At 50.9% G+C, this 144,179-nt stretch overlaps 2 long non-coding RNA genes across 2 annotated transcripts; both read right to left on the bottom strand.

The window, feature by feature from the left end:
* Positions 1-29,847: 29,847 nt before the first annotated feature.
* Positions 29,848-41,773, bottom strand: LOC139356611 (uncharacterized). Its single transcript, XR_011608705.1, has 3 exons — positions 41,181-41,773; positions 38,487-41,134; positions 29,848-37,354 (listed from the first exon to the last, which is right to left on the bottom strand). It is a non-coding gene; the product is annotated as an uncharacterized lncRNA (long non-coding RNA).
* Positions 41,774-50,584: 8,811 nt separating this feature from the next.
* Positions 50,585-121,115, bottom strand: LOC139356610 (uncharacterized). Its single transcript, XR_011608704.1, has 4 exons — positions 120,363-121,115; positions 120,217-120,279; positions 59,275-59,399; positions 50,585-56,858 (listed from the first exon to the last, which is right to left on the bottom strand). It is a non-coding gene; the product is annotated as an uncharacterized lncRNA (long non-coding RNA).
* Positions 121,116-144,179: the final 23,064 nt, after the last annotated feature.

The raw sequence follows: 144,179 nt of genomic DNA, 5'->3' as shown, positions 1-144,179 counted from the left end.
CTGGAAAGAGGGTGGGGGAAGAGGAATTCCCCAGCAGGGACTCCCAGGGATGGAGGTGATGGGCAGTCTCGGCCGTGGGGCGCCCCTCTGCCATGCGAACCCCCACACCGCCCTGGGTTGGTGGACAGGGCTGCGGGGCCCTTTTGTTCTCACCCAGTCTCTCTGTACTATGCAAACCTCCCTCTCCTGGAGCTAAGGGGCTCTGCTGGGCAGCCCAGAAGCCTCTAGGCCTTTCCAGAGATTTACTGGGAAAAACTTTCCCTTGCTATTGCTCAGAAACATTAAACTCCCAGCCGCTCGCTAATTACTGTGCCCTTGAGCAAAAATGTTAATCTAAAAAACATAAAATTATAATGACTTTCTTGACATAATTGGAACAAACAAGATGAGCAGGCAGGCAGCAAGCAGCAGGGGCGCTGGCATCAGCACCCCACCACCTTGCTGGCCTGGGGGCAGGGAACACACCTGGGTGGGAGGGGCAGGGCCCCCCCGCCACCGCAGGCAAGACTCATGGCCTTGCCAGGGGGCTGAGCGGTTCAGTTGGGTCTGCTCTGGCTTTGACTGAAGACTCATCCTAGATCTTGGCATGGGGACAGCCAGCCTGGGTGGGAATCCTGCCTCTTATTGTGGGTCCCCAGGACAGTGATTTCCCTCTCTGTTCGCCCATTCCCTCATCCATGAAATGGGGCTAACAGCGTGTCCAGCACCTAGAGTTCTCCACGTCATCTGCTTGTAAATGCTGAGCTTAACACACAGCAAGCACTCAGCAAACAATTACTGCTGTGAGTGAAGCGAATCTCCTCCAGGCCCATCTGAGGTGAGAGGAGAGGCTGGGGAGAGGGAGGACACCCTTCCAGCACACCCTGGTCCTTCCTCCCCCTCCTCTCTTTGCACAGGCCTGTCCCATGCCCAGCTTTAGCCGTTAGGCCCTTATTTGAGAGGAAGCTCCCACACTCCTGCCTGGCTGGCTGGCTGAGCAACCAGTGAGTTGGATTCCAGAGATCCCGGAGCCTGCGAGGAGGAAGAGGAGGAGGAGGACACAGAGGCTGGGGATCACATGATAAAAGACGCCCAAGAGACTTCATGAACGAACAGCCCACCCCTTCTTGTCTCAGTTGATAAGATGGTGGGTGAGTGGGGCCAGCTCAGGGCTCATGCATTCATCCCCAGAACCCCTGCCCATACCCCGAGAGCTCACACACCCACACCCAGACCTGTGTGCTTATGCACACACCCATACCTGTGCACACACCCCCAGAGCTCATACTCACCCACCCAGACCTGTACATACCCCCAGAGCCCAAGCACACACCCCAGATCTCACACACACAGCCCAGAGCCCACACACACACTCCAGAGTCCACAAACACACCCCAGAGCCCACACACACACACAGAGCCCAAGCACACACCCCAGATCTCACACACACACACCCCGGAGCCCATGCACACACCCCAGAACCTCTTGTGGCTGCCCTTTGCCTGGAGCTCTCTGATTGGATAGTTATAACTGTTAGTATGCTTGGGCTGCAAGTAACAGAAAACTTAACTCAAAAATGGCTTTAACCAGGGGTCAACAAACTGCTGCTTATGGTCTGGCTCCTTTTTTTTGTTAATGAGGGTTTATAGGAACACAGTTTCTATAGAACCCATCCTTTCTATTGCTGATGGCTGCTTTCACACTACAACGGCAAGTTAAGTCATTGCAATAGAGACCATGTGATCTGGAAAGCCTAAAATATTTAATGTCTGCCCTTTACAGAAAATTTTCATCAACCTCTGGCTTAGCAATAAGGAAGACATATTACTTCATATGATGAATGCTCAGAATGAAGGTGGCATATTAGTTATCTCTGACTACACAACAAATCACCCCCAAACTTGGAGGATTAAAGCAACAAGAATCATTCCCTACCTCACGGTTTCTGGGGGTAAGATCTCGGGAGTGGTTTCACAGGGTGGTTTGAGCTCTGGATCTCTTGGAGGGTGCAGTCAGAGGGGCTGGTGGCTGGCAGTGTCAATCTAGCTGCCGTCTTCATTTATAGTCTGACACCTGGGCTGGGCAGACTCAAACAGCTGGTCCTCCCCGGACGTCGCTCTCCTGCTTGTGTGTTCATTTCAGCATGGTGGCTTCAGGAAAGCCAGACGTCTTTACTGCAGTTCATGGGGGTCCCTTGAGCGTGTCCCAAGATAGATCCAAGGCGAGGCCATATCCCTTTTTTTTTTTTGAGACGGAGTGTCACTCACTCTGTCACCCAGGCTGGAGAGCAGTGGTGCCACCTCAGCTCACTGCAACCTGCGCCTCCCAGGCTCAAGCAATTATCTTGCTTCAGCCTCTCGGGTAGCTGGGATAACAGGTGCATGCCACCACACACCTGGCTAATTTTTGTATTTTTAGTAGAGACAAAGTTTCACTCTGTTGGCCAGGCTGGTCTCAAACTCCTGACTTCAAGTGATCTGCTTGCCTCAGTCTCCCAAAGTGCTGGGATTACAGGCGTGAGCCACCGTGCCTGGCCATATCACTTTTAATGACCAAGCCTCAGAACTCGTGCAGACACTTCCACCACACCCAGTGGTTGAGGTTATCACAAAAGTCCATCCAGGTTCAAGAGGAGGAGACCAAGACCCACCTGTTGAGTTCTTCAACCTCACCAAGAATCCAGGACCCTTTCACCTTTCTGCTCTGCTGACTTTGCTCTGTGCCCCGTGGTTACAAAATGGCTGTTGCAGATTCGACATTTTAGGCAGACACAGCAATGTCCAGTGGAAGAAGAGAGAACTGCCATGATCTCTCATTTGTCTCCAGTATTTTTACTGAAATACAAAATACAGCCTGGGTGCGGTGGCTCACACCTGTAATCCCAGCACTTTGGGAGGCCAAGGCAGACGGATCACTGGAGTTCAGGAGTTCAAGACCAGCCTGGCCAACATGGTGAAACCCCATCTCTACTAAAAATACAAAAATTAGCCGGATGTGGCGGCACACGCCTGTAGTCATAGCTACTCGGCAGGCTGAGGCAGGAGAATCACTTGAACCAGGGAGGCAGAGGTTGCAATGAGATGAGATCGAGCCACTGCACTACAGCCTGGGTGACAGAGTGAGACTCCATCTCAAAAAAAAAAAAAAAAGTGCATAGATCATAAGTGCACAGAGCAATGCATTTCCAAAGGTAAGCACGTCTGTGTAACCAACTCCCAGATGAACATGACCAGAAAAGAAGCACCCAGAAACCCCTCTGCTCCCCCTCAGCCACTACCTTTGCCACGATGGCCGAATCTTGGCTGTCTGTGCTTTCGATAGAAATGGAACCCTACACACGTGTGCTTGTGTGCCTAGCTTTTCTTGCTGATGTGCCTACCTGCTTTTCTTGCCCTCACTACATTATGAACTTCCTCATACAAACACTACGCAGTTGAGTACAGCTGCAGGTAGCTCTTTTTCATTGCCACATAACGTTTCACTGTGAGACAGCTGATTTATTTATCCATTCTCCTGTTGATAGACATCTGGGTTATTTGGCAATTATGATGAAGGCTGCAGTTAATGTCCTCCTCGTGTGTGTCTTGTTTTAGATGTATAGACGCACTGGCTGTATCACAAGGAATGAAATTGCAGGGTCAAAGAGTAGACAAAGTTCAGATGTAGTAGGAACTTCCTGTTTCCAAAGTGGCTGACAATGTCCCTGGCTCCAAGCTTGGAAACCCAGCCCCCCATACTGGGACACTCACACTGTGCACAGTCTCCTGCCCCAGGGTCAGAACCACTCCCACCTGTTGCTTTCTGCCTTCTGTGGCCCTGAGATGGTACTTCCAAGATGAGCTGTCAATACCAAACCTTGTCACCTCCCAAGACAACAGGGCTGTCAATGACATCATCTCAACAACAGAATTTCTAACTTGCAGGTTTTAAAAGGGGGTTAGCTTTTAGGACCATAAAAATGTGCTTATTGCAAAATATTGGCAAAACTTACAAGTTTAAAGAAGGAAATAAAAATAAAGATCTGTCCCCTCATTCTGGTCTAACAACCTCCACATGTAACCACCCGTGGTGTTCACCTTGCCCGCTGCCTAGACAGAGCCAATTCATCAAGACAGGGGAATTGCAATAGAGAAAGAGTAATCCATGCAGAGCTGGCTGTGCAGGAGACTGGAGTTTTACCATTACTCAAATCAGTCTCCCCGAGCATTCAGTGAGCAGAGCTTTTAAGGATAACTTGGTGGGTGGGGAGAAGCCAGTAAGCCAGGAGTGCTGGTTGGTCAGAGATGAAATCACAGTGAGCCAGGAGTGCTGATTGGTCAGGGATGAAATCGTGGGGAGTTGAAGCTGTCTTCTTGAGCTGAGTCAGTCCCTGGGTGGGGGCCACAAGATCAGACCAGCCAATTTATCAATCTGGGTGGTGCCAGCTGAGCCATCAAGTGCAGGATCTGCAGAATATCTCAAGCACTGATCTTAGGAGCAATTTATGGAGGGTCAGAATCTTGTAGTCTTCAGCTGCGTGACTCCTAAACCATAATTTTTAATCCTGTGGCTAATGTTAGTCCTATAAAGGCAATCTAGTTCCCAGGCAAGGAGGAGGTCTGTTTTGGGAAAGGGCTGTTACCGTCTTTGTTTAAACTCTAAACTAAGTTTCTCCCAAAGTTAGCTCAGCCTAAGCCCAAGAACGAACAAGGACAGCTTGGAGGTTAGAAGCAAGATGGAGTTGGTTCAGTTAGATCTCTTTCACTGTCTCAGTCATAATTCCACAAAGGCGGTTTCACACTGACATTTTAGTGCATTTCCTTCCCATCTTTTTTCTCCTCACATATAGACACACGATTGCAGCTAACTTTTATAACATATTATGTTCCAGGCACTACTTTTTTTTTTTTTTTTTTTTTTTTTTTTTGAGACGGAGTCTGGCTCTGTCGCCCAGGCTGGAGTGCAGTGGCTAGATCTCGGCTCACTGCAAGCTCTGCCTCCCAGGTTCACGCCATTCTCCTGCCTCAGCCTCCCAAGTAGCTGGGACTACAGGCGCCCGCCACCTCGCCTGGCTAGTTTTTTTTTTTTATTTTTTGAGTAGAGATGGGGTTTCGCCATGTTAGCCAGGATGGTCTCGATCTCCTGACCTCGTGATCCGCCCGTCTCGGCCTCCCAAAGTGCTGGGATTATAGGCTTGAGCCACCGCGCCCGGCCTAGGCACTACTTTTTTTAACCCATTTAATTTATATCAACTTATTTATTTTTTCATAACACTCCATTCAAATGACTACTACTATTATTATTATTATGAATTTTTTTTGAGACAGGGTCTTGCTGTTACCCAGGCTGGAGTGCAGTGGTGTGATCTCGGCTCACTGCAACCTCCGCCTCCTAGGTTCAAGCAAATCTTGTGCCTCAGCCTCTTTAGTAGCTGGGATTACGTGTGCCCACCGCCATGCCTGGCTAATTTTTTATTTTTACTAGAGACGAAGTTTCACTTTGTTGGCCAGATTGGTCTCGAACTCCTGACCTCAAGTGATATGCCCACCTCGGCCTCCCAAAGTGCTGTGATTAGAGATGTGAGCCACCGTGCCTGGCCCAAATGACTACTATTGTTATTCTCACTTTACAGATGAGGAAAAAGAGGCTCAGAGAGGTGGTGACTTGCCTAAGGTCACACAGCTCTAGAGCAACGATTTTGCTTTTAACAACTGCACGGTACGTCTCTCCAGTCTTGTTCTTACTCACCTGGAATCAGGAAGATGGAGAACAGCATTGATCATGGGTTTAGGAGTCACAGCTTTAGAGCCTTGGAGGTGCCCAACTTCCCAGATCCCCAGGCTCAGGCTCCAAGGGTGCCTCCTGCTCTCTGTTCACGTGTCTGACTCTGGGGGGCCTAGCCCCAGGACACTGATCATGGGGAACCACCTGACCTCCTCGCCACCCCCACCCCTGTCCCAGTGCCCCAGCAGAAAGGAGCCAGGTTGGGCATTTACCTGTCCACAGCCAGGTGCCTTCCAGCTCAGCCGCTGAAGATAAAAATCTATTAGCTGCCAAGAGGATTGCTGGGAAAAGCCAAGCCATGATTCATAGGGTAATAAATAGAAAGACAGTCCCGGCCCCGGGGCTGCGTCTTCCTTGCATGCTGACCCTGCATCTGTGGCACTTCCCAGCCACCCCAGGGGCACGCTGGCACCTGAGGTAGGCTGTGGTAGGCTCACTCTTGTGCTCTAAGAGCTGGCCTCCCGGAAACCACGGGGGAGTCTCTGGTGCGTCTACAGGAGACCTGCCCCGCCCAGCGCCCACGTTCCTTCACTCCCAGGTCAGCATCCCGGGGCCTCCGTGTCCTTGTCTGGACAGTGGGTGTAAAGAAGCCACATTTCATCACAACAAAGCCACCACTGATGTCAGCTGCACCATGTTTTGTCCTGTTATGGTCTGAATGTTTGTGTCCCCAACATATGTTGAAATCCCAACTCCTAAGTTGATGGGTTAAGGAGACGGCGCCTTTGTGGGGGTGATTCAGTCATGAGGATGAGCCTTCATGAGTGGGATTAGTGCCCTTATAACAGAGGACCTCATGAGCCCCCCGTCCCTTCCACCGCGTGAGGACACATGGGAAGACGGCCATCCATAAGCCAGAAAACGAACCCTTCCCGGACACTCAATCTGCTTTGATCTCAGACTTCCCAGCCTCCAAAACTGCGACAAATAAGTTTCTACTGTTCATAAGCCACCCAGTCTATGGTATTTTGTTGTAGTGACCTCCAGGACGTCCCTAGGAGTTGGTGCTGCCAACTGGTGTTAAAAAGAATTAAGACAAAAGTGAAGGATGGGGAAGAGCCAGCCAAGCAGACATCTGGGGGAAAGGCGTGCCAGGCCGGGGGACAGCAAGGGCAAAGCCCTGCGGCCGAAACAAGTCAGTGTGTCCGAAGCACAGAGGGAAAGCTGTTGGGAACGGAGCAGAAGGGATAGAAGAGAGGTCACTGAGAAGATGGAGGGGTGGGTGGGGCCTAGAAAGTCATGGTAATTCATGCAGATTTCTTCTAGAAGCAACGAGAGCCTCTGGAAATTGAAGGCAAGGCTGCGCATTGTCTCATAGATGATGGCCAGTGTCACTTGGGCTGTCCTCTGGGGATCTGACTGCAGGAGGCAAGGATGGCACCAACTCCTAGGGGCGTCCTGGAGGTCGCTGTCACCACAGTGGGCCTGTGGTGAGTGCTCAGCTCACGATGGTGGATATTGCTGTGATATCATTGTTGCCAGCAGGCCCTTTCCACATGCCAGCGGAGGCTCATCCCAAATCTCATCCCCCAAAGCTCAGAATCTGGGAAGAGTAAGACACTTTAATTCCTCCAAGTAAGGGGGCCCAGGTCTGAGACCCAAAGAAGACTCTGGGACCTCAGGGGAGGAGCGGGTCAGCTGGGACCACCCCCCTCTAACACTCCTTCCCATACCTTGAAATGCACCTCAGGCCCAGAAGGACTAGCTGAGTTGACATCCCCAGTTCACCCCAGGCCTTTCGACGCCTAGAAAAGCTACCCATCTGTCTGCCAAAATCTCTGCATCTCCTCAGCCAGGCAACTCCCAACCCATTTACCAACTGGAAAGGATCCTTGGCCCCAGCTACTGTATCCTGCTCGGAACTCTCAGTGAATCTTGGCTGCAACTGCCCCCTACTTGACGTCTGCGAGTGAATATTCCATGTGGCCCCCATTGAGTTTCCCCAGGTCAGAGACTGCTGAAACTTGCAGGAAACTCTGAGATGGCCAAGCTCAGGGTTGGCGAATGCATAGCACTTTCCCTGCCTACACCCAGGCAGACATCAGAAATCAATCCCAGCTCTCTCTCCCACTGAGCTTGAGCATTGCCTGAGAATCCTCAGCCTAGACTTTCATGCAATCTAGGAATTGGCGCAGGATTAAAGCTCCTGGCTGTGCCCAGTCTGGCACAAAGCCCTCATTTCATAAGTGGGGAAACTGACGCCCAGTAACAGGAAGGGACTAAGATTCAGGCTCCTTGACTTCCAGCCAACAGTCTGCTTCCTCAAGGGCAAAGGGACATCTATCATTTATGTTCCCCCTGCAGGATGTGGTGAAGAGGTAGTGTACAAAAGATACTTGTTCAATGAATAACAAGAATGAAACAAACCAAAAACAAGGAAAGAAAGAAGAGCGTTTTAGCTGCAATAGGTAAAAACTGGTTTGGGTGTGAGAAAGAAATCCATGATATCGTGTTGCTAGACGTTTAGAAAAGTTGCTAAGGGAAATTTTTAGAGTGTCTTTCCTTGCAGAACTTTAAAAATAGTCCTGAAAAAAAAAAGTAATCCTGATTAAGTGCCCGTCTGCCTGGGAGCCTCCTGCGGAATGCTGGGTGTGTTATTCACTCATAGTTGACAAGTGTTTGTTGAACATCAACTATATGCTGAGCATAAATCAGTCATTGAATTAAAAAGCAAAAATAACAGCTAGAATCTGTATCTCTCTGAGTTAGAGATCTTTGGCTGCAAGCAACAGAAACCAAGTCCAAAACTCAAGCACAAAGAGGGTTTGGGGAAGGAAAGAGGATGACTCACAAAAATGACAGAACAGCTCAACTCGGCTCGCCTGGGCACTCACTGCCTGTGGCATGAATCATCTCCCTGCTATTTCTTCATATTCTCCCAGATTCAAAAACTGGGTAAGAGAAGCTGCTGGCCTCACTTGGGTCAACTCTTGATCAGGAGAAGGTGCGTTTCCTTGATTGGCAGCTCTTTGTTTTAGCCCAGGTTACCTGGAGCACAGAGGCTGAGGCAGGGCTTCCTGGCTAATGCTATTCTGATGGGGTGCAAGCTTAGGATGGCAAGAGTGAGAGCAAAGGGACAAACGAGGCGACGAGCTACTGAGATGGCCATGGTATCACATCAAGCACAGCTGGGCAGTGGGTCACATGAGACTGTGCTAGCTTCCACCCACCTCCTACGTCTCATGGGTCAGAGCTCTGGGAAAGCCAGAGCCAACATTCCACAGCCCAGAGCTTCATCTGCTCCAGAAGGGCGAGGGAAACAGTGCCTCCATGGGCTGGGTCAAACCAAGCCTGGGAACTAAATGACTGCATGGCTCCTTCTTGGTGGGTGTATTAGTTATCCACTGCCACGTAACAAAATATCCTGAAACCAACCATAAACGTGCATGATCTCACACGGTTTCTGTGGGTCAGAAACTGTGGGTCAGGGATTGGAGAGCAGTCTAGCTGGGCGGCTCTGCTTCAGGGTCTCTCATGAGGGTACGATCAGGGTATCAGCTGGGGCTGCAATCGTCTCAACGCCTCATTGAGGCAGAGAGACCCATTTCCAAGATGGCGCACACACGTGGCTGCTGGCAGGTGTACTCATCAGCTCGGACCGTCGTCACAAAACACCACAGGCTGTGTGGCTTCAGCAACAGACCTTTATTTTCTCACAGTTCTGGGGGCTGAAAACTCCAAGATCAAGGGTTAGCAGGTTTGGTTTTTCCTTCTGGGGCCATGAATGTGTTCTGGAGCTAGCTCGTGACGATCTGGAAGTCCCCAAGTACATGGTGGAGGCACTTAATGTCACTGAGTTGTAGACTTTCAGGTGGTTAAGATGGAGAATTTTATATCATGTATATTTTCACACGCACACATGCACACACACACGCACATAGACACACATGCACACACGCTCACACACACATGCACACACACACGCACACACATGCACACACACATGCATGCGTGCGCACACACACACTGGGGATCATGTCCCAGCTCTGTCGCTAAATGATTTTGTCTTTGAAAAGGTCACTTTCGGGCCGGGCGCGGTGGCTCAAGCCTGTAATCCCAGCACTTTGGGAGGCCGAGACGGGCGGATCACGAGGTCAGGAGATCGAGACCATCCTGGCTAACACAATGAAACCCCGTCTCCACTAAAAATACAAAAAAATTAGCCGGGCGTGGTGGTGGCGCCTGTAGTCCCAGCTACTCGGGAGGCTGAGGCAGGAGAATGGCGGGAACCCGGGAGGCGGAGCTTGCAGTGAGCCGAGATCGCGCCACTGCACTCCAGCCCGGGCGACAGAGCGAGACTCCGCCTAAAAAAAAAAAAAAAAAAAAAAAGAAAAGGTCACTTTCTCTCCCTGGCCTTGGTTTCTCTCCTCCCACTCTCCAGTCTCCTGATGAGCCTCCCATTGGCCAAACCCAACCAGGAGCCAGAGAACAAGGGGACCAGGGTCAGTCCCTGGGTGTCACAGATCTGGCGGACAAGATTGGAGAGTGGCTTGGACAAGCAAGCTTACAGGGGAACCACCATATTACCCTAGAAATAACAGGCCAAGAAGAGAAGCGACCTCTTCTGGTGTTTGATTTGCATGCCTCTGGCTAAGTGGCTGTTTCCTTAGCCCCTAGCTCCCTCCTTGCCCAGAGAGAGGCTTCCTGCAAAGTGCTGAGCCAGCCCCACCCTGCCAGATGCCAACAGGAATTTCTTAAGTGTGTGTGCCATGCCAGCTCCATTCTCAGCACCACACCCACTGCCAGCCTCTACAGTCCTTGTCTTGGCTTCCGGCTGTGCAGGGGAGGGTCCCAGCACTGCCTGTTCCCCCTAGGGAGGCTCCAGCCCATCGCAGTTAAACCTCATCTTACCAACTTTTGGGTCTTAAGGCTCTTCACTCAGGATCCAGCACAAGTCAGTCAGTAATTCATTCAACAAACCTTCACATTGCAAAGTGCCCAAGATGTAGGGGTGTTGGGCAGAAGGGAGGTTCCAGCCTTTGAGGAGCTCCCAGTTCTGCAAGGAGGACAGAGAAGCAAACACCCCATCCCAGGCAGAGCAACAATATTTAAAAATAAATAATTAGCATTGGTTGCACATGGTGGCTCACAATTATAATCTCAGCACTTTGGGAGGCCAAGGCAGGACAGTGTGAGGCCAGAAGTTTGAGACCAGCCTGGGCAACATAGCAAAACCCTGTCTCTACTAAAACAAACGAACGAACAAACAGACAAGCTCAGCTGGGCATGGTGGTGCATGCCTGTGGTCCCAGCTACTCGGGAGGCTGAGGCAGGAGGATCACTTGAGCCCAGGAGGTCAAGGCTGCAATGAGCCGAGATCGTGCCACTGCACTTCAGCCTGGGCGATAGAGCAAGACCCTATCTCTAACAATAAAAATAAAAAATAATAGTTCAAGCTGAGGCTCCCTGAGTGCCTGCTGCACACCAGGCTGCTTACCTGTGCCAACCCCCTTCATTCTGGGGATCGTACAGTTGTCACGCCCACTGCTCTGGTCTGGGTGTTCGGGGTGCAGCAAAAATGCACGTGTTGGAGCCTAGCACCCAACATGATATTAATATTAATAGTATCAAGAGGGGTCTTTGGGGGAATGGTTAAATCTTCAGTGCCCTGCCCTCACTAATGGGATCGGGGCTCTTATAAAAGAGGTTGAAGGGGTGGGCATGGTGGCTTACACCTATAATCCCAGCACTTTGGGAGGCCAAGGCAGGTGGATCACCTGAGGTCAGGATTTTGAGACCAGTCTGGCCAACATGGCGAAACCCCATCTCTACTAAAAACATAAAAATTAGCCAGACATGGTGGCAGGCACCTATAAGCCCAGCTACTTGGGAGGCTAAGGCAGGAGAAATGTTTGAATCTGGTGAGGCAGAGTTGCAGTGAGCCAAGATCATGCCACTGTACTCCAGCCTGGGCAAAAGAGTGAAATTCTATCTCAAAAAAAAAAAAAGGTTGAAAAGAGAGCCCTAGTCCCCTTGCCCTTCTGCTTTCCACCATGTGAGGACACAGAAAGTGCCATCTATGAAGCAAAGAGTGGTCTTCACCAGACACAGAACCTGCTGGCACCCGGAACTTGGCCTCGCCAGCCTCCAGAACTATGAGGAATACATTTCTATTATTTCTAAATTACCCAGTCTAAGATACTTTGTGATCAAAGCCAGAATGGACCAAGACACCCACTTTACAGATGAAGAGACTGAGGCACAGAGAGGATAAGTAACCTGCTCAAGGCCATATTGCCAAGCAATGGCAGTGCCAGGGTTCCAACCCAGGACCTGGGTTTCCGACCTGTGCTCACCAGCACGATCTGCTGCTGCCACGGTGATTCCAGCGAGGTGGGGAACCACAAGAGGAGGAGACCCATGCCCGACGGATGGGCAAAAATTAGAGGCCAGCACCATCAAGAGCTGGCGGCACTGCAGAGAACCAGGGGTTCTTACTGAACCTGCTCTGCCATTTTGGACATCAGTGCAATATTACGTACTGAAGATCGTCCTATCCCATGAGCCAGCAATCCCACTCCTTGCCATATATTCCCCAGAGAAATGAAATCATATGCCCACACCAAGATGAATGCTCATGGCCGCTTTATCCGTAGCAGCCAGGAACTGGAAAAAGAATAAAAAGCCCAACAATCCACGGATGTCCATCCGCAGGTGAAAAGATGAGCAAATCGCAGGACAGCCGTAAGACGGAGCCTCAGCAACTAAAGGAAATACAAGACTGATACACACACGAATGTGGATCTCATGTGAACAAAAAGCCAGACATGGTGCAGTGGCTCATGCCTGTAAGCCCAGCACTTTGGGAGGCTGAGGTAGGAGGATCGCTTAAGCGCAGGAGTTTGAGACCAGCCTGGACAACACAGCAAGATCCCATCTCTACAAAAAATACAAAAGTTAGCCAGGCATCATGGCACATGCCCGTGGTCCCAGCTATTTGGGAGGCCGAGGCAGGAGGATGGCTTGAGCCCAGGAGTTCGAGACTGCAGTAAGCTGTGATTGTGCCACTGCACTCCAGCCTGGGCAACAGAGTGAGACCCTGTATCTAAAACAAAATAAAATAACAAAAACAAGAATGCACTATATGATTCCTTTTATTTATTTTTTTTTTTTGAGACAGAGTCTCACTTTGTTGCCCAGCCTGCAGTGCAGTGCCGTGATCTCAGCTTACTGCAACCTCCGCCATGCCACCTCCTTCAAATGATTCTCCTTCCTCAGCCTCCTGAGTAGCTGGGATTACAGGCATGTGTCACCACATCCAGCTAATTTTTGTATTTTTAGTAGAGGCGGAGTTTCTACTAAAAATAGTAGTAGAATGTTGGTCAGGCTGGTCTCGAACTCCTGACCTCAGGTGATCCACCTGCATCAGCCTCCCAAAGTGCTGGGATTACAGGTGTGAGCCATTGTGCCCGGCCTGATTCCTTTTTTTATTCCTAGAAGAGGCAAAACTAATCTGTAGTGTTAAGGGTGCACACCTGGGTGGAAAACCTCTAGGGAGAGACAGGGAAGGGGCTACCACAAGGGGCAGGGGCATGGTTGGCCCCTGGGGAGGAGGGGGAGGGTAGTGGGAAGGGGCACACAGTGGGGGTACAGGGAGAGTCTCAAGGGGGCCATGTTCTGCTTCTTGCCCTGGGCGCTGGGAACGGGGGTTAGCTACCCGAGCGTGCTTTCCACTGACACCGGTGCACTTTGCTCTCTGTGGTCTATTTTAGAAGCAGAAACCCAGGGACTTTGGCCCTTGGCATTCATTAGGCAATTGGCTTTTTTTGGGAGGGGGGAGAGGGTCTCACTCTGTCACCCAGGATGGAGTGCAGTGGCACAGTCTCAGCTCACTGCAACCTCCCTCTCCTGGGTTCAAGAATTCTCCTGCCTCAGCCTTTCAAGTAGCAGGGATTACAGGCACCTGTCACCACACCTGGCTAATTTTTGTATTTTTGGTAGAGATGGGGTTTCACCATGTTGGCCAGGCTAGTCTCAAACTCCTGGCCTCAAGCAAGCCACCTGCCTCAGCCTCCCAAAGTGCTGGAATTACAGGTGTGAGCCACTGCGTCCAGCTATGGAACTTTTTAATTTAGTCCTTACTATGTGCAGGTGCTGAGGCTAAGGTATTAGGGACACAGGGAGAGCAAAAAATATGTGACCTCCATCCTCAAGGGGCTCATGGACAAGCAGGAGAGATGGACATTAAACAGATAAACACACGTGATTGCAGCTTCATGACAGCTGCTCCAAGTCAATGAGGGAGCTTTGGGACGGGCTGCACATCCTCCTTACAGGGAGCTCTGTTTGAATGGGTCAAAGAGAAATAGTGGCCAACACTTCTCTCTCCTCCCCACGATTGTATATTCTATATACTTTCCTTAATTCTATTCTTATCAGCAGCTCTGTGAGGAAGATATTGTCCCTATTCCCATTTTACAGATGGAACTGAAGCAGAGAAAGCTCACGTTGCTTGTCCAAAGTTACCCAGTTCAAGTGGCAGAGCTGGGATTTGAACCCAGGTGGTCCAGCTCCAAAAGCCCTAAGCCTGACTCTCATCTGCCCCAGAGGGAGTGGCCTGGGGAGGCTGAAATGAGTAGGATGCACGAGGCCAGTGTCATGGACTGGACGTGACCCCCAAGACGTCTAGTTGAGATCCCAGCCCCCACGTGAGTGTTACTAGGATGGAGGTTTTGGTGAGGTGATTGGATAAAAGTCATGAGGGCGGAGCCCCCAGGATGGGCTTAATGTCCTTATAAGATCCAGCACCTCCACTCTCTTTAGGGGCACGCACTGGTGAAAGGTAGGGGGAGCACACAGGGAAAGATGCCATCTGCAAGCCAGGATGCGAGACCTCACCAGAATCCGGCGCTTTTGGTACCCTGATCTCACACTTCCAGCCTCCAGAACGGTGAGAAATAAACAACTGTTGTTTGAGCCTCCCAGCTGATGGTATTTTACCACAGCAGCCCAAGCTAAGACAGCCGGGAAAGCAGGGACTAGCAGGGAATAGCATTGCCCTGGAGGGACCAGCATGTGCTAAGGCCCAAGCTGCAAGCAGCCAGGGTGGGGGAGGGGCTAAAGACTGAGCACAGTGCGGGAGGCGGGGGGTGGGGGGCAGACAGGGGTCCCCACTCAGCCCCAGGGGGCCAAATGCGGATCTTTGAAGCTGCCCTGCCCTTGATCCCAGCCCCGCTGCAAGTCAGGTGCCATGAAAGTTCCCTGGCCGCTGCCCGCATGAAATGGAGTCATATGTAGTTGATTCTCACCTGCATGGAATTCTTTCCCCTTCTCCTTTAAGTCCTAAGGAACAGGCTTCAAACACGATGTCGTGAAAAACCTAATTGCAATTGTACTGGCCTACGAGGCCCCAAAACCTCCTGCTTCACGGAACATCTGTGGGTGCACACAGAGCCCTTCCTGCAACGTGCCTTGGGCGCTTCCCTAGTCTCCAGGGCCCCCGAGGGGCCCCGCCTCCCAGAATTGGGGTGTCTACCTCGCCCACCCCAGCCTCCTGCCTGTGGAGGGAGCAGCAGCTTCACGTTCACACCCCAAACTCCACAACCCCTAATTAGACACAGGCACCTCGCGAGCGGAGATGGTGGGTGAGGTTCCTGTTTAGTGAAAGTGTCATTTCATTTCTCTCCCTGCTTTTGAAACTCGCTGCTGGTAACACAGATCGGAAAAAAGAGAACGCCCACAGAAACCTGAGCGCGGGGGCAGGGTGGGTGCGAAGCAGCGAGTACACACACACACACACACACACACACACACACACACACGCCGCGTGCTCACGTGGCTGGGCTCCCCACGCAGACACACACCGCTCCCCTGCCTGGGCAGAGTGCCGGGGCTCAGGAACCAGACATCCCGGATTCAAATCCTGGCTCATGCAAGTGGACTCAGCCACTCTCAGCCTGCAGTTCCCCAACTGTAAAGTAAGGAAGACTATTTAGAATGCCCCCACCCCAACTCTTCTACCTGGCTCTGTGTCCCCTGGGGCTGACCCACATAGGCTGGTCAACAGACTCCGACCTGCCCGCCTCTGGCTGAGGCTGACCAATGGGAGGTACCTGCAGCAGATGGAGGGCAGACAGGAGGAAGTAGGGGCACTCATCCCCCAGCTCTTGCCCTCCAGGGCTGAGTTTTAGGAGTGTCTGTGTCCCTCTCCTGACATCACAGCTCCTTTGGGCAGCCTCTTTTTATTTTTCTTTTTGAGGCAGGGTGTCACTCTGTAGCCCAGGCTGGAGAGCAGTGGTGCCATCGTAGCTCACTGCAGCTTCAACCTCCCAGGTTCAAGCAGCCGTCTCACCTCAGCCTCCCCAGTAGCTGGGACCACAGGTGCACACCGCCACACTTGGCTATTTTTTTTATTTTTTTAAATTTTTTTTTGTAGAAACAGTATCTCAATATGTTGCCCAGGCTTGTCTCAAACTCCTGGGCTCAAGTGATCCTCCACTTTGGCCTCCCAAAGTGCTGGGATTACAGGTGTGAGCCACTGCGCCTGGCCTAGCCTGTTCTTGCAACTGCCTGTTGCTGCTGTAACAAATGGCTGCAGACACAGTGACTTCAGGGCACACATTTATCATTTCCCAGCTCTGGAGGGCAGAAGTCCTACATGTGTCTCACTGGGTTAAAATCAAGGCATCAGCAGGTATGCTCCCTCTGGAGGCTCTAGGGAAGAACCCATTCCTTGCCTTTTCCGGCTTGTGGGGGACACCTGCCCTCCTTGGATTATGGTCCCTTCCTCTGACTTCAAGGCTGGCAGTGCAGCATCTTCAAATCTCTCTGACTCTGACCTCCTCCTTCCACTATTGAGGACCCCAGTGATGAAATTGAGCCTACCCAGGTAACCCAGGATAATCTCATCTCCGGGCCAGCTGATTCGTACTCTCAATTCCAGCCACCTCCCTAGTTCTCCTCGCAGTGTAACCTGGCATAGTCGCAGGTTCCAAAAATCAGGATGTGGACATCTTTGCAGACCATTATCCTGCTTCCCACCTGACCCTCACTGGTTCTAGGCTCTATCCACTCTCCTGCTCCTTCAGGATTAGGAATACTAAGGGGGTCCCATGGTGCCACCCTCTGGGTGCCACACACCCCCCTACTGTTTCCATAAATCCTGCCCACCCCCCCATAATCATCCCTTCATTTCATCACCTCAATGGCCCCCATTTGAGCTGTCACCTGCAGGGACCTAATTAGTGCAGATAGTGAGATACTTGCCTTTTCCAGCTGAGGAATAAAGGACACATCACACATACCTGCCAGCCCCTCACGCTGGTGCCTGGCACATGGTAAATGCTCAGCCACCTTTACAATCATAGTGTTTTCTTTCTCTCACTAGATGCAGGCCCCCTTGTAAGTGGGAACTATGTACTGTTCTATCATTTTTACTAGCCTTTGGCCTAGCTGCTGACAAAGAATTTCTAATCAATTATTCATTCAACAAACATTTACTGAGCCCCAGCTAGACTCTGGAAGACAGAAATGAGATGATCTGACGCCAACAGCAAACCTGCCCTCAGGAAGCTTCAAATCTAGTGAGGGAGACGACATTTATATCAGTCATCATACAAACACACAATTACAAGATCACATCTCCTCCCAGATTCTCATGGAGGGCCTCCTCGGGACCAGCCATGGCACTGGGCTTATCAGGAGTACAGAAGTGAGGGAGGTATAATCCCTGCCCTCAAGATGTTGATAATCCCATAAGGAAACAATTTGTGACTGGCGAAACAATCCCATAAGGAAACAATAAGTGCTATGCAACAAGGACAATAGTAGCCAGCACTGTGCAGTGTCCACGGGTTCGCTCAGGCAAGCCTCATTTAAGCCTAGGCAGTGGAGAGTGAACTCAGCAGGCTGGGTGTCCAAACCCCGCACATTCCAAAGAAAAGAATGGACCTTGATCAGCTCTGGACATAACCTCTACACCCTTGGAATATCATGCCTGATATGAGAGTATTTGTATCTGAGCCAGGGCCACACCACATGGTTGATGCTAACGACCTGATTATATTGAATGCCTGTTTTCATTTGCCTGGGGCCCTAAGCCACACAGAATATTTGACCACTGCAGGGGCTGGAGAGTGAGTAACTGAGGTCAGCTATGTGGATGCTCCATGCCTATGTACCTGACCCCCAATAAAAACCCTGGACACTGAGGCTCAGGCAAGCTTCTCTGGTTGGCAATATGTTGTGTGTGTCGTCACACAGTTTCTGGAAGAGATAAGTGCTGTTCACACAACTCTACTGGGAGAAGATAGCTGGGAGCTTGTGCCTGGCTTCTCCTAGCCACTGCCTTGCACACCTTTTCCCTCTGCTAATTCCTGCCTGTGTCCTTTTGCTGTAATAAACCATAGCTACAAGTATGATAGCTTTCTGAGTTCTGTGAGTCCTTCCAGCAAGTCCCTGAACCTGAGGGTGGCCTGGGGGACCCCTGAAACAACCCTATATGGCCCCTATATATAGTTTTTGAGACAAGGTCTCACTCTGTCACCCAGGCTGGAGTGCTGCAATACAATCATGACTCACTGAAACCTTAGCCTCCTGGGCTTAGGTGATTCTCCCACCTCAGCCTCCCAAGTAGCTGGGACAACAGGTGCATGCCCCACAGCTGGCTAATTTTTGTATTATTTTTGTAGAAACAGGGTTTCACCATGTTGCCCAAGCTGGTCTCAAACTCCTGGGCTAAAGCAATCCACCCACCTTGGCCTCCCAAAGTGCTAGGATTACAGGCATGAGCCACCATGCCTGGTCCACTATGAGACCCCTATTTTATAATCAGGGAAATCAGGGCTGGGAGCAGTGGCTTACGCTTATAATCCCAGCACTTTGGGAGGCTGAGGTGGGTGGATCATGAGGTCAGGAGTTCGAGATTAGCCTGGCCAGCACAGTTAAACCCTATCTTTACTAAAAATACAAAAATCAGCTGGGCATGGTGGCAGGCACCTGTAGTCCCAGCTACTTGGGAGGCTGAGGCAGGAGAATCACTTGAACCCAGGAGGTGGAGGTTGCAGTGAGCTGAGACTGTGCCACTATACTCCAGCCTGAGTGACAGAGTGAGACTCCAGCTCAAAAACAAACAAAAACAAAAACAAACAAACAAAAACAATCTGGGAAATCAAAGCCAAATGGTTTAAATTATGGCCCCATGGTCACATAGGAAGCAGCAGAGATGGGGTTTGAATTCAGGCAGCCAGGCTTGCAATCTGGCCTTGCCGTACCACTGGGTGCTAACAGACTGTGGTCAGAAAGAAGGAGGGTCCAGGCTGCCTGAGGCATTGGGAGTCACTTGGTAGGTGTGGGAGGATTAATTTGAAGAGGACCCTAAAAATCAATAGTTACACTTTTTTTTCCTAATCATAGGTAAAATAGGTATTCTTTATTGGAAAAAAAAAAAAAAAAAAAAACAAGCAATAAAGAAGTTGTGTTTGGCACAAAATGGACCCCTCTCTTAATTTGAATTCCAAAGACACCAACAGCCTGGAGTGTGTCCTTCAGTACCTTTCTCTACATGCAAACATGTACCTGAGGTAAAGCACCATATTACTTCCTATTACTGATGTAACAAGTGATCATAAACGTAGCAGCTGAAACAACACCAATTTATTCTCTTACTGTCTGGAGGTCAGAAGTCCGAGATCGCTTTCGTTGAACTACGCAAGACATCAGCAGGACTGGTTCCTTCTGGAGGGGAAGCGTTTCTTTGTGTTTTCTGGCTTTGGAGGTGCCTGCATTCCTGCTCTCGTGAGCCCGTCCTCACATCCCTACAAACTCTTGCTTGCAGAGGTCACAGCTTCTGCTTTGTCTTCTGTAGTCAAATCTCCCTCTTATAAGGACACTTGTGACTATGTTTAGGGCCCAGGATCATCTCCCCCTCCCAAGATCTGTAACTGAATCCTGTCTGTGAAGTTTCTTGTGCCATGTAAGGTTTCGGGGATCAGGACATGGATGTCTTTGGGGACAGGATTCTGCCCACCCCATACTCTGTCTGCAACCCCCCCCCCTTGCCTTTCCCACCCACCCCCTTCGTCAGCTTCTCTGTGCCAGCGTGAGCGGACCTGCCTCGTCCTTTCCACTGGATGAGCCCTTACACAGCAGCTGCCTGTTAAAGGCAGGGTCAGCTGTGTTGACAGGGAAACGGGTCAGAGTTCTGACTCCCTCCCCTGGGAGCTGAGAGGAAGGAGCTTGCTGGTCCCTGCAGGCCAGGAGACACTGAGAAAGAGCTCTGGAAAGGAGTGAGCCATCCTATGGCCAAAACCTCCCCTAGAGGCACTTCCAAGTTTCCCAGGTTCCCCAAGTCAGAGATGGCTGGTGCAATGTGTGAATTGACACCAAAGCTGGGACCTGGGGACAAAGGCGGCCTAAACGTGGAGGCCAGAATGCACTGCGAAAAAGCATCCTTATTTTGAGGTGATAGCCATGTACAGACCAGTGGGTATCCAAAGGGACCTGCTTAAAACTTAATAGCTTCCTTAGCCTTTACACTCACATTTCCATACTTGTCCTCATGCTGCATGCACAGGTTATGCTTTGCTCCTCCAGGGTCCCCCTGCCCATGCACCAGGCCTGTTTAGTTTATATTCTTGTTACTTAGTTTGTTCTCTCTTGACCTTCCAGGCCCCTGTCTAACAGATGGGTTATTTTATACATCAAAATGGAGGTTCAGAGAGGCAAATTGAAAGAGGTTCAGAGAGGTTAGGCAACTTGCTCAAGGGCACACAGCCAGGAAGTTGCAGATCTGGTTTCAGATACACTGCCTCAGTTCCCTATCAGAGAGCTCTCTGGTGAGGACCAGAGATTAAACTAGATCCTAGGGAAGTCCAGATGTGAACTAGTGACCTCTGTCATTCTTCTGCTATCAGCAGAGGGTCCTGGGCTCAGGGTTGAACCCCCATTTGGCTACCTCCAGATTGATCTCCAGCTGGGAGGCAGAGTGTCCCACCCATCCAAGGTCACCAGGGTCATGCCTGTCTAGACAAGATGTGAAATGTCCCCTTCCTCTTAGCCCCACGTTTGCCTGTGGCCTGAGCTGCCTCCCACGTCTGCTGGGGAAGTCACATCCTTAGAGCCCTGGGGTGGGCACATGAGGTCATCCTGGCAGGCTCGAGCCAGCCCGTGCCTCCCCCACCCGCCCCTGCAGCTGCCTGGCCCACCCCACAGAGGGATCCATTCTGACCCTGTTGGGTTTTGGGGAGAAAAGGCTAAAACCAGCTCCTAGGATGGGAGACTTGGGAGCTTTAGTCAAACCATCCCTTTTCCTCTCCCATCCCAGACCTGGGGGAGAGACTAGGGGTGCCATGAGGGCAGAGTGACCAACTCCATCCAGGTTTGCCTGGGACTATCCCAGTCTTAGCACCATGAGTCCTGTGTCCCAGGAACACCCTAGTCTGGGGCTCACGGAGGCAGCTGTGGACCCACCCATACGGGGTTGTGGAGTTTCTCTTCTATTCCTGCTGCGAAAAGGCCTGTCCACCAGCCTTACACCCTTGCAACCCACTGGTGTTTCTGCGAAGGGTGGAGTGGGGAAAAGCGTATGTGTCTGCTCGTCTGTGTAGCCTTGTGCCAACACTGACACCCCAACCTCAGTTTTGTCTTCTGGAGAATGGGGATAAGGATGCTACCCTCCTGGCAGAGCTGCTGAGAGGCTTAAAGGAGGGAGAGATTGTAAGTGGCCAGCAAGGGAGAGCTTTTATAAGGAACGGCACACAGGGGAGACGTCGGGCAAAGCAGAGTGAGTGCTGGGGACATTCTGCAAGCAGAGGTGGCCACGGGCAGGGGCGGGTGCTGGTTGTGTGCCCAGAGTGTGCCAGGCCCACATGGGCTGTGCTCTCGGTTCACCCTCAGAACTACCTAGGAGGGGACCCGTGTAGTTCATGAATGTCATTATTCCCATTTTATGGATAAAGAAACCGAGGCTCTGGGGGCAGCCAGCAAGGGGCAAACCCCTGCCCCCACCTCGCAGCAGCTGTCTTTGCAGACAGGAGCCTGCAGCGCAGGGGAGAGAAGGGACCCGTTTTTCCTGTCTGTTGCCCTGTCCTCACCCAGAGACCCAGAGGCGCCTGCGGGGCCCCAGAGCCAGGATGCCCTCCCCGACTCTGCCACCCACACCAGTGACTCCATCTTGGAGGTGGGAGCTTGTTTCCTCCTCTATAAAATGGGAATGAGGCCACTGAAGCAGTCGAAGGGAAGTTTCAATGACCACCCGTGGCCAGCGCCGAGCCACCCAGGCTGGGCAGTGGCCAGGGTTGGAATCCTGATGATCCTGGGGACCTAAGGACACCTGCAGGGGACTGCAGATCCCCCACCAACTCCCAGCTGGGTGGGGCGTCTCTCTGTGCTCCCCAAATTATGGGCCACATTGTTCTGAGCTGTAACTCCCTGCTTACTCCTTGCTACACGCCTGTCTCCCTCCCTGCTGGGTTGCTGCAGGCAGGTGCTTATCCAGGAGTTGGAGTCCAGGCCTTCACCTCCTGGAGCCCTGTTCCCACCCTGGAGCAGTGGGGACAGAGCAGGTGCCCCCTCTCACACCATGTCCTGGATGACTCCCTAGACCAGGGATTCTCAAAGTGAGGTCCAAGACTCCTGGAGGGATCCACGGAGTCCCCCTTTTCCTTCCCTACGTCTCTGTGAGTTTTCTTCATGTCCTTCAACCAAAACGCCAAGTCACACCAGACCGGATGCAGAAGCAGATTTGGGAATCCAGCTCTCTTCTAAGAGACTGGACATGAAAGAGGTTTGTAAAAATGTGAAACATACAATGCCACTCTTCTCACGATTTCTTTATGTTTGGGAAAAAATGTTATCTTTCTTAAAATATATTACTTATATTAACATATTAAGGAGTATATAATTGTTCTTTTAAAATAAATGCATGTTTTGAAATTTTATCAGTGTTAATCTCTAATGCAGTAAATACTGATAAATAGAACCCACATAAACAAAAGCCCTTTGGAGTCCTCAATAATTTTTTTTCTTTTTTTTTTTTTTGAGACGGAGTCTCGCTCTGTCACCCGGGCCGGAGTGCAGTGGCCGGATCTCAGCTCACTGCAAGCTCCGCCTCCCGGGTTTATGCCATTCTCCTGCCTCAGCCTCCCGGTCCTCAATAATTTTTAAGGGTGTCGTAGGGTCTAGGGGCCAAAAAGTCTGGGAACTGCTCCCTTAAACATCAATCTTACTTTGATCCTTAAATTAAAACAGCTAACAGCAGCTGGGCACAGTGGCTCACGCCTGGAATTCCAGTACTTTGGGAGGCCAAGGCGGGCGGATCACCTGAGATCAGGAGTTGGAGACCAGCCTGGCCAACATGGTGAAACCCCGTCTCTACTAAAAATACAGAAATTAGTTGGGCGTGGTGATACACACCTGTAATCCCAGCTACCTGGGAGGCTGAGGCAGGAGAATCGCTTGAACCCAGGAGGCGGAGGTTGCAGTGAGCCGAGATCGTGCCTCTGCACTCCAGCCTGGGTGACACAGTGAGAATTCGTCTCCAAAAAAAAAAAAAAATTAGCGACGAGTTACTTTGCACTTTCTATGCACCTGGCGTTTGTCTGAACCTTGTGCATAGATAGTTGTACATAGACATGCACATAGATATTAATTTAACAGCACAAGAACCCTCTGAGGTGGGTTTTAATTACCCCATTTTATATATGGGGAACTCAGGCTCCAAGACGGGACACCCCTTGCCCACCAGGGGCCACTGCCTCTGGGGAAGCCCCCCACTGGGACCCTCAAAGTCTGGTTCCAGGGTGGCTGAGAATCTAGGACAAACCACCTGGAATCCTCCAAGTTGGCCTGCACCGTGGAAAATCCCCTGAGGCTCACTGGTCCAGACTACCTTGGGGAACCCCAAACCCTGGCATGTCTAGTCACTTGCTCTGAAGGAAGCCTGGCTACCGCTCACTCACCCACCTCCAGCCACACTGGACCTCCGGCTTTTCCGTGCTGCTCTTTGGACACCCAAACTGTGCCAGCCTCGGGGTTTGTGCACCTGCTGTTCCCTCCCGCCGGAATGCCTTTCATTCACGTGGGGCCCGTCATCATCCCTGGCCTCATGTAAAACAGCAGCACCCTCTCCCACCCTTCTTCCCTTCCACCCTTTCGCTGCTCTATATTTCCTGTGTGACACTCAGCACCATGGGACATTGTGTCATGGATGCACTTGTTCAGGGGCTTAGCGTCTGTCTCCCTGTGGGAATCTAAACCTGGTAAAAGCCCAGGCACAGCAACAGGTCCCAACATGGTGGCCTCAGTGAGTGGATGGGCAGGAGACGGGGACAGGAGAGTCATGTCTGGCTACAGGGACGCCCACCCACCTCCTCCAGCCTGGCTGACCGGCACCGTGTTGGCCTGCTGCCTAGACTTGCCAGATCTTTCGATTTTTCAAAAGAAGCTGAACATCCAGATTTTTATGTAAAATCTCCTCGTTTTTTTTTTTTTTCACTAGCAACTTATTCAAATTAACAAAAAGAAAAAAAAAAACAGCTTGGTGAGCCAAACCTTATGTAGATAAACTAAGTTTGGCTAATCAGACTTGCCTTGCCTTCTAAGGGGAGGTGACATTTGAACAAGACTGGAAAGCCTTCAGAGCTAGGCACAGGCCAAGCAGGGGAGGAGGAGAACAGGGTTGTGCCAGGCCAGCTGGGGCTGGGTTGTGGGGAGCATTTGAGAGGTCCGCACTCCGAAGACAGGCCTGTCACCCTTCCCCTTGGCTTCGGAAGTCTCCCCACCTCCCCACCGACCCCAGGCCCAGCTGGCTGCAAGCCATACACTTGAAGCATATGCGTGGAGTGTTTTTGAGAAACGGAACACACAATACATCGCAAATAAGGCTGCTCCTCCGTCTGGCTGGGACACGTCTCCACGCTCCGCCAGATGGTCCCCGGCCGCCTCCCCAGCTGAGGCCGGGGCTTTGTGAGGTTGCATTCTGCGTAGAGGCTCCTCTCCATCCTGCAATAGGATGCTGGGAAGCTCTTTCCCCGGGGTGGCCGGGAGGATTTTTCTTGGCCCACAGACAGGAAGGCTGATTCAGCCGGGAACCTTCTTCTGCATTCAGAACCCTCACAGCTCCATCCTACTCCATCCTCCTCCATCCCCCGCCCACCACGCTCCATCCCCTGCCAGCCCCCATGACCCTGAGCCCCAATGCGCTGGCGTTTATTGCTAATTGTTTTCAGACAGATGGTGTGGCTCAGAGTCTAATTCCCCAGGCTAGGGGGCGGGGACGCTAGAGGAGAAGGCCGTGACCTTGACCGCTTGCATTCTTGAAGAAAATGTTTAGCCCGGCCTGGGAGGCGGGGCGGGGAGCAGTGACGATGGCAAGGGCTTGCAGAGGGGAAGTTTCAGGGCTTTGAGAAGGGAACAGGGGAGTAGGAGGAGGCTTTGAAATGTGGGAACCAACCCTGGAGCCCCAAGGGCTGATAAAGCTGGCTGGAGAATGGCCCCCCCTTCAGGAAGCCCTCTGGGATTGAAGCCTGCGAGGCAGGGAGAATTCCTCCTACAGGGTTGAATTTAGGGATGTGGAGAGTAGGGGATTTGTGGGGAGGGTGGAAGACCTCTCCACAATTTAATAAGGAGCCTCACTTTTTTTGGGGGGGGGACAGAGTCTCACTCTGTCGCCAGGCTAGAGTGCAGTGGCGTGATCTCGGCTCACTGCAATCCCCGACTCCCTGGTTCAAGCAATTCTCCTGCCTCAGTCTACTGAGTAGCTGGGATAACAGGCATGCACCACCAAGCCCAGCTAATTTTTGTACTTTTATAGAGACAGGGTTTCACCATGTTGAACAGGATGGTCTCGATCTCCTGATCTCGTGATCCGCCCGCCTTGGCCTCCCAAAGTGTTGTGATTACAGGTGTGAGTCACCGCGCCCGGCCAGGAGCCTCCCATTTTAATGTAATTTCAACATGATCTGAAGGCTTACAGAGCCACCAGCATTTCAATAGATCCCATGAGTCTGCCAAGCTGAATGAAGACCCCAAATTACAGACGAGAAAAAGAGGTGACCTCTGAGGTTAGATGACTTGCCTTAGGTCACACAGTCCACAAAGATCCTTTGAGCTCTCACTCTGTGCCTGGTGGGAACACAGCCACGGCAGAGGACAGGACTGACAAAGTCCGTGTTCACAGACTGCATAGGTTTGCACAGGTTTGTGAGAGGAGACGGACACAACTACAAAGGAATACGTTCAGAAACGGAAAGGACTAGAAAGAGAATAAACTAGGGAACGGGGTAGGCAGGGACCTCTGGAGAAGATCAGAGACGGCTTCTCCGAGGAGGCACGCTCAAACGTCGAGCCTTGAAGGCAGAGTTGGAACAAACTGTGTCTACATCTCAAAACAGAGAGAAAGCCAGTGCAACGGCCCTGGGGTATGGACGAGCTTGTGTCCAAGGAGGGGAAGCATGGCCCTGGAAGCCATGATGGGGTGTATACAGAGCTGAGATTGTAAAGCCCCTTCACCAACGTCATTGAACACCAAATGCACCCACGACTAGAGGGCGAGCATCAGCATGATACCAAAACAGCAGGTTGGTCAACATCAGGTTATTTCAACTGGCTTTCTTTGTAAGGGTTAAAGCAGAGGGGACTTCTTCATGCTGGCTCAGGTTGACTGGGCCCTCCTCGATGGGTTGCTGTGAATCTCCAGTCTATTAGAAAAGTTGCCCCCATTTCTTCTATTTCTGTTTTCTTTTTCCTTTCTTTTTTGTTTTTAGTGACAGGGTCTCTGTCACCCAGGCTGGGCTGCAGTGGCACAATCATAGCTCACTGCAGCCTCAACCTCCTAGGCTCAAGTGATCCTCCCGTCTCAGCCTCCCGAGTATCTGGGACTACAGGTGTGTAATGCCGTGCCTGGGTAATTTTTATTTATTTATTTTTTGCTTTGTCTTGTAGAGATAAGGTCTCATTATGTTGCCCAGGCTGGTCTCAAACTCCTAACCTCAAGCAATCCTCCTGCCTTGGCCTCCCAAAGTGCTGAGATTACAGACACGTAAGCCACTGCGCCCAGCCCAAACTGCCCCCATTTCCAGGCTGTTTAATTACGCAGCACCTGCAGGAATGGCTCCATTCTTGGTCCGCTGGGGCCTAGCAAAGGAGCTCAGTCCAAAACAAGGGCCTCGTATAAATTTTATTTACCAGCTATGGAGGAAAATAAAGCAAGGAGGGTGGGAGAAATCAGGGGGATTCAGGTGTGACCTTAAATAGGAAGGTCAGGGAAGGGCTCCTGAAAAAGCAGAAAACAATGGAGGAAAGACCTGAAGGCGATGAGGAAGTGAGGCAGGCTGGAATGACGGAAGGAAGGAAGGGACTGATATGAGGTCCCTGGAGCAGCCAGATTCACAGAGACAGAAATTCTTTATGAATCTGGCTATTCCAGGGGCTTCACATCAGTGGAATCTGACATATTTGTCCTTTTATAACTGACTTATTCTACTCAGTATGTCCTCAAGCTTCATCCACATTGTAGCCTGTGTCAGAATGTCCTTCCTTTTGAAGGCTGAGCAATATTCCATTCTTTCTGGAAGGAAGGGCCTTCCAGAAAGAGGGAGCAGCTGGTGCGCAAAGGCCCTGGGGAAGGTGTGTGCTTGGTATGTGTAAGGAGGCCAGAGCAGATGAGGGAGAGGAGGAGGCACTGAGGTCCGGGACACAGCACAGGGTGAGGGAGTAGGCCCCGCAGGGCATCGTGGGTTGTGGTAAGCCTGGCTTTTCCTCCAGGGACAAGGGAAATTGTTACAGGTGTTTGAGCAGAGGAGTGGCACGTCTTGACTTAGGTCTAGCAGGATCCCTTTGGCTGCCAACTGGAGAATCAGCTGTGGGAATGATGGCTGAGAGGCCATCGAGGAGACCACTGCACCCATCCAAGCCAGAGATGATGCTAGCTGGAACCAGGGGAGGCAGTGGACTGGAGAGAAGTGGTCAGAGCCATGACAGATTTTTTAAAATTGTAGTAAAATACACAGAACATAAAATATATCATCATAACTCTTTTCAAGCATACAGTTCAGTGGCATGAAGGGCCTTCCCACTGTTCTGCAGCCATCATCACCACCTGTCTACAGAACTTTTTCATCTCCCCCAATTAAAACTGTCTCCATGGCTGGGTGCGGTGGCTCACACCTGTAATCCCAGCACTTTGGGAGGCCGAGGCGGGCGGATTATGAGGTCAGGAGGGTCAGGAGATCAAGGCCATCCTGGCTAACACGGTGAAACTCCATCTCTACTAAAAATACAAAAACTTAGCCGGGTGTGGTGGCGGGCGCCTAGAGTCCCAGTTACTCGGGCGGCTGAGGCAGGAGAACAGCGTGAACTCGGAAGCCGGAGCTTGCAGTGAGCCAAGATCGTGCCACTGCACTCCAGCCTGGACAACAGAGTGAGACTCCATCTAAAAAAAAGAAAAAAAACCTGTCTTCATGAAACACAGCCCTGGCACCCACCATTCTACCTTCTGTCTCTATGAATCTGGCTACTCCAGGGAGCTCATATCAGTGCAAACTGACAGTATTTGTCCTTTTATGACAGGCTTATTCTACTTACTATAATGTCTTCAAGATTCATCCACAATGTAGCCTATGTCAGAATGTCCTTCCTTTTCAAGGCTGAGTAATACTCCGTTGTATGGATAGACCGTATTTTGCTTAACCATCATCCATTGACAGACACTCTGGTTGCTTCCACCTTTTGGCCGTTGTGAACAGTGCTGCTGTGAACGTGGGTGTGCAAACATCTCTCCTACTCCTTGAGGATGGATTTTTAAGGTATGGGCAATAAGATTCGCTGATGGTGCAGATCCAGGAGCATGAGAAAAAGAGGCGTCAATGTGGACCGAAATCAGCTCAGCTCCTGCCCCACCCTGTCTTGATGGGCAAAAGGCCATTCCACCTCTGGCATTCTAGGACATTCTTTTGAGACATTTCATAGCATGGCCTCAGCTCCTGATCCCTCATCTCTGCCATTTCAACCTCGCAGGGGCTCAACTTCCCTTCTCTTCTGCCAAGCCTCCCAGGTCAGCATCTGCCCGCCTTCATTTCTCAGACAGGCAGACCATCTCAGTCAGTGCATGCTATCAGCCTCCTTGTCACTGTTGTCCTCCCACTGCACCTCAGTAGGCTCAGATGAATGAGACACGAGGCTCTTGAGTGTGCTAGAACTCAGCTGAATTTCTGCTTTTAGTCCCATTCAGCAGAAACAGAGTCTTGCTTAGTCTTGAGCTTTTGCTCTCTTTTTCCACTCTGCCCAGGGATTGACGCTACTCATGGCACTCCTAGGCAGTGAGTTTGTGGACCTCCTTGGGCCAAGAGTCCCCACCCATGTCCCTGAGATGCCTATGGTCTCATCTGCCTTTAGGTCTTGGTCTGGTTCCAATGACACTGGCCTCTCTTCTGCTCCCCAAACATACTGAGTGAGTGCCTACCCCAGGGCCTTTGCACTTACCATTCTGGTCCTTGCCCACTTTCCTCTTCATTTTGCCACCCCTACTCACCCAGCAGGTTCCAGCTTCAACCTCCCTGCCTCAGAAACCTCCTCTATGCCCCCTGAAGCCAGGCTCCCAGTCAGCTCCCCCCATACCTCCCTGGAAACTTTCCTTTCCTGATACTTGTCCCATTGGGAGAGAGAGACAGGAGGGGGCAGTGGTTAACACAAGGATTGAAGTCAGACTGCCTGGGTCCAGATCCTGGCTCTCACTGAAAAGCAGAGTGACCTTGACCAAATCATGGAATTCTCCCATCCTCATTCATAAAATGAGGATAATCATGATCCCCATGCACAGGGTTGTGTGGGCCCCACACAAAGTGTGCCGTGAATAATTGTTGCTCTGTGGAATTCCTTGCTCACTGACATCTTCCCCACCTGGTGGTAACTCAGAGGAGAGAGGCACTGGGTCTGCCCCGGGGTGCAGGTGTACCTGATGTGCTCTCCAGATCAGGACCAGCAGGGTAGATGGATGGACAGATGGATGTTCTAACTCTGAGTCCACGCAGCAACCTCCTCCTCCTCCCCGGTGCCGGCACCACCTCCATCCAGCCCCTCCCCGCCCTCCTGCCACTGGGGGCTCACCTGACCCAGCCCCCACCTCCCCAGCCTCCTGTATCCACTCAAGTGCAATTAAGCCAAACTTTTGATTTAAGATATTTATAAAGGCACTAAGAATGTCCTCTAATATCAGCTTATATATTTTTAATCTGCCATTAAAGTGATTTAAAACGGAGCTCCGATGGATGGGCGTGATGAAAATTAAAAGTCTCCATCACCTTGTGTCTGGCTGCAGAGCCCCAGCCGACAAGGACACAGTGGGGCGGGGGCACCCCACCCCGCCAAATTAAGGGGAAACACAGCCTTGCCTGCTCTTCTCCAGGGCTGGGGCAGCCAGGGAGACGCGGTGTCATTAAGTAGTGAGCGCAAAGGGCGGCAGTGTCTGCAGAAGGAGCCACGCGGCCGCCCTTAATGAACGGTGACATCTGCTCAGCTCTTTAATTAACGAGCCCCCATGCACTGTGGCAGGACACAGGACCACGTCCTCTGTGCTTGCAGGAAAGAAAAAAAAAAAAAAAAGCCAGGCAGGGAGATGACTACAAATATGCAGAATGATTTTTTTTTTCCTGCCTGCTTTTAGAAACTGGAGAATGGAACCCAGCTGCGACTGTTCCCTCTGCAAGGCCATTTCCCGGGACTGGGTTCCTGAGGAGCCTGGTGGGTGAAGGCGCTCTCACCCCATGCCCGGTGTTCAACCTTTTCTTCACCCTTCTCCCACCCCCGGCCTCTTCACACACAAGTCTGAAATAAATGAAGGCAGCCAGAGCACAGGGGTCTGAGCTTCCCCCAGGCCTGGGATGAAAAGCCATGAATCAGCCCTGTGTTAAATTTCCCCATCATAAATTCACTCATCCACAACTGCATCCCAGCTTCCTCCATGACAACAGGCTGCCACCCACAAAGACACCAAGCGGGGGCTGTGAGAGATTCCAGATCTCACAACAAGGATAAGGGCCCAGAACAAGGGCCACTAGTGGCCATCCAGGGCTTAACCTCTAAGACATTGCGTCTTCCCATTTTCATGCTGGAGGCAGGGTTTACAGAGAGCCAGGCTGCAGTGGGGAGATTTTGACCTGAGGACCAGAGGCCCAAATCTCTGGTTTGTAACATCTCAAAAAACTTGGCCCTTGTGGCTTAATGGCCCAAAAGGTAGCTCTGGAAGAGCCCTGCCCCAACCCCAAATACATCAGCTACAGGTTTTTGTTTTTTTCCAGAACCTTCTAGAGTTTTCTATAATTCAACTAAATTTCTGCTTTGTGTCCCATTCAGTGGAAAACAGAACCTTGGCAAGTCTAGTGTTTTCCCACTCTTAGCCTACTCTGCCTAGGGATTCAGTCTAGCTGTGGCCTTCCTGTAAAATGAGTCTGTGGACCTTCTTAGATCAAGGGTCACCACAGATGCCCCCAAGATGCCCATGGTCTCATCTGCCCTTAGGCCTTGGTCTAGCTCCAGCTACACTGGCCTCTTTTCTGCTCCCCAAACATACTGAGTGAGTGCTCACAGTCACAGGCACTTATTTAGCACTTACTGTATGCCTGGCTCTCTGCAAAGTGGTTTATATGCAGTAGCTCTCACACCAACCCTATGAAGAAAGGACTATCACCAATGCCACTTTACAGAAGCAATTCTTCTGAGGAACACCAAGAGACAGTGTAGACAAGCTGAGAGTTATGTGCCTGAAGAGTGAGATAGTTGGGGTATTTATCTACCCAACCTCCACGTGTCATCGGTTGAAGGTGTTAAACTCTCCAGCAGTCTCTCCTGAGGAGGCTTAGTGAGCACCAACAGCACCTACTCTCCTCCCTCCCTGCACTTTCCTGTCTGGAATGTTCTGGAGCTTTGGCAGCCATGTTGGCATTACAGAGAAAGGTATAAGAACTGCTGAGGCCCTGACATGGCCTGGTTTCCAAAACAGCTTTTGCCAGGCTTCTTTAAATATCCAATTCTACTTGCTCATTGCTGATATGTAGGAAAGCAATTGACTTTTGTGTATTTACCTTGTATCCTGCAACCTTGCTATAATCACTTTTTCATTCTAGTGTTTTTTTGTCATTGTTTTGAATCTTTGGGATTTTCTAAACAGTTGTGTTATCTGTGAAGAAAGTTTTATTTCTTCCTTCTCAATCTGTATACCTTTTCTTACTTGTCTTATTGCATTAGCTATGATTTCCAGTATGACCTTGAAAAGGAGTGGTGAGAGTGAATGTCCTTGCCTTGTTCCTGACCTTAGGAGGAAAGAACCTAGTCTCTCACCATTGAGATGTTAGCTATTGGATTATCGTAAATGTTCTTTATCAGTTGAAGTTCCTCTTTACTCCTAGTTTGCTGGGAGTTTTTGTCGGGGATAGGTGTTGGAGTTTTCCAAATGCTTTTTCTGCATCTATTGATGTGATCATATGATTTTTAGCCAGGTTTCTTTTTAGAAGAGGAAAACAAAACTCCCATTTTGTTCAGGCCACCGATAGTTAAGCTTTCTGCAACTTGCAGGCAACAGGCATCCCTAACGGATATGAGGAGTTACAGGAAGGAAGGAAATGGATGATATGGGTCTGGGCTGCCTTTTCAATAAATGTCCTTGTGACTGAGATATTGGGTACATTAGTCTCCCCTGGCTGCCGTTAACAAAGTACCACAAATGGGGCGGCTTACACAACAGAAATGTATTCTCTCACAGTTCTGCAGGCCAGAAGTCTGAGATCAAAGGGCCAACAGAGTTGGTTCATTCCATGAGAATCTGTTCCTGGCCTCTCCCCTAGCTTCTGGTGCTTTGCTGGCAATCTTTGGCATCCCTTGGCTGGTGGATACGTCACCCTGATTTCTGCTTTCATTTTCCCATGGCATTCTTCCTGTGTGTGTCTGTGTCCAAAGTTCCCCGCTTTAGAAGGGCACAGTCATATTGGATGAGGGATCCCCTTATTCCAGTATGACCTCATCTGAACTAATTCCATCTGCAGGGACCCTACTTCCCAAATAAGGTTGCATTCTGAGGCACTGAGGGTGAAGTTAGGACTTCAGCACATGAATTGTGGGGAATGCAACAGGGTCTATAACATCAGGTTAGGGAAAGTTTTCTTTTTATGATCAGGAGTCTTGAGGGCACTTATGGCCATCAGAAAGGTCTAGTTGGGAAGGAAGAAAGGAAAATCCATTGTGTGTAGTTTCTGAGGGACTGGCAAGAGTGAGAGCCCCAGCCCAGAATGAGTGACTGGCCTTTCCTGGCCAACCACCGGGATGCACATGGGGTCCCTGTGTGAGGACTCCTCCTTCCTGAGCAGCCTCCATCTCGGGCGGTGGGCCCGGGGCCAGGGGGCAGGCAGTGGAGGGGGCCCCCACGCCACGTTTTGTGGCTGAGCTGAGGCTTCTGCCCTCGCAGCTGGGCTGACCTCCTGCAGGCCGGCCTCAGTCTAAACAAGGGCTGAGTGTGTTTTTCTAGGCGAGAATTGGGCTGGGGTTTGCCCGGGAGCCTGGTTCAGACAGGAGCCCTTTGAAGGCGAGATGAATTGAGACAATGTCTCCTTCCAGCTGAGGGCAGGCAGCGGGCAGGAGCAGCCTTCCAGAGGGCCTCTTGTCCAGGGATGAGGAGAGGGTGGGAAGGGGAGCTTAGCCTCTGGGCCACCATTGGGCCTGAATGACCTCGTCACCTAACAATCCAGTAACTGAGGCAGTGACGGATTCTCGCAGCCTTTGCCAAAGCCAGCCTTGTGCAGGAGCAAGTGACAGGAGGTGGTCCCAGACAAGTATCTCTTTTATTTTCAATAATTATGCACGTATTTAATGTATACTAGAAAAATATAGTTAGCCCATCCCATTAATGGTGTCCCAGGTTGCATTGCTTCATGCAAGGTGACATTTCAAAATTTAAAAAGGAGGTTACTGGAAACTACTTGTATGCCCATCAGCGGTGAATGGATAAGTGAATTGTGGTACATCCTTACAGTGGAAAACTACACAGCAATGAAAAAGCCCATCCTGATCCGCACACCAGCATGGAGCCACAGCTACTGCGTGGGCTGGTGACAGGTCCTGCTCTTAAAAGAGGGAGAGGCTGAGCACGGACCCAGCACGTGGGCCCAGCACTGATGCTGTTCCAAGGCTCCACCCCTCCCTGGCCTGTCTCTATATCAAGCCAGTTGTCCCCCAAAATGTGCCTAATCACTTCTTATCTCACTGTTGCAATTCTGGTTCAGATGACCTCACTTCTTACTTGGCTCCCCTGGCCCAGCTTATTGCCTCTTCACACACTGCACTTCCACACTGCACAGATTCATCTTCCTAAACTGCTGCTCTGATTGAGACTCCCCTGACCCCACTGCCATGACTCAAGCACCTTCTATGGCTCCCTATTACCCAGAAAATAAATATCAAACTCCTCAGTGTGTTGTTTCACAATCCCAGGACCTTCTGAGCTGGCTTCAGTCGTATGTGGTATACCAGCCACAGCAGTGAATTGGCTACTTCCTCACTGTGTCCCACAAGTTCTCTCCTCTTGATCTTCTCCTTCTACCTGGGATACCTTTTCTATAACCTCAACTCTAGAAGTCTCTTTTCTTCTGAAGGTGCAGCTTTAAATGCTACTTCCTCCTTGCTAGTGAGAATGAAACACATCTCTTTCCTCGTTTTTCTGCCTGTCTCTCCAAGAACGCCCTTATCATTTTTCTTGGACCATGGTGATTTGACTCCCAATCTCAGGGGATCAAGATTTTAGAACAGTCACTCCAAAAGAGCAATGCTTAACCCAGAGGAACGAGGCTCTGATGGTGACATTTTAGGCACTCATGCCTGGTAGAAGAAGGCACCATGTTGATCAGGGAGCCCCTTCCCTGGAAAGCACCTACACCAAAGGCCACAGACTCCAGCAATTGGAGTCTGAGAAGAGACGCTATGAGCTTATATCACGGAGGTTGTCTTGGAAAAGGGATAATTGATCTGGGCCTTGAAGGTAGATGGCACTCAGGGAAGTGGCATGGTTCTGGGGAAAGAATTTAGAATTTGTGGACTCAGATAGGCTGGGCTCAAATTCCCTTTCTGCATTTTTTTTTTTTTTTTTTTTTTTGAGACATGGTCTTGTTCTGTCACCCAGCCTAGAATGCAGTGGTGCAATCATAGCTCACTGCAGCCTCAACCTCCCTAGGCTCAGGTGAGTCTCCCACTTCAGCCTCCCAGGTTGCTGAAACTACAGGCACAGGCCACACACCCACTTAATTTTTTGTTTCTGTATTTTGTAGAGATGGGGTTTTTTCATGTTGCCTAGGCTGCTCTCGAACTCCTTGGCTCAGGCGATCCTCCTGCCTCAGCCTTGCAAAGTGCTGGGATGAGACTTTGGCTATCACAGAAGCCCCAACTCAAATTGCCCTCAGCTAAAAGGAAAAGTTATTAGCTCTTGTAATGGTAAATTCCAAGGTAGTGCTGGCCTCAGGTATGGCTGAGTCCAGGGACCCAAGCAATGGCCTCGGAACACATGGCTGTTTGTGTCCCTGTTGGCTTCCTCCTCAGTCATGTCCTGCCTTCACCACGGAAATGCCATCCAAGCAGGCACAGTTAAATATACTTAATCAGTCCAGATTCTCACTTCCCAACTGTTTCTGCAACAGTCCTGGGATACCTCTTACTGGACAAAATTGGGTCATCCAATGACCCCTGAACCAATCACTGAGGCAGAGGTTTGGAAATTTTGGATAGGCTGAGCCTTAGTCACATGCCCATCTCTGGACCAATGGGGAGATCCAGTTCAACACAAACCACATGGTCTGAGATGAGAGAAGGGCTGTCTCCAAGTAAACTAGAGGGGCCGTGACCAGAAGGGGCAACTGATGTCCAATAAAGTTACCGAACAACTGCGGGACCTTGTACAGGTACCTTATGCATTCTGATGCTCAGAGCCCTTGTTTGTAAGGTGGGAAAATGACAGACCCACCCAAGGGGAGCTGTAGCTAGTTGTGTGATGATGGTCGTGAAGACATCTGGCACACTATCGGAGCCTAATAATGGCTCGCAGATTCAGAAGCTGGGCTGCAATTAGAGCAGATAAGCAGGAAGGATGGAAGTAGCTGTGTTTTCCAAGATGGCTACAAATTCTCCCATCCCACTGGCTCTTTTTACATGTGAGGTGGGCACTCCTGTTATTGGAGCTGGGAGTTATGTCCCTCCCCTTGCCCAGGGCTGAGACTGCAGTGGAAGGGAAACTGGGTGACTTCTGAGGCTGTTACAGGAGGTGTAATGGCTTCCTCCTGGCCCTCTTGGGACACTTTTTTTCTGGAGCACCATGTTGTAAGGAAGCCCAAGCCACACGTGGAGGCTCTGGCCCCAGCTGAGGTTCCACCTGACAGTCACTATCAACTGCCAGACATGTGGGTTGAGATAACCTTAGCCCCAGTCCATGTGTGACTGCAACCACAGGAGAGGCCCCACACCAGAACCATCTGGCTGAGCCCAGTCAACCCCGGAACCATGACATAACAATAACATCATTGCTATTGTTTTATGCTGCTAAGTTTTGGGGTAACTCCTTATACAGCAACAGATACCTGGAAAGGGGAACATGGAAGGATTGTATGCAGAGGCTATGGTGGGAGGCTATGGTGGCCTGATTTTATCACAGGATTTGTCTCCAAATCTCACTGGTTCACATGCCAGGTAATCCTAGTCTGTACAAAAGAGAAAAAGAAGAGGCTGTGCCCAAGCTCCCTGAACCACACACAGCCCTGTGCCCACTTCAGCCCTGGGCGGAAGTGGACTCATTCACATCATCAGGTCCTGGCTGTGAATTTCCCAGGACAAAGGGGTGGCCCCACAGCTGTCGGGGCAAACCTCCTTCGGTGCCTTCCAACAGCTCAGGCCAGCCCAGTTCTCACTGACTTGTGGATGGAACCTGTCACCTTCAGAGGAAGGGGGCAACATAAACCTTTGAAGGTGAGTTTGCTAAATGCTTGCATAGCGAGGCCCCTGCACCTCCCTTTGCTGAGACTAGGGGAGGCTGAATGGCACCAGTCCCTATCTCTCAGCCCCGCTCAACCCCGCTCAGCCCCATCCTTCTAGCTCAGTCCTGTGGGACCACCCCATCCTTGGGCAGCCCAGCTACACCAGCAGGTCACCGAATGTGGATTGTACCCAGGTGGTGTCTACACAGATCAGAAGGTAGTTCAGATAATGGGATCCTTTGAAGCAGACGATGAAACATTCCACTCCAGACCTCAAACACCCAGGTGGCTGCCTGCCCCGGGCATTCAGGCGTCACTGCGTGGCTCCCTCCCCACCTCCTTGAACCACCCATGGGAACAGCCTCTGCCTTCTCCTTGCTGAACTGCTATTTGCCCACTTTAAAAACAACTCCTCACTTTCTCTAGGCAAATAAATGGACTTAAAGAGGAAAGCTTCGATCACCCCATAATCGGAAAGCTGATATCACTTGCTGGAAGAGAAGGTGATGGCGAAAGTGAACACAGAGAAACAAAAGGTGTCACCCAAGTCTGGTTTCTGTCCTGCTGCCTGAGGAAGGTTTTAAATGGAAACCGTTTCCGGCTGTTGTGAAGGAAGTCCTGCCAACCTCACTCAGTGAGGTGTCAAAGACATCTCAGCACCCGTGGAGAGTTTCTCCCTGGAGTTGGTGGAAGAACAGGAAAAAAAAAAAAAAAGGAGTGGTTTTCTTGCTGTTTGATATTATTTAATGCTGTGCCTACATCCATTCCCGGTCTTCCTAACCACTTGGCGGAAACCCCAAATTAAGATGATAGGAAATGCTTGCACAGGGCTTGGGTACCTCCGAGAGCATTATATGCACTATCTCATTTAATCCTCATGGTAGATACGGTTATCAGTATCACATGGGGCACAAAGAAGTTAAGTAGCGCATCTGAGGTCACACAGCCAGTGAGTGGTGAAGCTGGGATTTGAACCCAGTTCTCTTGCTTGAGTCTGTGCTCCTAACCATGCAGCATGCTGAGAAGCACAGGTTTACACCCATCAGGTCCTAGACAACTGCCCAGAGTCTCTGTACTAGAGTGAAAAATGCCCTCAGCCCACAATTTATGTCACTCCCCGGTACCTACGAATGTGACCTCTGGAAATAGGGTCCTTGCAGATGTGATCAAATGAAGATGAAGTCATACTGGATTGGAGTGGGTCCTTATAAGGAGGAGGAAGTTTGGACAGAGACATGCAGGGAAAAGCCACGCGACCACAGAGGCAGAGATTAGAGTGTGGCAGCCATGGCTAAGGACTGCCAAGAATGCTGGCAACTACCAGAAGCCGGAAGGGGCCGGCAAGTATCCTCCCTGACAGCCTTCAGAGAGCGCGTGGCCCTGCCGCCACCCAGATGGTGAGGGAACACGATTCCTGTTGTTTTTAGCCACAAAGTTTAGGATGTTTTTTCCCAGCAGTGGCAGAAAACTAACAGTCTTCTTGGCCTGTGTTTGGGGGGACATGTCTCCCACAGGAACAAGTGCCCCCTGGGAAGGGGTCTGGAGTTAGCTGAACTGCAGGAAATCTGTTGTTTTTTTCTTGGAAAAGCTGAATTTTCACCTTTCCCCATCTGCTCAGAGATCTTCAGGGACAGCCTTACCTTCCCATTGGCTTCTGTTGCTGTGTTACTTTGGCCAAGTGACTTAACCTCTCTGAATCCCATAGTGGATTTTGCAAGCAAATAGGCGGTATGAGTTTGTTCTCACACTGCTAAAAAGATATGCCTGAGACTGGGTAATTTATAAAGGAAAGAGGTTTAATTGACTCACCGTTCTGCATGGCTGGGGAGGACTCAGGAAACTTAGCGTCCTGGCAGAAGGCAAAGGGGAAGCATGACACCTTCCTCACAAGGCGGCAGGAAAGAGAATGAACGCGGTGGCAACTACCAAACACTTATGAAACCATCAGATCTCATGAGAACTCACTCACTCTCACGAGAACAGCATGGGGGAAACCGCCCCCATGATTCAATGACCTCCACCTGGGCTCTCCCCTGACACGTGGGGATTATGGGGATTACAATTCAAGATGAGATTTTGGGTTGGGAGGCAAAGCCTAACCGTATCATAGACCTAGAACACCTGCCCCAGGGAGGCAGCTGTTATATCTCCGTGGATTAAGATTTCAGGAACTTTTATGGAATTGCCAAATGTTTTCTTTAAGTTGGGCTAAGGATATGGTATCTAAAGCTTTTTTTTTTTTTTTTTGTCTCATCATCATCTGAAATTCTCTTATTTATTGGTTTGTTTGTTTAGAGTCTGTCTAGGCCCATGTTGGCTGATGGAGCTTCCTGTGATGATAGAAATTTGGCTATCAGGCACTTGAAACGCGGCTGGTACCACTAAGGAACTGAATTTGTAATTTTATTTAATCCAAATGTAAATAGATACATGGATTGGTTTCCTGTAGCTGGTGTAACAAATGATTTTAAAAGTAGTGGCTTAACACATTTTATTCTCTTATAGTTCTCAGGTCACAGGTCTGCAGTGGGTCACACCTCAAAGCAAGGTGTTGGCGAGGCTGCATTTATTCCTGGAGGCTCCAGGAGAGCCTCTGTTTCCTTGTCTTTTCCAGCTTCTAGAAATCTTCTGCATTCCTTGGCTTGTGGCCTCACATCATTCTGACATCTGCTTCCATGGTCACATCTCCTTCTCTGACTCTGACTCTCCTGCCTCCCTCTTATAACGATCCTTGTGATGACCTTGGGCCCACCCAGATCATCCAGGAACATCTTCTCCCATCTCAGATTCTTAATTTAATCACATCTGTAGAGCCCCCTTTGCGGTATCAGGACACATATTCACAGGTCCCAGGGCTTAGGACCTGGACATGCTGTGGGCCATGGTTCCATCTCCTGCTGCGTGGGGCTAGGGGCTACCGTATCCAACAGACAGATCCAGACTGGACTGTCATTTCCTAGGGAAACTGCTTCTGTCTTAATCGCCATTGTGCCCTGTGTCAGGCACACAGTAGGTGCTCAATTAATGTGTTCAATTAATGAAATTTGAACATTGCTTCTACAACATGTTTGCTGAACAACATGTTGGGTTTAAATTCTGAGTCTGAGCTAAATTTTGCAAATTGGAGACAGTTGTCATGCTGCCTTTAGCCTGGGCCTTGGGCGCTGGTTCTGTTCCGTTGTGCTGTGTGACTTTAAGCAAGCCTCTGCGCCTCTCCAGGCATCAGCTTCCCCATCTGTACAAAGAGCCAGGAGGGAGGAAGCCAGACGCTGTGAACCACCTGCAAACAGCCTCGTGGGGGCAGAGAAAACTGGGACGCAGAAGCCATGGGGCTGGTCCATGGGCAAGGCCTTGAGGGAGGCGAGCAGTCCACCCCAAAAGTAAAAGCATATTTCAGAAAAATGGTGTGGGAGACCAGGAGGGAGACCTTCTGAGCCATCTGGGGGAAAGAACTTGGGGGCCTGGACTGGGGTTAGAATCAGTGACTTCCAATGCTCTGCCTCTGCCTGGATAGTTCTCCCAAGCCATCTCTGACTCTACACATCCTTCGAGACCCAGTTCAAATGGCCCTTTCTTAAGGAAACCTTCCTTGACTCCCCCAACCCACCTCTGACCCACAGGAAGAGCTCAGGGTCTCCGGGCCTCCACAGAAGCTGTGCCGCCCCCATCGCAGTCCAGAGATGTTAAATGGCTTGCCCCAAGTCACATATGCCAGTGAGTGGCAGATCTGGGATGTGAACCCAGGTGATCTGGCTCTAACATCTGTGCTCTTCCTGGGCTATGTATGCACATTCACCACACGCACACATGCATACATGCACACAGCACACACACAAAACACATGCACATCCCTCATCACACACACAGACCTGCACATGAACACAGACACAGACATTCACCCTAATACATATACCCGCACACACACATTCATCCTAATACACACACGTACCTGCACACACACACTCATCCTAATACACACACGTACCTGCACACACACATTCATCCTAATACACACATGTACCTGCACACACACACTCATCCTAATACACACATGTACCTGCACACACACATTCATCCTAATACACGCATGTACCTGCACACGCACATTCATCCTAATACACACATGTACCTGCACACGCACATTCATCCTAATACACGCATGTACCTGCACACACACAGTCATCCTAATACATGTACCTGCACACACACACACACATCCTAATACACACATATACCTACACACATACACTCATCCTAATACGCACATGTACCTGCACACATACACTCATCCTAATACACACATGTACCTGCACACACACAGTCATCCTAATACACGCATGTACCTGCACACACACACTCATCCTAATACACACATGTACCTGCACACACACACACACACACATCCTAATACACACATATACCTACACACATACACTCATCCTAATACGCACATGTACCTGCACACACACACACACACACATTCATCCTAATACACACATGTACCTGCACACACACAGTCATCCTAATACACGCATGTACCTGCACACACACATTCATCCTAATACACACATGTACCTGCACACACACACTCATCCTAATACACACATGTACCTGCACACACACATTCATCCTAATACACACATGTACCTGCACACACACACACACACACACACACACATCCTAATACACACATATACCTACACACATACACTCATCCTAATACGCACATGTACCTGCACACACACATTCATCCTAATACACACATGTACCTGCACACACACACACACACACATTCATCCTAATACACACATGTACCTGCACACACACATTCATCCTAATACACACATGTATCTGCACACACACACACATTCATCCTAATACACACATGTATCTGCACACACACACACATTCATCCTAATACACACATGTACCTGCACACACACATTCATCCTAATACACACATGTACCTGCACACACACATTCATCCTAATACATGCATATACCTGCACACACAGTCATCCTAATACACACATGTACCTGCACACACACATTCATCCTAATACACACATGTACCTGCACACACACATTCATCCTAATACATGCATATACCTGCACACACATTCATCCTAATACACGCATGTACCTGCACACACAGTCATCCTAATACACACATATACCTACACACATACACTCATCCTAATACACACATGTACCTGCACACATACACTCATCCTAATACACACATGTACCTGCACACACACACACACATTCATCCTAATACACACATGTACCTGCACACACACACTCATCCTAATACATGTACCTGCACACACACACACACATCCTAATACACACATATACCTACACACACACACATTCATCCCAATACACACATGTACCTGCACACACACATTCATCCTAATACACACATATACCTACACACATACACTCATCCTAATACACACATGTACCTACACACATACACTCATCCTAATACGCACATGTACCTGCACACACACACACACTCATCCTAATACACGCATGTACCTGCACACACACACTCATCCTAATACACACATGTACCTGCACACACACACACTCATTCTAATACATGTACCTGCACACACACACACACACACACATCCTAATACACACATATACCTACACACACACACATTCATCCCAATACACACATGTACCTGCACACACACATTCATCCTAATACACACATATACCTACACACATACACTCATCCTAATACACACATGTACCTGCACATGCACATGAGGTACACATCCTTAAAGACATGAATATACATGCACATGCATGCACATATCCACATTGCCCCACAGACACAACACACATGCATATCCAGCTACACGCACCTATATGTACATGCACACACAGACACCTCTGCACTAACACAGACTCCGCCTCACACCCATTACAGCCACACCCCACACAGCCATGCATACACACATGGGCACACACTTGTGCATGCATATTCCTTCACACATTCATGTACACATGCATATATACATTCACCCCACACACATATACATATGTGCATGGCATATGACACATGGCATATTCATTCACACATCCTACACTTGCCCACACATCCATATACACACACGTATGCACACATGCACATAAGTACACATATATATACACATGACATATACACAAAACATACTTTTTTCTTGAGACAAGGTCTCACTTTGTTGCCCAGGCTGGAGTGCAGTGGCACAATCACAGCTCACTGCAGCCTCGACCTCCTGGGCTCAAGCGATCCTCCCACCTCAGCCTCCTGAGTAGGCAGGACTACAGGTGCACACCACCATGCCTGGCTAATTTAATTTTTGTAGAGTCTGGGTCTCACTGTGTTGCCCAGGTTGGTCTCAAACTCCTGGCCTCAAGCAATCTTCCTGCCTTGCCTTCCCAAAGCACTGGAATTACAGGTGTGAGACACTGTGCCTGGTTCCACACTCATATTCTTTTGTACATGTGACCACGTGACACATATGTATGCATATATGTGCACACACACATCTAGACCAGATGCTGGCCTCCTAGCATAAGCTTATTCACTTGCACACACACATATTAACTACTGGCCCAGCACACACACACCCACAGGTGTGCACACACAGACGTGTGTGAAGACCACTCATGCACACACCTTGTGTAGGGGCTATACCTAAATGTAAAATCTGTGGAAACACCACTGGAGCAGCATTCATAGGCACATAAAACACGTGTGTGTCCAAATATTCACATGTACTATGCACTCAGTCACAAACAGAAAACCATGGAACTGCAATATGTGAACTAGGAAATCTCCTCATTCTCTTTTCCTCTCTGCATGCCCAGATATGCATGTGCACACACAAGACATGCCCAGATCCTTCTGCTCCCACTGCCTGTCCCCTATGCCCTCCCTCCCCACCCTCTCCTCTATGCACTCAGTGTATTGGTGAGGCCTAGGGGCAGAGAGCAACGCCCTCTGGTCCTGGATGACCTCAAGGAAGAGGAACGGAGCAGCTGCCTGGCCTCGCCTGCTGGGAAGGGGGACAGCGGGCAGCACAGTGGGAGTTCTGGGAGGACAGCGGATTCCAACCCCAGCCCTGGGCTCGACCCCACCTGGCCTGACCCTGGACACCCTGATCACACTCTTCCTAACGCCTGCCCACCATGCTGGGTGCTGGGGCCAGATGCAGACCCAACACACTCCAAGGTATGCAGAGGAGACCCAGAAGCTGGGGAAGAGTATGGATCCTTTGCTTCACCCTGAAGCCCCCCGTCTGGCCATGCTGAGCAGACAGGAAGATGACAGCACAGTGTAGGCTGGTGGGGGGACGCCTGCCCGTCCAGCCTCCTACGCAGCAGATGGCCAGCCATCTGCAGGCCCCCTCCTCCTCCTCTCTCCCTCCCTCCTCCCAGCGTGGCCAGGCCTGGTGCTGGGGCGAGGCTGCTCGAGGCTGGCAGAGTGTGTTGGAGCCATGTGCTGCCTGGCGGGCAGGCAGGCGGGCAGGCAGTCAGGCAGGCTGGGAGGCTGCTGCTCCGAGAAAGGCATCCAAACACACAGGCAGGCACGGCCTTCTGCGCTGCCCCACCCCTCTCCCCATACTGTGTGCACCTCTGTTCCGGGATATTCTGGGGCTTCAGGAACAGAACAGTCCTTCATCCCAACAGTCATTCATTCAACAAACACTAAGTGCTTACTAAGTGCTAGGTACTGGAGATACAGGAATGAACAAAACAAATATTTGTTGAGCACCTACTATGGGCCAGACACATTTTCGAGAACAATTGATACAGCTGTGAGCTAAAGGAATATACATTAGATGCCTGCCCTGTGTCAGGCACTAGGCTGATGACAGCAGTGACAGGATAAATGCTTAGTGAGCACCTACTGAATGCCAGGAGCTGGTCTGGGCACTGGGAATACAGCAGTGAACAAATTATTTGTTGAGCACCTACTGTGTGCCACACACATTTCTAGGTCCAGAGGCTAGAAGAGCAAGCAATAGCATTATTTATTGCACACCTACTATGCACCAGGCTGTATGCTTTCTGGGCACTGGGGATAGAGCAGTGAATTTATTGAGCACCTACTGTACGCCAGACACATTTGTAGGCACTGGGGATAGAACAGTGAGCAAAATAATTATTTGTTGAGTACCTACTGTATGCCAGGCCCTGGGTGGTGACCAAGAAAGTCACTGTCCCCATCCTCTCTCAGTCTCCTGGGTGAGCAGCAGTGACTACCTGATGCCTCAGGCAGAACTAAGGCTGGCGGGGGGAAAGGATAGTGGCATTCTTACTGGCTTCATTATTTTAGACGGGTGCAGTCAGGGAAGGCCCCTCTGAGGAGGTGTCTTGGAGCAGAGACCTGGGTGAAATGAGGAGGCCACCCTGAGGATACTGGGGAAGAAGGATGTTCCTGGCAGCGGGAACAGCCAGGGTGAAGTTTCTAAAGGGAGAAAGTGCTTGGTGTGCCCTAAACGGCCCAGAGGCCCCTGCCAGGGGAAGGGGAGGAAACTGGTGGGAGATGAGGGGTGGGGTAGGACCCTGGTGAGTAGTCTGGGGAAACTGAGGCCTGGGAGGAGGCCCCAAGGGTTGCCAGTGGAGTGTGGGGGGTACCATGAGCATGTAATTATGACAATGACCTTGGGTGCAGGAAGCTTTCCCTGGGCCCAACCTCTGCCGAAGGGGGTATCAGCATTTGACCCACTGACCCTGGGATGCCAACCCCGTAATGATGCCCATTTCACAGGCAGGAAGACAGGACATGGAGGTCAGCTCGGATGAGAAAGCAAGAACTGGGGCCTGCCTCTGGTTGGGTGCTCCTGATCCATCCAAGGGCAGGCCAGGGAGACAGGTTCTCTCAGCCCACGCGGGCACCACTGCCGTGTCCCCACCAGGCCACGGACAGCTGGGCTCCCTGTTAGCTCCAACTGAGCGGTGGCCTCTGAAGGCAATGTCCCCGGCCGACCCTCTGCTGGCGCCTGAAGCTGTCAGCCTTGATTCCCGGCGGGCTTAGTCACCCCATACAAGTGACATTTATTTATTCCCTCACACGGGAGCGTGGAGAGAATTAATTATTTAGCACCGAGGAAGCACTTTGAACATGAAAGTGCTGAGGAGGGCCTGACATTACAGAGAATAATGTTTCCTCCTCGCTACGCCCGCGGCTCCGGATGGCAGAGCCATCAACCCCCAGGGTCCCACGATGGGGGCGGAACCCCCACCAACCCGCTGTGCCAGGAGGCGGGGGAAAAAGGCTCTGAACTTAGAAATTTCCCTTCTGTAAAAGGAGGGAAGATAGTGAAGGAAAGAGGGAGGAAGGGAGGCAGGGAGCGGTGGAGAGGGAGGAAGGGAGGAAGAAAAGGAAAGGAGACAAGAAAGGAGGAAGGTTTCACGCACATCTTCCAGCCACTGCACACGGGGGAGCTGGAGGCAGAGCAGAACTGAGTCACGAGGACATCATTATGGCTCAAAAAGCATTTTCTCTCCGCTATTTCCCAAGGTCTTCAAAACACGGGGGCGCTGTCAGCACAGACCCATATCACAACAAGGAAACTGAGGCTCAGAGAAGAACAGCACCTTGCTTGAGGTTGTACAGTTTGGCCACAGTAGCTGGGAACTAAATCTGTGTGTGCGCTTGTGTGTATATGTGGGCATGTGTGTGTGCGTGTGTGTGTGCGGGCATGTGTGTGCGTGTGTATGTGGGTATTTGTGTATGTGTGAGTATGTGTGCAGGCCTGTGTGTGTGTGTGTGCAGGTGTGTGTGTGCAGGCCTGTGTGTGCATGTGTGTATGTGCGCATGCACACCTGTGTGTCGGGGTAACCCTGTCTGAATGCAGCTGCCAAGGTTCTCACCTATGGCAGGACATGTCCCCAGGTCCCTGCTCCCCAGGCACCGGAATCCCCAGGGTGCATGACAATGGCCACACCACAGCAGCAGCCAGCGAGACCCTGGGGTCAGCCCTGGACGCTGAGCCTCTCTCCCTCCTACCGCTCCGAGGATTCCCACGTTGGGGCTTCCCCCAGCCTGCCCGCCACCTCGGGGCAGAGGCAGGGAGGAGAGATCTGGGTGGGGAGCAAGGGATAGGGGGAGTAAGAAACAGTCTGGTAGGGAGTTGGAAGTTCAAAGTTTGATTTGACTCCATATTTACCCAAAGGAAATCCATCAGGCTGGAAATAGACAGCTGGAGCCAGAAGCACCGAGTTTGCCGTCCCTGCAGGTTCCACGGTCTCTGCTCCTCTCTTCAGAGAGAAAAAGGCTGGCGGACGCGCTCAAGCCCCGTCTAAGTCAGAACCAGGACACCCCAGCAGAAGAGGAGACATGGAGGTCACGGGGGTGTCCCCGTGCTTCCTCCTGCCCTGCAGCCCCAGCTGCATCTGATTCACCTCCACTTACCCCGGTGGCCAGAACCATGCCTGCATTCAATAGGCGCCCTGGGACCTGAATGTTATCTGAGGGCCCCTGTAAAATGAAATAGAAAAGAACTGGGGGAAGCAGAGGCCTTGCTTAGGCAGGTACATAACCTCTGGTGCCTCCGTTTCCCTATCTGTAAAATAGAAGCAAAAGTGATGGAACCGCATTATAGATGGGAGTAGCCTAGCGCTTATTCCCAAGGGGCTTCAAACAGCACCTGGCCTGTGTTAAGTACTTGTTCAGTCCAAGCTATCATCAGGGACCAACACTGGGCATATCCCCTGACAGATGCTTGATCTTCACAGCAACCTACATGCAGGTCCTTGTGAGCCCATTGTACTTATTTAAGAGACAGGATCTCACTCTGTCACCCAGGCTGGAGTGCGGTGGCATGATCACGGCACTGCAGTCTTGACCTTCTGGGCTCAAGCGATCCTCCCATCTCAGTCTCCCAAGTACCCAGGACTACAGGCACACACCACCATGCCCAGCTAACAGTTTTATAATTTGTAGAGACTGGGTCTTGCTATGTTGCTCAGGCTGGTCTCAAACTCCTGGCCTCATGCAATCCTCCTGCCTCAGCCTCCCAAAGCTGTTTTGTTATTATTACTGTTCAGATGATGACACTGAGGCCCAGATAAATAAAGTAACTTGCTCAAGGCCACCCAGCTAGAAAGTGCCTGGGCTGGATTCAAGCCTGTCACCCCGCCCCTGCCTCCTGGACAGACAAATGGCTTAGACAAGAGGGCAGGGGGCTCCCTGGTGGGAGGGGGCTGACCTCGAGGACCCCCAGTTCAGACTGTGGGAGTCTCTTGATGCTAATCAGGCCCCCGGGGGTGGCCTTGAGGCTTCCCTGCACGGCCGCCCTCAGAGAGCATAACTGAATGCTGTGTGCTTTGAACCAGAAAATGCTCCCGGCTATAAATTAGGGGACTGCCCATGGGCACAAGGCCCTGCGGCCACCTCTGCTGCCCTGGGCCAGGACGGTGGAGGCCCCCCAGGCTCCCTGGACAGCTGGGAAGCCCGCTAGAGGCTGCTGCCATGGCGACGGTGCCGGCTGCCCTCACTCTGCGTGGGCCACATCCTGCCTCTCCCGGGACGAAGTGGACTGGGGCTCAGCCAGCCACCTCTCCCTCCTCCTCCTCCCTCCCCTGGGGTCATCTGGGGGTCCCAAGGGCTGCCCGCCCATCTGCAACCCGGCGGGGCAAAGCCAGCTCAAAGACGCCCCTCTCTTAATAATGACGAGCATTGAGCACTTAGCCCCTTATGAGTATTGGTGGCTTAACTCACAATAGGTGAAAAGACTGAGGCCCACAGAGGCAGCATTGCTTGCCCAGGGTCACCGGACTAGGCAAGAGCAAAGATGGGGTTCCAAGCTGGGGTTTCTGACCCCAGAGCTCCATTGCAGAGTACAGTGCAATGGCAAAGACATGACCTCAGGAGCAAGACAAGCTGTGTGACCCTGGACAAGTTACTCAGCCTCTCTGGGCTTGGGCGTCCCCTTGGGCAAAATGGGATAAGAGTGCCTGCTTCCTAGGGTCCTCAGGAGGATTCCATCTGTTAATGCATGTACAACACTCACAGCAGGAACATACACCGAGCAGCTGCTGGGTCTTGGCCTCACTGTCTCCCAGAAACGGGTCCTGGGATGAGGTTTGTAGACACATGCTTCAGGGCAGGCTGCACAGGGGAGATGGGACAGGGCAGGGAAGGAAGCCAAGCCCACGTGTCACTCAAGCCAACATCCCAGCCTCAGCCAGATCTGGGTCTGAGGAACACCCAGTTTGTCCTGCCCCAAGGCAAGGGCTCAGACTCACAGTGGTCACCCAGGGGCTGCCCCAGGGAATGATAGCCGCCAGGCGGGTCAGCTGCCTGGACATGGGGCCAAAGCACCGCCAGCAGCCTGGGAGCAGTGCCCAGAGCGAGGTGAACATACAGGCAGTTAGGAGCGAACTGGAGAGAAGGGACACAGAAGCGTCATTGAGAGGCCCGGGGCACGCGGGGGCGGAATCCTGACAGTAAGCCTCACACTGCCCGAGTTCCAGGTTGTTATTTTAGGGTTTACTGCCTACAAACTTCAACTCTGCAACACACCCATCTGACCAGTGGAATTGCCCTTGTTTTACACATGGAAGGTCAGTGTTTGGCCAAAGCGACAGGGCTTGGGGCAGGGAGCCAAATCTCTAGGCTCCAGGTCAGTTTTCCACTGCCCCTGTGGCCGGGGCGTGGTGGCCGCGTGCAGGGCCCGTAGGAGAGGGTTCTGACTTGCACAGGAGGCCATGAGTGGCTCGAGGGCCTGGAGCACCCGGAGCAGGTTGTAGCAGTCAGGATGCCTTGGGTAGCAAGTTAGAGAAAAATCCCAATTCCAACAGCTTTCATGATGAATGTGGATTCTCCCCCATGAGAGGAGGTCCCAGAGCAAAGGAGCTACATAGCTGGGTGACTCAGCAGCTCATTAGTGGCCTCTGCACCAGGTGCTTCTTCCTCTCTCTCCTGCCACCCCTCAGTGTTGGGACTCCCTTCATGGCCCCAAGATGGCTGCAGCAGATCCGGTCATCACATCCCAACAGGACAGAGTTCAGCCAAAGATAAGGCAGCCATCTCTTCCCCACTTTTTGTTTTTTGTTTGTTTGTCTGTTAGTTTTGTTTTTGAGACAGTCTTACTCTGTCACCCAGCTGGAGGGCAGTGACTCAATCTCGGCTCATGGCAACCTCTGCCTCCTCAGCCTCCCTGCCTTCTCCTGCCTCAGCCTCCTGAGTAGCTAGGATTACAGACGTTCACCACCATGCCCAGCTAATTTTTATATTTTTAGTAGAGATGGGGTTTCACCATGTTGCCCAGACTGGTCTCGAACTTCTGACCTCAGGCAATCTGCCCACCTCAACCTCCCAAAGTGCTGGGATTACAGGCGTGAGCCCCCGCATCTGACCTGGTTCTCTCTTTTTGAAAAGCAGGTAGGCTGGGCATGGTGGCTCAGACCTGTAATCCCAGCACTTTGGGAGGCCAAGAAGGATGGAGTGCTTGAACCTGGAAGTTCAAGATCAACCTGGGCAACGTGGCAAAAACCGTCTCTACCAAAAGCAATATAAAAATTAGCCAAGAATGGTGACACATACCTGTAGTCCCAGCTACTCAGGAGACCCGATCTAGAAAAAAATAAATAGGGGACGGGCGCGGTGGCTCAAGCCTGTAATCCCAGCACTTTGGGAGGCCGAGGCGGGCGGATCACAAGGTCAGGAGATCGAGACCACAGTGAAACCCCGTCTCTACTAAAAATACAAAAAATTAGCCGGGCGCGGTGGCGGGCGCCTGTAGTCCCAGCTACTCAGGAGGCTGAGGCAGGAGAATGGCGGGAACCCGGGAGGCGGAGCTTGCAGTGAGCCGAGATCGCGCCACTGCACTCCAGCCTGGGAAACAGCGTGAGACTCCGTCTCAAAAAAAAAAATAATAATAAATAAATAAATAAATAGGTAACAGCAGGTAAGCATTCCCTCTAACTCCCCCAGCGCAGTCCCCTCCACACTGCACTGGCTAGGGTTAGGCCACATGAATACCTAGGAAGGGGCATGGGGTGGCCATGACTGGCTTAGCCCAGGGTCAGCAAATGGTGGCTCATGGGCCCCAAGCCTGTTTTCGTAAATAAAGATTTATTGGTGCCCAGCCACATCCTTTTTTTTTTTTTTTTTGAGACTGAGTCTTGCTCTGTCACCCAGGCTGGCATGCAGTGGCACGATCTTGGCTCACTGCAACCTCTGCCTCCTATGTTCAAGCGATTCTCCTGCCTCAGCCTCCTGAGTGGCTGGGATTGCAGGCACAAACCACCATGCCCAGCTAATTTTTAAATTTTTTGTAGAGATGAGGATCTTGCTGTGTTGCCAAGGCTGGTCTTGAACTCCGGGCCCAAGCGATCCTCCTGCCTTAGCCTCCCAACCATATTGTCTGTGGTTGCTTTTGTGTGACAGAAGCAGAGCTGAGGAGTGACCGCAGAGACTGCCCAAAAAGCCTAGAAGAATGACTTGACCCTTTACAGAGAAAAAGTTTGCTGACCCCTGGCTAGACTAACCGGGATCTACCCCTGACCTGGATTGAGTCATTTCCCTCCGAGGGATGAATGAACACTATGACAGTCTCTGAGCCCTGTAGAAGTGGGGGCGGGGGCTGGCCTGGCCGCTACCAGTCATCCTTCAAAGTTTTACTACTCAAAGCGTGGCCCCCAGGCCAGCAGCATCTGCCCCACATGGCCGCCGGGTCTTGGTTCCCACCCCAGCCCTATGAAATCAGAACCTGCATCCTAACCAGACCCCCAGGGAACGTTACCCGGTTAGTGCAGCGCGTTAGCTTCTCGGGTTGTTGTAACCAGGTACCACGAACCGGGTGGCTTAAAACCACAGGTCTGGAGGCCAGCAGGCTGCATTCCAGGTGCCAGTAGGGCCCCGCTGCCTCCAAAGACTCTGGGGCAGGATTCTTCCCTGCCCCTTACAGCTCCTGGTGGTTCTTGCGACCCTTGGCCTTCCTGGCTTTACAGATGGGTCACTCCAGCCTCGCCTCTGCCTCCATGTAGTCTCTGCGTGTCTCCCTGTTTCCTATGCGGGCTTCAGTCATCTTGGAGTCCACCCTAATGACCTCATCTCAGCTTGATCACATCTGCAAAGATCCTATTTCCAAATAAAGTCATATCCACAGCTGCCAGGGGTTAGGACCCGAACATGTGTTTTGGGGAAACATGACCCCACCTGTGACATGTGAGTAGTCCCACCGCACACCACACATGGGTGAACTGGGACACACGTGCTTGTGCTTTTGGGGAGGACAGGGCTGGCGGAGGGGCAGCTCCAGCTTCCCTGCCTTCTCAGGCTCCCAGAGCGGCCCTCCTGGGAAACAGCACGCTGGAAGCTTCGTGAACACAGCTGGCCCAAGGCTGGCTCAGGAGGTCATCTCTACCCCTCATCTCCCACCAGGCCTGAGCTGCTCCTGGGGACTCCCGGGTTGAACCGTGAGTGTCCTCAGCAGGTCTGGCACTGGGTGAGGCGTGCCCCTCTGCACTGGCACCCTGAGAGGGCTCGCCTTCTAACATTCGGTACCCTGAGCCAAGCACTGGGACTCAGCCCACTTCTCATCTCCAAACCCTGCTCCGGGCTTCTGCTCCCCAGCTGTGGCCGAGTGACAGGTGGGCCCAGCCCCTGCACTGACTGCATGACCAGAAGCACCGCCTTCTCAGTGAAATTGAAAATGCCCAGCAAGTGCACCCTGAGCAAACCTCTTTGCTTTGCACGTACCTGGTGCTTAAAACTCACGTGCTCAATATACGAGGAAGTAAATGCCGGAATCCAGATTCCTTATAGCGACTGACAAGGCCCAGCGTGATCTAGCCTGCCCTCCTTACCAACCTCATTCCCGCTGTTTTCCTCCTAAACCTCTAGTTTCCAGTTCCATGTCAAGCCTACTACAGGGCCTTTGCACCTGCCGTGCCCTCTGCTGGAAGGCTCCTCCCCACAGACATGCCCATGGCTGGTTCTCTTACTTGATTTAGGTTCCTGTGCAGGTGATGTTACCTCTTCAGAGGTAAACCCCACCCCCTCACCCCCTCACTTTCTATCCAATCAATTTTAACATCTGTGTAAAACACTCACAACTGCCTCCAATCCTCACGTTCATTTATTTATCTACCTGCCACGTCCTGAGTGTGTGGAATGGTGCCGGGCACACAGTAGGTGTGCAGTGAAAACATGCTACTGAACTGAGAGAGTTCCCTTCTCACCCCCAATCCGCTGAGCTCTTAGTAAACACTCAGGAGCCTCCAGGCCCCTGTATTAAAGGCCTGGCCAGCCTCGCCCTGCTGCGGAATTTTCCAGATGGGGCTGTTTCTTTGTGTGTCAACAGAGTGCTTAATCTCTGCTCATCATGCCAGGCAGGAAGGAGCGTGCTTCACTGAGGAACTTCTGTCTCAGCCACCAGGTAACGTGAGTGGGGCCTCGGGTGGGGGGCAGCATGTCTCCCCACCCCGGCCTTCATAAATGTCCAGGGGCCCTTCTAACCTCCGCCAGGCAGCTGCCTCTGACCACAGCCTCCGCCGCAGAGCTGAGCTACCCACGTGTGCTCACTCCGAAACTGCAAGCCAGCCCCTGAGGGGGTGTGTGAGGGGTCAGGGTCTTAAAAACTTCCTGCATATTTTCCCTTTAGAAATAGCATCCTTAACTTTCTTTTTTTTTACTTGTTAAAAATGTACTCATGTAATCCACATGCACTAGCTGTGAGAAATTCCGTAACATCTTTTGGAAAGAGATCCTCGCCCCCTGAGGCTGTCCCCATGGCACAGATGATAAGCACAGTCAACGAGGCTGGGCGCCTGTACTTCACAAACTTTGCGGGGTCCACAGCAACCCTCTAAGGCTTTTACTTTTATCATCCTCATTCCACAGACAGGGAAACTGAGGCTCAGAGAGGGACAGGGCCAGCAGCCAGCACATGTTGGAGGGAGGTCAAGCCGCTGTGGCTTTGATCAAAGTGGTCACAGGACTACTATGCCATATCCCACCTCTTTGTAGAAGAGTTCTTGATTTCATTTTTAAATTTTTGTGTTGCTATTTCTGTTTTGGACCATTTTCTGTGTATTGTTCTGTGACTTGCCTTTTTCATTTAACATGTCTGAGACGTCAATTCATGCTGGACACACAGAGGTCACCTCATTCTTTTTTTTTTTTTCTTTTGAGATGGAGTTGTGCTCTGTCACCCAGGCTGGAGTGCAATGACAGGATCTCAGCTCACTGCAACCTCTGTTTCCTGGGTTCAAGCAATTCTCCTGCCTTAGCCTCCTGAGTAGCTGGGATGACAGGCACACGCCACCATGCCTGGCTAATTTTCGTATTTTTGGTAGAGACAGGGTTCCCCGTATTGGCCAGGCTGGTCTCGAACTTTTGACCTCAAGTGATCCACCCGCCTTAGCCTTCCACAGTGCTGGGATGACAGGCGTGGCCAGTCACCTCATTCTTTTTTTTTTTTTTTTTTTTTTTTTTTGAGACGGAGTCTCGCTCTGTCGCCCAGCCCAGGCTGGAGTGCAGTGGCGCGATCTCGGCTCACTGCAAGCTCCGCCTCCCGGGTTCACGCCATTCTCCTGCCTCAGCCTCCCGAGTAGCTGGGACTACAGGCGCCCACAACCGCGCCCGGCTAATTTTTTGTATTTTTAGTAGAGACGGGGTTTCACCGTGGTCTCGATCTCCTGACCTTGTGATCCGCCCGCCTCGGCCTCCCAAAGTGCTGGGATTACAGGCGTGAGCCACCGCGCCCGGCCACCTCATTCTTTTTAACACCTGTTTCATAGCCTCTGGCACACAGCACAGAGCCATTATAATTGTTGGGGTCAAAACGGTTCATGCCTGATCATCTTGCATTCTCCGGACATAATTCATTTTAATGTGCACTACAGTCTATATGTGATGCAGTGAGCACTTTTGGGAAAACCAGTCAGACCTGGGCTGGTTGGTCAGGAGAAGGTCTGAAGTGCCCTGTCTGGCCAAGTCTGAGATTGTGGTGGTAGAGAAAGTGAAAGCAGGCTCCAGCACCGAGGTCCAGAATGTTCCCAGCTCTGAGGCCATGAAGGTAAAGCACTTCTTTCTTTGGGCGTCTGCATATCCAAGGACTCCAGAGTATCAAACCTTCAAAGCACTGTGGCTCATTCCCTGATCAATGGTGCCAGGTAATTCACAAAGCAACCCTCTGCACAAGTTTGCTCCGGTCTCCGAAGCAAGTCCTACTCAGGGTCTCCCCAGAGCAGAGGAAGAGAAGGCAGGCCTCTCTCCACTTCAGGCAGTAGATGCTTTTGGGGGGCTGGCATAAAGGGAGTAGGGAGGGCATGAGTTGTCACAAAGTCAAAATGAAACTGCTAACAACACAGCTCCGTCTCCCAAGAGTGACTCACCCGGTGAAAACCGGAATATTGTTCCGAGTGTCAAAATCTGCAGAACAGCCTCCAGGATCTGGGTCTTATCCAGCTTAAATGAGCCAAAACATTCCTGCATCTTCCTGGGGTTCCTGGTGAAGGGCGTATTGTCTTTTCCCTTTAGCCCTTGTTTTGGAAAGCTCTGAAGAGGCACCCAGGAGGTCAGCAGACAGCAGCCTAGCCGCTTCTTCTCCAGGACAGCACTGGGATGGCTTTGAAATGCCTCCCAGTGCTTGCCTTCTGCGATCCCCAAACCTATGCTGCTGGCATGCTGGCTGCCACAGAGCGTGGAGAACACCAGGACCCTGGTGGGAGGCAGAAAAAACGCTGCTTAGGAGAATCATCACCCCACCTCGCGCTGGAGGGCCAGGCACAGCAGAGTTTATCATCGTTAGGAGCGAGTTAACTTGGAACAGGGGAGAAATGCTTTTAGAGTAATTGTATTAGCCCTGGATTCCGGAATGCCTTTTCCATTCTTTTAAGGAACAATCTGTGCAACCTTGTGCCCTCTGTAGAGAGGGGAGACTGACGGGTTTGTAGGTGGAGAAAAGGGTGAGACATTTTTAGCTCCCAGTTTTATTCATGAGAAAATTTGCCAGGTGATCCTGGAGCGTGACAGGTTGTCTTGTGCAGTTTGCCAGGGCTCCGTGGTGCTCCTGGGTACGCTCTGGGTGCATATGTGAATCCACAGTGAGCCACATGCAAAGCAGGACAATTGGACCTGGGTCAGTCTTTAGCGCTGATGGGGACTGAGAGAACAGGGAGAGGAATGACAGCAGCTAACATTTATCTAATGCTTCCTGTGGGCTGGACGAGGTCTCGAGCACTTTGCGTGTATAACATTTAACTCGGATAATGACCCAACAAGGGAAGTACTAATATGATCTCCATTTTACAGACAGGGGAGGCGAGGCACAGAAAGGTTAAGTAACTTGCCCAAGGTCACACAGCTAGAAAATTGCCCGCCTAGGGCACCCCAGCTCCGTGGCAGTGAAATGATTGCAGTCGTGATAGTCAGGATGACATCACTCCCTATCCTCGTCTGATGAGTCCCCGTGGGGGATCTTGGAAGGCTTCTTACAGGAAGTGGAGACAGACTCCAAGGTGAGGTTTTCCTTGAAGGAAGCGTGGGATTCTAACTAGCAACTGGGGCAGAAACAGCATTCAGTGTGGCAGGATGGGCGGGTACGGAGGCTGGGAGGAGGGAAAGGGGCTGCTGGTGAGAAAACTGTGGGGCCAGAGCTTGGTGTGGGTGAAAACCCAAGCATACAGTCAGTGTTCAATAAATGGCAGCTTGGACATTATGGAGTCCAGGAGGCAGTATCTCGGCCGCTCCTTCCTGGCTGGGATCCAGCATCCAGCACCCTCAGTGATTCCCAGGAGCCATGGCCCAGCCCCAGGGCAGGGTCCTGATTGGTCCAAGATGATCACACCCCTAACCAGAGATTGGTCTAGTCATGGTCATGTGACACAGTTTGACCAACTGCTGGCAAAAATCTAGGAATGCTTTTTCTCACCCTCAAAAAGCAGCTCTCCTTCCAAGAAGGCCCTTGTGTGAGTTAGCTATTGCTGCCTAACAAAATGCCCCACACTTAGCCTCTGGGAACGATGATGTATTTTCTCAGCTTCTGTGGGTCTGGAATCTCAGGGAGGCACTTCCTGGGAAGTTCTAGCACAGGGTCTCCCACGAAGTCTCCAGCAGTGGAAAGGTCAGCTCGGGTTCCCGTCATCCGAAGGTTCCTGTTCAGCCTTTCTCCCTCCATCTGAAAGGCTTCCGAGGTCGGCTCGCCCAGTCCCAGCCTGCGGGGCACAGAACCTTGGCTTTTTCCTGACACACGAGTTCCAGCTCAAACATCACCGCCTCTGAGAAGCCTTCCAAGATCATCTTATAAAAAGTGGCCCCCTCCCTGTCCTGCCAGTGAGTCTGCACCCTGTCCCCACCCGCCTTACTGCCTCCGGGCCTGAGGTTCTCTCTCTACTGTTTGCCTTTTTTCCCCTCCTTTTATAATTTACGTCTCTGTTGGTCTCCCTACCCCCTCACTGAAATGTACACTCCGTGACAGTCCCGACATTGCCTGTCTTGTCGTCTGCTAGATTTCCCAGAGTTTAGCATAGAGCCTGTATGTAGTAGGTGCTCAATTAAAGATATGTCTATATTGAATGAATGCATGAATGAATAAATGAATGAGTGGATATTCAGCAGCTGTAGAAGTGGTCTAGGACATCAGGCAACCCTGAAGAACCAAGGAAGAGGTTAATAACTCTGACACTGTGTGTGTGTGTGTGTGTATCTGTCTTTCTCCCATCTCTTCCTCTCTACCCCATCTCTCTATCTCTCCTGTCTCTTTCTGTCCCTCCCTGACACCCCCTGCCATCAGCCTTCCTGCTGCAGCACACACACCCTCTTCCTCCAGCTGCCTGCATCCAGGTCCCCTCCCTAAGTCTCACTTTCAAAGCCCCCAGATTCAACCTTCTCTGCTTTATTTCCAGACTGGCTTCTCCAGCCCTACCCCCACCTCCTCCATCCTGTGCCTGCCAGCTCTGGGAGGTCACCTGCAGAACAAAAATGACAAGGGATTGGGAGTCAGGCAGATCTGGCCTGTGTTGAGGACTTCCCAGTCATATGACCTCAGGGAAGTCACCTCCCTGTTCTGAGCCCCAGTTTCCTCACCTGTACAATAGCGCAGTGAGACCACTCAGCCTAAAGAGCGCATCACCTCCCTGACCGTGAACATGGGGGGTTACTTTAGGGATAGAGGGATGCCGGGGCTGCCTGTGACAATCCCCGCACCTCCCATTCCCCGGAAGCCCACAGCGACTTCAGTTCTCTCGAGTTTGCCGGGCAGCCGCCCTCCTCTGCAGTTCCTCCCCAGAGAGTGTGGATGCTTAAACGGCCAATATTTCCCCTGGCTCAGCACAAAGCACCGTCATTGCAGGGCAGCCAGGAAGGGCTGTTAGCTTGATTGGGTTCTTTTTCATCTCCACATCAGCTGTTAAGCAGCTCAGCTCATGCAGGGGAAACTGCCTCTCGACTGCCCAGTGCTGGCGTGGGGCTTGGAGGAGTCATTAAGAAACAGCAAGAATGTGGCCCCATTGCACACCCTCCAGAGGCCAAACTCTTGAAGTACCCCCTCTCCCAGCTCAAAGCCAGCAATAGCTCTGTATTCCCACCCCAGGCATCCATCCAGAGCCCCTCCTCCTCCCTCTATGTGCCGAAGGGTTCCCTCAACAGGACCCCACCCCCCCGTTTCCTCCCAGAGCTCTCCTTTCTATTTGAGGAAGAGGATTTTTTTTCGAAAGTCCTCCTGATGTGCTGGAGGTAGGGGAATGGTTACTTTCAAACGCATTGGTAACTGTGTCTGCTTCCTAAGGGAAGTGACATAACTCATTCCAATGGGAACATGAATTCCTACATCATCCCCCTCTAGTAACAACAAATATAACAAGACAGGTATGGTGCTGAGTGTTTTCCACAAATGCACTCAAGTAAGCCTCAGGGCAACCCTAAGAAAAAGGCATTAGCCGCATTCCCATTTTACAGACCAGGTTACAGAAGCACAGAGAGGGTGAGTAATGTGCTTGAGGTCACACAGCCAGTGAAGGGAGGGGCTGCCATTGGAACTCAGACCTTCTGGCTCCCTGAGCCTGCTCACAAAGGGGAAGGGAAAAGTGGACAAGGCCCAAAGCCAGTTCCTCTGTGAGGCCAGGGCATGCGGAAGGAACAGGGGCCATCTCCTCAGCAGGACACCATAATAAGGCTTTGCAAATGTGAGGGGAGCCCAAGCTTGGGAGGGGCCTGGATAGGAAAGTTTGGGAAGTAGAGTTTCCTGGAGAGGCTGAGAGGAAGGAACTGGAAAACAGGAAAGTTGGAGAATCTAAAAAAAAAAAAAAAAAAAAAAAAGGTGGAGCAGTGTGGTGCTGTGAAACCACTCCATTCTCCCCAAATTTTAACAAAGTCTGATGCACCCAGAAATGATCCAGGCTAGGGGAGGGGGAAGAGGAATGACAGAGCGGTGGGTAGCCAGAGATGAAAACCCAACTTTTAGAATTTTATCATTTTGGGCCGGGCATGGTGGTTCATGCGTGTAATCCCAGCACTTTGGGAGGCCAGGCAGGTGGATCACCTGAGGTCAGGAGTTCAATACCAGCCTGGCCAATGTGGTGAAACCCCATCTCTACTAAAAATACAAAAATTAGCCAGGCTGGTGGCACGCACCTGTAATTCCAGCTACTTGGGAGGCTGAGGCATGAGGATCGCTTGAACCCGGGAGTAGGCAGAGGCTGCAGTGAGCCGAGATCACACCACTTCATTGCAGCCTGGACGACAGAGCAAGACCACATCTAAAAAAAAAAAAAAAAAAAAAACGAAGAAATTTGTCATTTTGTATAACTAAAAAGTCTGGGGGGACTTCAAGCATGGCTTGATTCAGGGGCTCAATGAACACCACCATCAGTCCTTCTGTATCTTGGTGCTGCTTTCCTCTAGGCTGGATTGTCTCTCAGGCAGGTCTGGGCACATCCCACCAGCACAGCAAATCTGCCAAAAGAGACCTTCTTTCCCAAGTGGTTCCAGCAAAAGTCTCAGGGAAGGTTCTCATTGGCCTGGCCTGGTCACATGACTATCCCTGAACCAATTGCCATGGTGATGGAGCAGAGTCTGCCCCACCCAAACTACATGGGTGAAGAGAAGGAAAGGATTCTTCCCCAAAGGGACATGCAAGGGGGACTTTCCTCCCAGAAGGAAAGAGCCTGGACAAGGAGGGCCTCAGACATCTGCTGCAGGGCTGAGTTCCCTGTCTGGGGCCATGAGGTGAGGAGAAGGGAGGAAAGCACAGTTGTAGGACAGAGTCCACCAGTGAGGCTGGGAGGTTCTGAGCCAGAGCTCAACACCTCAAAGGATGAAGCTGCACTGCCCCAGCTGTCCATGCTCACCTGGAACAGAAATCCTGCCCAGGGCACTGGGCTATCTGCAGAATGGGCAAGAAGAGAGATGCCTAGAAAGCAGAGAACAGAGAGGCTGAATAGTAACCTGCCTCAGCTTCCCTTTCTGTAAGATGGGTTCAAAAACAGCACCAAGCTCACAGGGCTGTGAAGAGGAAAGGGGTAGATAGCTATAAAGTGCTCAGGACGGTGACATAGGAAACACGCAATGGACATCTAATTCTTTGCCAACCCGACCACACAGAACTGCCATGATCCCACTGCTGTACTTCTGCCTAAGCCTCTTCCTCTGCCACCTTCTCAGCCACATTTGGTTCTCCTCCGTGAAGCCTTCCTGGAATTCCCAGTGCACTCTGGCCAGACCCCTAGAGCCCCACAGCCCTGGATGTGAGCCCTGGCTCTGCTCCTCCACCCTGAGAAGGTGGCTTCACCTCTCTGAGCCAACTTTCTCTTCTGGAAAATGTGGATAATTAAAAGCATCTGGGCGGGTACTAGTGCACCCCGAGCAACACCGAGAGGCTGTGGTTTCTCTGGAGCTGGGGTCCCCTCCCTGGCATCTCTCAGTGCCTTGGGGAAACCGTGTCTATGATGCCAAAAGACTCAGATTGGAGTACTCAAGATTCAGAGTGGGCCCAAGGTCTCCCCCAATCGGCTGTGTGGCACTGAGTAAGTCACTTTCCCTCTCTGAGCCTCAGTTTCCCCATGGTAATCCCTTCCTCATAGAGCAGCTTTGAAGCTGGCAGGAGCCTCTGACGCAGTGCCTGAGACAGGCAGATATTCCATCAATGGGCATTCTCTTTTCCCCTGGCTACCGGCACAAATGCCACCTTCTCTGAGCAGTCTTCCCTGATTGCCCAGCTGCAGTGAACTCTTGGCCTAGCCTCTTGTCTGCATGGTGAGCTCCTTGGAAGCTCAGATCAGGCTGCTGGTACCTTTAGGGTCTCCAGGACCTGGCACATTCCCTGTAAATAGTATTCTGGAGATTTTGAGATTGATGACAATGATAATGACGATTTTTAAAATGTCATTTGAGACCTCCTGGGTCTCCTTAATCTTTCTCCCGCTTTAATGTTAGTTTAACTTGACTCGAAGTTGTCTTCAGATTCTCTTTTGCGAGGATGCAAGTATAAACAAAGTTATAAATCCTGCATCTGCTCAGAGCCAGCTCTGCCAGGCAAGCTTCTGTGTGCCAGTCTCAAGTGGAATCTTACTTTCAATGATGAGGCTTCAAGGGTTTCATGGCCTGTGAGGCTGTTGGCAGTGGGACACACCGATGACCACTTCTTGTCATAGTTTCGTATTTATTTTAACGAGAAATTGCATTTGGCCGCATATATCAGAAAACCCAAATAACAGTGGCTTACTCAAATAAGAGGTTTCTGTTTCCCTCTTAACAAGACATCTGGAGGTGGCCTGTTCAAGGCTGGGAAGGCAGCCCCACCATGCCATGAATACCCAGGCCCTTTTCTACCCCTTTAATCCTCATAGTCACCTATGGTCACGAAGTGGCTGCTGTACCTCCAGCATTGCATCTAGATTCCAGGCAGGAAGAGAAAAAAGAGAAAAGGGCAAAAGACCTGCACTAGCTTCCTGCACTGCTGCCCACCCACCCTTCACCTTTTAAAGAGCTTTTACGGAAGCCCCACCCAAGGACATCCATTTACATCTTATTGGCAAGAGCTGTGTCACACAGCAACCCTTACTTGTAGAGGAAGCTAGAAAAGGTGGGATTCAAACCAGGTGCACTACTGTCTTGAACAAAATTAGGGTTTCATTAGTAAGGAAGGTGGGGGCAGAGTGGATGTTGAGAAGGCATCCAGTAGCATGGACCACACATAACCCAAACCTATGATTTTGCTGGAATTCTTACTTAGACCAGTGGTTCTCACACTTGAGAATGTGTCCAAATCTCCTAGAGAACACAGGTAGCTGCCCCCCAAGCCCAGAATGCCCGACTCAGTGAGTCCAGGCTGGGCCTGAGTTTACATCTCCGACAAGCTCCCAGGTGAGGCTGAGGCTGCTGGTGTGGCACCACACTTTGAGAACTGTTGGCTCTCGGCATGGCTCAAGTTGGTACTTGAGTAAAACCATGTGAGTTGAATTTAGAAGGAGAAGAATACAGTAGTTTAGATGCATTATCAGTTAGGATCCCAATAGAAAACAGAGGAGGGTACACTGACACAGGACATGGAGAAGCACTAACTAATCAACTAACTATCTGCAAAGGTGTGAGCAGGGGGTAGAGAAGCTCCTCCCCTCCAGGTAGCAATAGTGAGAAGCTGTCACCACACCTGAAGGTAAATTACCAGAACATGAAGAGGGTGGCTGTAAGAGAACACCACCCCATAGGAGCCCTATCCTTTGTAAGAGGGGTGCAGCCAACCTTGGACGTTGCAGAGAGGAACTGGGGCTGTAAACACTTCCAGGCCTCTTTCTCTTCCTGCCACCAGCCTCTAGCTGGACACCCAAGGGCTGGAAGCCAACAGGCCATCCTAGATGAACAGAGTGATTATTGGGCCTGGGGAGACACACTGAAGATGTCCAGCACAGACAGAAAATATCATGACACCAGGATATCCCTGAGCAACTGTTCGGCAAACAACAATTTAAAGCAGGCAACTCAGCCAGCTCATTCGTTCATTCATTCAATTATTCACTGGAGCACCTGCTACGTACCACGCACTTACTGGGTGCCAGGGATTAAGAGATGAATTAATCATGACCCCAGTTCAGAGAGCTGCCATCTGCTGAGGTCCAAGGCACTGTGGTGGTGGGTAGGTGGGATCATCTTCCCCAACCCCTGCCATAGCCCACCCAGCCAGACTCACGGTGCCTGTCACAGATCTCATCTGCTTGTCACTCGAATTCCACTGTGATTTAATCTGTCATTAAAGTTTAACTGTGGGGAAAAGACTGTACAAAAAGTCACCCGCTCCATCACAAATCAAAATGTTATTATGTACTAAAACAGGGGCTGTGGGAACAAGCTGACGGGATTTGGCTGGGATTAGGGACAAAATGAATCTAAACCACTGGGTGCCCACGTGTCCCCCTGGTAAGACCCTGTAAACCTTTATGCATATAGACTTCTATTGGCGAACTGTCGATTATGATATTTGTTTTCCTGGGCTGCAAACAAAACCTCAACCCTCAGCGGCCCCCTCGCTGCCGCGTCAGCCACACACAAAATGTCTCCAGGCTCCACAGCCAATAACAAAAATGATGAAGAATCTGATGCAGACGTGGATAATTGCTTTGGCTTCCTCTTGTGAATTTAAATAGCTTTCTTGAATTACTGCTTTTGACAAGATCAATAAAATTGAGCTATGGCTGTATCAGGCCTTTCAGCAAATACATAGGAAGCTGGGCTCCTGGGGCTGACTGTTCGACAGTGACCCCAGCTCTCCCAGCAGGCGGGCGAGGGGCTTGGGGGCGTGCATGGAGTGAGGTCAGGGATGGGCTGGACGGGCCAGTACAGGAAAAACACACAAACCCCAAGATCCTGGCTATGGCTGGGTGGGCGTCTCACACTTGTAATGTCAGCATTTTGGGAGGCCGAGGCAGGAGGATTGCTTAAGCCCAGAAGTTCAAGACTAGCCTGGGCAACATAGTGAGACCCTGTCTCTACAAAACTTTAAAAAATTTAGCTGGGTGTGGTGGTGCACACCTGTAGTCCTGGCTACTAGGGAGGCTGAGGCAGGAGGATCCCTTGAGCCCCAGAGGTCAAGGTTGCAGTGAGCTATGATCATGCCACTACACTCTAGCCTATGCGACAGGGCAATACCCTGTCTCTAAAAAAACAAAAACAGACCGGGCACAGTGGCTCACGTCTATAATCCTAGTATTTTGGAAGGCAGAGGCAGGTGGATCACTTGAGACCAGGAGTTTGAGACCAGTCTGACCAACATGGTGAAAACCCGTCTCTACTAAAACTACAAAAATTAACTGGGTGTGGCAGCAGGTGCCTGTAATCCCAGCTACTTGGGAGGCTGAAGCAGGAGAATCGCTTGAACCCAGGGTGTGGAGGTTGCAGTGAGCCAACATCATGCCACTGCACTCCAGCCTGGGCAACAGAGTGACTCTGTCTCAAAAAGATAAATAAATAATAAAAAACCAAAACCAAACAAACAAAAAACTAGCTCCCAATTGCCCTCACTTTCCCTGTATCCCTTCCCCCAAAGTTAATTAAGCAAAACTTACCCATATCCTCTGCTTCCTAAAATGACAGGTGGCCAGTGAGGGAACCCAGTCCATGCTGGGTATTAAAGGGAGACACTCAGCACACAGTCCCCACCTTCCAGGAATCTCGTCTGCACTATAATCGAGGCCTCCTGGACACAGACTCCCATCGAAGGAGGTGGCTCAGGGATGGGATTCACATCTCAAGACCACAGATTCCCTCTAGCAGCGTGGCTTTTAGATAGTGGAAAGGTATCAAGATAGAATAGTTTTTACCAGGTAATATTCACATAACATAGAATTAACCCTTTTAGCATGTAGAGTTCAGTGTTATTTAGTCCATTCACGATGTTGTCCACCTGCCACCTTTATCTAGTTCCAAGCCATTTTCCTCCCCCAGCCTGTGCAGCTTTGGACGCTTGATGCTCAGCCTCTGTGAGCCTCAGTTTCCTCATCCATGCAGTGGGAATTGACTGCACCTGCCTCACAGGCTGCTATGAAGATTATGTGGGGAAACAGGGGAGGTGTTTCACCCAGTGCAGGCCCTTGGGGAGTTTACCAGGGTGAATATCATCCCTGTTCTCCAAATCCATGTCCACCCTGAACCTGTGTAGGTGATCTTATCTGGAAACAGGGTTTTGCAGATGGAACCAAGTTAAGATGAGGTCACAGTGGAGTAGGCGAGCCCTAAATGAAGTGACTGGTGTCCTTGTAAAAACAGATGACGCACAAAGGACAGCCAGACAGTGACGCAGCTGCGTCAAGGAAGGAAGGTCCGGGGTTGCAGGCAGCTGCTAGGAGCTGGAAGGGGAGGAAGTCTCCTCCGCCAGAGCCTCCAGAGGAAGCACCGCCCTGTGGACACCTTGATTTCTGACTTGTGGCGTCCAGAACACTGAGAGTATGCATTTCTGTTGTTTTAAGCCACCCAGCTTGTGGCTTAATTAGTTCCGCCAGCCCTAGCCAACAAATAAAGGGAGGCTTCCACAAGTGGGAGATGGTCTCATGGCTACCGGAGGTATTCAGCGCCCTGACTGGCCAGGAAGGCAGGCTGGGGCAGGGGACCCAAGGAGGCTGAGTGGCTGGGGAGAAAGCCCTGGCAGGCTCACAGGGCAGCCCCCCACTCTCCAAGTGTCAGCTCCACAGCCGGCTCCCAGGGTGCACCCCGTATTCTCATACCCCAAACCGTTCCCCTCAGGTACAGGATCAGCTGGGGGCTGTCATGGCCCACGGCAGTTTCCATTGTCTGGAAAACACGCACCTTGCAGCCTCAGGCTCATTGCTTTTGATTATACACCCCTTCTCTTCTCTCTTTTTTCATTTTTATTTTTATTTAGAGATGGAGTCTCACTCTATCACCCAGGCTGGAGTGCAGTGGTGCATTCATAGCTCACTGCAGCCTTGACCTCCTGGGCTCAAGCGATCCTCCTGCCTCAGCCTCCCGAGTAGCTGGGACTGTAGGCATGTGCCACCATGCTCAGCTAATTTTTGTATATTTTTTGTAGAGATGGGGTCTCACTATGTTTGTTGCCCAGGCTGGTTCTGAACTCCTGGTCAAGTGATCCTCTCACCTCAGCCTCCCAAATTGCTAGGATTACATGTGTGAGCCACTGCACCTGGTTGGAAGCATAATCTTTAAGGAATGGTGGTAAGAGGGAGAGTGCTTGAGGCGTGGTTGGAGGGCAAACCAACAGAGGAAGAAGTATGTGACAGTCTGGCAGATGGGAGACCTGGGAGCGGATCCCTGGGAGCTGTCCAAGGTGTAAGCGTGAGTGGCAAATGTTGTGCTGGCCAGGACGTGCTGGGCGAGGCGTCCTAGGGGCATCGCAGGACCAAACCTCCCCTTCAGCTTCTCAGGCCTCACAGAGGGCTCAGGTCTCAGTTAAGGACCAGCTTTGGTGAGTTGGGGTTAGGGTCAGAAGTGGGCATCGAATAAGGGCCAGTCATAGGCTAAGTTGAGGTGTAGGGCTGGGGTGATGAGAGAAGACCATTTGCGGGTCTTCAGACCTCTAGACTGAAATGCCAGGTGCAGAAGGAGAGGTGAGTCGTTTTTGAGAGGAGCTGAGCACAGGTGTCACCTGTCCCTGCTGGAAGCCATTAGCTGGCCTCTTTAGATACAGGTGGAGGCTCCTGGGGCAGAACACCAACATGTCAATCAACATTATTCTTAAGAGGGGCATGGGTCACCTGAAATTAGAGACTCCCCCTGGGGAAGACCATGCAGCAAGCGATTCCACTCAAAACCCCCTTACAGCCCAGCCACCCATGAATGAGAGGCTCTCCCCTGAAATGCTTGGTACTCCAGGAGCAAATGCCACTAAAACTTCTACCTGATCTCCCTCTGAGGTAGAAGGCAGGACTCCGCTCAAGGCAGAGCTCAGTCACTGGACCAAATTGAGGACTAGCTAAAATAGGGGCAGGGCAGAAGCAACTTTCTGTAAGACACACCCACCAGTGTGCCATATCAGTTTACTATTGCCATGGCAACACCTGGAAGTTATCACCCCTTTCCATGGCCATGACCTGATGACTCAGAAGTTATCACCCTTTTTCTAGAATTGTCTGTATAACCCACCCCTTAATTGCATATAATTAGGAGTGGGTATAAAGGAGACTGCAGGGCAGCCTCTGAGCTGCTGCTCTGGGCACACCGCCTGACCTCCTGGTGCTTCTGCTGCTGCCCTGCACTGTGGCTGCAATCAAAGTTGTTAACACCACCAGCTTGCCCTTGAATTCTTTCCTGGGTGAAGCAAGAACCCTCCCAGGCTAAGCCCTGATTCTGGGGCTGGTCTGCCCTGCATGCATCACCTTAACCCCGAACTGGGGCTCTAGGAATTCCTGTTTCCATCAGCAACAGTCATTTTCCCCAGAGAGCCCAAAGCAGACCGAAAGAGGCAAAGCAAAGGGGAAAAAACAAGCCCACTGCGTTTGCAATGTCATTCTGCTCATTTCCATCAGGTAAAATCAATATCAAAAGCCCCCAAGGGACACTGGGGAGATGTGGGCTGCCTTGTGGGGAACAGCAGTTCAGGCTTCCCCTCCAGTAGGTTGATGCAGATCGCAGGAGGATGATGAACCCTGCTGAGGACAGATCAAAAGATGCTGTCTCATTATGGGGCTTCCAGATCATGGCAGATTACCCTTATGTCTGCCTTAACCCATATATATATATAGACGGAATCTCACTCTGTCACCCAGTCTGGAGTGCAATGGCGTGGTCTTGGCTCACTGCAACCTCCACCTCCTGGGTTCAAGTGATTCTCATATTTTAGCCTCCTGAGTAGCTGAGATTACAAGCATGAGCCCACATGTCCAGCTAATTTTTGTTTGTTTATTTATTTATTTATTTAGACAGAGTCTCACTCTGCTGCCCGGGCTGGAGTGCACTGGTGATCTCAGCTCACTGCAACCTCTGTCTCCTGGGTTCAAGCAATTCTCCTGCCTCAGCCTCCCGAGTAGCTGGGATTACAGGAGCCCACCACTACACCCAGCTAATTTTTTGTATTTTTAGTAGAGATGGGGTTTCACCATGTTGGCCAGGCTTGTCTTGAACTCCTGACCTCATGATTCGCCCGCCTCGGCCTCCCAAAGTGCTGGGATTACAGGCGTGAGCCACGGCACCCGGCCAATTTTTGTGTTTTTAGTAGAGACGGGGTTTCACCATGTTGGCCAGGCTGGTCTCAAACTCCTGGCCTCAAGTGATCCGCCCGCCTCAGCCTCCCGAGGTGTTGGGATTACAGGCGTGAGCCACAGAATCCAGCCTGCCTTAAGCCATATTTTACATGATTGCTAAGGGCTGGGTGTCTGGAGATGGGGTGACGTGCAGCCAGGTTAGAGACCTGCCTCTTTCAACCAAGTTCTGCTGTGCCCAAGTGCACAAGGCACCCCTCGGCCTTCATTCCCTTGGAAGTCTTTGGCTGCATAAATGTTATCACAAACCTGGGTTCCTGACGGGGGTAGATACCAGCCTGAACCATGCACGAGGCCTGACAGCTCTCAGAAGAAGGCTGGTTTGAATTTCTGAAGCCAAACCAAACACTGGCTCAAAAATGTTTTCTTATTATCTCATTCCCTGACTACGGAACAATCAGCCCATTGAAAAACCACAAGCCCGCCCAAGTTTTAAATTAAACCTCTTGAGTTTTCCCTCTGAGAGCAGATAAAATCCTTCCAGCTTATGTTTTAAGGAAAGAATTTGGGGTGTGTGTGTGTGTGTGTGCGCGTGCGTGTGTGTGTGTATTTCCCCTAAACTCATGTTCTTTTGTTGGGTTCCTCAGCACTCTGTTGAAATATTTCACTTGAGGACATCATTACATTTCATGGATGTTGACGTATCCTTCCAGGAGCAGCTACTCCATGGCTGCTTGGATTTTAGAATGCAGCTCTTTTGGGAAGGAAGAGATAAGTCCCCTTCCAAGAAGTAACCTTCCCAGAGTGGCCTTGAAGGGCTCAGCTGAGATTCTTACAAGAGGCAGTCAGTCCCCACCCATGTATTTGTTCATTAGATGCCGACCGTAGGCTCTGGAAATCCACCATGTGAACAATCTCAAGTTGTACGCTGGCAAGGAGATTGAGAAGACAGAGAGGGTTTTGTTCCTTGGCTGGCGTCAGAAGAAGCCTAAGCTGTACTCTTGGTCCCACTCAGAGCAGCTGGGCTAATGCTGGCCCGTGTCTTTGCCTCTCAGCATCTTAGTTGCCTTATCCCTAAAGGAGGAATGCGCATAGGAGCCCCTACTGCGGAATTCCCAACAGCAAAAGCCTGCGAAGATGCTACTACTATACTGTCGTGTAGTCATTCAACAAACATTTGCTGAGCACCTACTGTGTGCTGGATTCTGTTTTAGGCACTTGGGAGACAGCAGGGAACTAGACAAGCAGCATCCCTGCCTGCCTGGCGCTAACGTTCCGGAAGGTGGAAAAACTCATGTCTTTCGAAAGCTAGGAATCATTTCTGATTTTGTTTTGGAAGTGGCATTGGGCTTTTTATGGTGCCTGGTATGTAATAGGTTGTTGATTTTTTTCTCTTTAATGAATGGTGAATAACCCACACCATGAGGAAAGGGCTTGGAGATAGCATGTACTTAGGGGAGGGTGGGATTCTGGGTGCTGGAGGTTGCTGTCCTATACCTCCTGGGCACTGGTAATACTGGGGCCCCCATGTAGCACCCTGGGCCCATCTGAGACCTCCCTGACCACCCTTCCTGAGAACAGTGAACATAGAGGCCAAGCCGCCCCAGGTAGAGCCTGACCTCTGCAATCAGTGACAAAACCCAGGCTTTACAGTGAGGGCAGAGCTTAGCGACATGGAGCAGATTCTCCATTCAATCCCAAAGGGATTTCGTGCACATCGGAGTGTGTGGAAAACGCTTACAAACTGAGATGTTCCATACACAAGCCCAGGTGTCTCGCTTCCCCTGAAGCATCAGAAATTCTGCCACACTGGGTGGCACTCCTGCCTGGCACTGCTGGGCTAGGGCCAAGTGGATGTGGCCTCTGTTCCACCATCCACACCCCTTGTGTATGCGCAATGTGGCCACATTTTCAACCCCTGGTTTAAATGAAGCAAGTCGGGAATTTTTATTTATTTATTTTTTATTTTTTTATTTTGAGATGGAGTCTCACTCTGTCGCCCAGAGCAGAGTGCAGTGGTGCAATCTCAGCTCACTGCAACCTCCGCCTCCCGGGTTCAAGCGATTCTTCTGCCTCAGCCTCCCGAGTAGCTGGGGCCACAGGAGCCCACCACCATGCCCATCAGGCCAGTGTCACAGCTAATTTTTGTATTTTTAGTGGAGACGGGGTTTCGCCATGTTGGCCAGGCTGGTCTCAATCTCCTGACCTCAAGTAATCTGCCGATCTCGGCCTCCCAAAGTGCTGGGATTACAGGCATGAGCCGCCGCACCCGGCCGCAAGTAGGAGTTCCGATGAGGACATGAGTGGAACGTTAAGTGAAAAGGACTTTCTCCAGCCTGGTGACTGCAGGTGTGGTGGGGGAGGAGGGGTGAAGGGAGACCAGGTTAGGAAACCAGGTAGTCAGCAGTCCAAATCCTGGCTCTCCCGCTCGTTGACCGTGGAAGTGTGCTTAGCATCTCTGAACCTCAGTTTCCTCATCTTGAATATGCGGAGCTGTGTCCTGCAAGGTTGTTGCAAGGCTGGCTGAATGTAAAGGGCCTCCTGTGTGCCAGGCATGGCTAGGGGGCAGGGACACAAAGGACTAGACAGGGGGTTGGAGGCTCAAAACCTACAGAGGCAAGACAGGCAGTGTCAACAAGCAGAGTGGCCAGGGCATGGCAATAGGGACCGGAAGGGAGTGGAGCGCAGTGACCGTGACGAAGGGAGTGCCTGCCACATCTAAAGGCCAGTTCCAACAATTGTCACATAAGAATGTAGGGCCCGGGGTCACCAGATCTGGTTACTTACTTGTTTTATTTATTTATTTTTAGACAAGGTCTTACTCATTCTGTCACCCAGGCTGGAATGCAGTGGCATGATCACATCTCACTGCAGCCTCAACCTCCCAGCCTCAAGCAATCCTCCTACCTCAGCCTACTGAGTAGCTGGGACCTCAGGTGCATGACACCACACCTGGTTAATTTTTGTTTTGTTTTGTTTTTTGTAGAGTAGAGGTCTCGCTATGTTGCCCAGGCTGGTCTCAAACTCCTGGGTTCAGGTGATCCTCCTGCCTCAGCCTCCCAAAGAGCTGGGATTACAGGCGTGAGCCACCATGCCCAGCCCAGATCTGATTTTTTAACAGAGCCCAGATTTTTAATGTGAAATATCCTAACTTTTAAATGATGCCAGTTAATGTTTTTAAAAATAATGAATCTCTGTGCAAGAGCAGCTAAGCACATTCGTGGCCCACCAGTGGACGAACTCTGAGTCAGACATGGTGGCAGCCAGGGAGGGGCTCCTGCTCTCACTGAGTTTGCAGGCCCCGGGGGAACTGGCTGTGAGGAAGCCAGTTCTCAGCTCTGGAGTGACCATGTGTGGTGGGGAAGCACTGCGGGCTGGGCGAGCGCGTTCTTTTCGGAGGAGGATTCGGCTCCACACTGACAGCTGAGTGTGGGGTGAAGGGGAGCGGGCAGGAGGCTGGGGAAGGTCAGGCCCTGCAGAGGAAATGGCTTCAGCAAAGGCTCGGCAGAGGGACTTGGCCCCGGCCATCTGCGCATCCAAAGGGCATCCAGCGTATCCCTTGGCAACACAAGGAGCAGTTACTCCATCCCTCACTCAGTGGAAAAGAAGGGCAGCCCCTTCTTGATAACTCTGTGCCATGCTCGGGAATCGCCAGCCAGAGTGTCAGTGAGTAGAGGGCAGGTCAGGCTGGCCCAGGGTCCCTGGCCCCATGTACTGGCTGGAAACTGGAGCCTGGGGACCCTCCTGGGGGACCTCTCTGTGCCTGCCATTGTCCACCCCAGTCTTAGCTCCTAGCCCTGCCTGGCCCACTCTTTCCTGAAGGAGGGAACCTGGAAACGCACTTCAGATTCCTCGGTGCTTATGTACTGTTTGGGGCGAGGCCTGGCACATTCCAGAACAAATGGAATTAGCAGGCAGTGACGGGGGAGGAAGCTCCATAGGGAGGAGGCAGGGTAGAGGCAGCAGAGGGAGGCCGCTGGTCTGGGTTTTGCTCCTCCTGGCGGGGTCTGCATGGAGCTCCGACCCTCAGTCTTCCTCTCCCCAACCTCTACTGTTCCAGATCACCATGGGGTCTGAGAGAGGGGCTCTTAGTCAGCAGGAAATCCTCCACGGTCAAAGCCAAGGTTAAAGCGACTTCCATGTGAGCATCTTCTTCCTACCCGGCACCGGTTTACGATGAACAGACAGCAAAGGTTCTGTCGCAACCAGAGGTGGTTTGGAGGCAGAGCTGGAGGGGACCCACTGGGTTCCAAATGTTCTCTTGGAACAACTGCCACTTAGGAGCCCAAAACCTTCTCTGGCAGACTCTCCATTGAGAACGTTCATATCCAGGACTGTGCATACAGTCAGTGCTCAATAAATGCACTTTTTTTTTCAAAGGGCCGGGTGTCACAACTCATACCTGTAATCTCGGTGCTCTGGGAGGCCAAGGCAGGAGGATCACTTGAAGCCAGGAGTTCAGGACCAGCCTGGGCAACATGGCAAGACCCTGTCTCTAAAAAATAAAAATTGGGCGCAGTGGCTCATGCCTGTAATCCCAATACTTTGGGAGGCCAAGGAGGGCGGATTACTTGAGGCCAGGAGCTCGAGACCAGCCTGGGCAACATGGTAAAACCCCCATCTCTACTAAAAAATACAAAAATTAGCCAGGCATGGTGGCGGGCACCTGTAATCCCAGCTACTTAGGAGGCTGAGGCAGGAGAATCCCTTGAACCCAGGAGGTGGAGGTTGTGGTGAGCTTGGATCACATCATGGTATTTCAGCCCCAGGTGACAACCAAGACTCTATCTCAAAAAAAAATTAATTAAAATTAAAATTAAAAATGTATTTTAAGAAGATTATCTGAAGAGGGACAGACTGAGTTTCCTTCCTGAGGTGGCGCTCCCCACCCTCCCAGCCCGTGGGACCTGCACACCCTCAGCCAGTCTCTCTCCAAAGACTACCCAGAAGGAAAAATATTAATATGTTCAAACACTAATCAAATCTGGATAATTTCACTAGAAACCTTTCCATAATTTCATCAGCGTTAAAGGATTACAATAGCAACAAATTAAACCAACGGGCATGAATTTAGTTGCTCAAGAGGAAAATGTAGCTTGATTTAGAAACGGATGTTACAGTTTATTAACCAATCTAAATTAATTCGATTTTGAGCCACTGTTAAATATACATTAGGATGTATCACCCAATAGCACAGCTGACAGGGGGAAAGAGAGGAGAGAAAGGAAAGCAAGGGAGGCTGATAGGAGCTTATTGCCTACGCAAAAAACAGTTTGTTAATTCTGAGGCATGGGGCTGGGTGTCCAAAATTAGAGAAAGGAGTACCAGAGAAGACTCAGAGTAGCGAGGATTACAAACTCAACTGAAGCTGCCTTAAGCCAAAGGGAGGATTTATTATCTCGGTATCTGAAACTATCAGGGCAGAGGTAGCTTCAGGTACAGCTGGATCCAGGTGCTCCGGGTCAATAGACCCTGGCCTTTTTCTATTTATTAGTCTATTTTTTCCACGTAGACTTTACTCTCAAGCAGGATCTTCCTACCTGGAGGTAGGATGACCACCACTAGCTCTAAGTCTTCATTCTATTGTCCCAGCCCCTTGCAGAAAGAGAGCTTCTCTGATACTCCTGGTCCCATGCTGAATTTCAGGTGAAGCTCTCAGTGGCCTAGCCGAGGTCATGAACCACTCTGATGAGCCATGCTTGGGTCCCTTACCCATCCTTGAGCTGGGGAGGAGGGGAGGATGGTCAGCTTGGCCTGCGGCAGGTGGTCTGAGAGCAGGAGGGAAGCTGGTACCAGCAACAGGAGAACGGATGCTGCCCACACAGGAGCAGGAACTGTGGACTCCCAGAGGGACCAGGCCTGTACCAAGCCCCGAGAGACAAAGGGACATGTGGGAGTCACATGGCTCATCTGGGACTCCCTGCCAGCTAGTGACTGTTTCTACCTTCCCAGTTTTCTTATTTGATGTGAGAGCTGAATAATGACATCCCCTAATGCCTAAAGGCTGAACAATGACACCCATGTTCTAACGCCTGGAATCTGAGTATGTGACCTCACCTAGCAAAAGGGACTTTGCAGATGCCATTCCGTTAAGGATCTTGAGATGGGGCGATGACCCTGGGTTATCCAGATGAGTCAGTGGAATCACACAGGGCCCTTAAAAAGGGAGGCAGTTCAGAGGGGACAGAATGGGGTAAAAGCCCAAGGAATGCAGGCGGCCTCAGGAGCTGGGAGAAGCAAGGAACAGATCCTCCCCTGGAGCTTCTGGAAGGAACCACCCTGTCAACCCTTGATTTTAATCCCATGAGACTCATTTTAGACTTCTGACCTCCGTAAGTGTAAGAGAATAAATGGGTGTCGTTTTAAGCCACTAAGTCTGTGGCAATTTGTCACAGCAGCAATAAGAAACAAATACATTTGTACAAGACCATGTACCCGCCTCGGGCAGGAGGCCAACATACCACAGCGTAGAGAAAGTTTCAAGGACAACAGAGAGAAAAAGATTTTTGTGTGCAACAATTTCAGATGTATTTATTTATTTTTATGTTTTTGAGACAGGGTTTCACTTTGTCACCCAGGCTAGAGTGCAGTGGCGCAATCACGGCTCACTGCGGCCTCAACCTCCTGGGCTCACATGATCCTCCCGCCTCAGATCCCCAGTCAGGTGGAACTACAGACACATGCCACTGTGCCCAGCTAATTTTTGTATTTTTTGTAGAGATAGGGTTTCACCGTGTTGCCCAGGGTGGTCTCAAAGTCCTGAGCTGAATTCCTGAGCTGAAGCGATCCACCTGCCTTAGCCTCCCAAAGTGCTAGGATTTCAGGCATGAGCCACCGCACTCGGCCCACAGTTTCAGATTTATTATGATACAGAATGCAAAACGGCTTGGATCGTTATCCTACCTCAAAGAACTCTTAGGCCTGTACAAAGACTGTTTCCAACCCTGTCTTCCCGCACAGGAGTGCCACCAGCAAATAACTAACATAGTAGTTACTTCGTATACTAGCAAATAACATATTCATGGGCACATGTGGTGGCCTTGAAAGTGGCCCCCTCAGGGCATGTATGGCAGATACCAGGCTCTGAATCACCTGTACCTGTGCTGTGCCAAGCTCCCCATGGGTGCTTCCTGCCACTGAGCAAGCAGGACGGGAAATAAATGCAGGTCCATCCCAGCGCCATGCGGGACCCTCCGGGCGGGGATCTTGGTCTCAGGACTCCCCATTGGCCGGGACAAAAACCTTAGAACTATCTGCAGCCTGAAGCTCCTCCTACTCCAACCTCATTCCCTCCCTCTCTCCTGCACAGGGGCAGGCCCAGCGCCACGGCTTGAAGGCTCTCCCTTTCCCCTCCCTGTTCCTTTTCCCCTCAGGGCCCTTTCCCCTAGTCAGCCTCCTGCATGTCTAATCTCACTGGGCATCTGCTTCTTGGGGTCACAAACTGACTCCCACCATGTGGGAATTAGAAAAAAGAGGCCCCAGGCTGGGTGCGGTGGCTCAGGCCCGTAATCCCAGCATTTGGGGACGCCAAGAGTCGGGAGGATCTCTTGAGCCCAGGACATCAAGACCAGCCTGGGCAACAGAGCAAGACCCCATCTCTACAAAAAGAATTTAAAAACTAGGTGGGTGTGGTGGCACATACCTGTAATCCCAGCTACGAGGGAGGCTGAGGCAGGAGGATCACCTGAGCCTGGGAGGTTGAGGCTACAGCAAGCCATGATTGCACCACTGCACTCCAGCCTGAATGAGAGGGCAAGGCCAAGTAGAAAGAAAAAGAGCAAAGAAAGGAAGAGAAAAAGAAAAGAAAAAGAAAAGAAAAAGGAGCCCCTTGGGTGGATACATTATGAAAATCAGTTCTTCTCCCAGGATGAGTAGTCAAGCATGGCCTGGGATCACCCCCCACTGCCTCTTCAGTGAGTGCCTTTGCACAGTGCACAACACACACACTGTGCTTGGACTGTGCTGACTCCTCAGGCGGTACCTGTGACTCCTGGGTTATAGGGAGATTTTGTGGGGACATGAGTATAAGGCAGGCCAGGAAGATCCCCCCTCACTATTCAGGCCTGTGCCTGCCCCCCATATGGCTACAGTCCAGTGATGCTGCATCGTGGCCACTCCCTCTGGCTAGCCCTGGAGGTTTCTACCTTGCCCCAGTCCCCACCCAGCTCATGCTACCCCCTTACCTGCTGGGACCCTAGGGCTTTAGAGCTCACCCCACCCTGTGCTGACTCTGGCTGAGCAATCAACTTGCTGTGTGATCTTGGTCCAGCCACTGCCCCTTTCTGAGCCCAGCTCTCCTGTTCCTGAAACAGGGAGTACAGGCTCCTCTCCTCTTCAATGGCCCTCCAGGCTCCTGTGCTCTGACAGACTGTGGGAAGATGGAGAGGGAGATAAAGAGAAAATAGTTCTGCTTAATTGCCTCATTAAGCGCTCCTTGTTGGAAAGCCAGAATTGGAGGCCTCCTCTGTTTCATCGCCTGCCTGCACCTCCTCCCCGCCCCCCAGCTGAATGAGGCAGCTGAATGCGGAGCGGCGAGGGTCGGGGTCTAGAGAAGGATCCTTAGGAAGGGGCAAGATTTTGGCTAAGCCCCAGCCCAGTGAGCCCACGTCTGTTTCATAGCTTCACTAGTCAGGATTCCACTGGGCTGCATGTAACAGAACCCGGCCACATAGTGCTTAAATAAGAGTGGGATTTCTAGGCTGGGGGTGGTGGCTCACACCTGTAATCCCAGCACTTTGGGAGGCCAAGGCGGGCAGTTCACAAGGTCGGGAGATCGAGACCATCCTGGCTAACACTATGAAACCCCATCTCTACAAAAAATACAAAACATTTAGCCGGGCATGGTGGCGGGCACCTGTAGTCCCAGCTACTCGGGAGGCTGAGGCAGGAGAATGGCATGAACCCGGGAGGCAGAGCTGAGCGCAGATCATGCCACTGCACTCCAGCCTGGGTGACAGAGTGAGACTTGTCTCAAAAAAACAAAAACAAAAAAAAAAAGTAGGATTTCTGGCTGGGTGTGGTGGCTCATGCCTGTAATCCCAGCACTTTGGGAGGCCAAGGGTGGTGGATCACCTGAGGTTAGGAGTTCGAGACCAGCCTGACCAGTATAGTGAAACCCCATCTCTACTAAAAATACAAAAATTACCCGGTCGTGGTGGTAGGCGCCTGTGGTCCCAGGTACTCGGGAGGCTGAGACAGGAGATTTACTTGAACCCGGGAGGCAGAGGTTGCAGTGAGCCGAGATTGCACCACTGCACTCCAGCCTGGGCGACAGAGCAAACTCAACAACAACAAAAAAAAGAGTGGGATTTCTGTTCTTCCTGTGTAATAATAATGACAGCAAATGCCGTGGAAGTGCCTGTCGTGTGCCCGTGCCCAGAACCATTCTAAGTGTGGTGCGTGTGTCAACTCACAATGACCCCCTGTGCTGGGGTGAAGAGCATTCCCCCCAAAATTCATGTCCACCAGGTACTGTGATTGTGGCCTGATTGGAAATAAGGTCTTTGCAGGTGTCACCAAGTTAAGATAAGGTCCTGCTGAATTAAGGTAGGTCTTGATCCAATGACTGGTGTCCTCATAAAAGGACGGAAATTTCACCACAGACACACGCGGACAAGGCCGTGTGACAACAGAGGCAGAGACTGGAGTGATCCACCTACTAGCCAGGGAACACCCAGGATGGGCCACAACCTCCCGATGCCCGTAGAGAGGAGTGGAACGGATTCTCACTCAGCAACTGCAGAGGAAGCCGGCCCACCGCAACAGCGATTTCCAACATCCAGCCTCCGGAACTAGGGGGAGCACATCTCTGTTGTTGTGAGATAGGTAAAGTCATCACCCCCATTTTACAGAGGGGGAAACCGAGGCATGGGGAGGGTGAGTAACTGGCGTGAAATCACAAAGCTGTAAGTGGCAGAGCCAGGATTTACTCCCGGCCTATTTGACTCCACCTGGAAGGGTTCCTGCCGGGGAGATGGTTACAAGGAAACACATCACAGGGACATGGCCGTGAACCTCTTTGGGGTAATGTGTGGGAGCAGCAGGGTGTGGCTGCTGAGACACAAGGATTCATCTACATTCCCCTACAACGTGGGTAACCCACAATGGACCACAGGACCCAGGTCTCTTGTGTGATTGAATGACCCAGCCTGGTGTGGAGGAGTAAACCCAGGTGACCGAAGCACCAGTGGTAACCGGGTTGGGTGGGATTTAGCAGGCCAGAGCCCCACAATGGAATGACCCCCATGGACTGTGCCTGGAAGTAGGGTGGGAGGTGGGACTCAGACACCAGACCAAATTGAGGGCTAGCTGAAACAGGTCTGGGTGGAAGTAGGTTTCCATAAGCCACGCCTACCACTGGCCAGGTCAGTTTGCTGTTGCCATGGCAACCACCAAATGACCCGGAAGTTAACACCCTCATCCAAGAAATTTCTGCATAAGCCGCCCCTTAATTTGCATATACTTACAAGTGGGTATAACTGAGTGTGGCACTGCCTCGGAGCAGCCATTCTGGGCACACTGCCTGTGGGGTGGCAGGACCTCTGCTGCAGGGATGCTTCAGTAACAGTTGCCATCCATCACCACTGGCTTGCCCTTGAATTCTTGCCCTTGAATTCTTGCCCTTGAAGCCAAGAATCCTCCCTGGCTCAGCCTCGGGTGTGGGGCTCACCTGACCTGCCCCGTTGGGAAGCCCCAGCGCTGGAGACTACACCCCAGCTGCCGTGAGTGCCCTGTGCTCAAAGAATGAGGGCGAGATGAGCTCAGCCCCACTGGGCTCCTGCAGGGCAGGCGCTTTGCTCCGAAGCCCCCTCCCCAGCTTGCTCCCTCCTCTGTTTCTTGCTCTGTGAAACAGGGCTTAAGGGCTGCTCCCCTGCCCCACCTCACAGGCAACACTCTCCGGGCACTTCTGTGTGCCAGACACGGTGGTGGTGGTGGCAGTGCCTGACCTTCATAACCATGTCTGAGCATGTAGTCCTGGGGTGTTCAGGACATCCCCAGTGCTGTGCAGCCCTCACCACCCTCAGCCGCAGAACCCTTTTCATCTTCCCAAACCCAACAGCAAGAAATGAGGGGGCTGGACTGGGGGCTGCGCAGCTGACAGGTGCCACCATGAGGGAACTCCTTTCTGCTTATTGTCCTGCCTGCTGCCGGTGGGAGGACTCTCTCATGCATCCCTGGGGCTCACACCCCACTCTGGGGACCTCTGCTCTGTTTTTTGTTTGAAAAGCAAAAGCCAGGAAGTGATGTGAAAGAGATTTGTAACACGTCTCTTCCCTGAGACAAGTAGCATAGAACCAACCACATACTTGAATAGGGGTCTATCTGATGGTGTAAAGAGGGGAGGGAAAAAGAGAGTGCTATTAACATCTCAATCACTGCATCAAACTAACCTACCGATGCACGGTGGAAACCTATGCAGCCATCATAACCAGGTTTGGGAGAAAAAGCTGAGGCTTATATTAGATACAGCATTATAAAGTTAAAGGAAGAAATCAAATAAAAATGTACACATAGTGTGGTCATACAACCAAGGCAAAAAGAAAACCAGCAATTATATACAGACAGAAGCCTGGACGAAATAATACCCAGATGTTAACATGGATTGTCCACAGGGAATGAAACTCTGGAAACATTTTTTCCATCTCTGCTTTTTAATTTTCTCTCTTTTCTGTTTAAGTAGGATGAGTATTGCTTTTACCCAGAGGGGGAAGTCGTGTTAAAAAGTGGAAGATCCTGAAACTCTTTCCATAAGGCCCCGAGGTGACGGAGCAAAACCCTAGAAATAAGGCAAAACCTGCTTTGCAGCAACCCACCGGCCTCTGTCGATGGCGACTTTCCCATTTCCAGGGATGTGCGGCTTGTGTCCTGTCCGGGGTGCCCATGCTGTTTCCTTCCTGAAGGTGCAAGGCAATTGCCAGGGATGTGAAGGGGCCAGGGTCTCAGTGTCACTCTGGTTCCCATGTGTAAAGTGCCTCACTCAGGTTACAAACTCAGCAGAGAGCGCCTGCCCCTGCCCCATCTCAGGGTTCCTCAGACCTCTGGCATCTGGGCACCCCTACACCTTTGCCATGTGTACGCCTCTCTCCTACGCCGAGTTACTTAACTTTTTCTAAGCTGGCCCGATTAGTTTTACTTCAATACATTTACTATTAATAAGAAGAAATTTGCCCCTTCTGCGTTCACCAAAAGGTATATACAAGAATGTTTCTAGAAACTTTATTTGCAGTTGTCCATTACAGGAAACAACTCCCAAATCCATCCAAAGATGGGAGGGAGGTTATGTGGCAACAGTAAAGAACGCGGCACAGACACGCACGTGAATGAGTCTCGTGGACACCGCAGGGAGCCACAGACGCCGGCCGCAGAAGCGCACAGGCCGCATGGTTCAGTGTGTGTGAAATTACAGGAGAAATTCCCTTATAGGGAGAGAAGTCAAAATAGCAGGGACCCCAGCAGGGGTGGGTGCTACTGACTGGGATATGGCAGGGGGACACGCCTTCTAGGGGAGCCTTCTTGGGGCTGGAGATGTGCTTTATCCTGATTTGGGTAGCAGTTTCCTGGGTACACACACTGAAAACGCATCAAGCTGTACATTTCAGATCAGTTCCCTTTACACTCTGAGAAATAGATGATGATGATGACGATGATAGATAGATAGATAGATAGATAGATAGATAGATAGATAGATAGATAGATAGATAGAGATGTTTCAGCAGAAATAAGAAAGTTAAGAAATAGGCCAGGCGCCTGTAATCCCAGAACTTTGGGAGGCCTTTGGGAGGCCTTTGGGAGGCCAAGGTGGGCAGATCACTTGAGGCCAGGAGTTTGAGAAGAGCCTGGCCAACATGGTGAAACCCTGTCTCTACTAAAAATATAAAAATTAGTCGGGTGTGGCAGCGCATGCCTGTAATCCCAGCTACTTAGGAGGCTGAAGCAGGAGATTGGACCTGGGAGGCGGAAGTTATAGTGAACCGGGATCACGCCATTGCACTCCAGCCTGGGCAACAGAGCCAGACTGTCTCAAACAAACAAAACAAAAAAGTTAAGAAGAGAGAAAGGGAGGGAGGGAGGGAGGGAGGTGGAGATATAAAAGGGAAGGAAAGAAGGAAGGAAGGAAGGAAGGAAGGAAGGAAGGAAGGAAGGAAGGAAGGAAGGAAGGAAGGAAGGACGGACGGACGGACGGACGGAAGGACGGACGGACGGACGGACGGACGGAAGGAAGGAAGGAAGGTCTCATTTGCTAAGGTCCTAAGTGCTGGATCCCGTGAAACAGTGGTTTCGTAGTTGTCTTGAGAGAGGAGGGCAGCTTCAGTCTTCAGTGGGAGTTTTGCTGCCTCTCGGCAGTGTTTATTGAGGATGGAGCTGAGCTAGGCATAGGCCTAACCTCTTGGCCACCCGTTGGGACAGCTGCAACTTTTAGCAGAGGCATCATGACTTCCTCTGAGCAACAGCTCTGAGAGTGATTAGCAGGAGGCATAGCTGGGACCCAGCCACTGGGCTGCAAGCTTGTGACTGTTGCCCCTGCTCCCCAACTCAGTGGTCTCCCCCAAGTACCACCTTCCTTTCATAGCATGAATCTTTCAAAGACTGCCCTAGTCCTAGCAGAGGACCATGTGCTGGGCAAAGCAGACTTGCCCTAATGAAACTTTACAATCACAGGCCCCAGATCCTCCACTGGGCTCCAGGGTGGCAGGGAGGTGGTGGAACAGCAACACACTGGGACCCTTCCTTGGGAGGAGGGCTCCCCACCCCCACAGCACTGTAAGCAGAGATTGCTCTAGTCCAATCACCAATCACCCCTTCTCCCTTAGTACTAGAAACCCTGGCTTTTAGCTGGGCACATTGGTGACAGGACTAACAATGCATTTCCCAGACTCCCTTGCAGCTAGATATGGCCAATGCCATGCCCATATGGCTGTGCCCAGCACAGGCTACCAGCATGGAAGTGGAAGTGTCCTTAAAGGGAGGGAGAGCCATCCACTCCCAGCCCTCCTCCTTTCTGTTGGCCAGAATTCAGATATGATGGCTGGAACTGGAGCAGCCATTTTATTTATTTATTTATTTATTTATTTATTTATTTATTTGAGACAGTCTTACTCTGTTGCCCAGGCTGGAGTACAGTGGTGTGATCATAGCTCACTGCAGCCTCTACCTCCAGGGCTCAAGCAATCCTCCTGCTTCAGCCTCTCGAGTAGCTGGGACTACAGGTGTGCGCCACCATACCCAGCTAATTTTTAAACATGTTTTGTAAAGACAGTGTCTCATTATTTTGCCTAGGCTGGTCTGGACCTCCTGGGCTCAGGCGACTCTCCCACCTTGGCCTCCCAGAGCTCTGAGATTACAGGCGAGAGCCACCGTGCCCTGTTGGAACGGCTGTTTTAGGCCACGAGATGGAAGTGATGACTCCCACTGGATTTTGTCTCTCTGTGGGAAGGAAACTCATAACTTATTTAAACCACCATTATTTTGGGTTCTCTGTCATTCACTGCCAAATGTCCTCCTAACTCATGATAGCCGCAAAGCTAAGCAATGGATTCTTGGTACATGGGGCGGCCTCTAAGTTACCTTGTTCTGGTTGGGAGAAAGCGGCCTTTTACAGGGCTGATACCAAGGCCGGAGCACTGATCACAGAGGAGGCACCTGGGCTGACAAGGGGACCGCTCTGCTTGTGTATTCTGAACACACGTGTAAGTCCAAACGGTGTGATTCCAATAACTCTTACCTTTCAAGCATTACCCACTTTGAGGAGAAATAATTCAAATAACAAACTAGACCCCTGCAGTTATGACACCAGTCCTGTTCCAAACCTGCTTCCTCAACAGCTTTTAAATTCAAAACTATTTCAAACGCACAAAGTGTGCAGTTAATAATGTAACTGATTGCACATGTCCAACCACCTGGATTAACAGGATATTAACATTTCGCCAAATTTCCTTGAGGTCTCTCATTCTAAAGAAACAAAAAGTCACAGGGCTGGGCATGGTGACTCATGCCTGTAATCCTAGCACTTTGGGAGGCTGAGGCAGGAGGATCACTTTGAGGCCAGGAGTTTGAGACCAGCCTGGCCAACATGGAGAAAACCTGTCTCTACTAAAAATACAAAAATTGGCCGGGCGCGGTGGCTCAAGCCTGTAATCCCAGCACTTTGGGAGGCCGAGACGGGCGGATCACGAGGTCAGGAGATCGAGACCATCCTGGCTAACACAGTGAAACCCCATCTCTACTAAAAATACAAAAACTTAGCCGGGCGAGGTGGCAGGCGCCTGTAGTCCCAGCTACTCGGGAGGCTGAGGCAGGAGAATGGCGTGAACCCGGGAGGCGGAGCTTGCAGTGAGCTGAGATCCGGCCACTGCACTCCAGCCTGGGTGACAGAGCGAGACTCCGTCTCAAAAAAAAAAAAAAAAAAAAAAAAAAAATTAGCCGGGTGTAGTGATACGCTCCTGTAGTCCCAGCTACTTGGGAGGCTGAGGCAGGAGAGTCACTTGAACCCAGGACACGGAGGTTGCAGTGAGCCAAGATTGCGCCACTGCACTCCAGCCTGGGCGACGGAGCGAGATTCTGTCTCAAAAAAGAAAAAGGAAAAAGAAACAAAAGTTCACAGAACCAGCTAAGATTCACCTCTTTGTTTGCACACACAGCATCCCTCCCCTCCACCCCTCCCTCCCTCACTCCTGTGCATGTCTCAACCCTTCCACAATTGTCTCCATCAACAATAGATCGTGCTGTAAGAAACCACTTTCTCGTTCTAACTGGTTAAACTCATTCTTTCAAATACTTGCTGATACCTGGTTGATGTTATCACTTCACAATTTATCTAGGACGACCAGACCCCCTGGAAGTCCCCGTGTCTTTAGGGAGCTTTTTTTTTTTTTTTTTTTACCACCAATATTGCCTAAAGACAGATGTGCTACTTTGCCTTTTTCTAGTACATATTACAATAAATGTGTGACTATGCAAATTAAAAGACAAAAGTTGAACGGTGCACCAGTTAAAACTGTCCTGGGTACCACCCAGAGAACACTAACTCTCCAGTCCCAGGAGAGCTAGGTTCTGTGACCCCACCTTCCTCCACAGGCCAGCCAAACCAGAACATTCCAGACACTTCTGACTGTACCCTGCAACAGTAATAATAAATTTTGAGCGCCGATGCTCATGATATAAATATTTCTGACTTGTAAATTGTGGACATGCCTCGACATTCCTTAGCTGTTTTCTTCCTACTTAGCTAGCCTTCTCCCTACAGGGGGATTTTTAAGCCACATGTCCATTTTGTGAGGATGACTTTTTTAAAAAAATATTTTATTAAAAACATTTTTCTCACTCTGTTGCCCAGGCTAGAATGCAGTGGCACAATCACAGCTCACTGCAGCCTTGAACTCCTGGGTGCAAGAGATCTTCCCATCTCAGCCTCCCAAGTATAATAGATGGGACTATAGGCATATGCCACCACACCTGGCTAATTTTTTGGAGAGACAAGGTCCCACTATGTTGGTCAAGCTGGTCTTGAACTCCTGGCCCCAAACAATCTTCCTGCCTTGGCCTCCCATAGTGCTGGAATTACAGGCGTGAGCCACTGCACTGGGCCTGAGGGTTATTTTAGTTAACACTGGGTGCCCTCGTCCTTAGAGCCACTGGGCCAGTCAGATCACACTGCAATGCACTGCTATTTGCTGACAAGTACTGAGGACACCACCCCCAGGCCAGGTGCTCGTGGAGGGAAAATACGAGCAAATAAACAGCAAGCACATACTGAGCAGGGGCTATGCACTCGGGCCCGTTCTAAGCACTTTACACCAGCTAGCTTATTTAATCCCTGCCGCAGCCCAGGAGGCTGTTATCCCATTTTAGGACTGAAGTTCAGAAAGGGTGAGAAACCTGGCCAAGGTCCCAGAGCTGTCACAGACAGCTGCCTGCTCCTTGTGTCCTCCCAGGGCAGAAACAGGGCTTGGAGAGCTCTCTGGGGTCCCTTTCATAAGGGACTGTTCCCATCAAGAGAGATCTGCTCTCATGACCTAGCCACCCCTCAAAGGCCCTGCCCTCTAAGGCCATTGCATGGGGGCCAGGGTCTCAACATATGCATTTGTTGGGAGAGGTTGCACAAACATTCAGTCTTTTGCACATATTGTATCAAAAATATGTAACTTTAGGGTGGGCGTGGTGGCTCACACCTGTGATCCCAGCATTTTGGAAGGCCAAGGCAGGAAGATTGCTTGAGGCCAGGGGTTCAAGATCAGCCTGGGAAACATAGTAAAACCCCCATCTCTAAAAAAAATAAAAATAAAAATAAATAATTAATTAGCTGGAAATAGTAGCACACACCTAGAGCCCCAGAGGATCACTTGAATGCAGGAATTCGAGGCTGCAATGAGCTATGATTGTGCCACTGCACTCCAGCCTGGGCAACGGAGCAAGACCTTGCCTCAAAAAAAAAAAAAAAAAGTAAGTTTAATTGGCAATATCAAGTGTTGATGAGGATTTACAGGTGGGAGAGTAAATTGTTACAACCATTTTGGAAAACTGTCACCAGCTACTGAATCTAAGAATAGGACTACTCTGTGGTCCAGCAATCCCGTTCCCAGATACACTCCCAAGAAAAACGTCCATCCGCTCTAGAATGAAAAACAAACGATGATCTCTTCACGTAATTTCATGTAATTGAAAACCGCACAGAAATTAGCAAGCACGAACTGCAGCTTCCGGACAGCACGGCGAGAGCAACCCTCACTGGTAAGGATATGCAGATGAGGCCAGACACCGGGAGCGGGGGTGAGAGTTCACGCACTGTGTGAGGCTCGGGAACAGCAGAGAGGGTCTGTGGGGATAGAGTCTCTATCATGGTTACCCCTGGAGGATGGGAATCGACTCCGCAGGGCACGTGGGAACTCTTGGGTGATAGAAATCTTCCACGTCCTGGTCTGAGTGCTAACGCCAAGGTGGAAACATGCAGACGTCTGTCATAAGCCATCACTCACGGAAGATTTCTGCACCTTACCATGCATCCATGCATTCCATGCATTGCTCATCTGTATAATTTTTTTTTTTTTTAAAGACAGAGTTTCGCTCTGTTGCCCAGGGTGGAGTACAGTGGTGCGATCTCAACTTACTGCAACCTCCGTCTCCAGGCTTCAAGTGATTCTCCTGCCTCAGCCTCCCAGGTAGCTGGGATTACAGGTGGCCAACACCACGCCTGGCTAAATTTTGCATTTCTAATAGAGACGGGGTTTTGCCGTGTTGGCCAGGCTGGTCTAGTACCCCTGGCCTCAGATGATCTGCCCTCCTCGGCCTCCCAAAGTGCTAGGATTACAAGCGTGAGCAACCTCACCCAGCCCATAGACTTTTTTTAATGTGTAACTTTGGCCACTAGAATCTCTGTCAGTGTGTTGAGATGCTCACATTAAGAGGGGCGTGATTTAGCTGGGTGCAGTACCTCAAGCCTGTATTCCCAGTGCTTTGGGAGGCTGACAGGTGGGAAGATCGCTTGAGGCTAGGAGTTCAAGACCAGCCTGGGCAACATAGTGAGACCACTGTCTCTCCAAAAAATAAAATTAATTAGCTGGGCATAGTGGCACGCACCTGTGGTCCCAGCTATTAGAGAGGCTGAGGATAGCTTGAACCCAGGAGTTTGAGGCTGCTGTGAGTTACGATCATGCCACTGCACTCCAGGCAGGGTGACAGTGAGACCCTGTATCTAAAAAATTAATTTTTTTTATTTTTTATTTTTTGAAACAGAATCTCACTCTGTCACCCAGGTTGGAGTGCAGTGGTGCGATCTCAGCTCACTGCAACATCTGCCTCTCGGGTTCAAGCGATTCTCCTGCCTCAGCCTCCTAAATAGCGAGATTATAGGCACCCGCCCCCACACCCAGCTCATTTTTGTATTTTTAGTAGAGACAGGGTTTCACCACGTTGGCCAGGTTGGTCTCAAACTCCTGACCTCAAGTGATCTGCCTACCTCAATCTCCCAAAGTGCTGGAATTTAAAATTATTTTTTATTGTAAAAAAGAGGGACACGAGAGAATGGACCCAATTGTGGAAACTGCATGCTTATGTCCTCACCCTCACTAGTTGAGCGCAATTGCTTGACCACTGCCTGTGTGTAGAAGTTTCTCTCTCTCCTAGGACGCAGAGCTGAATAAGTGTGAGTGACCTGTGTTTGACAGGTGTCCAGCTCATCATTTAGACAGGCCACGCCTCCCGACTGGGAGGTGCCAGGCGTGGAGCAGCTCTGCATCCCTGTCTCTGCTCTGCCGCTCGCAAGCTCTGTGACCTTGGGGAATTCACTCAACGTTCCTGAGCCTCAATTTCCTTCCCTGTAGAACGGGGATGACAGCAGCAGTGACATCACAGTTTCAGCGAGAATTCCAAGAGATCGTACCTGCATGCCTGCCACAGCCCCAGCACGTGCTAGTCATTCATCCCATGCATATTTATTGAGCCTGACTCTGTGTCAGGAAGGCTGGGTCCAGCTGTGAGCAAAACAAACACAGCCCCAGGCCTTGGGTGCTTTCTAGTGGGGAGCAGACAAGAGACCCGAGAAGTCAGTGCATGCTGGGGATATCAGAAGGTGAGAAGTACTGGGGGTAGCAAAGCAGGGAAGGCAGGAGGAACGGGGAAATGCAGGGCACTCCTGGCACCACCCGGATTCCCCTGCTGACCCCCTTCCACCCTGAGCACCGCCGGGGGCGACTGCCTTCATCCAAGTGGAACTTCTCCCAGGTCACAGCCAGTGATCCAAACGGACTGGCCCGGGGAGCAGGATGGAGGGGAGGGCGGAAGCCTGGCGCCCTGAGAGGAAGGATAGGAAAGAGTCTGGTGCACAGGCATTTGCAGCAGCTCCAGTCACAACGGCCAAAAGGTGGGAACAGCCCAAGTGCCCATCAGCAGATGACGAATAAGCACACGGGGGGCCTCCATGCAGGGGATATTGTTGGGCCGTGAAGAGGAATGACGCTGCTGTGAACTCAACTTGCTCTGAAAAGCAAAGTCTATTCAAAATGAAAATGCAGCCGGGTGCATCAGGAAGGAAGGAAATTCTGACTCAGGCTCCAACGTGGATGAACTTTGAAGACACGATGCTAAGTGAAAGTAGCCAAGTGCATGATTCCAGTTAAATAAAGTGCCTAGAGCAGGCAGAATCACAGAGACAGGCAGTAGGTGAGCGCTTACCAGGGGCTGGGGGACAGGAATGGGAGTTATTGCTTAATGGGGACAGAGTCTGCCTGGGGTGATGAAAACCTTTTGGAACGAGAGAGTGGTGATGGTCAAGCAACACTGTGAATGTCCTTAATGCCACTGAATTGTACCTTTAAAAATGGCTACAGTGGTACATTTTACGTTACATGTATTTTACCACAACTGAAAATAAGGCAAGGCTGGATGCAGTGGCTCGTGTCTGTAATCCCAGCAGTCTGGGAGGCCAAAGCAGGAGGACTGCTTGAGGCCGGGAGCTAGAGACCAGCCTGAGCAACACAGTGAGACCTAGTCTCCACAAAAAATAAAAAAATTAGCCAGGCACAGTGGTACACTCCTGTAGCCCCAACTACTCAGGAGGCTGAGGCAGGAGAATCACTTGATCCTTGGAGGTGGAGGCTGCAGGGAGCTGTGATGGTGCCACTGCACTCCAGCCTGGGCAAGAGAGTGAAACCCCGTCTCAAAAATAAAGTAAAGCAAAAAACAAAACACAAAACACACACACACACACACACACACACACACACACACCCTGGTGCAGTTCACACATCAGAGACCCCTGTGGATCTGGGCTGATCCCAGATCCCTCTCCTATAAAAACCTCTCTCTCTGGCTCTGCTTCTGGGACCCTGGATCTAGGTCAGGAGGGTTGTGGTTTAAAACAAGGTGCCAGGGAGGCCTGTCTGTGAAGGTGAATCCTGAATGGGAGCCATCAGCAACTTAATGAGAAATAGATGAAACCCTGTTCTCAGCCAGGCACGATGGCTCACACCTGTAATCCCAGCACTTTGAGAGGCGGAGGCGGGCGGATCACTTGAGATCAGGAGTTTGAGGCCAGCCTGGGCAGATGTGGTGAAATCCTGTCTCTACTAAAAATACAAAAATTAGCTGGGTATGGTGGCACGTGCCTATAATCCCAGCTACTCAGGAGGCTGAGGCACAAGAATCGCTTGAACCTGGGAGACGGAGGTTGCAGTGAGCCAAGATCATGCTACTGCACTGCAGCCTGGGCAACAAGAGTGAGACTCCATCTAAAAGAAGGGAGGGAGGAAGGGAGGGAGGAAGGGAGGGAGGAAGGGAGGGAGGAAGGGAGGGAGGGAGGGAGGAAGGGAGGGAGGAAGGGAGGGAGGGAGGGAGGAAGGGAAGGAGGGAGGGAGGGAGGGAGGGAAGGAAGAAAGGAAGGAAGGAAGGAAGGAAGGAAGGAAGGAAGGAAGGAAGGAAGGAAAGAGGGAGGGAGGGAGGGAAGGAAGGAAGGAAGGAAAGAGGGAGGGAGGGAGGGAAGGAAGGAAGGAAAGAGGGAGGGAGGAAGGGAAGGAAGAAAGGAAGGAAGGAAGGAAGGAAGGAAGGAAGGAAGGAAGGAAGGAAGGAAGGAAGGAAGTCCTGTGCTCGAGACAAGGGGACCGAGGTGCAGAGAGGGGCTTTGCCTCGGCCACAACTGTACAGGGTGAGGGCACAGGGGGCACGCAGGGCACAGACTACAACTCCTGCCTCCCCGTCCCCTTCTCTCCACATGGCAGGCTTGGGCTGGCTGCTTAGGGTTAGAAGCGGAAGCCTCTTTTTTACAGTCCTTCGGAAGCAGCAGAGGATCTGGTTTGAGAGCCAACTGACAGGAACCAATGGCTGGTATACTGAGCCTCAGGACGCTCCTGCTCTGTGGGCCCTGCCCTGAAGGCCTTGGCTTATTAAATCCATAGATCGCCCAGCCTAACACGAGCTCTGACCTCACAGATTGCAGCCACCACGATCTCGCCTGCCGCTCAGCCTTTGCCTGGGAGCTGCCAGGCTCATGTTGCACCCACAGAAGCTGGGAGCCGATTGCAGGGCCCGGCTGGGTGTGGCGGGAAGTCAAATTTTCCTGGTGGCTAGAGAGTGAGTAGTGAGCAGAGTGTCTGGAGACACACATCTCCAGGTTTCATTCTCTGCCCTCGATGCCGGAATAATCACTGTGTACACACAGTGTGGGATCCCAAGCAGTGCTGACTGTGTCCCCTGCTCAAAGGGCTGATGACAGGGATGTTGCATTGAAATAATTATGGCTTCCGCCTGTGAAGAGGTGGGAGGGGAGGAAGAGAGAAGATCCCATTTAGTTATTTACAGTAAACAGCAGGGGTTGGTAAAGAGAACAATCTGCTTTCTTGCAGAGACAAAGCAGCCAGCCTTGACTAGGGGGTCTGCAGTGGCTCCGGGAAGACCCCGGCTTCTTCCCCACTAGGAACAAGACTCTTGGTCAGAAGAGGCCAAGAGAGACACAGACCCTGTTCTACCGAGGGCTGCCAAGGGGGTCTGGAGGCTTCGGGGTGTCCCATATAATAGTAGACTGTGGACTGTAAAGGTTTCCATGACGTCTCAAATATCGGCCTCTCTGACCTACTGCTGCAGCTGTTGACAGGAGGAAGTGGGGAGAAGGGAGTATTGTGTCTTGAGTGCTTCCTGTGTGCCCAGCACAGTGCTGGGGGCTTTATTGGATGTCTTTTATGGAGCTCCAGGTGTATGCTCTGACATTCCATAGTTATTTATTGAGCACTTAGTATGTGCTTCTTAACAACCAACACAGAACCTCAATGTGTACAACAATCACTGTGTACTTGGCTGGTGTGTTAGCAGGGCGGCTGGCGCTGGCTGATCCAGGCTGGCTCGCCCACTGGGCTCTGCCCACCTCACCTGGATTCACCCGGCTGCTGCAGGTCGGCCGATCCAGGTGTGGCTCAGCCCCACATGTCTCTCATCCTCTCTGTGGGACCAGTAGCCACTCAGCACATCCTCCTTATGGCAAAGGAGGAGGAGCAAAAAAGCAAACACAGTCAATGGAGGTCTGGGGACCTCCCGTGCTCAGACCCAGCACGCACTCGTGTCAGCTTTGTGCTTTTGGTTAAGGCCAAAGTCAAGGGGTAGAAAAACAAACTTCACCTCCACAATGGGAGGAACTGAGAGGCTGCAAGCACAGGGCAGGAGGAAGGATGCGGTCAATTCTGCAATATGGAGCCCTCACATACTGCATGCCAATGAGTGCCACTTGCCCGAAGAGGCCATTGTTTATTAGCCGCCAGGTGTGGGTACTCGTTCACGCATTCTGCTAATGTGCACTGAGCACCTCCCAGCACTGTGGCACCGGCACCTGCTAAGTTACAAAACCAGATGAGTCCTGGCCCTCCTGGCTCCCACAGGGTGTGTCCGGGGGGGACTCAAGACATGGTGTCATGCACATGAATGTCAGCTGTGCCCAGTGGCCTGAACAGGAGTTGCTTGTGCTGTGTGTGCCTGCAACAGAGGACCTCACCTAGTCTTGGGGCTCAGGGAGCTTCCCCAAGGACATGGGGATGACGATGGAGCTGGCATTTGAGGGACGAGTGGTAACACCCTCGTGGAGAGAAGGAAAAAGCATCCTCGGCCGAGGGCTCAGCAGGTTCGAAGGCCGTGTGGTGGGAGGTTTGCTTGCAGAGGTAAAGAAGGTAGGGGGGCTTAGTGAGCAGTTGTAACACAGGCAACGGACCCTACCCACCAACCCCAGCCATCGCCGCCACTGGCCCCGGGTGCACGGCAATCAGAGCTTTCCAGCTCTAAGGGCCTGCAACCACAACCGAGGCCTTAATCAGAGAAGACATGGCTCTGAAATAGAAAAGCCAATGGCAAAATCAAAATTGATAGGTGTCATGGAATACTAGGCAACCAAAAAAAAAGAATGAAATAATGTCCTTTGCCGGAACATGGATGGAGCTGGAGGCCACTATCCCTTGCAAACTAATGCAGAAACAGAAAATCAAATACTGCATGTTCTCACTTATAAGTGGGAGCTAAATGTTGAGAACACATGGACATACAGAGAGGAACAGGACATTAGGCCCTACCTGAAGGTGGGGGGACAGGAGGAGGGAGAGGAGCAGGAAAAATAACTAATGGGTACTAGGCTTAGTGCCCAAGTACTAAGTACGTTAGTATCTAGGTTGGTGCAAAAATAAATGTGGTTTTTGCGTTGTTGAATTTTGCCATTTGGTATTGGAATACATTCTTAAATTAACGTGGTTTTGATATATCATTTTAATGCACATTTGTAGCTTTTTTTGGGTAATGACTTATTATTACTTGCTGTTTGTATTTCTTTTAGACTATGGAAATGATGTTAGACAAAAAGCAAATTTGAGTGATTTTCTTACTCGAGTTCAAAATGGGTCATAAAGCAGCGGAGACAACACGCAACATCAACATCGTGTTTAGCCCTGGAGCTGCTAACGAACGTACAGTGCAGGGTGTAATTACAATCACATCGGAGAAGTATCCTCAGCACATCGATGAGACACATTGAAAACCGCAGCACCTGCAGCTGGCACTGGCCAACAGAAAGGGCCCAATTCTTCTCCACGACAACGCCTGACTGCACGTCACACAACCAACGCTTCAAAAGTTGAACTAATTGGGCTACGAAGTTTTGCCTCATCTGCCATATTCACTTGACCTCTCCCCAGCTGACTACCACTTCTTTAAGCATCTCGACAACTTTTTGCAGGGAAAACACTTCCACAACCAGCAGGATGCCGAAGGCGCTTTCCAAGAGTTCATCGAATCCCAAAGCACAGATTTTTACACTGCAGGAATAAACGAACATTTCTTCTTGGCAAAAATGACTTGATTGTCATCATTCTTATTTTGATTAATAAAGATGTGCCTGGGCCTAGTTATAATGATTTAAAATTCATGGTCCAAAACCGCAATTACTTTTACACCAACCTGCAACCTGTACAACAAACCCCCATGACACAAGTCTACCGACGTAACAAACCTGCACATGCGCCCCTCAACTTAAAATAAAAGGTGTTTTGTTTGTTTGTTTGTTTTTTTTGAGACGGAGTCTTGCTCTGTCGCCCAAGCTGGAGTGCAGTGGCGCGATCCTGGCTCACTGCAAGCTCCGCCTCCTGGGTTCACGCCATTCTCCTGCCCCAGCCTCCTGAGTAGCTGGGACTACAGGCGCCCGCCACCTCGCCCGGCTCATTTTTTGTATTTTTAGTAGAGACAGGGTTTCACCGTGGTCTCGATCTCCTGAGCTTGTGATTCGCCTGCCTCGGCCTCCCAAAGTGCTGGGATTACAGGCGTGAGCCACCGGGCCCGGCCAAAATAAAAGTTTTTAAAAAAGAATAGAGAGGAGCCTATATTTCCACTGACAGGAAGGAGAGGTTGGGGACTAGAAATAATTCTGCACAGGAACAAGAAAGTGAACGCAAGGAAATTTTCAGAGGCAATCTCTGCCCGAGTCTTTAAAAGTTTTTGTTAGGGGTCATGAAGTTTGAAATGTGTCTTAAGGAGGGATGGAGAGGAGCCTATATTTCCACTGACAGGAAGGAGAGGTTGGGGACTAGAAATAATTCTGCACAGGAACAAGAAAGTGAACGCAAGGAAATTTTCAGAGGCAATCTCTGCCCGAGTCTTTAAAAGTTTTTGTTAGGGGTCATGAAGTTTGAAATGTGTCTTAAGGAGGGATGGATTACTTGGAATAAATTGCCTCTATGAGACAGTGTGATATGAGGGACTGTGGAGAGTCACGTGGCAGCGTGGGAGGAGGAGGAGGGATTAAAATCTACACACAGAGTACAATGTACACAGCTCAGGAGACGGGAACACTAAAAGCTCAGACTTCATCACTGTACAATTCATCCATGTAACTAAAATCCACTTGTACCCCAAAAGCTCCTGAAATTAAAAAAGCAAATTCACAGGTGTCAACTTAGCGACAGAACCTGACATTTTTTTGACAAGCTGACTGCAACGTAGAGCAACTCGTGGAGGTTCTGCTTTCAGCATACTGATGGCAGGGCTTCTGCCTCTGCAAGGTGGAGCAGGTGCACTCACGCACTTCTCCGTCTTCCTCCAACAACAGAAACTAAAAGCCGTAAGCGTGGCAGGTGCTTGTCCCGCCCCTCCTCCCATGTGAGAAGCTGCCTCGAGAGCTGCACAAAGGCCCCTCTGTGAAGCCCCTTAGCGACCCCACAAGGAAAATAGCACGACCACCCCATTCTACAGATGGGGCAACTTGAGGCTCAGAGAGAACAGGCGACTCGCCCAGTGTCACACACGGTCTGCCATTGGTTGTAGAGTCAGGATGTGAACCCGAGTTTGTCTCACTCAGAGCCTGCACCCTGAGTTGCCTGCCTCTGCTTCTCAGATTCCAGCCTCAGTTGTGTGAGTCCTGAGCACACTGTAGGTGCTGAACTCATCGCTGAATGCACACATCCGGCAGATGTTTAATGAGCACCTACTGTGTGCCTGGCAGTGTTCTAGGCACTGAGGATACAGCAGGGAGCAAGACAGACAGCATCCCTGCCCCCACGACACTGGTATTTCTAAGTACCAGGAGAAAACATGTAATATATATAGATATACACACACTATGCCAGACACTGCTAAGTGCTAAGGTCAGAAAATGACGCGGGGGCAGTGGGGATGAGATGCAAGGGGGTGCAATGTTAAGTGCAGTGGCAGGGAAGGCCTCGCTGAGAAAGGAGTCATTGCACCTGCAACAGGGAAGGTTACGAGCAACGGGGCATCCAGGGGAGAGGGAACAGGCAATGCAGAGGTCTGGAGGCCAGACCACGCCTGCAGCGACTTTGAGGAACTGCAAGGAAGCCAGCATGGCTGATGCTAAGTGCGCAAAGAGGTCAATGGTAGGAGATGAAGACACAGAGGACAGATGCTCCAGGAGGCCAGAGTGTGTGGGGTTTTGAGGTCACAGGACTTTGGTGTTTACTCTGGCGGAAGTGGGAGCCACGGCAGGCATTTGATTAGAGGAGCAGCCTCCTCTGACTTGGGATTTAACAGGATCCCTCTGGCTGCTGTGTTGGAAATAGCCTCAGTGGGGCCAGGGTGGCAGCTGGGAGACCAGGGACCTGGACTACTGTACCCGTCCAGGCAAGCAATGATGGCAGCTGGAACCTGGTCGGGGTGGGGAGAGGTGGAGGTGGTGAGAAGTCTGCAGATTCTGGATGTATTTGGAAGAGAAAAACAGCAGAATTTGCTGGTGAGTCAGACACGGGCATGAGAGAAAAAAAGCAGTCGGATGACTCTGAGGTGTTTAGTCCAGCAACAGGGAGATGAGGTTACCATTCCCAGAGAAGCAGGCAGGGGCGGAGCAGGCCTGAGGTCGATGTTAAACATGGTGGTAAGTCTGAGATGCCCGTGAGCCATCTGCAGCCCGAGCAGGTTTTTCTCTAAGGACACAGCAGCAGAAAATATAACACAGTGTCTGGCTTGAGCTTCTGAAAATCCTCACTCCTCAGGTTTGTTCTCCTCCAGGGATAAAACCAACCCACCGGATCTTTCTCTGCCATCTCTCCTGAGCACGGCGAGCCTCCAACTGGGTCGGCTTCAATCCTCCGGGAAGCTGGCGCCATAAATCACCCGGCAATGATCCCAGGGGCCTCTGAGGACGTCTCCCGGTATGAGGCTCAGACAATAGAAGGGGATTTGGATGAGCTCACCCAGCGGCGGGCACATTAGATTTGCCATAAATTATTACAAGGTTAACAGGAAATCACACAGTGATCTCAGCTGAGCTGTGGAAGGAACAAGGGGAGGGTGCCGGGGGCCTCACAGCGCCACATACTCCAAGCCATCACCCTGCTCTGCAGTCAGGGCAGTGTGTGTGTCCCAGAACAGATCATCAAATAGTCCTAGCATGAATGAGAAATGGGAAGGTTTTCTTGAGGACATCAGATGTCTTTGCTTAGCAGCTTAAAAGCTGTGTGTCCTTGAGCAAGTTACCTAACCTCTCTGGGCCTCGATTTTCTCATCTGAAAAATGTGGATAATACTTGTTCCTAACACAGCTGGTGAGGATAGCAATTTGCTCCAATTTCCCCCAAACATTTGCTCACCTTCCTGTCTTTTTCCCAGCACACAAAGAATCGCATGTTCTCCAGTCCTTGAATTGAGGTACAGTCATGTGTCTTGGTGTAGTGCATGAAACCCAGATGGAAAAGATATGTTTTAAGAGCCAGTGCGCAATTCACCATGATTCACTTCATTCACTTCCCTTCCTACAACTACTGCAGTTTGCCAAGAGTAGAGCGATCTGTGCCACCCATGAGGGGCAGGACATAACCTGCGATTGTTGTTTGTTAAGCTGGAATTTGGGGGTCATTTGTTAATGCAGCAAGACCTAATCTCTCCTGACTGAAGCCAGATTAAATGAGTTAATACATCTAAAATCCTTAGAGTACTGTCTGGCACAAGGCAGGCACCACAGACTGTTAGCTTTTATTATTGTTTAAACAATCATAAAGACGAAATCAGCAAACCTGGACATGGAGTAGCAGATAGACTCCAGGGAGGCCCCAGTGGCCTCTGCCCCCTGGTGCGCATGCCCTTATTAATCTCCTCCCCTTGATTGTGGGCTAGACCCACATGAGGCTTGCTTCTTGCAAAGGTGATGGAATGTCACTTGCAGGACCTACAATCACAGTGTCTGTCTTGCTAGGAGGCTCTCTCCCTTGCTGGCTCTGAAGTGAGTGGGTGTGTGGGAAGACCCACATAACAGAGAACTGGGGGTGGCCCCCAGCCAACGGCCAGCTAAGAATAGAGGGCAGCCTCTGGCCCAAAGCCAGCGAGAATCTGAGCCCTACAGCCCCACAGCAAGAGTAACCAACTCATTCCAGCCTGCCTGGGCTTTTTCAGCTTTAGCACTGGAGAGTCCCACATCCCTGGAAACTCCCTCCTGGTTCATCCAGGACTATCCTGGTTTTAGGGTTGAAAGGTTGGCATCCCTGGAGCCCTTCAGTGCTGAGCAAACTGGGATGGTCGGTGTATTCGATGTCTAGGGCTGCCGTGACAAGTGCCACAGACGAGGTGGCTAACCAGACAGACGTCTATTTGCTCACAGTTCTAGAGGCTGGAAGCCCTGGATCAAGGTGTGGGCAGTGTTCTTTTCTTCTGCAGTCTCTCTCCTCCACTTGCAGATGGTCATCTTCTCTCTGTGTCTTTACGTGCTCTTTCCTGTGTGTGTGTCCTAATCTTATTTGATAGAATAGTCATAGCAGATTTGGGCCCACTCTAATGACTTTGTTTTTTTTTTGTTTTTTTTTGTTTTTTTTTGAGACGGAGTCTCGCTCTGTCGCCCAGGCTGGAGTGCAGTGGCCGGATCCCAGCTCACTGCAAGCTCCGCCTCCCGGGTTCACGCCATTCTCCTGCCTCAGCCTCCCGAGTAGCTGGGACTACAGGCGCCCGCCACCTCGCCCGGCTAGTTTTTTGTATTTTTTAGTAGAGACGGGGTTTCACCGTGTTAGCCAGGATGGTCTCGATCTCCTGACCTCGTGATCCGCCCGTCTCGGCCTCCCAAAGTGCTGGGATTACAGGCTTGAGCCACCGCGCCCGGCCATGACTTTGTTTAACGTAATTACTTCTTCGAAGACCTATCCCTAAATACAGTCACATTCTGAGGTACAGAGTGAGAGTCCATCTCAAAAAAAAAAAAAAAAAAAAAAAACAAAAGAACAGTGTTCCTCAAAAAGGATTGAAGTGGTGTCCCTTGCTCCACCCCCTCACAGGTCTTCTCAGTGCCTTTAATACATCAATGTAGATTGTGCATTTACAAGCAGAGGTGTGAACATGCAGTTTTTCATGGAATCTTCTTCACAGAGCATCTGTGTGCATCAATGAGTATGCTGCTGGGCATCCTGGATTGGGGAAGATGACTGCAGGTGCTCAGAGCCTGGAGTCAAATACACTTGAGGACATCACCTCTGTAACCCTCACCCCGGCCAGCTGCAGTTAGGAGGGAATGGTTATCCTGTGTGGCTGGAAAGAAGATAAAAACTTCAACAAAGGAATTTTGGAGGGGACACAGTTTGGTCCATAAGAACTGGTTCCCCTAATTGACAGCCACAAGAACCTGAATTCTGCTAGCAACCACGTGAGCTTGAAGCAGATCCCTCCCTAGTCAAGCCTTCAGATGAGACCCCATCCCAGCTAACACTTTAATGGCAGCCTTGCAGAGGAACCAGCTAAGCCACGTCCAGGCTCCTGACCCACAGAAACTACAAGATAATAAATGGGTATCCCAGCTACTCAGGAGACTGAGGCAGGAGAATTGCTTGAACCAGGGAGTCGGTGGTTGCGGTGAGCCAAGATAACACCACTGTACTCCAGCCTGGTGACAGAGCAAGACTCAGTCTCAATAAATAAATAAATAAATAAAACTGGGTATCATTTTAAGCTGCTAACTTTGTGACATTTTGTTACACAGCAATGGGTAATGAATGCCTTGAGTCATATCTGTGCACTTGCCCAACCTTGACCATAGTTTTCTGCTGATCCCTGGTACAGAATCTTCTGTTTCCATAGTCACACGATGGTCTTCTGGGAGCACTGGAAGGACCAATGTTACTCTATAGATTCCTCTTCTGTTTCACCTAGTAACTCACTCTTCTGGGCTCTTCATTCTTCCCTCAGGTGGTAGAACATTGTTTTTGTCAAAATACTTTTATACGCTTTACTAATCAATCCATTTCTTGTTGGGTTCTGACAATGTCCCCAGTATGAATGGGTCTTCAAAGTGTTGAGTTTTTATCTTCTTTCCAGCCACACAGGATAACCATTCCCTCCTAACTGCAGCTGGCCGGGGTGAGGGTTACAGAGGTGATGTCCTCAAGTGTATTTGACTCCAGGCTCTGAGCACCTGCAGTCATCTTCCCCAATCCAGGATGCCCAGCAGCATACTCATTGATGCACACAGATGCTCTGTGAAGAAGATTCCATGAAAAACTGCATGTTCACACCTCTGCTTGTAAATGCACAATCTACATTGATGTATTAAAGGCACTGAGAAGACCTGTGAGGGGGTGGAGCAAGGGACACCACTTCAATCCTTTTTGAGGAACACTGTTCTTTTGTTTTTTTTTTTTTTTTTTTTTGAGATGGACTCTCACTCTGTTGCCCAGGCTGGAGTGCAGTGGCACAATCTTGGCTCACTGCAACCTCCGCCTCCCAGGTTCAAGTGAGTCTCATGCCTCAGCTGAGTAGCTGGAACTACAGGCACATGCCACCATGCCTGGCTAATTTTTGTATTTTTAGTAGAAATGGGATTTTGCCATGGTTGACCAGGCTGGTCTCAAACTCTTGGCCTCAAGTGATCCACCTGGCTTGGCCTTCCCAAAATGCTGGGATTATAGCCATGAGCTACCACACCTGGGCAGGGAACACTGTTTTGACCCACTCCGTGACACTAGAGGGTAAGTAGAATTATGCCCATTTTCCAGATGAGGACATTGAAGCACAAGAGTTCTTGTGCCTTACCCAAGGTCACCTTGCTGACAGAGTCAGCCTAAGAGTCAGACCCAGGCTGAAGGACACCAAAGTCTGGACCATTCACTGTCCCATCTGACTCCTGAAAACCAAGCAAGTAATTGAACGAGTCTTTGGTGGATCTTAAGGGGCTGGTTAATGCCAAGAAGTTGTGGAAACCAGGGCAGGGGCAGACCTGAAGGTCAAGTTGATGCTTTTCTGCTGAAAATGCCTCATGGGTGAAATTCCAACCTTCTCCTTTCTCTTTTAAAAATTACCAAAGCATTTATATTTTAACCTATTGTTTTCTTTAAAATTCTAGCATGGAGTGAAGGAACTGACCCCCAGGCTCCAGTGCCTACTGGAATTACACGCACCGCCAAGCTTTTTCCCTGCGATCGTTGGGAGTAGTAACGCTGTTATTAATAATAGCACATTATTAATATAATGTTGTTATTAATATTGTGTTATATATTATATGCTATATTATAACGTTATTAATGTAACGCTGTTATTAATACTAGCACTCAACCCTTGCATGAACATGGGTTACGAGCTACGTAAGCGCAGCTTGGTGGCTTCTCAACGAATCCTAATGAGAACCCTGTGAAGTAAGAACTGTTAACACCCCATTTTGCAGATGAGGAAACTGGGGCACTTGGTGGTTAAATAACTTGTTTGGTGCTGGGTGAGAAGCAAGAGGCAATGTCCTTAGATACATTGGGAGGGAAGTCAGTGAGATTTTATAGAAAATTGCCAAGAGTGTGAGAGAAAATAAACATTGCCAATAGTAACCTTGTCTACCAGTCTTTGGGGTAAAAACAGCAGCTGCTGTTTATTGAGTGCTTACCACGTTTCTGGCACTGCTCTGAGGGCTTTGTTTGTCTGTAGTCATTTCGTCCCCATGACAAACTGGTAAGTGAAGAAACTGACAATGCTCATTGATTATATTAAAGGCACTGATAAGTCCTGATAATCTGAAGAGTGAAGAAATGTTATCATCATCCTCATTTTCTAGGCTAGGAAACTGAGGCACAGAAAGGTGAAGTAATGTGTCCAAGGCTGCACAGCTAGGAAGTGGCTTAGCTGGGACTCAAGTCCAGAGCCTGTGCTGTGTTCCTAACCCTGCATGCCATCACCTCTCTGGGGCTTACCAGAAGCCGGATGTTGGCATTTTCTTTTTTCTTCCTCTTGTTAGCCTATTTTGCAAAGGCAGACACTGAGACTCAGTGAAGGGTGCAGGTTGTTCAGGCCCCTGCAACAAGTGAGAAGCAGACCACCTCCCCTGGGGCACCAGATGCCAGGACAGAGGTGAACAGCACTTACCTTCACTTTGCCGCATTCAGCTCGGCAGGACAGGCCCTGGTGGACCCCCCACCCTGTCCAGACCCATTGCCTGGCTCAATAGTAAAATAATGCTGACCCAAAAGATCAGAAGCAGAAGATGGCTTGCTATCCACATCTGCTGCTTACTCAGCATTCTTGCTGAACTTTAAAAAAATCCCTGAGAATGCCAGAACCAGAGCTATAGCTTGCTTAAAATGAAAGAAAAAAAAAAGGAAAAACTGATAATGTGAGGAATCTTTCCTGCAAGCCAGTGCAAATCAAATGGGTTTAAGCAAAAAGGGAGGCTTATTGGCTGAAGTAATTTAAATTCCAGGAATAGCATCAGCTTCAGGCATAGCTGGATCCAGGGGCTTAGCTAATGTCATCCGGCTTGGGTCTCTCCTTCCCTCTCTGGCCTGTCCTCTCCTCCATGTTGGTTTTATTCATAGACGCCACATGGTGGCAAGATGGCTGCCAGGAGCTTTATGCCACATCCCCCAGGCATGAGTCCAGCAGGAAAGAGATTCCCTTCAGGGTACTACACACAGCAAATGCGCCAAGATCAATCTTGATTGGCCATCTTAAACCAATTAGGGGACAGCAGTAGGCCAAGTGGCTCAGATCCAAATCACCTGGAGTTGGATGCACCGTCTCTGGACCAAGAGTGGAAGGTTGGATGCCCCATGGAAATCAGGACTTGTTGCCTGAAGGAGGAGGAGCAGAGGCTGTGGAGACAGACTCAGGTACTCACTACACCAAGAAACGAATCAGGCCCTGTGTGCTGGCACCTTCTGTTTGCCCAAGAGATCCCTCTCTTCCTTTCCCCACTGGTCCTCTGCCCCTAAAGCTGACCCCCCAAACCACATCCATAGCCCACTGCTCTCTGTCTCTGGTTGGACTTGGCAGTGGGGCAGCCCGGCAGGACATGAGTGAGGTCAAGGGCTCCCTCAGGCCACTCAAGGGAACCTCTCCTCTCAAGACAGCTCCTGCTACATTCCCTCTCTTCCTGGCTTTCTGGAACTATCCCTTCCCTCCTCCCTTCCAGCCCAGGGGTGGTGGCATCACCTCCATTTCCAGCCCAGAGTTCCTCTATTCCTGCCCACGCTTTTGAAAATAGCCCCTGTATGAAGCCAACCTGGAGTCATCCACATGTTACTGTCCCTGCTTTTCCTGAAATCTTGCACCCAGATAGATGCCAGGGAGGAAACCCAGTGCATGCTGGGACGCCCAGATTCTCCCATGATCCCCTAGTGTCAGCCCTTCCCCCACCAGAACCCACCCCCACTGCGCCCTGGCTTCCCCCAAGTCTTAACCACCAGTGAGTTGAGAAGATGAAAAAGTTCTGGAAATGGACGGTGGTGACGGTTGCACAACAATGTGAGTGTGCTTCGTGCTGCCAAATTATACATTTAAAAATGGCTAAAATGGTAAATTTTCTGTGATGTATATATTGCGGTAAGCCACAATTTTTAGCATGTTAAAAACAAAAAAAAAGCCAATAAGCACAAATCTTCATCCAGCCAGTGTCCCAGCTTTTCTCTCTCCCTGCTCCACCTCGGGTATAGCAATTCCTGCTCGGAGAGGAAGCCAAGTCTCCTTTCGATCAATGCGGTATTGATTCGTGTTTCATGAACAAGGACAAAGGCTGATCGCCTTCCAGTGGATCTGAACTTCACACGCCCCCAGGCCTCGGGCACAAAATGATGCAAACCATTTCCGCAGCCAAGAGGGAGGAGGCTCAGCAACTGGCCCTGGGTGGGCAGGGGAAAGAAAGGCATTTGGCCAATGCCACCCACTAGGAGCCACTCCGGGGCAGAGATGACAAAGTTCGGAGCAGACGCCCAAGTTCCTCTTTCCAGCACGGGAACTGAATCACCCTGCCTGTGTCCTCCCAGCAGCTCCGTTCTGCCCGCAGGCTGGGAGTGGCCTGGTTACAAGGCCAGATGCCCACAGTCAGCAAATTAAAGACAGTCCTTTCCACTGGGAAGAACCAAGACTCCCAGGGCACACAGTAGGCTGGGTTCTAGATGCTGACACTAAAAAAAGGAGCTGAGGCCAGGCGCAGTGGCTCATGCCTGTAATCCCAGAACTTTGGGAGGCCAAGGTGGGCAGATCATGAGGTCAGGAGCTCAAAACCTGCCTGGCCAACATGGGGAAACCCTGTCTCTATTAAAACTTACAAAAATTAACCAGGCATGGTGGCAAGTGCCTGTAATCCCAGCTACTCAGGAGGCTGAGGCAGGAGAATCACTTGAGCCTGGGAGGCGGAGGTTGGTTGCAGTGAGCCGAGATGCGCCACTGTACTCCAGCCTGGGTGACAGAATGAGACTGTCTCAAATAAATAAATAAATACATTAATTAAATGAATAAAAAGAAGGAAGCTGAGCCGATCATTCCCTGTCCTCATTGAGTTGATGCTCCAGGGCAGGCTGTCTAGTAGAAACATAACGCCACCCACAGGTAGAATTTAACATTTCCTAGTAGCCACGTTAAAAGGAAGAAAATGTGGCTGGGCGCCTTGGCTCACGCCTGTAATCCCAACACTTTGGCAGGCTAAGGCGGGAGGATTGCTTGAGCCCAGGAATTCAAGACCAGCCTGGGAAACACAGTGAGACCCCATCTCTACAAAACATTTTAAAATTTAGCAGGGCATAGTGACACCTGCACCTGTAGTCCCAGCTACTTGGGAGGCTGAGACAGGAGGATCCCTTGAGCCTGGGAGGTTGAGGCTGCAGTGAGCCCTGATCGTGCTGCCGCCCTCCAGCCTGGGCAACAGAGCAAGACTCTGTCTTGAAAATAATAAATAAATAAAAATAGAACGTGAAAAAAACAGATGAGATTAATTTTAATTTAATCTAATTGATCCAAAATATTAACCTTTCAGCACGCACTCCACATAAAGAATTAATCCCTGAGCTATTTACATGCATTTGTTTCATCCTAACTTTCTGGAACCCACCGTGTATTCCACACTTAGAGCCCATCTCAATGTGGACACTAAATTCTCATCGGAAATATTTGATCTGCATTTTGATTCTGTAAAACTGACAGTTGAAAAGGTGCATTAATCTACTGAAGTTGCCCCGTAGAGACTTAAAAGTCTTCCAAGAACTGAGTATCAAAAAAATCATCTTCCTTTAATATTCACATCCACATTGGCAAAACTGCTTCGGTATTTAATTTTTAATTTAAACTAATTAAAACAAAGATATGAAGACATAAAATTCAGTTCCTCAGTCGCGATAGCCACATTTCAAGCGCCTGATAGCCACACATGACCAGTGGCTATTATTTTGGCCAATGCCGTTTTAAATGGAGGAGACAGGCCAGGTGCGGTGGCTCACGCCTGTAATCCCAGCACTTTGGGAGGCGGAGTCGGGCAGATCACATGAGGCCAGGAATTCAAGACCAGCCTGGCCAACATGATGAAACCCTGTCTCTACTAAAAATACAAAAATTAGCCGAGTGTGGTGGCGGGCGCCTATAATCCCAATTACTCTGGAGGCTGAGGCAGGAGAATTGCTTGAACCTGGGAGATGGAGGTTGCAGTGAGCCAAGATTGTACCACTGCACTCCAGTCTGGGCAACAGAGCAAAACTCCATCTCCAAAAAATAAATTAATTAATTAAATGGAGGAGACAATGAAACTATGTGTAAATGGCATCGTTTCATGTCAGCAGAATCCCACAGTAGGTCCTCTTTCCTTTAGCGAATTCATTTAGCGAATTATTTTGAGACACATCCACACTGGGGGTAGGTGTGTGTGCATACATCCACCTGATAGTAAATGCGAAGAAAGAACACAGAAACTAAAGGGAGGTTGGGAGTGCTTTTAGTTAGAGAGGAGATTTGGACAGGCCTCTCGGAAGAGGTGATGTTTGGCAAAGACTTGAAGGCCGTGGAGATCTGAGCCATGTTTGGGTCTGGCAGAAGAGTGTCCCAGGCAGAGGGAACAGCCAGTGTGAAGGCCCTGAGGTGGAAGCATGCCTGGTGTGTTCAGGAAGCAGAGCAGAGGCCGGGTGGGCTGGAGTGGACAGAGGATGGGAGAAGAGATAGGAAAGGAAACCAGAACAGTCCCAGGGCCAGACCCCATGACCTCGTGGGGCTTTGTAAGAACTCGGACTTCTACTCTGAATCCTCTGTCCCCGCCCCCAGTTCATTCCCAAAATGTCCTCTTTTCTTGCCTGGCTCTTCTCTCATTCAGCGTAGGTATCTTTAGAGTCATTTATTGTATTAGTCCATTTTCACGCTGCTGATAAAGACATACCTGAAACTGGGTAATTTATAAAGAAAAGAGGTTTAATGGACTGATGGTTCCATGTGGATGGGGAGGCCTCACAATCATGGCAGAAGGTGAAAGGCACATCTTACATGGTGGCAGACAAGAGAGAGAGCCAAGCAAAATGGGAAACCCCTTATAAACCATCAGATCTCTTGAGACTTACTCACTACCACAAGAATAGCATGGGGAAAACCGGCCCACAATTCAATTCTCTCCCACCGGGTTCCTCCCACAACCTGTGGGAATTATGGGAGCTACAATTCAAGATGAGATTTGGGTGGGGACACAGCCAGACCATATCATTTATGTTGCTGTGCACATCAGTAGTTCATTGTAAGGATATACCACCATGTGATGACCCACTCGCCTGCTGACAGGGTGTTGGTTTATTTCCAGTTTTTGGCTGTGACAAGAAAGCAGCAATGAACATTTGTGTACAAGTCTCTGTGTCGACAGATGCTGTCATTTCTCTTGGAGGGGGATGGTGGGGTCATACTGGAAGTGTATGATTAACTTAAGAAATTGCCAAACTGTTTTCCAGTGTAGTTACATGATTTCACATTCCCTCCAGCTGTGTGTGAGTTCCAGGCCCTCTGAATTCTCCCGGTGCTGGAGGGCGTCAGTCTTTTTCATTTCAGTCATGCTAGCTCATGCTGGAGTATCACATTTTGATTTTGGACTGTGAGATCTTTAAGGTCCGGAATATTCATTCATGTTTTCAACAAATATTTACTGAGGACCCATGAAGCACCGGGCACTGTGCCAGGAGCAGAAGCAAGCACAGTCGCTGCTCCTGTGGTATGTCCAGTTTCGGGGTGAGACTGACACTTAACAACTGTGCGGTTACAGGGCCTTTCAGTGCATGAGATGCCAGGAGTCTGTGAGGCAGAGAAGCGTGACCTGTTCTTGTGGAGAGGGAATCAGGGCATGCTCCCCTGAGTAAATGACTTCTTGAGAACTAGTTGGTTGGCCGGGCAGAGTGGCTCACACCTGTAATCCCAGCACTGTGGGAGGCCAAGGCGGGTGGATCACCTGAGGTCAGGAGTTCGAGACCAGCCTGGCCAACATGGTGAAACCTCGTCTCTACTAAAAATACAAGATTAACTGGGCGTAGTGGCACATGCCTGTAGTCCCAGCTACTGGGGAGGCTGAGGCAGGAGAATTGCTTGAACCAGGGAGGTAGCAGAGGTTGCAGTGAGCTGAGATGGCGCCATTGCACTCCAGCCTGGGTGACAGAGTAAGGATTTGTCTCAAAAAAAAAAAAAGTTAGTTGAGTGGGGAGGAGGCAGGAAAGAGAAGTCCAGGGAGAAGAGATGCCCACACACAGAAGCCATGGATAAATTGGGATCCTTCAGGCTTTGAGTAACAGCTATGAGGAAATGTAATACTTTCATTGCTGTGGATTGAATGTCTGCATCTCTCCCAGATTCCTATATTAAAATCCTAACTCCCAATGGGGTGGTATTAGGAGCTGTCTAATTTGGTGATGATTGCGTCATGAAGGTGGCGTCCCCATGAAGGTGATTAGTGCCTGATCTAGTTTGGATATTTTCCCCACCCAAATCTCATGTTGAAATGTACTCCCCGAGGCCGGGTGCGGTGGCTCATGCCTGTAATCCCAACACTTTGGGAGGTCAAGGTGGGTGGGTCACGCCTGTCATCCCAACACTTTGGGAGGTGAAGGTGGGTAGATCACTTGAGTCCAAGAGTTTGACACCAGCTTGGGCAACATGGCGAAACCCTGTCCCTACAAAAAAAAGAATTACAAAACAATAGCCAGGCGTGATCGTGCACGCCTGTAGTTCCAGTTACATGGGAGACTGAGGTGGGAGGATCACAGGTGGAGGTCGAAATGAGCTGAGATCACACCACTGCACTCCAGACTGAACAACAGAGTAAGACCCTGTCTCAAAAAAAATAAATAAATATAATCCCAATATTAGAGGTGTGGGCTGGTGGGAGGGATTAGATCATGGAGGTGGATTTCTCATGAATGGTTTAGCACCATCTCCTTGCTGCTGTCCTTGTGACTGTGAGTGAATTCGCACAATCTGATTGTTTAAAAGTGTGTGGTGCCTACCCCACCCCCTTGCTCCCACACTGGCCATGTGATGTGCCGGCTCCCCCTTTGCCTTCTGCCACGATTGGAAGCTTCCTGAGGCTTCCCCAGAAGCAGAACAGATGCCAATGCCATGCTTCCTGTACAGCCTACAAACCGTGAGCCAATTAAGCCTCTTTTCTTCATGTTACCCAGTCTTAGGCATTTCTTTATAGTGACATGAGAATGGCCTCATATACTGCCCTTTTAAAAGAGACCCCAGAGAGTTCCGTTACACCTTCTGCCATGTTAAAACACAGCAAGAAGCCACTATCTATGAACCAGGATGTGGGTCCTCAACAGACATCGAATCTGCCAGTGACTTGGTCTTGGACTTCTCAATCTCCGGAACTGTGAGCAATAAAAAATTTTTTGGCTGGGTGCAGGGCCCACGTGTGTAATCCCAGCATTTTGGGAGGCCAAGGTGGGTGGATCACCTGAGGTCAGGAGTTTGAGACGAGCCTGGCCAACATGGTGAAACCCCATCTCTACTAAAACTACAAAAAAATGAGCCAGGCGTGGTGGCACATGCTTGTAATCCCAGCTACTCAGGAGACTGAGGCAGGAGAATCGCTTGAACTGGGGAGGCTGGGGTTGCAGTGAGCCAAGATCACGCCACCACCCTACAGCCTGGGCAACAAGAGTGAAACTCTGTCTCAAAAAAGAAATTGAGACAAGGTCTCACTCTAGTTGCCCAGGTTGGAGTGCAGTGGCATGACCACAGCTCACTGCAGCCTTGACCTCCCAAGCCCAAGCAATCCTCCCACCTCAGCCTCCCAAGTAGCTGGGACTACAGGTGTGCACCAACGCACTCAGCTAATATTTTTTGTATGTTTTGTAGAGACAAGGTTTCACCACGTTGCCCAAGCTGGTCTCAAACTCCCGAGCTCAAACCATTTGCCCACCTTGGCCTCCCGAAATGCTGGGATTACAGGTGTGAGCCACCGCACCCAGCCTGAGCAGTAAAGTTCTGTTGTTCATAAGCCACCAGTCTATGGTAATATATAACACAGGGGTCACCAACCTCCGGGCCGTAGACCGGTACCAGTCCATGGCCTGTCAGGAGCTGGGTCACACAGCAGGAGGTGAGCAGCAGGCAAGCGAGCATCACCACCTGAGCTCCACCTCCTGTCAGATCAGTGGCGGCACTAGATTCTCATAGGAGCACAAACCCTATTGTGAACTGCGCATGTGAGGGATCTAGGTTGCCCGCTCCTTACGAGAATCTAATGCCTGGTGGTCTGAGGTGGAAGTTTCATCCTGAAACCATCCTCCCCACCGACAGGCTGTGGAAAAATTGTCTTCCACAGAACTGGTCCCTGGTGCCAAAAAGGCTGGAGACTGCTGGCATAACAGCAGCCTGAACTAAGACACTCATATAACAGAAGGCCTAGGGAAGGGCAGTCTCAGGATGATTTCGACCCCATAATATCATCAAGAGCCTAGGAGCTTCCCAGCTTTCTGCTCCACCATTCTCAGTGGGTCAGCCATGCTTTCTCTCATAGTCATAAAGTGGCTGCTGTGGCTCCAGACAACACACCCTCACCCTCACCCAGTGAGCCAAGCAGGAAGGAAGAGAGGCAGCAAGAGGCACTTTCTTCTCGTTTCTCTCCTATTAAAATCTGCCCCCAGCCGAGTTTCCCTAACATTTTGCTTGCTAGAGCTTGGTCTCATGCCCACCCTAAACCAACAAGAAACAGGATTCCCTTAGATCTATTGTGATCAATTCCCTGGGACAGGGAGACTCATCCCCTAAATAAAATCCAGACCGTTCGAGAGGAAAAGGAGGTAATGCTCGCTAAGTAGCTGACCACCAAGGCCTGCCTGGCTCACAGACTGTTGTTTAATGGAATTGGTGGCTATCTCAGGAATGTCTGGCTTGCTGGCCTGAGAATTCACCCAAAGTGACATGGCAAAAGATGAGAGATGGGCCAGGCAGCCTCGTCCCAAACACCAGGTCTCAGTTCCCAAATGTCCTCTAGGCCCCAAGAGGACCCAATGAGAGTCACAGGTGGGAATAAGGGGTGACCTCCAGGAGCCCTACCCATGAGGCTTCTGAGTGGGGGTCCCAGGCCTCTGCTCCCCACTCCCCACTGAGATATCAGGTGTGGAGCTGGGGCCAGGGGCCGCTCAAATCCACCTTGCCACTGGCCCCAGTCCAGGCAGCCACTGCCATTCAGTCTGAGCACGCTCTCTCACTCTCTTGCTCTCGCTCACTTTTAAAGAACTCTTTTTTTCATTTCCCTGGGGGAAACATCTTAGCAACTCCTGAACCCGGCTCTGAAGATGAAGGGAAGCTTAGAAACAATCCAATAACGGCGCGTCCCCTCCCGTCTCCTCCCAGCCGGGGGAGGCCCCTGGGCCTCGCTCCATCTGCGATGCACAATCTGTGATCACCTTCCTTCATTCAGCCCACCATGTGCCTGGGCCTTCTCTGAGTTCCCAGAAGGTGGTGGGGAACAAGCTCCCTCCACTAGAACCGGCGGCCTCCTGGGGAAGGAAAGACAATCAACAAGAAAGCAAATAAATGCAGCAACGGCAGAGAACACTTTGTGCTGTGATGCAGAGTTTGGCTTCTTTACCTGAAGGTCAGAGAAGGCTTCTCTGAGAAGCCGACCTTGAGCTGAAAACTGATGAGGAGCCAGCTCTGCAAAGACGGCAGGAAGTGGGTTCAGACGGAGGAACACCAAGTACAGAAACCCTGAAGTGGGAAGGAACCAGGTGGGCTCCAGGAACATGAAGGGCTGCGTGGCCGGCGAGACGCTGGGTACCTGAGGTCGTGGGCAGATGTGGCTGGGGGGTCTGGCTGTGCTTGGCTCCATGTGGATTTGGTATTAAGTCCAGGTATAGCAAGAGCACATCTTAGGCTTTGCTTGAGAATTTTTACTTTTTTTCCAGAAACCCTGGAGACAGAGCAGTTGAGAAGCTGTTTTTAGGTTTGTTTTGTTTTTTAAAAAATAGAGATGGGGTCTTGCTATGTTGCCCAAGCTGGTCTCGAACTCCTGGCCTCAAGCAATCTTCCTACCTCGGCCTCCCAAAGCACTGAGATTACAGGCGTGAGCCACTGTACCCTGACCAGACCGTACCCGGTCTTTGGCTCAGGAGTTTGGCTCCAACCTTTGATGTTTTCAGGGGTGACAATGTGCCCTACTGAAGATTGCCCGTGCCACCCTCCCCTGCAGACACGGGTCGTCAGTGAGTGACAAGCAGAGGTGTCAGGCAGGGCTCTTTGGAAGCATTCCTATTTTATTTTATCTTATTTATTTATTTATTTATTTATTTATTTTGAGACAGAGTTATTTATTTATTTATTTATTTATTTATTTATTTTGAGACATTTATTTATTTATTTATTTTGAGACAGAGTTATTTATTTATTTATTTATTTATTTATTTATTTATTTTGAGACAGAGTCTCACTCTGTCAGCCAGGCTGGAGTGCAGTGGCACGATCTCAGCTCACTGCAACTTCAGCCTCCTGGGCTCAAACAATTCTCCTGCCTCAGCCTTCCGAGTAGCTGGGATTACAGGTGTGCGCCACCACACCTGACTAATTTTTGTATTTTTAGTAGAGACGGGGTTTTACCATGTTGGCAGGCTGGTCTCGAACTCCTAATCTCAAGCAATCCACCCGCCTTGGCCTCCCACAGTGCTGGGATTACAGGCATGAGCCACCGTGCCCGGCCTTCTTTTTATTTTTGAGACAAGATCTCCCTCTGTCCTTCAGACTGGAGTGCAGTGGTGTGACCTCAGCTCACTGCAGCCTTGAGCTCTTGGGCTCAAGAGATCCTCCTACCTCAGCCTCCCGAATAGTTGGGATCACAGGTGTGCGCCACCATGCCTGGCTACTTTTTGTATTTTTTGTAGAGACAGGCTCTCACTACATTGCCCAGGCTGGTCTCAAACTCCTGGACTCAAGTGATTAGCCCACCTCGGCCTCCCAAAGTGCTGGGATTACAGGCACGAGCCACCGCTCCTGGCCAGCGTTCTTTTTCAGAGTCTGGTATAGGGAGGCAGCCTGCGGGGGGCATGGGAGCCCCCGCTTTCCCGCTGGTTGTCACCAGGGCTGGCTCTCGGCTCTCAGGTCCCCGCTTGCAGCACAGGAGCTGACTTCTTCAAAGCCGCCGGGAGCTCCTCTGCTACTGCGACTTCCCCATGGTGTCATGCAGTCCTGGGAGTGACTACACCATCACTCTTTTGTCACATGTCATCACCTGATCGAGAGAACAACTATCCCATCGCATTCTCACTCAAGGGAGGGATTATCCCAGGCATGGACACCAGGGCAGAGGGGCTTAGGGGACGCTGCAGGATTCTGCCTACCACAGAAGACAAAGCTTCTGGGGGGAGGCTTGGCCTGGTACAAATGCTAAACCCAGAGGGGGCCAGTCCAGGGATCGCCCAGAGTTCCTCAGGATGGAGTCCACTGTCTGAGCAGAATCCTCCACTGGGCAATTTACAGCACAAATTGTGAAGTCCTCACCCTGCATGAAGCAGATGCAATCAGGTGATTCGGGAAAGGCTCAGATGAAAGCAGGGACCAGCCAGGAGAAGGCCGGACTCAGGAGCCTGGGGAGGGCCTGGGAGGTGGCCGGCAGCTGCCACTTCACAGAACCAGAAGAGGGAAGGCCCAAGGGTGGAAGAGTCAGGACTAGACTCAGTTGGGTGGGATAGAAAATCCAGTCCCCCAGCAGCACACAGCCCTTGGGGAATTCCCAGTGGCTGCTGCGGGTAAATAGATAAGAAATCCAGCTGCCCACAGAAGGTGGCCTCTATTTTAGAGATTAAAAAACTAATGCTCAGAGAGGTTAAGTGACTTGCCCAAGGTCACACAGCTGGGAAGTGGGAGAGCTGGGATTTGAACCCCCTTGATTTGACTTTCTGTCACTTGCAAGCAGTAAGTCCTGATTACTATGCCATGTGACCCTTGGCAAACCAGGGAGTGAGTTCCTGAAGCTTTTATTATAGTTTTGTGTGTGTGTGTGTGTGTGTGTGTGTGCACGCATGCACACGTACATGTATATGTGCAGGGTTACAACATAAGATGTACTTCTTACCAGGGGTTGTGTTTTAAAATATTTGCAAACAGGCCAGGAGCGGTGGCTTATGCCTGTAATCCCAGCATTTTGGAGGGCCAAGGTGGAAGGATCACTTGAGGTCGGGAGTTTGAGACCAGCCTGGCCAACATGGTGACACCTTGTCTCTACTAAAAATACAAAAATTAGCCAGGCATGGGGGCACATGTCTGTACTCCCAGCTACTTGGGTGACTGAGGTGGGAGGATTGCTTGAACCCAGGAGGCAGAGGTTGTAGTGAGCCAAGATCATGCCACTGTACTCTAGCCTGGATGATAGAATGAGACTCCATCTCAAAAAATTAAAATAAATAAAATACAAAAAAAATAATAATAAATATTTGCGAGCATTGCTTTAAACTCGTGTTCCTCAAAGTGTCCTCCATGGATCAGCAGCCCCAGGCACTCTGGGAGCATGTTGGAAACGCAGTCTCAGGCCCCACCCTAGGCCTGCTGAAGCAGAACTGCATTTTAACAAAATTCTCAGTTGAGCTGTGTGCAGTTTTGAGAAGCTCAGCTCTGGCTAGAACCTAAGCGTGCCCGCAGTGCCTCGGGCTCTGCAAGGAGCTCCAGGGCCCCCCATCATCTCTCAAGGCTCCCCCAGATGTGAGGGAACCTCAGGGCAGTGACAGGAACTGAATCCCCAAACGCTTCCCACCCCGCCGCCCAGCCCTCCCCGCTGCTGCCTCCTGGCACAGCTCTCCCTGGGACTGTGCCCAGGGTTTCCCACTGCCTGGGCCTCTCAATACCTCCTGGGAGCTGAGGCCCACCCGCCCAACTTGCCCCCCAGGGCCACCCAGGACAGGGCCTGGCAAGCTTCCCAGAAGTGGAAGTGACACTTGGTTTAAAGAAACAGACCACGAAAAGGGTGGCGACCAGCTTCTCTCTGCCCTGGCATGAAGGTGTACCCACAAAGAGCTAAGGCAGCAGCAGGAGGGATGGAAGTCAGATAGTTAGACAGCGTGGTGCTGTGGTCACCACCACAATTTCAGACTCCTGTCTTCACCCAGCAGGTCCATGAGAACATTTATCCACCCACCCACGCACCCAACCACCCATGCACCCACGCATCACTCACCCACGCACCCACGCACCCACGCACGCACCCACCCACTTACCCACACATCCACCCACCCATCCACCACTTGCTGAGGTCCTCCTGAGAGCTCCAGGGACAGACAGGCAAGCATTCTGCCAGTAACCCGCTGGGTGACTTATGAAGTCGCCAAGGCACCCCGGGCCTCAGTTTACCCTTTGGTAAAATGTGAGAGTTAAACAAGAGGCCTCCAAAACATTTCACTTTGATCTTTCTTTTGGTATGGCAGTAATAAGGGTGAATGGCATACAGTAAGCACTCAATGAGTGCCTGTCCATGAACAGACACAGCCCCAACACCACTGTCCATGCCCCCAGTTTTACAGAAGCAGCCCCAGGCCCAGCTCCGTGGTGAGCCAGCGGGATGATCATTCTGCACTGCTTTGCCACAGACTGGCCTTGGTGTGGTCATGTGACTCACTTCTGACCAAGGGGACATCAAGGGAAGTCTGCTGTGACCTCAGGGAAAGATTTTTCTTCCTGATATGAGAAACACACAGAGAAGACCTCCTTTCTCCCCACCCAGCCCCTTTCTTCCAGTTTGAGAGGCTGCGGTGTAAAGAATTGATGTCTGGAGCAGCTGCAGCCATGTTGGGACCCTGAGGCAAGAAAGATGGCAGTGTCATAGGCACTGAATGGCCTGGTCTTCGACAACATCACTGAGGGGCTGAGCCACACCTGGAAACTCATACCTCTGGACTTCTTAAGTTAAATGGTCTTGTCATCTACGCCATAGTGTGCTGGGCTTTCTGTTACCTACAGTTGAGGCATGCTAACCAATCCGGTCAGTTCTTCAAAGCCACTTCTTACCCATCTCCCAGAGCTCTGTTCAAATGCCCCTTCCCTGCCAGCACCCGTCCAGACACTCTTGAACTCACCACAGTCCCTGGCAGCACACTGAGCATAGGTGCCATTTAATTTGCCAGGAGAGCTGGGGATAAATCCCTAACCTTAACCCTCTAACGTGGGTCGTGTAGAAGGAAAATCCCATTTTTCTGGTGCCCTCGTCTAAGTCAGAGCCCTGGGCTGGAGAGAGGCTAGGTCTGCATCTGCACAGTGACTAGAAGGATTCCTAGCCCACCTCAAGGTCAATAGTGATAGCACAGGAAGCCAAACTGCATCAGAATTCCCAGCTAAGGCCAAGGAGCCAAGCAGGCCTCAACCTTGCCATTTCCTAGCTGTGTGCCCTTGGGCAAGTGACTTCACCTCTCTGGGCCTCAGTTTCCCCATCTGTAAAATGGGAACAGTAACACCTCAAAGATCATGATAAGGGCTAAATGGAGGCAATTAAGGGAGCCAGCTAGCCACTTGGAGGCCTATTTCCCGTGGGCAGGAAGCTAGCATGAGGGTGGTTGGGAGGATGACACCCCACTCCTGGAATGTGTGGGAATGAAGCTGTCTGGTAACCAGTGTGAGGCCAGGGTCATCTCACAAACTCTCTATTCTAGATCCAGCTTCCACAGAAAGTTCCAGGACGTGAGCTGTCACTAACCCTTCCCTGGCTGCCACCCAACAGCAAGGTGGCCTACCCCTGTACCTCCCAAGGGCCCGAGGCCGTCCCCAGGCCCCTGCTCAGGACCATGTGCTGGTCAGGCCCCGGCTGTTTCCCCCTGCTGTGGGAGGACGAGACAGGCGAGATGACAGGATGGCCTTTTCTATCCAAAGTGTAATCAGACAACCCGCGTACCTGCTCCAACCTCACTATGAGGAGAGGCCGGTGAGTAATAAGATCTGACGTTTCTGGAGCATTGCTACGTGCCAGATGTGTTCTAGCACTTTCTATCAATTTATTTCATCCTCAGAACAATGCTGTGCGGTAAATACTATTATCATCGCCATTTTACAGATTAAGAAACCAAGGCTCGGAGAGGTTAAGTAACTTGCCCAGGGTCACACAGCTAATAGGCAGTGGAGCTGGGCTTTGCAACCATCTGATATGACTTTCTGCCATTGCAGCCAATCAGTCCTGATTAATGTGGCATGTGACCCTGGGCACCTGCTCTGAACCAAACTGGAAGGCGAGCTGGCTGGAGAAGCCCTTTCCTTCTCAACAAACAGGCCAAAGCTCCAGCGCTCCTACTCCAATAGAAACCCCGACAAATGGAGATGGTGGTGGCCAAGGTCAGCAAGAGAAGCAGGCGGCCTGAGCTGGGGGCCCTGGGACCACACACGGAAGGCACCGCCTTGCTTTCTCACCCGGCACCAGCAGCCCCAAGCAGCTTAACCCAGGAGGTCACGCATCTCTTTTGAAGTCCGAGTCACAGGATGAAGATTCCATTTAACGCCCCGATAAAGCAAAACCACTGAGAAAACAAATGAGAGGCTGCCCAGGCACAAGCATGCTCACCCTCCAGGAGCCCCGGAGAGTGCTGGCTGCACGGCAACGGGGCTCCTTCCAAGCCAGCCTTTCGCTCAAGGATGATCCCAGCCCAGGAAGACGCAAGGCTGTGACTATCAGCGCCATTTTACAGGTGCAGAAATGGAGGGCCAGAGAGGTTGCACCACCTACACAAGGTCACATAGCCCATGAATGAGACCGGAAATGGCGAATAAAATTCAGGTCTCCCCATGCCCCCCAGTGCTCTTCCCTCCTTCATCAGAGCCACGTGAGAGTTCTCCCTCCCCTGCTGCAGAGAGCAGTACTGTTTTGGGGTACACTGCATTCATTTCTCTCTTTTTTTAAGAGACGGGGTCCTGCTCTGTTGCCCAGGCTGGAGTGTGGTCGTGCAATCATAGCTCACCTCAGCCTGGAACTGTCGGGCTCAAGCAATCCTCCCACACTGGCCTCCTAAAGCGCTGAGATCACAGGCGTGAGCCACTGTATGCAGCCTCATTCTCCTTTTCAATGAGGGCATCACTCTGAATTTCCTCCACGCAGTCCAGGATGGTCAGGTGGCCTCCATCCCCTGAAAGGGCAGAGCCTGTGCCCCAGGCCTGGCCAATCAGAGCACTGCTAGCCAGGTGACTGGCTCAAAGACGGGCATGCGACCCGAGCTGGTCCTATCGGAGGGAGGGCTAGGTAATTGTGCCAGAGTTAACCAGGGAGAAAACATTCCATCCTCCCATGTGAGTTAACACAACACAAATGTATTATCTCACAGTTCTAGAGGTCAGAAGGCCACAGTAGGCCTCACTGGACTTAAAGCAAGATGTTGGCAAGGCTGTGTTCCTTCTGGAAATTGCAGGGGAGAATCCATTCTGTGCCTTTTCCAGCTTCTAGAGGCTGCCTGTACTCCTAGGCTCATGGCCCCTTCCAGCAAAGCCATCACTCCTGCCTCTGCCTCTGCAGTCACAACTCTCTCTGACTCATGCTTCTCTTTCACTGCTAAGGAACCTTGTGATTACATCACCCTTATGATAATCCAGGAGAAGCCCCCATCTCAAGATATGTAACCTAATTAGATCTACAAGGGCCCTTTTGCCATGTCAGGTAACATATTCACATGTTCCCTGGGATTAGGACATGGACATCTTTGGGGGTGGTTATTCTGCCTACCATAGCAATCAGAACCACAGCAGGCAGGGTGCCAACATGGAGAGAAAGTAAATCCTGGTGAATGTTTTGAGCCCCTGGATCAAGCTATACCTGAAGGTATATACTTAACTTTTCAGTTACATCATGACGATTAAATTTCCTTTTTCCCCCTAAGCTAGTTGGAGGCTTTTGTTTTGCTTTGTTTCGTTTTATCATTTGCAAACAGAGAGCCTGGCTGAATTAACTCCCAATCCATAAAGATTTCACTGTGAGAAATTACCAGCTTGCATGTGTCTCTCACATGAGGCTGAAATCTTGAGAGTAAAGACAATACCTCCTATAACTTTGTCTCATCAGCACCTAGCAAAAGAGGCACTGAGAAAATGTTTGTTGATTGAATAACAATTTACTGACGGAATAAACACCCTCCTACATGCCCTCCCTCAGTGGCCATCATGAGAACAAGAGGGCAGAGAGAAGCCTTGGCAGGATTTCCCAGGGGTGAATGGTAAGCCAGTCATTTCCCTCTGGGGGTGGCAGCTTCCTCAGAGAGAGGTGACCCAGACAGAAGTCCCGGAGAAAGCCTGACTTTCGTAGGCAGTGAGGGGCCCTGCCACCCAGAGCCAGCACTTCCCAGTTGATCCCGGGACGGCAGCTGCAGCGCTCTGCCGACAAATCTTTCTGAGTCATTTCTGGTCAGGAAGCAGCTTGCCATCGGATGAAAGTCACAGTGGCTCCCTCTGCACACCCGGAGGAGGCAGCGGCCTCCTCTTTTCCGCAGCCACAGAGTTCGGCGGCCACGGCCCTGCAAGGAGGGTTTCACAGGGCGAGGAGAGGAGTCAGAAGAGAAGCCTCCCAGGAAGGCCCGTGTGTCCTGGTCCCCAGAACTGAGCTATCATTTTACCCGACGACGAGGTCACTGCCATTCTTGTTCCCACGTACATCTGAGACATGTGGTCTGAGGCAGGCTCCCTGCCTCTCTTCTGCGCCCCACTCCCCAGACACACCTGCCTCTTCTTTTCTGATTTATCCTCTGTGGGCCCCGAAGGGCAGGCCTCACCCCTTGACAGATCCACGCTGAGCCCTGCACTCAGCCCTCCGTGCATTCAGGTACAGCAATGCGGCAGGCCTTTGCATATGCTGTTCCCTCTAGCTGGCACACTGTTCCCCACACAGTCTAAACTTTAGCTACTGTCACTCATGGATGCTCAAGGACTGAACTGAAACATTGCTTTTTGTTCATGTACTCAACTAGCATTTATCATGATCACTGGTGATACGGATACAGCACTTACAACGTGCCAGGCTCTGTTTCATCTATTACAGATACAAACAACAATGTACTCTTCACCAAAAGGCTAAGGTGGGGAAACTGAGGCATGGGTAGTAAGTGATAGACCCAGAATTTGGACCCAGACAGAGCTGCCCCCAAGGGCTGGGTGCTCAATCCTTGGGCCACACCATACAGATTTCCTGGACTCCTGGACTTTAGCCAAGTCCTCCTGCTGTGCCCCCACTCCCCCAACTGCCTGCCAGACCCCATGAGCAGGGGCAGGGGTGGCTGCGTTCACCTCTGACCCCCAGCACCATCACTGAATGGCACGACAATACATAAATGAATGAATGGGCACCCAAGCCTTGGGACCTTGGGCACCTAACAGTCCTGTGCCTCAGTTTCCCCTCTGTGGAATAGGGATAATAATGGTATCGACTCTTGACAAAAGGCATATCTGAGCCCCTCCTCTTAAGGGGAATCCTGACAAGGAATTTGAGTGAGAAATGGGGGGATCTCAAAATACATCAATGATTTCAGTCGCACTGCTCCACAGAGGCCCAGGCATGAGTGACGTTATAAATATTTAATAACTCGATGATCTGGGCTCCTGTCCAATGGAATGAAACCTGGATATAAACACTGGGCACAGTATGCTGATGTGGATCAGTGTGTCTGACCCCTGGGCACCCGCTGGGGACACAGCTCCACCGGGCCCAGTGCTCTGGAGCTCCCGCAGACACCACCTGCCACCATGAGTAAGCCAAGGTGAACAGGCAGCTGTAGGAAGGGCGTCCAGATGGTTGAGTCGCTGGGACCCTTTGCAGACTCCCGAGGGGCAGTGGAGCTGCACAGCCTGGACTCTCCACCCAGGTCAGACGTACTCAGCTCAAGACCCAGCTGGCACTTCCTCCTCACTGGTCTACAGTGCCTGAAATGGGGAGCCTCCCCAACACGGGCAGTGGGTCCTTTTGGAGTGGCCAGAGGGGTCCTGTTAGGGAACCTGTGGATGGCTCGGGATCTTAGAACACTCTGAGCTTGGGGTGCCCAGAGAGCGGACCTTCAGAACCCACGTGACTGTCTCTGCTTGTGACTCCTGACAGCTCCTTAATCCTAAAGAAGCCAGATCCGAATCTTGGCAAATTGTAGCCAGGAGTTCTCAAGCAGCCAGAGAGTGATGGGCGTCCACTGGCAGAGGAAAGATCCAGCTTTAGGAGCAGAACCATGCCTGCGAGCTGGCCCTAGCGAGCTGTGGCCTCTGCTTACACACCTCCAGGGACGGGAGCCCGCTCCCTCCTCCGCTCATGGCTCAGGGTCGTGGCCAGAGCCTACCTGTGCAAAGGCGACTCCAGCAGCCACCAGCCCCGCCCAGCTCTGCCCGCACAGCTACAAGGCCATCATCTTGCCCTTTGTCAAGTTTACCATGTCATGTCCCGCCCCCCATTCGCTGAAATCAGCCCCAAATTGCCTGGAAACCCAGACTCAGCACCCCTTCCCCAGCTTTCCTTCTTCATGGAGTTTCTATTTCAGAACAAGGAAACAGATACCCCCAAAACAATTAAAGAAATAAATCTATAATTACAAATTGTACTACGTGCCACGGGGAGAAATGGCAAGAAAGGAGATGGGCTACTTTTAAGGATGAGTTTTGACACAAAAATAGTTCCAGAATATTTCCTGGGTTTGTGAGAACAGGGGTTTCTATCTCACGAAACAGAGAAAAAAGAAAGGAAGGAGGGAGGGAAAAGAAAAGGAAAGAAAGAAAGAGAGAGGAGAAGAAAGGGAGGGAGAGAACCCAGGAAAGAGAAAAGAGCCACTGATTCCCCAGAACCATGGCCTCATCCAGGGGCCAGCACACCGCAGCCGTGAGGCAAATCCAGCTGGTAGCAAAGGAGAAGAGTTCACAGGCTGCACACTAAGAATCATTTTTACATTTTTACAATTTTTATTTATTTATTTATTTAAGACAGGGTCTTGCTCTGTTGCCCAGGCTGGAGTGCCGTGGCCCAATCACAGCTCACTTGCAGCCTTGAATTCCAGGGCTCAAGCAATCCTCCCACCTCAGCCTCTCGAGTAGCTGGGTCTACAGGCACATGCCACCACGCCTGGCTAATTTTTATTTTAAACACTGGGTCTCACTACATTGCCCAGGCTGGTCTCAAACTCCTGGCCTCAGTGATCCTCCCGCATTGACCTCCCAAAGCAATGGGATTACAGGCATGAGCCACCGCACCTGGTCATTCTTTACATTTTAAAAGTTTTTACAAACAAAACAAAAACTAACAAAGAATGTACAACAGAGACCTCGTGACCCACAAAGCCTAAAATATTTACTACCTGGCCCTTGATGGAACACGTTTGCCGTCTCCAAATCCCGCCACTGACTTCTGCCGGGGCCAGCTGTGAAAAGCAGAAAGGGGCAGATCAGACGGCCGAGAATTTTCCATTTCTGCCCACGAGGCCAAGCACCATCCATCACAAACCTCTAAACGCCGAGGCCTGGAAGGTTAAGTGATTTCTGCTCCAGCTCAGTGAGGCGAGGTCAGGGCCGGCCAGAGAACAGATGTCCTCATGCACCAAGGAGAAAGGAGTCATTCCCAGCCTCTACCATTAGCCATTGCTCATCCGGCTGTTTAGGAAGCAGGGGAATTAATTTTGCTTGTTCCACGTGTGGTGTTTTATGAAATAAGGGGAGAGAAAAGGCCTATTTATCAGTCAGGGCTCCCAGCTGCAAGTGACAAAATTCCCAATTCAAAGTGGCTGAAGCGACAGAGAGAGCTTATCAGCTCATGTTACTGAAAAGTCCAGGGGTTGGGTGAGTTTCAGGCACAATTGGATCCAGCGGCTCACAATAGCACCTCCAGGACTCATTCTCTCCATTCCCCTAGGGTTTTTTTGTTGTTGTTTTGTTTTTTTCTTCAGATGTAGTCTCGCTTTTGTAGCCCAGGCTAGAGTGCACTGGCATAGTCTTGGCTCACCTCAACCTCCGCCTCCTGGGTTCAAGCAATACTCCTCCCGAGTAGTTGGGATTACAGGTGCCCACACCACGCCCAGCTAAATTTTGTATTTTTTGGTAGAGACAGGGTCTCGAACTCCTGACCTCAGGTGATCTGCCTGCCTTGGCCTCCCAAAGTGCTGAGATTACAAGCGTGAGCCACCACGCCTGGCCCTCTGGGTTGGTTTTATTCCCAGGCAGGCTCCAGCTTCCTAAGGCAAGAATCTCACCGAGCCCTGACTGCATCATGTGACCCTCCTTTGGACCAATGACTGCAGTCAGAGGATGGGATGACCTGATTGGTCAAGCCTTGGTCATGTGCTCCTCCAGGAGCCAAGGAGGCGGGGTCAGCCCCACCTGAACTACCGATGGTGAGAGACAAAAAGAAGTGTTTCCCGCAACAAGATCCCGGGTCGCCGTTACCATGAGGAACAGATGCTGGGCTGGTAAAAGCAACAGCTGTCCGCAATAGAAGCAAACTCCTATCTCCCAGGCCCCTTGGCTAAGTCTCACCACCACCAATTTTACAGCTGAGTAAACTGAGGTCCTAGAGGTGAAGTCAGTCTCCTTTGGTGATGCAGTCAGCGCCCCAGTCCCAATCTGGGTCTGATTCATGCTCAGGCTGTTCACATGACCAGCGTGTATCTCTAATCCTGCCCTCCAAGAACCCTGCACACAGTTGGTGTGCAATAAATGCGCATCACATCGAATTGTTGTTAAGAGTCTGCCCCTGCCCACTGGACCATAAGATGCCTGAGGGCAGAGACCATGTCTGTCTTGTTCACTGTGGCACCCCAACACCCAGCGCCTAGCAGGTGCTCCACCAACGCTTGGTAAATGAATACCCTGGCGCATGGTACGTGCTCCACAAATACTGGACAAACATATGTATCTCTGTGGATGCTCCACAAATACCTGGCGAGTGAATGCAAGTCTGTTTAGTGCCTCACGCACAGTAAGTGCTCCACAAACAGTGGTAAATGAACGGATTCTTAGTGCCTGCACATAGTGGGTGCTTAGTAAATATTTAGTGAATCAATGAGTGGATCTCGATGGGAACCAAGCTGCCTGGATGCTCAAATATTTCCAGATCATTAACAAGATAGAGAGAGGAGAGAGATTAGGGGGCTGGTGGGGGAGGAATGAATGAATGACAGAAACCTTTGCTGGACTTTAGTGCTCAGACAAGGATCCACAGTCCTTGCGGCTCCACAGTGAGCGCCAAGGCTGCTTGCAAGGAAAACCCACTTTTGGAAAGGGCGCTGGGTCTTTGTGAGCTAGGAGAGGGGGCGGCGGGGCTGGCAGCAGAGTCAGGAGGAAGGGAGGTCAGCCAGGGCGGGCGAGCAACGGGCCGTGCCAGGGACACTGCGCCCCGGGCAGGGCCTGCTCCCCCTGCCCCGACCTTGCCTCCTGTTCCACAATAGAGCATCCATTGTAAGTGGGTAATTGGGTTCCGGCGCATCCCCTCCCCCGGCTGGGGGTGGAAGCAAAGGGAAACACAGTCTGTTTTCTATTTGTCACGGCTGCCAAGACGCCACTCCCTCCCCCAGCCTCCGCTCTGGCTGGCCCGCTGAGCCACAGCCGCTTCGACATTCCTTGGCCTGGGCTGGGCCTGCATTCAGAGCTGCCCACCCCTGCTGGCTGACCCAAGAGAAACCACGTGACAGAGACCTAGAAACAGTCTCAGGGGCCTCCTGGCCTCTTTCCCCAGCCTCCCCCATGGGAAGCCAAAACCACAGCCCTCGCAGGAGTCTTTCCACCCCAAGGAGGACTCACATCCTGGCTCCCTCGCTTTTTAGCTGTGTGACCTTGAGCCAGTCACTCAGCCTCTCTGTGCCTGTTTCCTTCTCTGTAAAATGGGGAGAATAGTAATGATAGAGAGGCGCTCTTGTGTGTTGCATATATTCCTCCAGGCAGAGTCCTGAGCACATAGAAAGGGTCTGGTCGCCATTAGCCGTCTTTTAATTTATTCTTTTAGGGAGTGAGTGGGACCTTTCTGGTTTCGGTGCAATTCACAGAGTTGGGTGTCTCTGTCCCTGAACAATTTGAAGTGGGGGAGACAAGGGCAAACGTTCAGAGGGCCCCATGCCTGAGCCGCAGGCTGCCTCACTGAGCTGCCCACTGACATGCAGAGGGCCTGTTGGATGCCTCAGGTGCGCGCAGCTCACACTGACCTGACGGGAGACGATCAGGGAGGTGAGAGGAGGAACACACAAAGAAGTCAAAGGTCTGAGGTCTGCCCATGAGGGGCTGGTGACCTATCGTGTTGGGTTAGAAGGCAAACGGGCTCTGCTGACATGTCCCTGCGCCCCTGAGTTCTGTGGGAATTGGGGAAATGCAGCAGGCTTGGAGGAATTCCTGGAGGAGCTGAGCCAGGTTTGAATCTGCCTCTGCTGTGGATCTTGGGCAATGTCTTCACCTCTCTGGGCTTTATGATTTCATCTTTTGGGGACTTCTTCAGGAAAAAGAACAGCACAAGTCAGCCAGGCCTTTAACAGGCAAGGTTAGGGCAATTTCAGAAGAAACCAAGACACCTTGAACTTGGCCTTTGTTGGATGAAATCCTGTGGAGGCCTTGACTTGGATGTTCAGAGTAATCCTGCTTCAGCCCCGCAAAGGACCAGTGTGGGCAGATGTGCACCTGCGGCTCCAACCCCAAGCCCCTCCACACCTTGGGCAATCACTGAACCTCCTCATACTCAGTCTCCGCATCTGTAAAAGCGGACTTCAGAGGCACCAGCGTGAGGGCTTAAGCTAACAGACGTGGTGCACAGCAACTGTTCAATAGACCTTAGCAACTACCCCTAATTCCCAGAGGCAGAGGCGTCTGAGAAAAGCGGAGGCAACGGACAGCAGAGGCCACAGCTTATCTGTGGACAGCAGCGGGGCCCTCACTCCCCTCTTGATCAATAAACTTGGACATGGTAGTAATGGTCCGTATGAGTTCTTTCATGACCTCAGGTGCATAAAATCAGATTAATCATTGTCCTGTGACTCACTCCCGTGGCTGGTGAAGCCTGACCTGTTTTTGTTTTATGGGTTTATTTCTTCATTTCTTTTTTTGCTTTCAAATTTGTTTCACAATATAATGGACACTCATGAAGCTACTACCCCCAATGCAAGAACAGAACATAACTCAGGCAGGGACACATCTGCCCCCAGACTCTCCCCAGAAGTAAGCCCCACTCCTCGATTTAATCAACACATCTTTTGTCCTCACTGTGGGCTTTGGGCATGAGCATGTTTGTGCCTGAACCGGTGCTTCTCACACGACAGTGTGCTCAGTCACTTAGGAGACTGTGGCCCAGCCCAGAGCGTCCAACTCAGCAAGTCTAGGGTAGAGCCTGAGAATGTGCATTGCCAACACGTTTCCAGGAGCTGTTGCTGCTGCAGCTCTGGGACCACACACTTTGAGAAGCTCACCCTAAAGAATGTATTACCAGGCCGGGCGTGGTGGCTCACACCTGTAACTCCGTGGGAGGCCAAGGCAGGAGGATCACTTGAGGTCAGGAGTTCGAGACCAGCCTGACCAACATGGTGAAATCCTGTCTCTACTAAAAATACAAAAATTACCTGGGCGTGGTGGTGGGTGCCTATAATTGCAGCTACTCGGGAGGCTGAGGCACACTAATCACTTGAACCCAGGAGGCAGACATTGCAGTGAGCCGAGATGACGCCACTGCACTCCAGCCCGGGTGACAGAGCAAGACTTTCAAAAACAAAAAAAGAATTGATTATCGAGTCGTAGTTGTTTTTAAACTTCCTAGCACAAGGGTCATGGTTTATGTTGTCTTCTGTGACTAGGTTTTTTTTTAACTCTCCACAGACGAGTCTCGATTTTACCTGAATCAAGATTGACTCCGGGCACTTTGGCAGTGTCTGGAGACATTTTTGGCTGTCACAACTGGTGGAGAGGGTGCTGCAGCTCCAGATATGCTGCAAAACATCCCACACTGCACAGACGGGCCCCATCACGAGGAGTGCTCTGGCCTCCAATGTCCATAGTCCCAAGAGATACGAAGACGCACGTCCACGTAAGAACTTATACACAAATGTGCATAGCAGCGTTATTCGCAATCGCCAAGAAGTGAAAACAGCCCGAATGTCAACCCACTGACGACTCCATAAACCACACAAGGTCTGTCCATGCAATGGAATATGACCAGCCACAAAACGGATTCAGCACTGACACACGCTGCAAAGTGGACGAACCTTGAAACATGATGCAGAGTGAAAGAAGCTAGACACAGAAGGCCACACAGTGTCCGGTCCCATTTCTATGGAAAGTCCAGACCAGGCAGACCCATAGAGCTGGACGGTAGATTGGTGTCTGCCAGGGGCCGCGGAAGAAAGGAACAGAGGGTGATGGAACAGGGTTTCCTTTGTGCTTTATTTATTTATTTATTTATTTTGAGATGGTGTTTCACTCTTGTTGCCCAGGTTGGGGTGCAGTGGCACAATATCGGCTCACTGCAACCTCCGCCTCCCGGATTCAAGCGATTCTCCTGCCTCAGCCCCCCAAGTAGCTGGGATTACAGGCACGCACCATCACACTCAGCTATTTTTTTTTTTTTTTTTTTTTTAGTAGAGACGGGGTTTCACCATGTTAGTCAGGTGGGTCTCGAACTCCTGACCTCAGGTGATCCACCCACCTTAGCCTCTTCAAACTGCTGGGATTACAGGAGTGCGCCACTGCACCCAGCCCTTTTTTTTTTTTTTTTTTTTTTTTTTTTTTTTTTGATAGGGTTTCACTCCCACCACCCACCCTGGAGTGCAGGGGTGTGATCTCAGCTCACTGCAGCCTCCACCTCCTGGGCTCAGGTGATCCTCCTGCCTCAGCCTCCCGAGTGGCTGGGAGCACAGGCACACACCACCATGCCCAGCTAACTTTTGTATTTTTTGTATAGATGGGGTCTCGACATGTTGCCCCGGGTGGTCTTGAACTCCTAAGCTCAAGTGATCCTCCCGCCTAGGCCTCCCAAAATGCTGGGATTACAGGCATGAGCCACCGTGCCTGCCTGGGCTTCCTGTTGAGGCTTGAAGATGCTGCCGCTGCACGCATTCTCAGTCATGTCGCCTGGGGCACACGTGCAAGAGTTCTGCCTTGGCGCGTATCGAAGAGAAAAATTACTGAGTCTTAAAGAACAGGAAAGCTTCACTTTACTGGAAAATGTTAGCATCATGTTGAGTACTTGCTACTTGCAGCAGGCACTGGGCTAAACAGCTGCCTATTTTCTCATGGAATTGTCCCCGCACTAGTATTCTTGGGTCCATTTTAGAGATGAGGAAACTGAGACTCAGAGAGGGGGATTCACTGGCCTGGCCCAGAAGTGGCAGAACAGCCTTAAGCTCTTGGCCACTCATCCTACAGCTCAGTCCCGTCACTCCCCTTGGAGCCTGAGAGACAGTTCCCCAAGCAGGCACAATGCAGGCAGCGGGGCGGGAGGGGGCTTGTCAGAAGCCACGGACTTCCCCCCACCTCTATGGCCTTTGAATAATTCACCAGCCGCTTCCAGCCCAGCCCAGTGGTAAACACTTGTTTAGAAAATAACCAAGAGCCTCCAACAGGTTTCCCAGAGTGTGGCCTGCTGAACTTTCTGGAACCCCTGGCAAGCCTACATCACACATGCCAGCCACCTATGCCCTCAGGTACACAGAACCGTACAGCACCCCAATGCCTCCTGCCTGCCCTGTGTCCAAACTCCAAAAAATACCTGCACACCCAAGCAGAGAGGAATAGCACAGCCACAGCGCATGAGGGGTCTGCAAACCGAGCACAGCCACAGCGCATGCGGGTCTGCAAACCGCCAACCTGGTTCCCAGCAGAGAGGAGTAGCACAGCCACAGCGCATGAGGGGTCTGCAAACCGAGCACAGCCACAGCGCATGCGGGTCTGCAAACCGCCAACCTGGTTCCCAGCAGAGAGGAGTAGCACAGCCACAGCGCATGCGGGTCTGCAAACCGCCAACCTGGTTCCCAATGCCAGTGTTACCGTGAACTTGCTGTGTGACTACAGGGCAGTGACCTGACCTCTCTGAGCTCCAGTCTCCTCACTTAATATAAGAGGGATATCAAGGCAATGGACATATGTGTCAGGCTGCAAATCTCAATCTACAAGATACGGCTGATTTTTATTTCTTTCCAATTGACTGGGGGCTGATTCCAAACCCCATCCTCGCAGGATGAAGGAAGATTCTGTCTCAGGATTGAGGCTCCTCCATGCTGGATCGGATCAAAGACCGAATGTCTATGAGGCCCCTCCAGTCACTGGTTCCCCTGGGCACCCTGGAGAGACCTGGGATGGGGAATGGGGACTGTGAAGTGGTCTTTTCTGGGGTGAAGGGGGCAGGACTTGTCTGCCCTGGAACTCTTGGCTTAGGGTGCCCTCTTCCTGGTGCAGGACACAGCTCCCAGACCCCTCACCTCCAGAGCATTGCGGCGGAACCAGGTCACCAGGCCTGCCTCGCTACCCGCTCCCAGCATGCGAACATCTCGCTCTCTCTCTCCATCTCCCTCCAGAACCAGCAACAGCTTTCCTAGCAAGCTCAGGTGTGACCAACGTTCTGCAGGAATAAAACTGGCCGGGCACGCGGCCACAGAGTCTGAGACCTGGAGACCTCGCTCCCGCCTCCCTTGCCTTTGCTGGAATGTGAGTGGAAGTGTCCATACCTGCTTCACGGGCTTCTCCCTCTCCCCGGTTCTGAGAGCTGGAATGTGGGTCTGGTTTTAACACTGCTTCAACCATGCCATGAGGACCATATCCAAGGGGGATGGACAACAGGATGGAAGGGGCTGGGCCCCAGTTACTGTAAGGCAGAGCTCCTGGCCGTCCTGGCAGCCCGCCTCCATCAGCCCTCTTACAGTAGAGAGAAACAAGCTTCTCTCTTGCTTTAGCCAATGTTGCGTTGGGGTTTCTCTTCTCTCTCTCTCTCTCTCTCTCTCTCGTTTTGTTTTGTTTTGTTTGTTTTTGAGACAAGGTCTTGCTCTGTCGCCCAGGCTGGAGGTCAATGGCTCTATCATAGCTCACTGCCACCTTGACCTCCTGCCTCAGCCTCCCAAGTAGCTGGGACTGCTGGTGTGTGCCACCATGCCCATGTCCAGCTAATTATTTTTTTATTTTTTGTAGAGACACAATCTCGCTATGGTGCCCAGACTGGTTTCAAATTCCTGGCCTCAAGTGATCCTCCTACCTCAACCTCCCAAAGCTCTGAGATTACAGACATGAGCCACTGTGCCTGGCCTGGAGTTTCTTTGTTACAGCAGCTGAATCTATACCCTGACTAATACATTGAGTTTTCACAAAAGGTCAATATAGATGGACGGTCTTCCAGAAGCTTCTCATCTCTGCCCAGAAAAACAAATATCAAGGAAAGGGCTGGATGTGGCCTTGGAATTGGGGGAGGGAAAGTCACAGGGTGAATAAACACAGATGAATACCTCAGTAAAGAACCTGCTCAGCACACTACCTTCCTTGGAGAGTGGTTTGAAGGACGCCCGGGGACTGATGCACACAAGACAGCCGGCTCCTGAGGCCTGGGGCACAGCGAGTGCCAAGTGCCAGGAAACACTGTGGTCGTGGGGTGGCTGCCCTGAGCCTTGTCAATAGTGAGCACTTTGCTGTGAGCCCCGTCTGGCTTACAATCTGGCATGTGAGCTTGGGCAAGTCATTTCATAGTTGCAACAAATAATTACTGAGCACCTACTGTATGCCAGGCACCAAATAATTACTGAGCATCTACTATATGCCAGTTCTGGAAGCTGGAGACAAAGTGGGGAGTGAGAAATACCTAGTCCCTGCCCTCTCTGACTCAGATTTGACTATCTTGAGATTTGCCAGCCCAGGGGTTCTTTGAGTGCCAGGCTGACCAGCTCCAATGCCCTGCAGCAGGCACTCAAGTTCACAGCAGATGGAGTGACGTGGCAGAGGCACGAGGAGAATGATTAATTTGGCAGCGAAAAACAGAATGGATTCAGCTCAGATGATTACCAGCCCCAGGAGGGACAAGAAAAAAAAACCCTGACTCTACAATGGCTCAGCAGAACTGCTCTCTCTAATAAATAATAATTCTCCAGCTTTCCTGCTAACAGTCACAGGCAGGATTTCTCATCTCTATGCCCGTCCCCCACCAGAAGTCAGGCATGGCCGTGTGGCTTGCCTGGGCCAATGAGATGTCAGCAGAAGTGATGTAAGTTGCATCTAAGAAGAAGCTCTAAGAAGCAGTGCACAACCTGCCTCAAGCCCGATGATGCTCCACATTGCAGAGGCCCCTTCTGCATCCCAGAGTGAGAAGACATGGCACAGAGCCCCTCGCCAACACACAGCAGACACATAGCACAGGTGAGAGACAAACATTGATTGTTAGAAAACCATGAGATTTTGGAGTTGTTCGTTACTGCAACACAACTGAGATGATACTGACTGATACATCTCCCTTTCACAGGTGGGGAAACAAAGTCTGGAAGAGATCATATAGGTTACCCAAAGTCAAACCCAGAGTAGAGGCACAGACAAGACTCAAAGACAGGTCTGCCCTTTGCTGCAACCCTCCATTCTGAACAAACCCAGCCAAGCCCCTCACTGCTAACCACTTCAATTAGAGCCAGTGTCAAGGCCTCCTGGTTTCTAAATGAACAGCCCTGATCATGTTCGTTAAAGGCCCTGTCTGCTCAGACTGCTCATTTTATCAGAAACCGCCAACAAGATAAATGGCCCTGTAACTTATTGTTCTGCTGCAAAGCACCTCGCGGCAAGTGGCGGCACAGATGCCAGGAATAAATCACATCTGATCTTCCAAGAGCTAGGCAGCGCACTCATGAGGAGCGTCGGAGTCAGGGGAGGCTGGAGCAGCCCTGGACCTTGGGGGGCTTCACTAAGGATCAGAGAGCTGCAGGGGTCTTTATTAGGGCCCTGGAGCTCTAGAGTATGCATTGTTCTTTTTTATCAGCCCAGCACCTATTTCCCCTTCTTGGGGTTTAATAGCACCCCTTTTTCTTTGGAGAAACCATCTCTTCTCCACTCTCAGTCTGTCTGGTTCCGATGGGGTCATCCCTTATCCCAGTTACAGGGAGGAGCATGAACACGTGACCTACCCTGGCCAATCAGAGCTTCACATCCTTTAGTAGCCATGACTAGCTCAGAGCAGGCAGGTGACCTACACCAGGCTGATGTGACCCAAACCTCAGACTTCTGCTTAAACTCTAGGAAAAGAGGAGTTCTCTCTTCTAACAGGTTGCTGACAGAAGGAACTTTTCCATTGAATTACCTCAGTTTCTAGCACAATTACAGGCACATGGTGGGTGCTTGGTAAAAATGGGCTGGATGAATGAACAATCCACCTGGAGTTAGCACAGCTGGCTTCTTGTGTGGGTGCAGCCACCTGTAACTTCAAGACAGCTTCTTCACCTCTGCAGGTCTCAGTTTTCTTGCCTATAAAAAGGCATTAATGACAGCACTCAGCAGTAGCTGATTGTATCAGTTAGCTCTTGCTGCCTATATGCTGCATAACAAAGGATTCCCACATGCAATCATTCATTATCATTTCCACGTCTGCGAGTTGGCTAGGGGTCACCTGATCCAGGCTGGGCTGGGCTACCCCACCTGTCTGTCTTCCTCCTTGGATCAGTGAGTTAACCCAGGACCTGTTTGTCTCACCCAGCGACAGAGGCACAGCATACATAGTACAAGGTCCCTGAAGGGATAGGGCCAGTACTGGCACAGCCTCATTTCCACTGCCTTCTTTTTTTTTTTTTTTTTTGAGACGGAGTTTTGCTCTTGTTGCCCAGGCTGGAGTGCAATAGCATGATCTTGGCTCACCGCAACCTCCACCTCCCAGGTTGAAGCGAATCTCCTGCCTCAGCCTCCCTAGTAGCTGGAATTACAGGCATGTGCCACCATGCCCAGCTAATTTTGTATTTTTAGTAGAGACAGGGTTTCTCCATGTTGGTCAGGCTGGTCTTGAACTCCCGACCTCAGGTGATCCACCCACCTTGGCCTCCCAAAGTGCTGGGGTTACAGGTGTGAGCTACCATGCCCGGCTCCACTGCCTTCTTATGGCCAGAGCAAGTCACATGGCCAGACCTAAAGTCAAGAGGTGGGGAAATGCACTACACTTCTTTGCCATCTGGTAAAGGGGCAGATGTGGTGGGTGGTGAGGCATTGAGGCTGGCTGTGCACCCCCACAATGCCATTGTCTGTGTCTTGGTGTTGACTTGATCCGTGTCCACCTCCTTCTCCACTAGAATAAACCTCCCAGCACCTGGATCTCTGTCTGCTCTGTCCACGGCTGTGTCCCAGCATCTAGAACAGGGCCCAGGACAGGGTCGATGCACAGCAAATCCTTGTGGAAAGCCTGGCCAGCTGCCCCTGGCCTCCCTCTGCTGTGAGGATTGAGCCAGGTCAGGGACCCAGACACGGCATTGGAAGTTATGGAAGCCCCCCAAAGACTCATGGTGCAGACCCCTGCTCTGGCTTTTAAACATCCAGTGGGAATGAATGTCCCATCTCTGACCCTGATAATCAGCAGTGCCAGGGGTGTGGGTGAGTGTTGTCACATCTGGGGAGCGTCCTGCTGGCGCTGGCCATGTTTGCACTCCCTTCTCTCTTTCCTCTGGCCCAGCGGTCCTGGAGCAGCCCCTCACAGCTCACACCCATCCCGTTGGATCAGGAAAGCACAGGTTTAACTCCATGCTGAGGCCACAGACCTCTCTGGGGTGTGCAGGAAGTGGCCTGAAAGGCCGTGGGGAGAGGAACAGCCTGCTGGGGCCGTGTGCATGGCCCAGGGCGCCCGAGGCCCAGCCCTGGCCGGCCTCCCATCCCTGCTCTATGCAGTTTTCCTCTTGCCCTGCTTCCCAGCTCTGAGAAACAGCAAAGTCACCCTCCCCATCTGCCCTGCCCTGGGGGAGCGGCCCCCACCCCCACATCCATCTGGACCTCAGCGTGGCCATCCCTCCCCTGCACAAAGCTCCTCCCAGCCCCAGCACACAGGAAACCTCTCGAGCCTGCCCCCGTGGTGCACACTTCAGCACAAAAGCCTTCCCCCTTTCCAGGCCCAGCCTGAAAGAACCAAATGTTCCTCTATTATGCAAGCTCATTCCTCTCTTCCTGCCGCGGCCGAAATTGCAATCTGTGCGGAGGGGTGGAGGGGGAAGAGCAGGCCTCGGAAAGAGAGAGCTGAACAGCAGCAGAAGGAGCCTCCCTCCCACCCTGCTAAACGCCAACTTAGCACCAGCCCCAACCCCTCGGAGGCCCCAGCGGACACACCAGCAGACGGGATGTAGTGTCAGCACCTGTCACCAAACATGAACCCAGCCGTCCCTGTGGTTTGCCCAGAGGAGAGAAACTCTGGGTGTATCCCCACAGTGAAAAGAACACTGCTGCCAGTCAGCCATCAATGACAGGGCTTTCATTCCAGGGGGCTAGGGTGGTGTCAAAGGCACTGATCACTGGAAAACAACACGTGGGTATTGTGTGTTGAGAGCTGGCTATGCATCAGGCACTGTTGTAAGCACCTTACCCATTTAATCCTCACACTCTACGGACAGGTCTTAGTATCATGCCCATTGCACAGAGGAGGAAACTGAGGCTCACAGTGTGTGGCTTCATGGAGGAAGCATAATCAGGAAGCAGAGGATCTGGGGTCCAAACCAGGCAACCCAACCCCAGATCTGCCACGTAAATAGCTGTTCTGTTAACACTCGGATTGGCATTTGTGTTCCATAGGCCTTTCCTGCAAGCCAAAAAGCCATACTATCTAAGATCCAGCAAACCCACTTCTGGTTTTTATTTATTTATTTGTTTGAGACAGGGTCACACTCTGTTGCCCAGGCTGGAGTGCAGCAGCACATGGCTCACTGCAGCCTTGACCTCCTGGGCTCAAGTGATTCTCCCACCTCTGCCTCCCAAATAGCTGGGACTGCAGGCATGTGCCACCACACCCAGCTAATTTTTAAGTTTTTATTGGAGACAAGGTCTCAAGATGTTGCCCAGGCTGGTCTCAAACTGCTGGGCTCAAGCGTTCCTTCCACATCTGCCTCCCAAAGTGCTGAGATTACAGGTGTGAGTCACCATGCCCAGCGTCCACCTCTGGGTTTATATCCGAAAGAACAGAAAGGAGGGTCTCAAAGAAATATATGCACACTGAAGTTTATAGCAGCCTGATGTGTTGATTCACAAGAGCTCAAAGGTGGAGGCAACCTAAGGGTTTGTGGGTGGGTGGATGGATGGAAGGATGGATGGATGGATGGATGGATGGATGGATGGATGGATGGATGGATGGATGGATGGATGGATGAACAAACTATGGTCCATTCATACTATGGAATATTATTTAGCCAAGAAAAGGAAGGAAACTCTGTCATGTGCTAACCTAATAGATGAACCTTGAGGACATTATGCTAAGTGAAATAAGCCAGTCACAAAACGACAAATACACTTAGAGGAGGTAGCTAGAGTCATCAAATTCATAGAGACAGAAAGTAGAATGGCAATTGCCAGGGGCTAGGGAGAGAGGAATGGGGAGTTCTTGTTGAATGGGCACAGAGGGACAGAGTTTCAGTTCCGCAAGATGAAAAAGTTCTGGAGATCTGTTGCACAACAATGTGAACATACTCAATGCCCCTGAACTGTACACTTGAAAATGGTTAAGACGGTAAATGTTATGTTAGATGTATTTTGCCACAGTTTTAAAAAGGAGAACACCGTCATTGTTGTCACCATCAGAAGAGTTGCTATGCTTGGACGGCACCTTTTGGACGCCTACTGCACTGTTGTAAGGACTTGACTTAACCTCCCTGGTAGATTGTGTTGATGGCCCCAAGTTTATACCTCACCCTATGTGCATGCCCTTTGCTGTGTAGGTTTGCAATTCTTCTCACCAAAGAGGTAAAGTTACTCCCCCACCCCTTGAATCTGAAATGGCCTTGTGACTGGTGTCAGCTGATAAAAGTAACAATGTGCTAGTGCCAAGGTGGGCCTTGAGAAGCCTGGAGCAACTTCTTGTACTCTTCCACCTCTGCCATCATCTCAGATCCTGCCAAGTCTAGCCAGTTGGAGGAGAGATATGCAGAGCAAAGCAGAGCTGTCCCAGCAATCCCAGCTGAGGCCACCCTGGAGCAACCAACAGCCAGCCACCCCCAGACATGTGAGCCAGCCCAGCTGAGACGGAAGAACCACCCAGCCGAGACAGAGGAACCGCCCAGCCAAGCCCAGCCTCAATCACTGACCTGCAGATGCATGAGCCTAATAAATGCTTATTGTTTGAGGTCACTGATATTTGAGGTGATTTATTATGCAGCATTATTTTGTCAATAGATAACTGATACAAACTCATATAAAAGGCCTCATCTGTTTACTCGCGTATTCAGCCGTTCCAACACAAGCTCGTGAAACACCCACTCTGTATCCAGGGATAGAGCTTCAGGCAAAGCCTTCTTGGAGTCCACAGCTCAGAAGAGAGAGAAAGACTAAGACCCAAGTGCTCACTACAGCGTGATTAAGTGAAGAGCCCAGGCACAGCCTATGGCAAGAGCACACAGCCAAGGCTTGAGAGATCAAGGAAGTCTTCCTGGAGGAGGAGTGATCAAAATAGAGGCCTGAAGAAGAAGTGGGAGAAGACAGATTGAGGGTTGCATCCAGGCAGGAAGAGAAGAAGTCCCAGGTGGAAAAACAAGGATAAATGCTGTGGCTGGCTGGCGGGGAGCCAGTGGATGTCACAGCCTGGCAGCTTGGAAGCATTGCAAGGCCTTGGGGAAATTTGTGCTGGAGCCAGATCATGCAGGGCTCTGTGGCCCCCATTTCAGAGCTGGGACCTTATTCTGAGGGCCTGGGGGATTTTAGCCGGGAGCTACATGAGCAGATTTGCACTTGAGAAAGATCACTGAGGCAGCGGTGCGGAAGAGCTGTCAGCCGAGCATGCAATTAAGCCGGGCGGTGAGAGGCGAGGTCCCTCCTCCACGCTGCAGTGCGGGTGCCCCCATCACCAGGAGTCGCCAGCAGGCGACTGGCTGTCTCCGCTGCCCTTTCCGAGGTTGGCTCCCTCTTGGGCAGCGATGCAGAAACGGAGGTTGACCAAGGGTACGCCGCTCCATCATTAGCCCGGCTCCCCAGGGACCCACGCAGTGGCAGGAAGGAGGACTTCTGCCAAATGTCAGCCCTCTCCCTACCCAATCAGAGGGACCGCCAGCTGCAGAAGATGCCCTGCCCAACTGGAGCCACGACGCCCCTGGGGCCACCTTCAACGCATCAGTGGAAAACAAATTTGCTGATCCCAGCCCTGGCCGAGGGCGGCCAGAATCCTCCTGCCAACCCCATCAGCATGTCGCCACCTGGTCAGGCAGCCGGCGCCCCTGCCCCAGCTGGCCTCCCTGCACCGGCGAGACCCCTCATCCGTCAAGCAGGATCATCCCTTGGCATCCATCACACTGGAGAATTGAAATAAAGACATTGCCATATCGTTGTCCCAGGATTGATGTCCCCGCTGTGAAAACAAACGTCGCGTCTTCCCGCCAACATTTATTTTTGATAAATGCTGTGACTTTGCCTTGACATTTCGGAAGCAGCAGGAGACCATTACCCAGTGACAATGTTCTATTCCACTGACATTATCTCTTAATTATAATATGCAAGTAATGCTGAAAAAAAGGGCCCATAAATAGCTCATTTGGAGTTGCCGCATTCTGCCCTGTCGGGGGACGCTGAACGATTTCATTCAGCACTTGCAAATGAGGGGAGACAAATGGATATCTGGGGACCTTGTGTGTCCTGCCTCCTCAATGACAAAACTTGCAGGGTGGCAGAGAGGTGGCAGGGAGGTGAGGATTCATGGCATCTGCTGGGCTTCCACCGGTCCCCAGGTTGCCCCTCCCCATCCCCAAAATCGGAGGGCGCTTCACTCCTACCACGAATCAGCAGCCTGCCAACTCCAGTCCTACAAAAACAGTTTAATATTTAGTGCAGAGGGACAGGTATTGATTTTTTTTAATCAGGAAATTAATTGTGTTAAGAGGCACAGAGGTTGAGTGAAGGGCCACCTGGAAGAAATCCCATTTTGCAACTCATTTGGGTTCTTGAGGGCAGATGAAACAGTCCCCCAAGTTCAGAAAGAACGGGCTTCTAGAAGAGGGTCTGCAGGGACAAGGCAAACAGAGGCTTTGGGATGGCTCAAGAAAGGAACAACGACATCCTGTGTGGAACAGCGGACATGGCTTTTAGAGACTCAGCAGAGGACAGGCGCGGTGGCTCACGTCTATAATCCCAACACTTTGGAAGGCCAAGGTGGGAGGATCTCTTGAGGCCAGGAGTTCGAGACCAGCCTGGGCAACATAGTAAGATTCTATCATCTCTATTTAAAGACAGAGAGAAAGAGAGAGAGCAAGAGGGAGACCCACAGTACAAACGAAAGTCAGCACTAACACTTATGGGAACCGACACTTCTAGGGACAACAAGGGGCAAGTGAATTTGTGCTTTAAAAATCATCATGGCTCCAAACACAGACCAGTAAAAACAAAACCTCCGGGCCAGGGCTTCTCAACCCTGGGCAATTCTGGGGCACAGCTGGCAATGTTTGTAGACACTTTGAGTTGTCACAACTGGGAGTTGGGGTGACCTTGGCACCTTGTGGGCCAGGGATGCTGGTAAACACCCTAGAGCACACAGGGCAGCCCCACAGCCCTGGTGCCAGCAGAGCAGAGGCTAAGTAACCCTGGTCCAAACAGCCACACAGGGAAGTGGTTGATGGGTATTTGGAGAATGTTAGGTGCCTTGGCGTGGTTGAGAAAAGTCTAGAAACACCAGATAGCTGTCAGCTTTGGAAGAAGATGTTTAAATATGAGGCTTTAACATCTGAGGATAGCTGCTAAGGGGATGGAAGACAATCTATGCTTTCCAGACGGGCAGGGGAGGGGAGGAAGGGAGGAGGCCGGCCCCGGCTCCATTGGTTTCACACCAGCCGAAAGGCCAAGAAGGGGAAACGTCTTCCCATGAGCGCTTTGAAGAGGTTCTCCTTCTTCTTCGTTTCACAGATGAGGAAACTAAGGCTCCGGGAAGACCATGTGCCCAGTCGCCATGGTGGTGAGGGCCACCGAGGGGTTCAGCCTTGGAGTCAGACGGCAGCCTGGGCTCACAGGCTGGTCACCTTGGGTGAACAGCCTGACTTCTCTGGGCCTTTGCTTCCTCACCTGTAAGTGAAGCTGATAAGCCCACCCTGGAGGCTGCTGCTGGGATGCACTGGGCTCACAGCATGGAGAGAACACAAGTCAGATGGTTCGAGGCTATCATGAGGGGAACTACCGACCACACAGGCAGGAAGGTGCTGGGACTCAGGGGCCGGAACGGTGGGGAGCTGCGGCCCCCACAGCCAGGAAGAGGTGGGGAAAGGAATTTCACCTGCAGGCAGGGGAGAGAGGGAGCCATGGAAGGGCCTCTCAGCAGGGGCTGAGATGTGGGAAGGGGACAGAGCTGGCCCCATGGCCATGGTCACTGCGCACCAGCCACAGCCAGACCCCCGGAAGCAGGGAGGGCTCTAGGGGCTGAATACTCCAGCCTCTCTGCTTCCCACCCAGCCCGATGCCAGAGGCGTATGGAATCCACAGGGTCCCCTTCCCCCTAGAGAGTGTGGAGCAGGCACCGCAGGGGCCTCTGGGAGAATAACCAGCAGCAGGACAAGCACCGCACAGGCGCCAGGAAGGGGAAGGGCGCCAGCCTATGGCTGCAAGAAGCAGCAGGAGCAACGGAGCACAGACCAAAGTCCAGCTCCCCAGGTTCAAGTCCACATCGAGCCCTCCTGGCTCTGTGACCCATGCAAGTGGCTGACCCTCTCTGTGCGTCGGCTGCCTCATCCATATAATGGGGTAAGGCTGGCAATCACCTGTGTGGGCCACTGCGAGCGTGAAATGAGGGAACGCAGGTAGAATGCATAGCAGGGCCCAGCACACAGTAGGTCCTCAACCAGGCAAAAATCATCCAAACCTTCACTTGAGATCAGGAGTTCAAGACCATTCTGGCCAATATGGTGAAACTCTGTCTCTACTAACAATACAAAAATTAGCTGGGCATGGTGGCACATGCCTATAATCCCAGTTCTTGGGAGGCTGAGGCAGGATAATCACTTGAACCTGGGAGGTGGAGGTTGCAGTGAGCCAGGATCGCACCACTGCACTCCAGCCTGGGTGACAGAGCAAGACTCCATCTCAAAAAAATTAAAAAAAAAAAAAAAAAAACAAAAAAAAAAAAAAAACAAAAAAAAAAACCTTCAAACCAGAAAGAAGAATAAAAGATGGCTCCAGTGGGGGTTGGGGGTGGTCTCTGGAAGGGAAGGGGGCTCAGGACGCCTCCAGTATTTTCTGTGTATTTTCTTCTCGTTCTCAAGAATGCCATGAGAGCTCAGCCAAGGAGACACTCACAGGCTCTGGGGGAGAGCTGGGTTGGGATCCAAGCAGCCTCATGACCTCACTGTGCAGCTTTCAACAACGCATTCAGCCTCTCTGAGGCTTGGTGTCCTCATCTGTGACACGGGGAGAACGCCTCCTTGAAGAATTTGTGTATAGAGGGAAAGACGCGACAGAAGGCAAGCGCCAAGCACATAAAAGGCACTTGGAAAATGTGAGCGCCCTTTTAGAAATTCCCAATGTTTTTTTTAACCACAGCCCTGGCTGTTGCATCAAAGAGTGGAGAGCTTGGCTGGAAAATGTTACACCTTTAGGTGTTCAGAGATGTGTGGCGACTTCCTCCCCCAGCTTCGTGCGTGTGCGTCTTGTACCAACTCTTTTCAACCCGCTCTGCAGGCAGTCCATGCTGGCCCGGTGCCATCACTGACATCACTGTGGGCAGCCTGGGTTGACCTGGCCTGAAACCCCATAGTCCTCACAGTCTGTCTGCTGCCTTGTCCAAAGGGAGGGGCTCCCCACACCCTGGTTTGTCCGCCACCAGTGGTATCTGCAGATCTGCCTTTCAAGGCACTGTGGCCCCAGAGCAAAGGGAACGGTTCCTTCTTCCTTGGGCACGCAGCTGAGGGCAGAGGATAGCTACTCTGTTGCTGGAAGGGATTTCTATGGCAGCAGAGATTTGGGTCTGTTTTGTTCAATCCTCTACCCCCAGTGCCTAGAACCAAGCCTGGCCAGGAACATGTGTTCCATAAATATCTGCTGAATGAATGAAGAGGAAGCTGCCATTTACCGAGTACTTAGTATGAGGCAGGCACCGTGCTAAGCCCATTCAATGCATCGTTTCATGGACTCCTCCCTGCCCACGCAGAAGGTGTGTCAGTCAGGGAGGTCTAGGTCATGCTGCAGTAACAAATAGCCCCCTGGAGCTCCATAGCTTGAAGTTAAAAAAGTCTGTCTCTTGCTCATGCTGCAGAAGCCAGCTTGGGCTCTGCTCCATGTAGCCCCCATTCTGGGACTCAAGGCGATACATCCACCAATGTCTCAGACATTGCCTGTCACCATGGTGGAAGGAAAGAACTCTGAAGGTTCTTGCACCAGCAACTAAATGCTGCAGCCCAAGAAGTGAGCTGAGTGATTCTTCACTGTCAGCTCATCAGCCAAAATGAGTCACACACCCCGCCCTCCCATCCACAGGCAGGCCAGGAAGTGCCATCCCCCCGTGTGCCCAGAAGGTAAAAGTTAGAACTCCTGGCCACCACAATGTTGTTTTTATTATCCTCATCTTTACTGATGAGGTAGTTGAGGCTCAGAGAAGTTACGTGACTTGCTCAAGGTCACACAGCTAGTGAATCATAGACCCAGGATTCCATCCCAGTTCTCTCTGACTCTAGAAGCTAGTGTCTTAGCTGTTATCATTTGAAGCCCCTCAGTAGGATCTGTTTAGCTCCGCCCATGCAAAAAAACACCACATTCAGTGGCTTAGGCTGATGAGGTATAGCCACCCACACACCTCCAGAAAGAGATGGATAGCCACAGACGTTTAGACTCAAGTTACACACCTAGGAGGCAGAGGCAAATACCACCCCACAACTGACAGACTGAGTCCTGGCCAAGACATGTTTCATTTGGCCCATATGATATATTTTTTCTTCTTGAGACATGGTCTAGCTTTGTTGCCCAGGCTGGAGTGCACTGGTGCAATCTCAGCTCACTGCAGCCTCGACCTCCTGGACCCAAGCCATCCTCCCACCTCAGCCTCCCAAGTAGCTGGGACCACAGGTGTGTACCACCATGCCCTGCTAATTTTTGTAATTTTTATAGAGACAGGGTTTTGCCATGTTGCCCAGGCTAGTCTCAAACTCCTGGGCTCAAGAAATTCACCTGCCTTAGCCTTCCCAAAGTGTTGGGATTACAAGCATGAGCCACTGCATTCGGCTGGTCCATACAGTGTTATAATTGGAATTTGTTGCCAATAATTAAAACTCAGGAGATTTCATGTTTTAAAAAACCACATTCTCTTGTTAAAAAAAAAAAAAAAAAAAATAGACGATCTGGCAACATTGGCCTGCATTCCATTGAGGCAGTAATCAGTTCTGCAATCACAGGAAGGCAGCCTGGGCTGGAGTGCAGAGGGAGAGGGTATCATTACCCCAGAACCCAACACACAAAATGCCACTCTCTTTAACCACAGGTCTAACAGCCTCACTTTCACACTTTAACATGTTTAACTTTTCATCATGGTCTTAACAATAATGGCGTTGGCCGGGTGCTGTGGCTCACACTTGTAATCCCAACACTTTGGAGGCCAAGGTGGGTGGATTACTTGAGGCCAGGAGTTCAAGACCAGCCTGGCCAACATGGTGAAACCTCATCTCTACTAAAAATACAAAAAATTAGCCACGTGTGGTGGTGCACACCATTAATCCTAGCTACTCGGGAGGCTGAGGCACAAGAAGAATAACTTGAACCTGGGAGGCAGAGGTTGCAGTAAGCCAAGATCGCACCACTGCACTCCAGCCTGGGTGACAGAATGAGACTCTTTCTCAAAATAATAATAATAATAGTGGTGCCAACAGTGTACCTTTAAAAGTGATGAACAGGTGCCACTTTGGGGAGATAAGGCATTAGCTGTTCCCACACCCACCCCCTTGATCTCTAGCCACGCTTGTGGGCAGGGCATGCCTTTACCCTCTAGCCAGCCACACAAACTACCCTACCTCTCAATGAATAAGCACCTGGTCTGTTGGGCCTATTTACACTGCCTGCCTGGTTCTGTAAGCATTTGAACTTGCCTCCACTGACCCATATGCATCCCTCCATTTACAAAAACTAGTTTTATACAATGTACGATAACCACACTACTCCCACGTGCAAGTACGCTCATGATGTGTTTAACAGTGGCACCTGCTGGTGATGTGTGGTATTACAGCTCAGCTCCACTAAACCTTGTAAATACTTAGCTAAACTGGGTCATGGATGTTAGGGTTTGTTCGAAGAGTACTTTATGACACATTTGAAAACCTTCCCAAACTATTTTCAACTGAAAGTGCATAAAATGTTTTTCTTAATGATCCTCATGAGAATCTGAAATTGATGGGGCAGGAATTAGAATTCCTGTTGGACAGAAGTGGACACAGGCACAGAGGGGTCAAAGTGACTTCCCTGAGGGACACAGTGAATCCAATCTTCTTCAGAACACAGCTCTAGCTTCCAAACCCTGCCATCTGCCTAATCTCCAAGGCTGACATCATGAAGGAAACTATGTCCTTCCCTCGAACAGCTGTTACTGCCACAGACAGAGAGACCACAGGGCCAAGCACACCACAGTGCATGACCAGAGATGCCAGTGTTTAATCTCAGAGTCCCTGTTCCCCGAAATGGAAGAAATTCCTGTGGCCCAGAAAAGAACAGATGAGGCTGGTCATAGAAGCAGAGGGAAAATCCCAGAGACCAGAAGGGTGTTGCACAGTTCTGAGAAACCACTGCAAACCCGACCACAAGCCTCAGGCTTAATGCCTTCCATGCCAAGTTGTTCCAATCCATCTGCAGAGATGTTTTCCCAAGGGAGTGGAAGTCCCATTTTGCAATGGAAGCTGAGGAGGTAAGTGAGATCTGGTTTGCAGAAACATGTGCATCATGGCTAGTGTTGCTTAAACATCTGTTCCTGAAAGAGGAGAAGAAAAAAAAAAAAGCTCCCTCTTAAAAGCCTCCCTCTGCCTCAGTCGCGGACTTCTAAATGCTATCAAGTTTGCTAAGGCTAAGGCTTCATGCAAACGTGTTGTGAAATCTGGAAATACTCATGACTCCAGAGATATTTGGCCTTCACCCTCAGATTCTCCAGCCAGCCTGGCTCCTAAGACTTCAGAGAGGAAAATCAGAGAAACAACCGCCACCAGGGCAGTGCACCTTATTCTTCCCTCAGCCAAACCTCCAGGCTTCTCCCTCCCAGTTCTCCTGCCCTCTCTTTCCTGTTTTGTTGTGGGTTTCAGAGATCCAAGCACTATTTTTAGACATGTTTATTCTTACTCCTCTTCTTTCCCTTCCATTCTCGACCTCTCTGGAATGAGCCTGGATGCTCCCCTGCCAGGGGCTTTTCTGGAGTGATTGGACACATGCTTGGTATGTGGGACCTTTTTCTAGAGGGAGCTGGGATTGGATTTGGGGGAAATGGGCCTTGCAACCTCCTTTCCTCTCCCAGGCTCCTCAGAAGCTCCAGAGCCAGGACCTGTGTGCATTCATTGCCATTGCTTGGAGATGATGTTTCTTGAAGTTGGGCTCCCAAGTTCAGTTTCACTTGGGATAAGGGGTAAGATAAAGTGGGATGCCTCAGCCAGCACCCACAGCAAGCTCTGGTTCGCCCTCAATGAGGAGGTATGCAAAGTAGCTGATAAGCATGCATGCCCCCCAACCAGTTGCCAATATTCATATCCAGACTCTGACCCTTTCCAGCCATAAGACCTTGGACAATGACCTCGCCTCTCTGTGCCTCAGTTTCCTCATCTGTAAAATGAAGATGATGATGATGATGATAACAGCACTCACCTGCCATGATGAAAACTAAGTGAGCATATGCCAAGGGTTTAAAATAGTGCATGGCACTTAGAAAGGTTCGATGAATGCTAGCAACAGTCTGTTCCAGGAGAGCAAGCCAGGATGCCAGAGCTGAGCTTGCCTGACTGGGCTGGGAGTGGCCGGCATTGAGATTTTCTTTTTTTTTCTTTCCCTTTTTTTTTTTTTTGGGGGGGGGACAGAGTCTCACTCTGTTGCCCAGGCTGGAGTATAGTGGCACAGTCTCAGCTCGCTGCAACCTCCACCTCCCAGGTTCCAGTGATTCTCCTGCCTCAGCCTCCCCCGTATCTGGGATTACAGGTGCTCACCACCATGCCCAGCTAATTTTTGTATTTTTGGTAGAGACGAAGTTTCACCATGTTAGCCAGGCTGGTCTTGAACTCCTGGCCTCAGGTGATCCGCCCACCTCGGCCTCCCAAAGTGCCAGGATTAGTGAGCCGCCACGCCTGGCCCCGTGTTGAGATTTTATACCTTCTGGGCATCTGAGGTTTGGATCAGGATTGCCCATCCCTGGAAGACCACAATCAGCCATTTGGTCCGGACTTTGCGTTCACAAGAACACCACAAATCAGATTTTGGAGAAGATCTTGAATGTACTGTCCTAAAGCCCCACACCGCCAATATTAAAAGAACTGTGATAATTTCCCCTTTTTAAATCTTGCCCTCTCTGGACATGGTTCATTAAGAATTTTGCAAGCCCTGTAACTTAACAAAAATATATTGCAGGACTATTTCATGTACGGAAGCTGTTAAATTTGTACATGTAAACATACAAGAGAACATAGTTCTTGCAGCCCTAGTTCATTAGTTTGTCATTTTTTATCTTTGCTACGTACGGACCCTGAAACAACGACGTTTCCCACCCCTGGGACCGCCAGAGAGACCCGGATTGCTGGGGCCTCCGCACCTGGATCGGGGCCGCCCTGCGAGGCTGGACCCACAGCGCCCCCTGGCGGCCATAGTCAGCACGTGCGGCCTCTGGCTGGCCCTGGGCAGGTCTGCAGAACCCTCCCGCAACCACCTCCCCAATCTCGCTACACCCCAGATCATTTATTCTTTCACTCAGCAAAGACTGATTTGCATGCATGCCCCATGAACCATGAAGCCCACATAACTCCGGTGGCTGCCTTCAGCAGCGTAAAGTCTAAAGAGGGAGACAGCGCGACCAAATGTTCGCACACAAATAAAGATCCACCTTGCAAATATAGCCCCACCCCTCAGCCTCCGTCTTCCCATCTGTGAAATGGTCCCCTCAAGACTCCCTGCTGTACAGGCCATTGGAAGCTCCATGAAACATGTGCTCCCCTGAGCATCAAAGGGGCCTGCTGTTATTGGTGCTGTAGCTCTGTTGGGATTC

This window comes from Macaca nemestrina, chromosome 10 (assembly GCF_043159975.1).
Source record: "Macaca nemestrina isolate mMacNem1 chromosome 10, mMacNem.hap1, whole genome shotgun sequence".
In the NCBI taxonomy this organism is placed as follows: Eukaryota; Metazoa; Chordata; class Mammalia; order Primates; family Cercopithecidae; genus Macaca; species Macaca nemestrina.
The sequence above is the reverse complement of the archived record's forward strand: the minus strand, read 5'-3'. Positions and strand labels throughout refer to the sequence as shown.